General features: G+C 43.8%; 7 protein-coding genes across 9 annotated transcripts in view; 4 read left to right on the top strand and 3 right to left on the bottom strand.

The window, feature by feature from the left end:
• The window catches only part of edem3 (ER degradation enhancer, mannosidase alpha-like 3), a 13,070-nt gene extending 5,579 nt beyond the window's left edge, over nt 1–7,491 (top strand). The window contains exons 8-20 of the mRNA XM_041934671.1: nt 1–30; nt 264–361; nt 659–784; nt 874–957; nt 1,212–1,295; nt 1,716–1,840; nt 2,165–2,336; nt 2,440–2,585; nt 2,696–2,840; nt 3,194–3,385; nt 3,655–3,820; nt 4,463–4,648; nt 6,323–7,491. The exon at nt 1–30 is cut by the window's left edge and continues 76 nt beyond it. Of these exons, the coding sequence (XP_041790605.1) occupies nt 1–30; nt 264–361; nt 659–784; nt 874–957; nt 1,212–1,295; nt 1,716–1,840; nt 2,165–2,336; nt 2,440–2,585; nt 2,696–2,840; nt 3,194–3,385; nt 3,655–3,820; nt 4,463–4,648; nt 6,323–6,699 (1,931 nt within the window). The 3' untranslated portion in view covers nt 6,700–7,491. The remainder of the gene's footprint in view (nt 31–263; nt 362–658; nt 785–873; nt 958–1,211; nt 1,296–1,715; nt 1,841–2,164; nt 2,337–2,439; nt 2,586–2,695; nt 2,841–3,193; nt 3,386–3,654; nt 3,821–4,462; nt 4,649–6,322) is intronic.
• Nucleotides 7,492–8,518: 1,027 nt separating this feature from the next.
• On the top strand, nt 8,519–37,141 carry zgc:92140 (uncharacterized protein LOC447854 homolog). The gene is made up of 6 exons (XM_041934673.1): nt 8,519–8,760; nt 22,098–22,227; nt 30,578–30,663; nt 32,113–32,180; nt 34,003–34,063; nt 35,542–37,141. The coding sequence occupies exons 2-6, from the start codon at nt 22,137–22,139 to the stop codon at nt 35,584–35,586; spliced, it is 351 nt and encodes a 116-aa protein (XP_041790607.1). The 5' UTR covers nt 8,519–8,760; nt 22,098–22,136; the 3' UTR covers nt 35,587–37,141.
• Nucleotides 37,142–44,644: 7,503 nt separating this feature from the next.
• colgalt2b (collagen beta(1-O)galactosyltransferase 2b) lies at nt 44,645–69,429 on the top strand. Its single transcript, XM_041935159.1, has 12 exons — nt 44,645–44,929; nt 59,881–59,991; nt 60,137–60,254; nt 60,953–61,087; nt 61,174–61,378; nt 62,390–62,509; nt 62,878–62,951; nt 63,250–63,356; nt 63,854–63,986; nt 64,960–65,087; nt 65,196–65,402; nt 68,657–69,429. The coding sequence occupies exons 1-12, from the start codon at nt 44,694–44,696 to the stop codon at nt 68,928–68,930; spliced, it is 1,848 nt and encodes a 615-aa protein (XP_041791093.1). The 5' UTR covers nt 44,645–44,693; the 3' UTR covers nt 68,931–69,429.
• Nucleotides 69,430–76,502: 7,073 nt separating this feature from the next.
• Nucleotides 76,503–99,651, top strand: rgl1 (ral guanine nucleotide dissociation stimulator-like 1). 2 transcript variants are annotated; one of them, XM_041934926.1, is made up of 18 exons: nt 76,503–76,814; nt 90,170–90,280; nt 92,786–92,994; nt 93,091–93,165; nt 93,258–93,448; nt 93,553–93,677; nt 93,817–94,032; nt 94,127–94,230; nt 94,361–94,445; nt 94,648–94,737; nt 95,113–95,199; nt 95,458–95,490; nt 95,586–95,707; nt 96,018–96,107; nt 96,278–96,461; nt 96,913–97,164; nt 97,253–97,367; nt 97,761–99,651. In XM_041934926.1, the coding sequence occupies exons 1-18, from the start codon at nt 76,656–76,658 to the stop codon at nt 97,946–97,948; spliced, it is 2,436 nt and encodes an 811-aa protein (XP_041790860.1). In that variant the 5' UTR covers nt 76,503–76,655; the 3' UTR covers nt 97,949–99,651. The 2 variants fall into 2 exon arrangements, with proteins under 2 accessions (XP_041790860.1, XP_041790861.1); XM_041934927.1 differs by lacking the exon at nt 76,503–76,814 and adding an exon at nt 87,536–87,757.
• Nucleotides 99,652–103,162: 3,511 nt separating this feature from the next.
• abhd17ab (abhydrolase domain containing 17A, depalmitoylase b) lies at nt 103,163–114,926 on the bottom strand. Its single transcript, XM_041936120.1, has 5 exons — nt 114,176–114,926; nt 113,108–113,469; nt 111,385–111,579; nt 110,489–110,668; nt 103,163–106,851 (listed from the first exon to the last, which is right to left on the bottom strand). Exons 2-5 carry the CDS (start codon nt 113,461–113,463, stop codon nt 106,626–106,628), a joined length of 957 nt encoding a protein of 318 aa, XP_041792054.1. The 5' UTR covers nt 113,464–113,469; nt 114,176–114,926; the 3' UTR covers nt 103,163–106,625.
• A 2,690-nt stretch (nt 114,927–117,616) lies between these two features.
• Nucleotides 117,617–127,847, bottom strand: zgc:77486 (uncharacterized protein LOC405808 homolog). The gene is made up of 6 exons (XM_041935517.1): nt 127,714–127,847; nt 126,331–126,530; nt 125,847–125,958; nt 123,515–123,642; nt 122,878–122,985; nt 117,617–121,280 (listed from the first exon to the last, which is right to left on the bottom strand). Exons 2-6 carry the CDS (start codon nt 126,488–126,490, stop codon nt 121,132–121,134), a joined length of 657 nt encoding a protein of 218 aa, XP_041791451.1. The 5' UTR covers nt 126,491–126,530; nt 127,714–127,847; the 3' UTR covers nt 117,617–121,131.
• Nucleotides 127,848–127,983: 136 nt separating this feature from the next.
• On the bottom strand, nt 127,984–137,635 carry plin3 (perilipin 3). 2 transcript variants are annotated; one of them, XM_041935087.1, is made up of 9 exons: nt 137,526–137,588; nt 134,302–134,382; nt 133,394–133,483; nt 132,997–133,192; nt 132,527–132,609; nt 131,756–131,987; nt 129,801–130,141; nt 129,171–129,389; nt 127,984–128,804 (listed from the first exon to the last, which is right to left on the bottom strand). In XM_041935087.1, the coding sequence occupies exons 3-9, from the start codon at nt 133,460–133,462 to the stop codon at nt 128,664–128,666; spliced, it is 1,281 nt and encodes a 426-aa protein (XP_041791021.1). In that variant the 5' UTR covers nt 133,463–133,483; nt 134,302–134,382; nt 137,526–137,588; the 3' UTR covers nt 127,984–128,663. The 2 variants fall into 2 exon arrangements, with proteins under 2 accessions (XP_041791021.1, XP_041791020.1); XM_041935086.1 differs by lacking the exon at nt 134,302–134,382 and having other exon boundaries at nt 137,526–137,635.
• Nucleotides 137,636–142,294: the final 4,659 nt, after the last annotated feature.

The raw sequence follows: 142,294 nt of genomic DNA, 5'->3' as shown, positions 1-142,294 counted from the left end.
ACATCCACTCCGGAGAGTGGGTCCGCAGGGGTGAGAGAGGGGGGACCTAAGGGGGTGGGTGCAGGATGACATGAGAGGAGGAAGAGGTGAGGAGGCTATGGCAGATGTGGACATGGGAAAAGAGAAGATTAAGTATAGGGGAGCAATCAAACTGGATGAGAGAGGATTTGGTTGAACAGAGGGTTGATGGGTAAAAACAGAACATTCGTTTATCATCACATTTCTCCCGTATTGCAAAGTGATGCGTGATTGTGTGTCTCCAGACAGTGGAGTCGGAGCAGGAATTGACTCATACTATGAATACCTGCTAAAGGCCTACATCCTCTTGGGAGATGACTTGTTTCTGCAGCGGTTCAATATTGTGAGGACACACACACACACACACACACACACACACTTACTTATGTAGAGTAATCTGATACCTCTCCTGTCTGCATAAATGCATTTTGTCACATTGGCATCTTTATACTCCTACATTCTATTTCAGGATTTTGTTTAGTTCTTCAGCACAGAGGTTAGCATTAAAGTAATGCTTTTAAAAACACTTTTACTTCAAAAGATTCTGTTTTAAGTCCTCACATTCGGCTGTTTGTGTATATCACCAAGCGCCAGACTGTTATTCTATCCTCAGTCCTTCCACTTTGTATGTCCCATTTAGCACTATGCATCTATAATGAAGTACATTAGCCAGCCTCCGCTGCTGTTGGATGTCCACATCCACAAACCTCTGCTTCCCGCTCGCACCTGGATGGACTCTCTGCTGGCCTTCTTCCCTGGACTGCAGGTCAGATTGGATCACGTGAATTGAAGCTTTTACTCTTTCCATTTTGGCTTTCGGTAATGTTGTACGTACTGTTCATGTACATGTCTCAGGTGTTGAAGGGAGACATCCGTCCCGCCATCGAGACTCACGAAATGTTGTATCAAGTTACAAAGAAACACAACTTCCTCCCAGAGGTAATCTGTCTCTCTGTGTATCCAACTTCAAATACCACATCTGAGGCTTTAACTGCTCCACAAAAGTGACATGGTTTCATTTGAGCATAGAGTCAAGTAACCCCATACGGCTTGTGTCACTGACCACAACCGTTTGGAAGTGAACAAGCTTGCATTTCACGCAACACGGCTGCATTTTAGCTTGGTCTGTCTGTTCTGATTACAACGGCTGGGATGGTGTGCTGACCCCTTCGTCCTTCTGCATCTATCCGCAGGCCTTCACTACTGATTTCAGGGTACATTGGGCCCAACATCCCCTGAGGCCTGAGTTTGCAGAGAGCACCTATTTCCTTTACAAGGTAATTTATCACCGGAGCTTGACATAGTGCAGACGTTCTCTTTCACTGCGACAGTACAGAGGTAAATGTCTATTATTGTGCGCGTGGCTGTTAAGTGTTGCTTGCAGTTTAAGCTCAAGTTTCTGACATCTAACCAAAATTTCCAGGTAGACCAGGACTCATTTACAGTGTTTCAGTAACACCATCACCAGTTCTGCAGTTTTTAAGCAGCAGCTTCCAGCATACGTACCACTAATTAGTGTTCATAATTAGCATTCTTTGCCTTTGGCATTCTAGTGTCTTGTAAAAATTTATGAGCGCACGTAATGCTATAAAATATTGAGATCATTTATCCTATGAATGGAAGTTACATCTTTGTATCTGACTGGATTTCTCTGAAGCCTTTTTCATATTCGATCTGCTGTCCTCTAATCCCCCCAGGCCACAGGAGACCCTTATTACCTGGAGGCAGGTCGCACCATCCTGGACAACCTCAACCGTTTTGCTCGTGTCCCCTGCGGCTTCGCTGCAATGAAGGACGTACGCACTGGGAGCCACGAGGACAGGTGAGAATATAAAGACTTGTACTATGATTTACAGAATGATGGAATCCTAAAGTGATCCTAAACCATCTGATTTACATACCACAGTATGAGTTACAGCAAGTGATAGGGAGGGAATGTTAAGTGGTGGGATGGATTATATATCATAAAATGAAATGATGATTTATAAATACTTGTGCAGTTTGATATACAGATATCTCTTTATAGAGATTCGGGTCAATTTTGCAATGACCTTTTTGATGCTTTTAAAATAACCCAGTAGTTTAAAGCATCCACTTTGTTGTGTGCCCCTGTGCGCCGTGTCTTACACCTCTTTTTTCCTGCCAGAATGGACTCGTTCTTCCTCGCTGAGATGTTCAAATACCTGTTCCTGTTGTTTGCTGATGCCGAGGACTTAACGTTTGACGTGGAAGACTACGTCTTCACCACCGAGGCACACCTGCTGCCCCTGTCCCTCTCCACAGCCCCTCACTCTTCATCTATTCCCTCAAACAGAACGGTAATTGACTTGATACCATGATGATTACAGTCTGCCAAATAGATGAAAGAATTTACACATTGCAGATCCTAACAGAATCTGTAATATACTCATGACACTTCAGTCAGAGGAGGAGCTGGACGACTCTAACTTTGATTGGACCTGCCCTAACACGCGCCTCCTGTTTCCTGACCCCGCCTTCCCTCATAACCTGAGAGACCCAATCCGTAGTGCTGTGGACAAGAGCTGCCCCCGCCCTGCTCCTTACAGGTTTGTATACATACAGGTGCGACCAGCTTATATGCCTGCACTTATTAGCTATTTTTCTACTGTATCTCTTTCATGCTTTTTTTATTTTATCTTCTTCGTCCTTGTCTCAGGGAGCCCGGTATGGGCCATCCTCCTCTCAGGGCTCAGGACTTCATGGCAAACAACCCTGAACATCTGGAGCTGTTGAGGAGGATGGGAGTCAGTCTCATCCACCTGAAAGATGGCAGGGTGCAGCTGGTGCAACATGCTACACAGGTACAGTTTAGAAACAAGGATAAAAATAAAAATCATTTAGTGTCTTAACAGTACAACACACTGCTACTTTTCCAGCACATGCAATCCTGCAATATTCAGTGCATTTATTGGTTTACTGCATTATGAAGTTTGCATTAAAGTGCATGATATCTTTATCTATTCTATCTTAGCTATTATTCAAATGTAAAACAGCAAAAGAACATGCTGTGATGCTTGTGCCACAAGAGACTTTTTTTTTGTCCCAGCTCTACAAATCAAGGTGTTCTTTCCATGCTGACTTTTTAAAACCCCCTCTCTCTCTCCCCCTCTACCTCTTTTCCTCTCCTCTCCCACTCCGGCACACCCACACCCAGGCGGTCAGTGCGGTGGCAGCAGAGGACGGCGTGCGTTTCATGCAGGAGATGATGGAGCTGTCGAGCCAGCAGCAGAAAGAGCAGCTGCCTCCCAGAGCCATTCAGATCGTCTCACATCCATTCTTTGGCAGGGTGGTGCTGACCGCCGGACCAGCACAGTTTGGCACGGACCTGTCCAAAAGTTCCACAGGGGTGAGTGGGGTTTGTAGCTCTGCCAAGTTACCAGGTTTTAAATGGGCACTTAGCTGTCCCCCTGTTTATTTTTCCTAAGAGCCACTCACTTTTTCCTGGTATTTTTAAGAGAGCAGTTCCTCTCCTAGAATATTTTCCTAATTCAAACAGATGAAAAGACGAGTTCCTGTTTTCAGCACCACAAGAGAAAATGTGGGATTAGACTGCAGCAGTGCACACCTCCAACAGCAGAGAATTCACCCGTCCTGCCCCTTTCTTCCTGTGTGCAGGTACGAGGCTTTGTGACTGTGGCCGAACCCTACAGCGGCTGCGCTGAGATCACCAATGCTGAGTATGTCCAGGGCCACATCGCTCTGCTTCAGAGGGGACAGTGCATGTTTGCAGAGAAGGCCAGACACATCCAGAAGGCTGGCGCCATTGGGGGCATCGTCATCGGTGAGTGCACGCAGCTATTGACGCAAGACAGGAGATGGCTACTCAGTGACTAGATAAATGGATTATCTTGAAGACAATGGGTCCTGCACATTATAATGATCAAGTAGTCTTAATGATGATAATCTTAATTTAGGGGATGGGTGTATATACGGTATAGTATTTTAAATGTAAATTCAATTGATAAATGGTTTAAATTAACAATACTGTACCATTCTTCATCGGATTTGATTATTTTCTTCTTCCATACAAACAAAAACAACTGCCTCGCATGAGACAGAATCAGGCCCGGACATTGTCCAGAGTTGCCCTTTTGTTTTAACTTTTTAGCACCTTTCTCAACTGTAAATCCCTTTAAAATACATAAAAAGTATGCTACGATCTATTGGCTTTACTATTTTTAAATTAATAGACTAATCCTTACAAAATGTCAAACCATTTTAATTTCCCAGAGCTCGAGGTGATGTCTTCAAAACACCCTAGGGTATTAAATTTAGTAAATTCTTTTATTTATGAAGCTGGAACCTGCGTTTAAAGGGCTTCAATGATAAATCTCTTATCACAGTCATCATCTGCTAATTTTCTGTCTGTCGATGAATCGAGTAATTGTTTCACCACTACTTTCTCTTACTTATCTCCTTCCAGATGACAACGAGGGCAGCAGCAGCGACACGGCTCCGCTGTTTCAGATGGCAGGGGACGGCCGCAGCACTGAAGACATCACCTTACCTGTCCTCTTCCTCTTCCACAAGGAGGGCAACATCCTGCTGGAGGCGCTGAAGGAGTACAGGGAGGTGGAGGTGCTTCTGAGCGACAAAGCCAGAGACCGAGGTGCGACATTACTCGCTCATATGCCTCCGTAATTGTTAGAAGTCTTATCTTTGTTCCACTCACCTCTCCCGATAAGACTGATCACATCAGCGTACTCATCTCTCTCCACTGACTGAGCCTCGTTATGTGCTCGGCTTCATAAAATAAAGATGAGGTGGAGGGATTCAGGCGTTATTTGAAGTCTCAGAAATCGTGACTCACTCCGAAGCCACCCACCAGCTGTGGTTATAATGGTGGATGATGGAGGTCTACACCTTTATCAGTATTACATCCTCCTTCTTTTCCTCTTTTTCCTCATTTTCCAAATCCTTCTGTTCCCTGTGGTGGACTGTAACAGTGCCTTTCCTCTCCTCTCTTTCTTGGTTTCCCTTCTTTTTTTTCATAACCCTCTCCCTTTTGGATGAGCAGCAGCCATTTTCAAAGGTAAACCTCTTCCTGGCAGCCTGATTGAGGGCAGTAAGTATTCTTGTCCTTCTTTCTTTGTCTGTTATCCCCATGTTTCATCCTTTCCTTTGCCTTTATCTCTATTTTCGCAGAGTCGTGCTGTAACCTCCTCCTCCATCCTTTCCTCTCGCTCTGCCCTCTAACCACAGGATTCTGTTTGTGTTTGATAGAAAAGCTTAGTGCTGTCACAGTATTGTCATTTGCTATTATCCGCCATCAGAGCTTGAACATGACAGCTCTTCATGTCTTTTTTTGTCACTGGAGCAAACCAATAGTTACATATGGCGAGGCTAGACAGTGCGACAGGGTATGACCCGACTTGTGTATTTACACAAATTTGTTTTTTGAAAAAAAGTTAAACTCATAATTTGCACTGGATCAGCTTGTCTCGATTGTATCTGAATTTACTGTTATTTATTCAGCTGTGTTTGCTGTCAAACAGGCTGTACAATGGAAAGCTTTCATAGCTAATACTGTGAAACCTAAACAGAGACTTTTGTCATTGTAAGTAACCTGACTCAGGTACAGGATTGGCTGCATAACAGGACACAAAGACCTGTTGGGTATCTAAGCATCTAAGACACTGCATTCTTCTGCAGATGAGATGCTTCCTAAAACAGACACTTGACCATAAATCCTTTGATTTATTGATAGTTTCTGTTACCACAAAACCACCAGGACACAGTAGGGACCAGATAGCCTATCTGTACTTGACCTGTAACGCCTGGAAGTCACTTCTTTGCAGCAGTCCTAGAATGTGTTAAGCACATGCATGTAGTTAAAGTAGCGTCTACATTTTTAGAAATGATAACAGGTATAATTCAATTTTATTTGAACCAGATCTGTGCAAAATTCACAATATAACTTTTTGCCAAATTTCTTTTCTCAGTTGACTCTCAGTTTGGTTGTGCAGCTATGTGAGAAAGGCTTTATCCTGTGCGAAACATGACTCACCATCAGTATCATGCTGTTATAGTTGACAGCCTCTCCATGAAAACTGGTCTATTTTTGACTGAGAATGGCTTCCAGGGGGCATGTTGTATAGAATACTGACTGAGGAGGAGGAAAAAGAGGTGTGTGTGTGTGTGTGTGTGTGTGTGTGTGTGTGTGTGTGTGTGTGTGTGTGTGTGTGTGTGTGTGTGTGTGTGTGTGTGTGTGTGTGTGTGTGTGTGTGTGTGTGTGTGTGTGTATATAAAGCTGTTCGGTCACACACCCCTGCTTTCTTTTCAGGTGTGGACGTGCAAGAAGCGGAGGAAGACTGCATAACCAAGGCAACAACTCCCACCTCTTTTGAACCCACTGGCCAATCGCAAATGAGCACGGTGGAGCTAGACGAACTGGCTCCTGAGGAGGTTTCTCCAGTTACTCCATCACAAGAGGAAGTCAGTCCTGTAGAGGAAGACACTAGTCCTGCAGACGAAGTACGGTCACCGGAAGAGGAAGCTTCTCCTGCAGATCTAGCACAGCCCAAAGAGGAGAAAGACTCTGAGAAAAGAGAGGAGCCCGAGAGCGACACAGACTCGAGCAGCCAGTCAGCGGATGAACTGCTGGCTGATTGGCGGGAAGACTTGGAGGCGTTCCAGCAGATGGAGAAGGATGAGCTCTGACAGTCGTCGGGCGTGTCGTGCCCTGTGACTGCGGTTTGGTCCCACTATGGGGAGAAACATTAGAGGGAACACATCTTCACACGTCACCAGCCTCAGTCTGATGAAGTCAAAGGAAGCTGGGGAGATGTCTTTCATGACTGTTTCTTCTCGTGCTCTGTGTGTGGACGGTATCACGTGCCAAGGCGAGCCCACATACTGTATCTCTGGACCATAAGGGAGTCCTTTTTACCCTGGTAGATGGTGGATAAGAGACCAGGGTTCTTACCTCACTTTCTCATACAGTTTCTGTTAATCTGTCATAACAAACCCTAACGAATGACATGGACCAGACTGTATGTAACAGCGTCTCACGTTCCACTCCAAAGTACTTCTCACACTGTTGTTCTCTCTATGCATTTCTGACTCCTCCTTGCTCAAACGAATGCTGGTCCAACTACTTTCAGACTAATTAATCCATCGACCAATTCTTTTTATTTAAATGTGATGATTGTTTGTGATGATGCGTTTACTGTTGTCAGTAATGCTAAAGTGTACACTGAGAATTTTCCAATTAGAGATCTATGTCATGTTGCCTCAACTGATTTTACGTGGGTGTCCGCCCGCTATCTGTTGGAAAAGAAGTGATTTAAAAATAAAATATTTCATTCAAATAACCCCGCTTTCTTCTAAAAGTCAACATTTTTACTGCTTTTTACATTACAAAGTGGTAAAACATCTGAGGTTTGCAGTCAAAAAAGAAAGGTCCTCTTGGATTCCACCATGTATTGATCCAAACGAAGTAAAATCAGCCAAACTCATCAATCGTCTCCCATTTTACGTGTTTTTTTTTTCAATAAACTGTAGCATCTCAACAGAACATGCAGACTTCAAATAGCATAAACTCAAAGAATCGGGCAAATCCTCCCACTTCCCTCTCAATTTTTATTCAATTCCTTAATTTATTGTCTTATTTGTGCTCCTTGCAGTCAGTCAGCAGCCACATTACAGCAGACAGATCATATAGCGCCCTCCTGTGGCGTTTTACGGGCGTGTAATCCATCCCACCGCGCTGCCGAGGGTGTGTCTGCTCCACCCGATGTGGTCCAGAGGTGGTTGTTTGTGGGGCTGAGCCCGAACTTGAGCAAAGCAGCGCCACATTATTTCAGTCGGCATATCTCTATAAATACATATTTACACCGACGGATGCCTTCACGATTCCCTCCAGAGACATAAAGTTTGTCAACCCTACAGCCATGAAAAGGTCCTGCATCGTATTTAACATGAAGTAACACCTTAATTGGCAATAATGTGTGTGTATGACTGGGCCCAAAATGGTTAAAGCGGTGGTTAAAGAAGTGCTCATATCTTTATGTCAAGTAAAATTTGCAAGTAAAGTTCTGCGTGCTAATGTTACTTGAATTAAAGGCACAAAAGTAAAAGTATGTTAGGCAGAATGGCCCCTTTTAGAGAATATTATTATTCCAATAATCATAAGACTGGATTATTATGACTGTTGCACGACCGTGAACGCAGCATTTAAATGCCACAGCTGGTTGAAGTGGAGATAAGTTTTAAGTGGGAAATAAAGTTTAGTCGAACACATTAGTAATATGAAACAGCATAAAAGTGGAACGCTCAAGTAAAGCACAAGTAACTCAAAATTGCACTTATGTACTTAGTTACTTTTCACTATTACATTAAAGTGACACCAAACATGGGACATTTTTACAAAGGAAAAGTGTTTTGTTGCTGGATCTCTTGCAGCTATACATGGTAAACACCACAGACCGCCTCCAATAAACACTATCAGCTCAAGGTGGACCACTTCCAGCACTGGGACCAGCAGAAAGCGGCAGCTCGGGGTCCAGCAGCGGTTGTTGAGTTGGTGGGGCACTCCTCAGCAAGATGGCTGCATTGCTGCGCGCAACAGTGGCATCCTGGTGAAATGACGCAAGCCACAGTTTACGTTCAGTCCTCGAGGCTCTCAGTTCTCCAGTCTCCATAGCGCAGATCCCGCCCGACACACAGCCGGAAGAGCGACCGGCTACCCTCCAGTGGACCGAGCGGAACCGGTTCATCTGAGTAAGTACTGGCGTGAATTAGTTGTTCGAGGTGTCATTTATCCCTCGGTGGAAACCACGCTGCCGCTGGTGCTTTCTTTCTCTCCTTACTCATCGCTTTTGTTGTTGTTTCCTGAGTGCGCCGTGATTACCCGGCGCTCTCCTTCCTGCACACTGGGCTTCGCATCTGTCCGCGTTTTGTTGTTGTTGTCGGCGGTGCTCGCTGCAACGCCGCCGCAGCTTTGTGTCGTTTTATCGGCGATTTGAAAACACAAACACACGCACACGCATAAGAGGGCTTCAAGGGGAGACGTGCACGTTTCGTGGGGAGTGTGTGAGAGTGCTCGCTCGGGCTCTGGACGGCCGCATTTCAATTTTTTTTTCCACACATCCTGGTTGGCTGTGCCGCCTCGTCCCGCTGCCCCCTCTCCGCCCGCCGTACGGCCGTTTGCTGGGGAGAAGCGCCCGGCGGAGGGAGCGCGGACACGGGCTGGCCGAGGCTGCAGGCCGTTAACCTTTGTGGAAATGAAACTATGTGTACACACACACGGAGGCTCAACTCTGCTCCCGTGGGGAACAAAGCGCCCAGTGTCTGGTCGTAGCGCAGCTGGACACAGCTGTTGAGCCGAGCTGCAGCTCCGGGACAGGACAGAGCCCTGTGGCCGGGCCAGGGGGCTCCTACCTCGGCCGCAGCCTCACAGCCCTCATAGCATGAACGGAGAAAGGCACTGCCTTCTGCTGACCACCACACACAACCATTAGGAGGCTGGTTTCTCTGCTCATTACTGCTGTAGCACTGCCTCAGAGGGAAGACAGGAGCTGCTGGGTGATATTAGGAAAGTCACTGCAGCCAGAATTAGATTTGATATACAGGCTCATTTGCAGCTCATTAGCCAAAACTTAGCCCGAGTCTATTCCAGAATGCATTCGTCCCCGCTTCCTCAGACACTGAGGGACTGTTCTGTTCCCTATCTGCTGTGCTTGAATGTGCCATATGGCCATTAGCTGCTGATTTCCCCGTCTGATTGACACCAGACCATGACATTCATTTGGTGGTCGTGCAGCACCCTGGTGTGAAAGTAGGTTGGCGTTACAGAGCGCAGCGCCCTGTCACCAGCAGCTTACATCAGGGTTATATAGGTTACAATCAAGCGCCGGCAATCCTGTGAGTGGATGTTGCAAGTCCCCCTCCCTCCCTGCTTGATTTATCTGTCTGTCTTCATCTATCTGCCTCCATCTGCCTGTCTCTCCCACCCTCCCTCGCTTGGTAATCACACACTGTGGTGTGTGTATATATGTGTGTGTGTGTGAGTCGTTGCTCACATATGGCTTATGGTTCCGGTGGCTAGCGAAAGCTACTGAAACACAAGAGTCTCATTCCTCCTCCTCCTCCTCTTCCTTGCTCCTCTCTCTTCCTCTCTGTCGTTTCTCTGAGGCAGGAGGGTCTATTCTTAGTCCTCCTCCCTCTTCCTCGTCCTCTCCATCATCATCGCCATCACCAACCCGTCCAGGCCTTTCCACCTGTGGCCTCCTCACCTCCCAGCTGATTAAGCACCGGGTCAGGCGATTCTTCGACCCCCTGTTTGGGTTATGATGCAACACCTGTGATGTCACAGTGTGAGTAGGTGGAGGGTTTCCATGGTTACCAGGATGTCTTCTCCATCTGAATGTGTGTGTGTGGGTGTGGGAGGGAGTTCCCATGTCTGTCTCTTACATCCAGTTTGTGTTTGCTTTGTGTGCGTGGCGGCGCTCGGTGCCGCCAGGTGTGATGAGGTGGTCTGTATTGCAGTGCAGAAAGCACGAGGCCAGCACAACACGATCCCACCGGGTTCTGTGTGTGTGTGTGTGTGTGTGTGTGTGTCCGTTTGACTGAGGGGCTCGCCGGCCGATCGGTTTAGCCTACCAGACTGAATAATCAAAGGTCGAGCCAGCAAATGTTGCAGCACGAAACCGGAAACTGCATCTGTCATGTGCTTTATTTCTGGTTTTGTGTGTTTATGTGTCTGCATTGCAGTGGACCTGCAGATCAGTGGATGTGGGCTGTTTCTGCCGCCCGTGGTCTTCTGACTGCTCGCCTTTTGAGTCAGCAGGGCCTGGCTGTGCAGCCTGCATGCATGTCTCTGTCCCGTGATAAAGCAGCGTCTCTCTGTGTCCCTGACTGTGTTTACAGTGCAGTTTGTGTTCAGAGTCCAGTTGGGATGGGACATTTATACAGACTTTAGTCTGCCAGTTTTTTCTTCTTCTCTTATTTCTTCTCCTCACTCTTATGCTCTCTCTGAAGTGCTGTGTGAATCTCTGCACGGTGGTTTCCCATCAGACAGAATGCATCTGTTTCCCATCGCCGCCGCAGATAAAATGCCCTCCGAAAAGAGCCCTTGCAGGCCCGTTCCTGCAGAGATTATGACAAGTCCACTGATGGACTGATGTGAGGAAAGAAACGGGGGGTTCAGCCTTCCAATAAAAGCCCCGACATTCAACATGAAGACAGGTGATGAAGGTGAAAATAAAACACTCACTGCTGTCTTGTGTTAGCTGTCTGAAAGTTGTCTGGTCAGTGATGGAGATCTTAAAGGAGACTGAAGGGGTTCAAATTCCCAGTTTACTCAACGTTTTATCAAACAGTGCAGGAGCTCATTACTTTATGTGATATTTAATGTGTAACCTTTGGTCATTCTAGCTGCTTTTCTAGACTGGATGAGTCTTTTTAGTAGAAATCATGACATTGCAGGAATTAAATACACAGAGTTTTCATTTTGCTCTATGGTGGTGATCAATTTTACTACTACTGTCTATGGCAGAGCAATAATTCATTACTGTTTATTGACTTCAAGCTGAATCATATCGTGATAAAAATGATTATATCATTTCTAGGCCTGCTCCTGAGTAATGTCTCAATCAATAGAGGAAATGTTTTGTATATAAAATATCATAAAATGGTGAAAAAGACCCAGTTTCCAGGCCCCGAGGGGACATATTCAAATGTCTTGCTTTGTTTGATTAACAGCCCAAAACACAACAATACTCAGTGATATGAAACAGAGAAAATGAGTAAATCCTCACAATCGACAAGCTGGAAACAGTGAATGTTTGGCTTTTTTGCTGAATAATGATTTAAGCAATTATCACACAATACTTGCTGAGTAATTGTTGATCAGTGTTGTTCAGTTGTTTTTAAATTAAACATGAATCTTCTAAGAAGAAAAGCGGCGGTGCTTAGTGAAACTAAGGCAGTGAAACTAAATGTGGCACAAGATGAGACCTGTCAGGATCAGTTTCCTGTGGGAGGCCTGTGTTGTGATATTTGCATGCATCCTCCATATCGTGTTACATGTATGTAAATGGTCTCATGATGAAACTGCTGTCGGTGGATTGTGAATTATAACAAGCTCATGTTGGGTGTCATTAGTCCCTTGGAGGGTTGATTAAAAGCTGTTGAGGGATCCATCGGTGTGGCGTGTGTGTGCCACTGTGCGGGATAATGGACGAGGAAAAGCGCCGGTTCACATCTGAAAGAGCGACATTGTGAATATTGTGTCACGCCGGCCACGTCGAGCCATGAAACGCCGGCTCGTCTGCAGCTCGTCGGTGAGACATTTCAATGTGCCTCATTCACACACTCGCATCCGAAAAGGCTTTGCCAATTATCCGGCAGCGTGCTCGCCAATTACGCAGAGATTGATATTTATTTTCTTCAGCTGTGGTAAATTTCTAATGAATATTGATGCTGGTTTTCTTTTATTTTGCCGGTTGTGGGTTGGTTTGTTAGCAATTCAGATGGATTTGGAAGAGAAAACATAAACATGTTTGACCTTGTGCGGCTGCTGTGTTGGAGTAGGCCCGCTCTATCAGCCACGTGCAGCTGTCTGCTGCTAAATGTGATGAACAAGCACTTACTCACACATACTAAACCTGAATATATAAAAGCACGGACAGTAAAAACATAAACCACAATGCTGAATACCTTTTATAGAGCGACGGTCCTTTCTACTTTGGAGGACCTTCAGCCAGGGCAGAAAAATGTGCCTTTTCCTCCAGACTTTGTTGTGTGTTTCATGTCAACACAGGAGGAAGTCACAATATGGCCAAAGCATTTCTCCACTTGCTTTTCCAACCTTTTGATCCTGCTCTCACCCACCAATCACCTCAGGCTCTGACCTGCTTTTACCTCAGTCACAACTGGAAGCAGCACAACAGCGAGTCGGAGGGAGTGAAACGGGCATGACTACTTTCTTTTTGCCCTTTCAGGGAATCTGTCTCGCTCCTGAGAAGCCGGCGCTACAAACGCAGGCCAGTAATAGGCCTCAGAGGAGACATTTTATCCTCCAGCCTGGTCTCTATTAGGTGGAACAATCCGTTTTTGTATGGTTTGGTCCTACCTGCACCAAGATGTGGCCCAGTGCAGCTCAGATTTCAATTAGACTACTGTGCTGGTCTCTGACGTTAGGCTGCTCGCAGTAATCTGAAATGCTCACGTCCACCGCTGCTTTGTTTCATCCCTCTCTCATACCGTCTCTCTCTCTCTCTCAGAGGAAAAAGGTAAAAGCCACGCAGACCTCTCAGTTTCAGCTCAACTGGTTTTTATGGGCCTGGAGTAAAAACATGGACCTCTTGCCAAAGTATACAGTATGTATGTAAGGTCTTAAAGCTGCTCTTATGTCTTGACCAGCACATGCCTTAGCTGTGTGCAGCGTGTCTGTCATTGTCAGTCACACGGCCGGGCTGCAGCTACAGAACAGAGGAGCCCCTGTATCTTCCCCCTCCGTTTCTACACCTCATCCCTCCCTCTCTGACCACTTGTCACCCACATTACAACGGTACGAATGAGGAGAGAGCTCACACAATAGCGAACAGCGAGGCAGAGGGGGAATGGAGACGCAGGCTTCTAGCAACAGCAGACCACTCGGGAGAAACCTGCACTGTCCAGCAGAGTGCTGGCACGGCTTCCCGGGCTCGTCAGACTGATGGAGTGCTTAAACTGGGACAAGAGGAGAGGTGCAGCATTTGCTGCCTGGCTAGAGTAAATATTATGGCGCGTTGGCCCAGGAGTTGTACTCCTGACTGTGTCACGGAGAGGCAAAGACACACTGCAGCACACAGCAGCGATTCTCCAGCAGAGTGTCCTGAAGCCGCTTCAGGTACGCCGCTCGGCAGGAGATTTCTGCTGTTACTGAACATGTTTGATTTGTTAGGTGAAGCATTTGCTGTTGCACGAGGGGTTGGGTGATATATACAGCGATATGATATAATGCACGTGTGAGCTGTCATCGGGGCTGGACAATTAATGGGAATGTTATGGAAATAAGGTCGAGTGCAGCATCCAGATTGCAGAAACGCTAAAAAGTGTGTTGCCTTTATTGCAAGAAGAGTATTTCAGCTAATATGTAAAGTACAAGCATGAAGCCCAATCAGTGTGAACACTTTAATCAACACAGATTTTCAGGTGGCAGTATTGACATGTAGCAGCATGTAGAAAAGATTTTGTTGGCACAACATTTATAGATCATTGAATCCAGTGATACATGAAAAATCAGGGAGTAGCAGCTCATTGTAAAAATCCTATAATTTCAAAATTGCCAGAAAGCAGCTCCTGCTCATTGATTTTCACATTGAATTTTGCACTGGTTGCTTAATACACCCAGAGATCATGAAAGGATATCTACCTCTGTGTTCTGGTTATGGTTGAATATGATCATCAATGGTTTTCCTCTGTGTTTTATACCAGAGGTGGACCACCTCACCTGAACCTGAACAGCCTCCACTATCATAAAAACTTTATACATTTTTATAAAATTAAACATTAACCTCAAAGGAAGAAGGCCGGAGGCACTGTTTCACATTTCACTGTCTCATTTAATGAGTGTGACCTTTGTTTAGTCATCCACTAACTCAACTGATCATGGGATGACTCAAGTTATGGGTGGCTTTCGCACTTTGGCTAAGCATTTCACTGGAGGAGTCTCTGAACTCCAGATATTTCCAGTCTCGCTTGGGTTTGCGATTCTGTTGATCTGGCCGCTGTAACTGCGCCACTGTAACGAGAGCACCACTCGCGGATTGCGCCGCGCTGACCGGCTCAGTCCACGTCAGTTTAATGCAGAGCAGCAGAGCATGCCTCAGCACGATGAAGCCGAGGATGAATCTCTGCTCTGTCACAGGTGGGTACCCGGAGAGACCTGCCCTGCAGCTCTGAGTCTCCCTGTGGCTTTGACTGCGGCTGAAGTCATCACTTCCCTTCCCAGGCTTTCAAATCTCGTTTCTTACCAGGAAGCTGAATCACAGTCAGACACTCCTGCTCCAGTAGCCCTGTGATGGGAAGCCATAAACCCGGAGAGAAAGATCAAATCCAGGCAGAAAACAAACCTGTTACACTCCTCCCGAAACCTTCTAGCACTGTTCTCTCTGTTCACCTTTTGCTCAGCCAGTTTTTCAGGCTCTGTGGTCGCTCGCTCTGCCTCTGGCACAACCCTGCGCTTGAGAAACCCTGGCGCTGCACACTGCTCGGCCTGTGTGCGCTGTGTGTGTTTATGCAAGCGTTCGCACACTCGCATCTCCCTGCACAGTCCTTTTGAGTTCCTCCTTTGACAAACTGACTTGTAAAGAAGGCTTATTCACACGACTCAGCGTGGGTCACGTCTCACCTCCAGGTATGCAGGCATGGGCAAGCCTGCGTGTTTGCCAAATCGGATCCGTTTTAAGGGCCTGGTCCTTTGCCATGTGTTGAGGAATCCTTTTGGCCTTCACATGCGCGCAAGAGAGTTTGGGCCCTTTGGCTTCTATTATTGTTTTGACGTATTTAAGATTGCTCATGGGGTAAAACATTGAGAAGAGGCCTTCTGCCAAGTCTGGTGTAAGTTTAGCTAGAGATGACGCAAAACCTGCAAGCTGACATCATGGCGTTATTTATATCTCTAAATTAGGCTACCACTTTGCTTTGGCGAGCGTGCCCGTGTTGAATGTTAAGCATCAGGAGCGAGTGGCGGCGATCCTGAGGTGGTTGTGTGCCAGTTGGCATTAAGAAGTCTGATCCCCTTCAGACGATGTGATGTTTAGCAGATCGCGGCGGCTCATCTGTTTGTGTGACAGCAGGAGCGAGGGATGGTTGGTTGGTGTGAGGGTCTTCAGCTGACTCGCCAGACTAAGCTTGTCCCATTGACACACTTCAGCGTCCACAGGAGCAGGCAAGCTCAGAGCAGCCCACAGTCCAGCTGTCCTGTGGGTTAAATCAACACTGTGCAACGCCCCACTGTGGTCTTGCATGTGGCACCGAGCGGCTCATTGGGTTAGAGCTCAGTACTCGCTCAGGCTGTTTCCAGCCGGGGACGCCAGTGCTAAAAGTGTATGCACTGATCTCATTGTACAGTGAAAACATGCAAAAGAGTGAGAGGATGCAAAAGAGTGGAAAGCACAGGCACACTGGAATATTCCTGAGCTTTTAGTTTGCTTTGCTGCGGCGGTTTCCAGCCTTTTTAATACGAAGCATTCGGTGCATGGCTATGAGCTGTGAGCAGTTCAATCAAAAAGTAATTTTCCCGTCTCTGACTGTTTCATTTGAGGAATTTTATAGGCTTTAAGGGGTAAAATCAGATACTATTTGAGAAAGAAAGAAGCCAAAACTGAGAAAAAGCAGAAAAATACCCAATTTTTTTGTCATTTCCTACTGTGGTAATCCTTTCTCTACCCTCTAGGATTGCAATCCTGCTTTATTGCTGCATTTGATACTAGTCATATTTTTTGAAAATGTAATATCTTGAATTTGATTAAAGAAGAATGCCAAAATCAATACTGTGCATCTCTGATCAAACCAACAATCCAGTGTTTGACAGAGTGTTGACAGTGTTTTCAGCCAACTGATTTCTGTACCGTTGTGAAGCTGCCTTATTACAGGCTGCACAGTTATTTATTTATAGGTGTTTCTGGCTTTGTAATAGTCGGCCTACTAGCTGTAGCCTATATGTATAACCCAAGTAATAGCAGCTTGGCTTACAGATTCACACAGCCTAGCATTATCCCTGCACACAACAATAGCTCTGGGACTGCTAGGCCTATTTTTAGCCTGCTCCTACTCACAATTTGATGTTTCAATACACACAAATCAAAGCCCTTCAAACAGATGCTGCCCACACACTGGAGACCCTTTGAAACTTAAAATCTATCAAGGCTGCTCACATTTCTCAATGCATTTCCTTCAGTGGTTTCAGAGGGGATTCTCTGTGCTTTGCCAATCTTAATATTCACTTCAGTTCCACACTAACGGCCTGGAGTTAAGAGAAACTCGGCTGTTCCCTCGCTCCTCTCCTCTCTCCCGGTGGCTTTTTCTCTGTTTTTTCCAGTCTCTGTAGCCCTCTCTGGCTTTTGCGTCTCTGCTTCGCCGTGCTGTGATCACCTGACGGGTAACATGCGCCCCGGCGGCAGTGTTTCAGGGTACACCGCTCGCCCTCCTCGGTGCAGAAGCCTCATTCAAGTGAGTCTTGTCAAGAGACAGATTATGCCGGATGAGATTATTTTTGAAAGTTTGCCGCTAGAGTCTCTCTGTGACGATGTGCCGGAGACTGCGTTAAGACCATCCAGCTGTGCATGTCTGTGTGGGTTTATGAGTGTGTGTGTGAGAGCCATAATTGAGTTGTTCCAGAGCGGCAGTCGTAGTAAGAGGTGTCCCGGGCTGCCTGCGAAGGGCTGATAAGATGCTCTCTAGACCAGGACACACACAGCTAAGGCCACAGGTGACACAAGCACACACATCTAGAGCTTGTGTGCGTGTGCGTGTGCGTGTGCGTGCGTGCGTGTGCGTGCGTGCGTGTGTGCGTGTGTGTGTGTGTGTGTGTGTGTGTGTGTGTGTGTGTGTGTCTGTGTGTGTCTTTCCCTGGGTACAGCCTCCTCTCACCTGCAGGCCCTTTGAGAAATTCATGTGTAAGCTCTGCTCAGACTCCGGAGATTAATGCTGCCTTACCTGGAGAGCCAAGAAAAAGATTCATATGAAATTCTGTACTGAACACACACACACACACACACACACACACACACACACACACACACACACACACACACCTCACAGTCCACAGGATTATAGGATAATTGATTTAAACTAAATTCTCATATTCATCCTTTTGGCTATTGCTTATAATGTAGTCACCGTGGGGTTGACACTTTCTTAACAAATCCAGTTTGAACACATTCAAACACATAATTTGCAACCCACATAACAGAAAACTAAACTGTAGAACAGATGTTTGTTCCCTTGATTTAAGACAAGATAAGATCTAACTTTATTGATCCCACACTGGGGATATTTAGTTGTGAAATAATAGAAAATAAAGTTGAGTTTATTCGCCTCCAGCACCTCTCTTAAGTGACAAGCTGGCTTCAGATTTGTTGTTAATGATTTTGAAAAGGACGCAAACACCTGCGTCTTTATTCACATTTTTTTTCCCATCTGTTGTGTCGATTCCAAACTGGTTCCTCGCATTACTTCTCAGATAGTTTGGTGTCATTATTCCCCATTTGGTTTGTTAGTTTCCTCCAATTTGTGATAGCAAAGAGAACAATTGCCCAGTTTACTGATAGATATGGTCAACATGTCGGCTGATATCGGCTGTCTGTCAGAAATCATGGTTGAATTTGTTTTTCATATGTACATACAATTCTCTAGTGATAGTCCTCATCAAAAATGTTTTATGTGCTTATGTTTAAAAAATCATTATCTGCAGATACAGTGATATCAGATTTGAGAAAATCTAAAATATGTGACGGTTTCGGCCTCGAACATCAGTGTTGCTCGGGCTGCAGATCGAGGCCAGTTTAAATTCCTGTCCGTTTTAAAAATGTTCCCTACAGTTTGAATTTGGACAGATTATCAGAGATTGAATATTTAATTCTTTTTGAGTTTTGGATAAAAAGTGACTGACTCACAAAGTTAACCGCTGAGATCTGGGAGCATGGTGACGGTGCTTTGGTGAAGTCTGACAGGGGAAGAAATGATTGGTCAGCCAATCAGACAGGTTGTAAACAAGTCGAGACTCGTGACAGATCACAGCGTCTCAACCACTTCAGACGAAGGTGAAACTGAAAGTGAACCACGACAACAGCACATGGTTTTTGGTCACGACCGTCCATGCAACCATCCGACTCTATCCAACAGCACCCATCACACAGGCACCACTCCCCTCGCCGTGTCCACCTGGCGCTTTGTGTCGTGTCCGCAGAGATGGAGGCTGGTCGGCCGCAGCCTAAACACAGGAGTAAACACTGGCCTCCTGTCAGCTTCAAACGCTCCGAGGATCACTGAAGGAGGGAGGGGGGGCAGGCGGCGCTCTTTTGAAGCTCCGTACTCGTCTTTCTCTCTGGCCTCTTTCTATCCAACCTATTTTTCATCCTTTCCTTCTCCCCTGTCCCCCCACCTACTTCCTCCCTTTCTTTGTCTTTTCTGCCTCTCCAAAAAGCCTCTCCAGCCCCCCTCCTCTTTTCATCTAAGGCTGTTTTCACGCCTATAGTTCGCTTGCTCTGGTCTGATTCAGTTGAAGGGTCGGTGAACTTGGTGAACTTCTTTTCACACGGAGAAAAATCCAAGACAGCCCAAAACCAGCACTACAAGCCGTGTGAGAATGCTCACTTCCCTCATCAGTCAGATGTTACTGTGGTGGGAGCAAGAACGTGAACACAGGAAGAAGGAGGTCTTGAAGGAGGTCCCACTGGCCAAATGCTACATACCACAATCCACTAGTCCAGCCCCTCTCGTCATGTCTCAGTTTGTACATCCTTGATTACTTTCCTCGCCTCCTTTCCTCGCATTTCATTACCTTCAACCTTAGATGCGGGGAAGGAGGAGTCAAGGCAACAGGCATTTGACAAAATGAGACATCCTTGCTTCAGCTGTCATTTTAAAGTGACGTCAGTTGTGACATGTGGCACAGCTGTAACATCTGTCCATTGTTTTGTTATAGCCTCTATTTCATAATCTCTGTCAGATGAGCCTGACAGAGTTCATGTCTACTTGTATGTTTACTTTTAATTGAGTTCACAACATGCCATAATGTGACAAGAATCTGCGAAGGATGCACCTGTGCATCCTCACTCATAGCTCCTCCAGCGAGCCTCCTCTCTCCCTGAGATGCATTTTAGCATTTTAGGAATTGAGACGTCCTCCAAGATGACATGTTGAGATCCATTTCCAGGTCACGTGCAGAAGGATGGAGGAGAGAGGAAAGGAGATGAGGAGGCTCCAGGCCCAGCTAACTAAGTTTCTAGCAACTTTTTAAGGTAAAGACACACCGGATCCATTGATGGATGGACATTCATTTTCTATGGAGAGCAGAAGATCCAGCCACGTGATGCATGATGGACACTGCACGGCAAGTTGAGCCAAGAGTAAACACCGCCCAACTCGCACTACGTCACCCTCCAGCCGGAGCGCTCAGTGCTCCGCTGCGTTCAGATGCGTCCTCGCCTAAATCTGTGTCTGTACCTTTAAACCCACTCCAGGCTTTGGGAGCTGTTTTGCTCAAACTTGCAGAGTACATGTAGCAGTTGGGTTGGATCACGATCCAACCACACACTAACCGCTCTTGATTTCCCCTGAAAGGGTCTTGGTTTGTTGATTGACAGCTTTCACACCAGCCAAACGAACCGCACGAACTGGGCAAACGCACCAGGGCTCGTTTAAAGTGAACCAAACGGGTTAGGTGTGAAAGCACTTCACGACTCGTCCTCCTCTCACTTGGTACTGGTGTTGCAGATTTATTTTTGGTGATAGGTAATCATTGGCGGCCTCTGCGTGCGTGCGTGTGTGTGTGTGTGTGTGTGTGTAACTGGCAGCAGTCAGATGGGCTCTGTCAATGACAGCATATGGCATGTGTGAGTGGCATGCAGACTATCTATAGTGTGATGTGTGTGACAGTGCGTGTGATTGATTGACAGTGACGTTCACAGCTTGGCGTCAGCTGTCCCTCTGGATGGGAGGGCTTTTCTTTCCTCTTTTCCGAATAATAACGAAGTGTTACGTTTATTTTAGTCCCACTCTCGTGATGTTATGAGGGAGGTGTTTAAGGACACTTTAGCAGGGCAGATTTAGGCCAACATAAAGTTTGAAAACCACGTTGAAATGATTAGTCGGCTCCAGAATCAAACTTTATTTATCGTTTTAAAGCCGAAAATCTTTAAATTAATGCATCAAATGACTGATTGTAGAGTGAAAAGTGTTGCTTGTGGTGATGAACCCACATTGTCACCCGACTCTGCAGTTCCCCTTCGGCTACACAGAGCTTTTTAGCGTCTTTTAGCTCATTGTTTCGACAAATTCACTGTTTTGGTTCACTGTGAACATCGTCAGCTGTTTTAAGAAAATAAAGCTCTGATAAACCCTCCGTACGCTACCTGCCCAGCACCAAACAGCAGACAGACGATGTTAGCAGCTAGCTGCTGAGCTGGTTTAGCATTTAACTTTAGCATTTAGCAGCTAAAGAGCCAGTTATTTCCCTCATCAGCGGGTGGAGAACAAAACAGAGCTAAAAGAAGAGTTAATACTGGACTTGCTTTTTTTTAATGGGCAGAAACATGATTCAGAATGAATGCTAGTGTTGCTCTGTGTCTACTGATGTGTAAACAGTCAACAGTTTGCTAACGCGTTCGTCTTATAAGGCGACAACATGTCACTGTTGTGCTGACAGCTTAGGCTACACCCAAACAGCCAAAGCAAAAATCAGTTAATACTGTTTTAAGCAATTAATCAAATAAAACATTGAGGATTTGCAGCTTTATTTATTTTATATTGTACAAGTGAACCACTTTAAACTCTTTTTGAGACATAATGAAACACTTGTGCTTGCCTTGTTGCTGCAGCAGCTTTACGGTGAGCATTAAACATTATGTTTCGACTTCTAGAATTAAACGGAAAATAATCACTGCCTTCATATCGTGCAATATATGAATGTAGTCAAAGCAGTTATTTACTTGCAGCCCTGCTTCAAACTGGATCATCTTGTTTATTTGCCCACTACTGTGTGGTGGACGGAAATCATTTTGGGTTTCCTGCCTCAAAGTCATATACAGAACGTCCAAAATGCAGCTAAATGTGTTTTTCTGAACAAGGAGAGCCTTGAACACCCTTCTGTGAAGTGTGGGTACTGTTTGCAAGCGTACCTTTGGCTAGATTTGCAGATCAGGGCGTCCTCTGTGAAGGAGAGGCAGATCACAAAGGCTGTACGAAGCATTTTGACCCAGTTTGTTTGGAGTAAAGACGAAGAAGTGGTCACTGAGCATGAGTGACAGTCGGTCACCGAAGCTGAACAAACAGCAGCCCTTTTGAGAGGCGACACCTATTCAGCACACTGTTGTGTTTTTAACTTTACGATGTTTGTCTCTGTCCAGGTGAGAGTGCGATGAGGAGAGGACTCAGAGTGTGAGGCCATGGGCTGCACCTCGGCCAAACAGGTGTCGGCCGTGCCCAACGATGAGGAGGGACGCGGCAAGGCCTACAGCAACGGAGACCTCTTCACCGGTCAGTCCACACACACACATGTCAATAAAATCTTAACAACGCCATTTCACTCTGTTAATTGCTCAGTGCAGACCCATCGCCCCGTGTGCCCTCACAGTATATTGTCTTCATTATAGCTCTCAGTCCTCTGGCAGAGTGTTAACTTCTCCATTTCAGACAATAACTGTCAACACGGCAGTTTTATTGGAGTCATCCGTGTTGACAGTTCGTGTAAGAGAGAGGAAGTGAGCAGTTAGCGAGGCTGCAGTGTGTAACTCTGTGCTCGCTCAGGTGTTGTGTACAGTAACCTTGACGTTCTTAATGCCTTGGAAAGCAGAGGTGAGACTGGAGAGAGAAAGCAGAAAGGGAAGTGAGGGAAAAAGGATGGAGAGATGATGAGTTGAGACTGTACAGGTGGAGTTAAAAGGGCACTCCTGCAATGAGTCCTGCTCAGCCTGTCAAAACACATGTGTTTTCTGTGGCTCTGGAGGAAGTTTACCAAAATTACTTCATTAATTGAAGTTATCTCTGATTTTTTGCAGCGAGTCTGTGTCACAAACTTGAGGTGTGAGGCCTGAAAGAAATGAGCATTTAGAAAGCAGGGGGTTCTGATGAAATATACTAATGAGTTGCATTATGGGAAATGTAGGATCCATTGGTTTTGGGACTTGACCCATATCAGAGACTAAATATCTTTGCTTTTACAGCTGCAATTTTAACTTCTTTCTTTAATCCGTAAGTTTTGAGTGCCTCAACATAGTGTGTAGTTCCTGCAGCTAGGGGTCTCTCAATCAAAACAATAACAAAAGACGTAGTTTGATGACGTCATGAAGTAGTGTGTGATCATGGGAGTTGTTGTCGTGGCTCAGGCAGATATGTTAACGGACATTAAAGTTTTATTCATGTCACATTTAGTCACGTTTGCCGACTTCCTTCCTCGTTGAGGGCCCCCGGAAATCCGTTGAAATTTTTTCCAGATTCTGTTTAATTTTTCCCAAATTCTGTTACGCATTCAAATTTTTCTGAACTTTGTGTTTTACAATTGAAGCACATTTTGTCATCAGAAAGAGTGTCTGATCATGTGGTGGATGAATGAAATTCCACAATTCCATGAGAGAATATTCCTAATTTAATGAATGTCAGTGAATTTGATGGTGCACATCATTACCTCCATATGCAGCGCATGCCGGGTAAGTGGGTGTGACGGAGGCTGCTCTTGTGTTTGGGCAACGCACCTCCTTTCACAGTTGATTCTGTTTTTATTGTCAAATTCTGTGATTTTCTCCATCACAGAAGTCATAGGGCACTGCTCACTCTGCTACATACTATCTTGGTTTTTCATGTGTTTTCCTGGAAGTTAGAGCAACTAAAGGGGGCAATATGGTGTTGCTGACAGGCAACCAAATAAAACGCACCCTTACCTTGAATAAAATTATGGATTTTTCAGGGTTTGAACATTCTGGAAATATTTGGGATTATGTAAGAACACAACTCTACAAAATACAGATGGTAACATAGTTGTTTTTAGACATTTTAATGCAGAAATGTTACATATTATAGCTTAAATGTTGTCACAAACTACAAAACTAAACTTGGTGAACGCTGGATCATTCTCTGTATCAGATTAGAGACAATTAATCATCATTTCTAATCATTAATTTATTGTTCACTATAATTCTCAAGCAAAAGCTCCACACTCAGTTCCTCCCTCTGCGCTGCAGGTGTTTGCTGCTATTTTCTGTTATTATAAACTGAATATTTGTGCCTTTTTGTCACCTCGGGCTCTGGGAAACTGTGATGTGGCTGTAGCTGTATGCGTTAGCCGTAGATGATTGGCGGGTCGATGCTCCACGCTGAATCCCTCCTGTTGCTTCCTGCTTGGGTGAAGCCGCTTGGGACAAAAGCCAAACATGATGTAACTTTTTGAATCGATCAATTGAGAAAAATAATCGACAGATTAATCTGTAGTGTGTGTAATCGTCGGCTGCAGCTCGAGCTTTATTAATAGCTCGCAGGCTGTGCAGCGAGCAGCGAGACTGAAAGTGAAAGCCAGAGAAAGAGAGCTGATGGGTGGCGGACGGATTAACAGCGATTAAGAATTAGGAGCAACACTCGGGTGTAGCTGCACGCGGGCGGATGGACGTGGCAGATGACGATCCACAGGAGGCCTCTCTCCCCCTCTGACCTGTCTCCCTCCCTCCTCTCCGGCCTCTCCCCCTCTTTCTGCGACCTTCCCTTGACTCGCCGCTCTTCCTCGCCCCTGATATTCTCTCTCCTCATCCACGCCTCCCCCTCCCCGTGATCCCTCTGCCCTCGCGTCCTGTTTCCCTCCTCGTCTTTTAAGGAGCAGCGAGAGCCGGGGAGCAGATGAGAGGGAGGGACGGGAGGAGTGCAGCGTTTTTCCTTGAGAGAGGAAGGGAGAATGACGTGTGTTGACGCCGCCACCGCCGCTGCTCTTCTTTTTTTCCTCTCCCTCTCTCCCTTCAACTTCTCTGTCTCGGTTAGTTCCCCTCTTCCCTTCCCCGGCTCAAGGCCTCCTTCTTCCCTTCCTCTTTCTCTCTGTCTCTCTATTTTGGGTCTCTGGCAGCCCCCCTCCTCCTCTCTCCCTCTCTCCTTTCTTCTCCCCAGCTCTTTTCCTCTCTTCTCTGGCACAACATTAGGTCAGAACCTTTTGTCCTTTCACCTCCTCTCCTCTTTCCTCCCTCTTCCTCCCATCCTTTCCCTCCCATCTCGCTGTCAGTTGCTTAAAGGGGAATCCAGAGTGGCGGTGGTTGCCCCAGACGACTGAAGACCAAAGTGACCTGGATAACGTGGATTAGACTTATTTCAGGCTGCAACCCTTAATAACATCCTTTCTTCACCCCCCTTTTTCTTCACCTCGTCTTCATCCGCTGTTATCTTTGATTCTTCATCACGTCCAGCCTTCATGCTCCTCTTTCTTTCATTTCACATACTGTGAAGTCATTCTTTCCCACTTAACTTGTTGCCCGTCCTGACCCCGGCCGAACTGCCTCACTGCATCCGGTGTACTTCTCATGATGGAGGCGGAAAAGATTGGCCGGCGCTGGTGACTCGGCCCGCCTACACACACACACACACACACACACACCCACCCCCACCCCCACCCCCAGCAGACTGTGTGTCAGCGTGCGTCCATACATCTGTGTTCATATATGTTTCCATATCAGTGCATTTAGTGAGACGGCGAGTCCTGGCCTCCCTCGCGCTGACCCGCCTCTGACAGATTGCCTGCCAGTCAGTCGGTCTGCCCTTGTGTGTGTTTGTGTGTCCCAATTATTTGGCTGTCAGACTCCGGCCACTAACCCCACCCCCACCACCACCCCCCCCACCCTCCTCTCGGGCGCTCTCGCACAATAACCGGAAAAGTCTGAGCTCCATTACACAAACACTGAAGGATGACGAGGGAAAATAGCAACACTCTCCACAACATCGTGCTATTGATGTCTGCAATAATCACAGTCGGAGCAGATGGGAGGGGAGATAGCGTGTGCGCTGCTGTGTGTGTACACGATTGCGTACGTGGCACCCTAACATGTATACACAACATGGTGGTGATGATTTCACTGCTTTGAGGCGGCATAGCAGCTGGGTGCCGTGTGGGTCCATCCTCCTGATCCGATGCCTGTTAAAAAGGACGTTTTTCCTCGCTGCCATCACCAAGTGATTGCTCATGGGGGAATTGTTGGGTCTCTGTACATTAAAGATTTTGGTCTAGACCTGCTCTACATGAAAACTGATCTGAGACCTTTGTCACAATATACACAAGTTGAAACTGAATTGAATTGATGCTACTGTCCCTCTGAATTCTTTGTGTGCAGAGAAAATAGTGTGAAAGCAGGTGTGCATGATCCTGTAAAAAGAACAGTGGGATCGCTCAAAACTGACTCTTTCATAAGGGCCTCAAAGAAATGCTGGTGCTTCAATCATACTGTGAGCTTCCTTTATCGGGCTGCAAAGTGGGCGCTCAGTCCTTGGAAATATTATCACATACTCAGTTGAAAGAGAGCAGCTACGTCCTTGAATGAACTATTTTGTGCTGACACATTTCAGAGGGAAAACACAAATGACAAACCAAACTCCCGACAAACAGCCTCTGAAACAGAGAAGCACGCTGGCGACCAGAAGGTCACCGGTTCAAGCCCCGGGCAGGCACAGTGAATAAGGTGCACCTCCCTCATCATCGCTGCTGACATGCTCTTTAAAAAGGCTGCTCAACTGCTCCAGTGAGGTTAGCCGTGGCTGTACTGGGCAGCTTCCAGGTGTGACTGAGGAGCAGGGCGTTCCTGGAAAACAGCTTTCACATTTGGTGAATTAAGCCCTAGTAAAATAAAGGTTAGATATATACACTAGATACTGTTTGTCAGATTTAAAACCACCAGTTTTAGCCAAAGGAGAGGGCTAGAAATGATTTTAAATATTGCAAATTACTCACTCAGAATATCTAAAGTGCAGCATATCAAGTAGATGTGTTGTTTCCAAATAATCCACATGACGCCTGCGGCTCGTTCAGTGTGTCCACACATGCAGTCAAAACTTGCGTAGCCAGCGCGTGCTGACGTGACATCCTCCGTCCGGCCTTGTCATCATCACAGACGCCACGACATCTGCAGGATGCGTTTTTTCATACCTTTCAGAAACGGCTCCAGCAGGCCCCCGAGTGTTTGCACATTATCAAAAAACATTGCATTCGACTAATTCCAGACACGGTTCCCTCAGTTTGCTCTCAGCATTTAGCCCATCATCATGTGACACGGAGGGATTTCAGTGATAAATTTCATTAGAGGCCTGATATATCAGGAAACCAATCCGTCTAACCATAGTCTGCAAAATACGGTAATTCACTTATCTCAGCAACATTAGCCTAATGAGTAACTGCTGCTGCATGGCCAACGGAGGCTGAAGTCTGTTTATACTGTGTATGAACATCATGTATCATTTTTATTACTATGGGCCTAAAAAAAGAGTTGGATAATAAGAGAACTGAATGAATACTCCTCCAGTTGGAACCAGATGTCAGACTCTCCATGGATCTGATTTATTTAATGATGTATCACATGTTTTTACAGCAGTCGCTTGTTGTTCGAAGGCTTCTGTAGGTTACTGAGGGGCTCCCTGGGGTCACATAACGTATTGAATTGTTTAATTTTAGTTACACTTGGCACCACGGTAACAGCCAGAATATCTCCTGCTTTTCATCATTTTATCCCCTCAACCAAAAGCAGAGACTTTTATTTCTGTTCAGAATATTAAGCGCAGTATTTCAATATTTCTGAACTGATACCCCCTTGATGTGTGTGTGTGTGTGTGCGTGTGTGTTAGAGAGTTAGAGATGAGACTTTGTGTTCAGGTGTAAATGTCACGGCCAGGCCGGGGATGGCCTGGAGCCAGAGTGGCCGGGAGGGAGGACACGCAGCAGGAAGGACGGAGTGACATAGCCACAGGACAGGCGGACACACGCTGAAATACACACAGAGATACTCACACACACAGACACATACACACACACACTCAGGGATGGCTATTTAAATCACTCACACCCATACAAACGCCACACTTGCATAAAATGACAAACGTGCTGATTCAAAGACGAAGCGCTATCTGAAATAGAAACACACTTTGTGCACGCGCACGCACACACACACACTTGTGCACACGCCGCGACTCTTGGTACCTTAAGGTCAGCGCAGAGCTCCAGTCTCTAATCAAGAGATGAGAAAGATGTCCACATCACAAAATCGCGGCTTCTCAAAATAGTTCTTCCCTTTCATCTTCCTCTCTCCCTCTCCCTCTCCCTGACGGTTGCCCTCCCTCTCTCCCGAAGCGAGCCCGGCTTCGGCGTGACGAAAAACCCTTGTCATTTCTTGTGACAATGACAGCCGCACACACACACACAGACACACACACACACACACACACACACATGACTCACGCAGCATGACCAGTTTTTCTTTTTTTTTTTTCTAAAATGAAGCAAATTCTGTGATGTGATGAGTCTTGATTGGTGTAAGCTGGGTCACTTTGATCTATCTATACCCGTCACATTAAGCAATCCTGTAACAGCAGCCTGTTCAACCCGTCGGGCTGCAGCTCACCCAAATTACTAAATGGCATTTTTCTCAACTGCTGCTTCGTTCATGCAGATGTATTTGCATGGCCCCCAGCAGCAGCAGCAGCAGCAGCAGTAGCAGGAAAGTTTACCCCCTCCTATTCATCTGTATCCACCTTAAGGTACAGATTATATAGCTTGAAATTTATGTGGACGGCCCCTGTAATATGCAGAGGAAATGGCTCTTATTCTGTTTCCTGCTGCAACACCGTATGTGCTGCATGTTTACAGAGCAGGTCTTAGTTCAGTGAGCCTGTGTAGTGTTATGAAATGTGTGTGTGTGTGTGTGTATTGTGTGTGTGTGGGCATGTTCAGACAGGAGCTGCCTCGCTCCGACTCGTTTACATTCCTGAGACAAACAGAACAGCAGCAAAGTAGTCGGCGTTTGTTTCTTCTCTTTCTCTTAAATCTGCCAGCTTCCCTCCCTCCCTCCCTCCCTCCCTCTTTCTTCGAAATGATTTCAGTGACGCACGTGCAGGACGTAAAAACACAGGTGATCGCACGCACACACGCATGGAAGCAAACACACACCCGAGCACGCAGGTGATCCAGGTGCAAGGTGGATTGTGGGCAGGGGGAGGAGTGAGCCCTTCAGCTGGGTACAAAGTGGCACAGACAGACAGACACACAGATAAACAGACTGCTGCTGATAGAGCGAGGGCAAAATACAAAGAGTGCAACAGATAAAGCCGAGAGCAGGGAGTGTGTGAGTGTGTGTGTGTGTTTGTGTATCAGGGTCTTGGCTGCTTTATCAGTTAGTCCAGGTAGTCTGCAGAAATGCCGGCGTGCTTGTATTGTTGTGCTCAAGGTTAGGCGGGGCTTGCTCTTACGTAAAGGTGCTGCATGTTGAGTTTTCACACTTCACATCATCTCACATCACTGTCGGATTCATGGTGATATTATTGTCTATTGTGTGGCACACAGAAGCTCCACTGGGGTTTTTCTACTTCCTGTTTTTTTTTTTTTTTTTTTTTTTGAAACAATCAGACTGTCAGACTGCACTATCTTAACTTTTATTTTAATGTCCAGCTTCTGCATGTGAATTTTTTGCGATATATTATTCCATCAAACAGACAAAGAGAAGCTTCAGATTCTCACAGGTGAAAAGCTGGAACAAGTAACTGTCTGGCATTTTTGCTTGAGGGAGATTCATTGACTATGAATTCAGCTGCAGATTAATTTACTGTCTAATCCTCTAATTGACTATCAGTGATGACCATCGAGATGTTGCCTGTATTTGCAGCAAATATCCCTCAAATTAAAAACCTGGTGGCACACTGCAAAATGCAAAGAGGCTCCAAATCACACTGCAATATCTCCTATTAATTAATGAGGTAATGATTAATTAGTATTAAAATACTACAGTTCCCATGTATTTCTGCTTAGGCTGGACGGTATGATCATAATGTAACAAATAATCACTTCTAATGCAGTGGCTTGAGATTTCATTTATCAGGACTTGCTCACTTCAGATGTGTTTGTCCTGATTAATCCAGTATAACCAGTGAAACCTTCAGACTGGACTGCAGGCAGAGTTTGTGGTTCCACGTCACTGGTGGCATTTATTTTAATTATACTGGATTAAATCAGTGTATTGAATTCAGCAAGGGATGCACACCCGTGTTGATTCAACACATTCGGTTTGTTGCCCCGATCTTTACCTTTAGCCGTGATGCGCGGGGCGGGGCGTGGTGTCGGCGCCGTGCAGGTTCTCGCCACTGAGCTCGTCTTAACCGTCTCAACTGTCTCAGCTGTCTAAGCTGTCCATGTAGCCTAGAAGCTGTTCAACTGATCTTTAATCCCCCTCCAGCTTTCTCCTTCTTATCTGCTCCCTTTTTTTCCTCCCTCTTGTCTCTTCTGTCTCCTCTCTTACTTCTCAGAGGCTTGTATTCTCGCCGTCTCTCTGTTGTTTTTTGCTTTCTCTTTCCTCAGATGAGTTTCCTGTAGCTGAAATGGAAAGGAGACGGCGAGTGTCCTCCCACTTACACCTCAGCTGTCATGTCCTCTCTCTAGAACACTGTATCAGGTTGTAGTTATCAAATTAACTCGGGCGAATTATAACTAAAATCGATGGTACGGTCATTGGTAATGGTGACATAATGCAGTGAGAGTACGGCGGCGACCAGCTTGACCAGGACGAATGAGAGGAATCTGCTCAGTGTTTCCTCATGTTGTTATTTCCCTCCTGCCTCGCTCTCGCTCTCCCTCCTTTAATCATGCCTCTCTCTCTCTTTCCCCACTCAGATGAATACAAGATGAAGGGAGTGGAGGAGGTGAAGTACATGAGAGGGGATGAAAACCGGGTGAATGCACGCAACCAGGAGAACCTGGTGAGACACACATACATACACACACACACACACACACACACACACACACACACACACACACACACACACCAACCCATCCACTGACAGCCTGTCATCCACACACAGACTCAGACCTTTTCCTGACAGTTTATCAGCTCAAGCGAACAGGCTCGTGTTTGTGTCCAGAGGCAGCTCCGTCAGCCTCACACACACACATACACACACACACACACTCTTACTGTCTCTCGCACATGTGCAAAAACCACACAAAGAGGTGCCTCACACGCAGGTAGAAACAACATGCCGGCGTGTGTGGAATGTGGGGGCTGATCGCTCGGTTGGTTTGACTCCCTCCTGCAAAACCTGTGGTGTTAAACAGTGGAAACAAATGCTATATTTTCATTGAAGAACTCTTTTTTTTCCCTTAATAACTTGCCAGATAACCTCGCTACCCAACCCCTTGTGCACACCCAGTTTATAAAGCCTCTACATATTCACATCCTTCTCAACACAATAAATGACTGAGAAGGGTGGTTGTGTGAAGCGAGAACCCGTTTGCGTATTCAGCAAATAAAGTCAGCCTGCCTGGTGTGCTTGAAAGCAGCGAAACAATAACCAATGTAACTATAAATCCTGATTAAGCAACAGAAGCAGCCTCACACTACCTTGAATTTATATCACTGCAGCTCAAACGCCGGCCTTATCACAGTAATAGTCTACAACCACGAGGGGGGAAGCACCTCTTATCCTCTGAAACTCGAAGCCACAGCAGCACGAAAAGCAGCGATTCTGCAAGCAGAAATCAGATAAATGCTGCCTGATTTCTTCTTTGTTGAAAGGTGTCAGCAGACATGCGTTTTCCTGATATCTGTGGGCTACAACAAACACGCAGCTCGACTTGTTCCACTGCAAAGCTTTGCCGCAATTTTCTGTTGCAGAGAGACTCATTTTTTTTAACTGCACGAGTTGTTTAAAAGGCTGTTGTCTTGTTTCAAAAAGGGAGGTTTGTTATGTTACCGGAGGACCCAAACCACATTTTTACACAGCCAGGTTAACCAGCCACTACATGTGGTCAGGGCAGTGTTTGTTTCCTACCACTTGTCAGCAGCGTAGGTGTCTCCTGTCAAAGAGGAATTCACACACAGTGAGTGGTGAAAGAGGCAGCTTCCAGTGTTTTTGGTTGAACAGCTGCAGCATTTTACAGTAGCTGGAAACTGTGCACAAAGCTGGAAAAAACGTGGAAGCAGCGTGCATCAGAGTTGATACAGTTTTATTTAGATCTACACACATTATATCTGTGCCCGATGTGCAGTGCCAGCTGGGGGAGGACGTGACTTTATAATGCAGGTTTGATGCTGTGCGCTTTCAGCAGTGTGGCTGTTGTTGTGTTGACTTGAGTTGTGTGTTTTTTTGCATGTTTTATCAGCTGATAATGAAGACTAACTGTGTGTGTGTGTGTGTGTGTTTCAGGAGAAGAGTAATGTGCAGTACAGAGGCAAACCACAGAAAGAGGTTGCTGCAGCAAACATCAAGTCAAAGTAAGTGGCCTACAGAAGTCTGCTTATTGTAAATGGTGGATTATTATATAAGAACATTTGATTATTATATCTGGACAAATCTGACAACTTGAACTTGTCATCAAAATAATTGTTAAAGGGTCAGTTTGCCCAAATTACATGTAAAAATACAGACAGTTTGGTATTCAGTTGAACTATAAAGTGAGATTAGTGTGTCGGCAGGTGTGTTGACCCAAAAATCAGAGTTTTCAGTGTCATGAAGGTGGGCCAGGTCGCCATGGTAACATGGTGGCACACCTGACCTGCTCCAGAAGATGTTATATTGAGCGTTTCTGATTTAAATCGGCTATAAAAAAGCGCCTGACGATATTTTCTATGAGCGATACAGATTCTCAGATGAGGAAATATGTTATAAATGCGAACCTGCTGAGCCGCGGCCGTTAGTAATGTCACTGAATGAAGCCGTGTAATTAGAGCAGCACAAGCTGTTTTGTGCCGCGTGGTGTTTTTTTTTGCCACAGGAACCTGCATGCATTCGGTCGGTGATGCAGAAAATCATTTTTTCCGCACACTAAAAGAATGATGAAAGCATAGCGACTGTAGACCACTGTGGATCATGCTTTTATGCTTGGTCCTGATTTGCTCCCACGTCCGTTTTACACTGCTGGTACTGCAGCTAACAGAACACTGATTCGATTGATTGATTAGTCTGTTGGTATTTATCACGCATGTCACTTTGATTTGGCCTAAAACTGATTGATGATTGATTTGCCCATTAGGGGACAGATGCAAAGGCAATACCTGAGCTTTTAAAAGCTTTTTTAATATTCTGCATAGCTCTCCATTTTAACAACCTGTTCCTCTTGACTGAAAGAGGCGGCATGTGATCCATTTTGTGCAAAGTCAAACGATGCACCAAACACCCTTCACCTTTTTATGTAAACAGGCACAGAGCCCGAGGAGAAAGTTGACCAAAGTTGTGACACTTGTTGTCTCTGACTGGGGTTTTAGAATTTGTTGAGCCAAAGCCATCCTGGTGTGTACTCATCCCAGACAGCGGGGGTTAACCGTATTGTATCTGCATTGCTCAAAGTATTAAAGATTCTATTTAAAGTTTTCAACAGCAGCATGTCTTTATACAAATGGTGTTAAAGCTGCTAGTGATCCACAAACCTTACTGTGAGCAGCTTTCCAAGGTTGGGAATGAACTTTGAATGTCGACCATCAAGCTGGATGAGACGCCTTCCAAATGCTCGGAAAAACAGAAATTTTAACTGTATAACTGAAAGCACCAGGATCTACTGATGGACGTTGTGCTGCAATTGTTGCGCCAGCTCACTGTGAGAGTGTCACTTCCAGAGAAAGTAGTTCCAGCGAAAGCTGATCAGTTTGATGTGTTGCAGTTTGGTTGAACTGACTCTTTAGTAAACTGTTATGTCTTTTATTTCCACTGTCCATTAAATGTGAATTAGGATTCATATGTTAATATTATGATAAGTGAAGTGATATGTTGTGTTTGGTTTTTGTAATGCTGCCTCTCGGCAAACCTCAGCATCCATAGACCTTTTATGTATATAGATTGTTTTTGGCTGCAGAGTATTTTGCCTTTGGATGAGCGACTGGGTTAATACTTTAGAAAATAATTATTCAAATTCCTCCATAGCCTTGCAACCATGGATTTCTCACACTGCAGCAAGGATTGTGTGTGTGTGTGTGCTGGTGTGTTTGTGCTGTGTGGGGGGTGTAATGGAAAATTCTCATGATGTATTTGTTGCCTCCCCTCTCCTCCTCCTCTCCACCCTCCAACTTCCTCTCCCCCTCCCTCCCTCCCTCTCTCTCTCAGTATTCACACGTCAGAGAGCCAGCAGGAATTTTTCAGGATGCTGGATGAGAAGATTGAGAAGGTGAGGGGGGGGGGGCTGGATGTGTGTGTTTGAGGGGCACAGAGTGGATCTCGGAGCATTTAAAGAAACAGCTGGGTCTTAACATTTAAAGAGACAGGCTGTACAGCAACATCCATTAGTGCACATTGTCATTGTGCTTAGGAGCTCAACACTCCACATGTGTGAGGGGGAGGAACAGGTCAGCGCTGCAGTGATGAGCACTTACTCCTCTTAGTCTGCCACTTGAATTACGCCGGTTGTTTCTGACTATAGATGAGGTTGCAAAGTGAACTGACAGTGAGTAACGGCTGGATTCAGCTCGGGCATGGTGCACTTCATTTGTCAACCCTGGCAGTGTGTTTTCAGCAGTGGTGGGAGAAGTATTCAGGGTCTGTAACTTGAGTTAATGCAGCAGTATTACAGTGTAGAAATACTCACAGGTAGAAGTGCTGCAGTCAAAATTCTGCTTACCTGATTGTTGTCAGGTTTTATTGAAGTTGTAAACCTTAAGATTTAAGTCCTCATCGATTTGGGGACACATGTAGTTAAACTGGTAGTAACAGCAAACACAAACTATTGTCGTTGTAATAAGGAAGTCAGGCAATAATTGGCCTTTTTCCAAAATTCTGTGAGCATGAATCTGCAGACAGCAGGGCGCAGTGAAACTGAAGGGTTTGCTGAGAAGTTGGAGGTGTGCAGCCTCCAGTTCTTCATCTATCAGACTATGCGGCTGCTCCTTCTTGCTCCTTCTTTTTGCCAGTTAAATGCTTTTAATGTGAAGCTGCAGCAGCAGGAAATGTTCGGTTTGCATTAGCAGTAACTGAATACAGCGTTTTCTGCTGAATTTTGCCATTGACACCCAGTTTGTAATACTGCAAATATGGAAATATTGCAGTATTATTTTTTTGGTCTACAAAATATCAGAAAATAGTGAAAAGTGCTAATTTTAAAATGGTAAAATAGTTTATTTACATTTGAATTAAATACGTAAAGCAGCATAAAATAGAAATACAGCAATTAAGCACCTCAAAGTTGTGCTTAGGCACCATACTGTGGAAAATGCACTTTGTTACTTTCCAGCATCGATTTGCTGTGTGCGACTGAGGCAGCCTGTGTTTTAAAGCCTTTATTTAAAGAAACACAGAGTGTAGCATTAGACAAGCTGTTGGGCTCTGGAGAGGAAAGGAAGGCAGTTGAGTTAGCTCCCCATCATGATGCACGAAACGAAGCAACATAGCTGCCCACCTGTCAGCACTTTACAGCCTCATCCAGTATTTTCTATGCCAGTACCTGCACACAGTCGAGGGTTTGTTTAAACGTGACTCGAGTAACAGGTGCGTGGGTTTTTTTTTTTTGCTGAATGCAGACAGTTCAGAGTCATTTGAAGTTATTAGTCAGTAAAGGTTATTGCTGAGCATACTCGACTGGAACAAATTAGACTACATAGAAACATGAAAATTGTGCACGTCTCATATTTTCTCTGATGCCTTTCCCTGCAGGGGCGAGACTACTGTTCGGAGGGGGAGGAGGAGGATGGGACATAGCACAGAGGCCCCCAAGATTCACCCTCACAGAGAGCCTCACAGTGTGTGTGTGTGTGTGTGTGTGTGTGTGTGTGTGTGTGTGTGTGTGTGTGTGTGTGTGTGCGCGCGCGCGCGTGTGTGTGCGTGCGTGCGTGCGTGAGAGAGTTGAATCAGTGTTTTACCAACGGGGCGTCGATGTGACAGGACACTGTATGTGTTGGTGTGAGCATGTGTGTGATTTTGAACGTATGGCAAAGATAGTATTTTAATCAAAAGTGAAAGAGTGGGGGGGGGTACATGTGAGAAAGAGAGAGAGAGAATGGGATAAAGGACACTTTCCTCAGAGACTACAGCCCCCCTCTCTTAGCACCTCACCCCTTCAGGCCCCTGGGCAGACAGATGGAGGTGGCGGAGCGATGACGGGCCAGACAGATGAAGGGAGGGAGAGGCGGAGGAGGACGTGACGACTGATGGGCACATGTCGCCATGAACGGAGAGAAGGACTCGCCGCTGTCGGGGTCAAACAGAGAAATTTCCTCCAGCAGCTCCTCATCCCTCCGTCTGTCCATCTGTGTCTGTCTGTCTGTACCTCCTGAATATTTAACCCCTGCGACTGGACAAAAGGAACTACCGAATACGGAGGCCCGGCAAGGACAAACGTCTTGGTGGTTGCGTGTGGAGGACTGAGAGACACACAAGCGAAGAAGAAAGGAAGCCCGGGGAGGAAAAGATGGTGAAGGCAGAGGTGTTATGTAACACCAACAGGATGCACACTGAACTTTTTGGCCTGCCTACCTACAGCCAGGCCGGCCCGGGCCGCAAGGGACTGAGAGGATGGGTGAGGGCGGGTGAGGGAAGGTGGAGAAGAAAGAGAAATTTGTGATATTTTAATAAGAGAGAGTAGGGAGTGAGCTGGTGATTTAGAAACTCTAAACTCCTCCTGCCTTCTGAAGTCAAGGACCTTTTTTTTAATCTGTTCCGCAGCCACTCGTTCAGTTATTTTTTTTCCCTTTTCTGTTGTTTTTTTCAGTTTGTTTTTACTCTTGGCTTCATTCGTAGTGTATCATCATCAATCATCAGTTTCATCATCATCATCACCACCGCAGCAGGCAGACTGAAGCTGCATTAGCTCAGAGCATCTGTGTCTCAACCCGATCCATGCTCCTTCATACACCATCACACTGCAGACCCTCGCCGATACACACACACGCAAAGTCTTTTATTGTACATATGGTAACACACTCTCATCCCAGCACACCCTCCGCATGCACGCATAAACCACACAAACATACACATTATTGTATTCCTTTCATTTCACCAGCAGAACGTCATTTGCATCAATTTATTTCTGCTTTGGTTCAGTGTTCCCACACACACACACACACACACACACACACTCATTGACACACACTCAGACACTGAAGCAGCAAACCGGGCTGAGCTCAAGAGGAGGATGCGTGGTTGCCATGTAGACACAGACCTGATCACATCTTTTGTTGTCATCTTTACTGAATACTTCCTGTTGTATTATTTTGAATACTTTTTTTCTATTAAAAATAAAAACAAAGAAGCTCTTAATCTGTTTGGCATCTCAGTGTGTGTGTTGTGCATGTGTGCTGCTATAAGCTGAGTAACAGAGCGCCGTCATGGTGCCAGTGTACTGAGGAGTGTGAAGTCAGTCCATTTTCCTGTGGTCACGGTGCCCAAAGCTGGGCAGTCAGATCAGATTCAGTCAGAACACCAAGCCCGCGTTCTGCCACCTGCTGGCACAACAACAGTTCTGCAGTTCAGTTTGCAGGCTGTTCCTGTAAACAAAGCTGGATTTCACTCATAATTAAAGACATAATTTAACATGTGTTCAGTTATGTGTGCGTGGGGGGGATTTTTGAATTTATTAGATTTATTTCCTGGGTTCATCTTACAATTAGAAGTAATAAAAAAATAGAAAAAATAGGTCCTTTGAAACATTCAGTTCCGCACGAAAGGAAATAACTTTTATGAATATTTTTTATTTCTAATTTTCATCTGGGAGATGAATTTCTTCCAGATGACGTGACTTGAACAAACTCAAACTCATCCCAGTAACTGCTGAGGCAGCTGCTTTAACATCTTTCAAACAGGCAGTTCAAAGAGCCTCACACATTCAAAACACCAGTATTTAAAGTGAGATTATAAAAACTTCCAAAAAAGGAAATAATGTTCTTAGAAATCCAAAATTAAATACATAAGAAATAAAACATCCTTTCACAGATCAATACAATCAGGGGTTTTTGCTGCTCCATCCTCTTGGTCTGGTATGACCAGTAGTTAATGGTGGCTAATTTTTAGCTAATGCTAGCAAACTGACTTTATGTGTGTTCTCTACTTGGTTTAATTTTAACCATCATCCCACAACTGGCTGCTGTTTAGTCAAAATAACATCGGCCGAGTCTCATTTAAAAAATAAAATCAATTAAAGCTGCACTAATCGATATTTATATATCAACAATGTGAAAGAGTCAGTTGTAGTGATGAACCTGTGGAGAATTATCACCCGATATTGCACTTCCAACTTAAGCATCCTTTAGCCGATTGTTTTGGTTTTCCAAAACAATCGTCTGAAAGATTTCCAAATGGCAAACAGATAAGCTAGCTGAGTAAATAGTGAAGCATTTAGTGGCTAAAGAGCCAGAAATTTCCCTCAGGAGCAGGTGGAGACCAAAAACAGAGCAAAAAGAGGGTGACTTTTGTATTAACATTGTCAGGTGAACACAGCATGACTCAAAACGAATGCTAAAGTTGCTCTGTATATGCTGGATGTGTAAATAGGTAAGTGTTTGCTTACATATTTGCCATATTAATTTCAATCAATTTCAGTAGGTGATAATATGTCATTGTTTCCACTGCCTCCAAAAAACAAAAAACAAATCAAAACATGTAGCACAGAAATTATGTGGGTTATTATTAGTAATCATTTATTGTTTTATGGCCCTTTATGGCAGTGTACACGCAGGGAAATCAATAATATGACATCAACAAATCAAAATAGCTTTCATCATAATTGAGTTCAATATTTAATTGCAATAAATAATAGATGTAATCCATCATAATAAGTAGGGACACTGATCTTTTGTTTTTACAACAACCAATTGAGTGATATGGATAATACTGAACACAACTGAGCAACTTTTCTACACAAACCGCTGTGTGGTGTGTTAGCAGCCTATGCAAAACCCCAGAGTGCTGAATCGATATCTGCTCACAAAGCTCGGACTAATGTGCTCCCCGTGGGACTGGACGCGCAATGGTTAAGTTGATTACCACTTTATGAAAGGTACACTCAGTGGCCTGGCTGCTTCTTTAATAGCCAACTGTCTCTCTGACACATGATACACACCCAAACTCCTTCACCTCGCATGACTCACTGGCAGGGGCACATAAGGTTACAATCTGCAGCCACTGTGCACATGAGCGGCGTGAATGGGTCCCTGCGGGCCAGTGCTCGCAGCAAGGCTCCCCCACACAGAAATAAATGCGTGGTGAAGGCAGACAGAGCGAGGTGGGCGAGGTAAGAGTGAGAAATAAAGACGAGGGAGTTGCAAAAGTGAGAATGTGGGAGGGAGAGAGCGAGGAAGAGACGGATGTTGCCCGTTAACCTCAGACAGGAATATGGGCAAGAAAATGTTCTTTCCACCCTGACGTAAGTACCAATAAAGAGCCCACTCCTCCCTGCTTTCTGTGTGTGTGTTTGTGTGTGTGTGTGTGAGTGAAATAGAGCCCAAAGTGTGAGAGTCCTTATTCGGGTACAACATGTTCTTGGCTGTGAATGTGATTTAAGTCCAAATCCCTTATTAAATCTGCGCCAAATTCACACTCACAGCTGAACGTCTTCATGGTAAAAATCAGTATTTTATTTGTCAAATGCAAACACATAATAACTTGGATTTAGTCAATTTCTAGTGTTAATCCATGCATTATAACCTGCTAATCGCTTTAAGAATGATAGCAGGTTCCTGTATTTTGAGTTTTATTTATAGGATGACCTTTATGTTTATATTTGGATCACAGATTGGGCCTTTCAGCAGTGACCCTGCAGCTTGCATAAAGTGCCACACCTAAAAACGTTGAAGTGAAAAAAACAGAAAAGGTTGAAGGATCTGCAGTCAAACTGTGTAGCAGATGTTTAATTTGTAAAACATGCATTTTATTACTTGAAGCCAGATAAAATGAGATACTGTGCTTTATGTTTGAACAGTCTAAAGGGCATCTACTGTAAGCTAAGTTACAGTTACAGCTAAGTTACTTTTAGCAGGACTCTATGTGTTTTTATTTTCTAAATTATGTTTACTTCCTTATTTGTGTTGTATACTTATGATGGCTGAGCATTAACATAGATTTCCAGTTACAGGAAACACATAAGAAAAAGTCCAAACAGTAAATTAGCTTTAGCTGAGGGAAGCTATGGTCCAACTAGCCTTAACTAGCCGGAGCGGTCACTGCGGGTGGTTTTTCGGGAATTTGTGGGAACAACCTTTTTTTTGTTGTTCCCACAAATTCTACACATTTTTATTTTAAAAGCTAGAAATTTCTGTGGCATAATATGTTTTGTCAGGTAAAACAGACCAGACAACAAGCAAGAAAAGTGAAAAGAGGTTTGGAGACGAGCACAACATTGCATGGCCAAGTTTTGTGCAGAAATGAGTAAGAAATACATATTTGTGTGTGTGAATGTGCAGTAAGAGAGAAACTGCACAAATGTCGGAGCAGTAAAATATTACTGGCGGGTTGGTGGAGCCACTGAATGAACAAAACTGTGGCCATCTTAAGATTAAAACACTAAGTCTTGGTGAGATTTTCAATTTCATGAATCAAAAAGGTTTATATTCTTTTATACTGGCGGGTTTATCTGTCTCTTTCACAACAGCTTTAAATTAAGTGTGTGTGTAAACATTGCCCACATAGAGTATGAGTCAATGCTGAAAGGCAGAGGGATGGATCCCTGCCTGGATGCCCAGCAGGCCTTCGCTCAGTGTCTTAACTCTCTCCAGTGCCTCCTCGCCACCTAATACCCGGTTTGGAGCTCTCCATACTCCAAACACATTCGTTTAGAAAAGTGGCCGCACCCGCCATCTTACAGTATAATTTTTCCATCCATCTTCAGCACACCATCTATACTCCTCTGTCTCTTACATGAGCCCAGTGGCTTTCTGCCTCTGCCCTCCCCTTCAGGTTGTACGTAAAGCCTCTCCATGCAGATCCATACTGTGGATTACCTTGGCAAAGAAGCAAATCACATGAGGGGGAGGCCAAGGCTTTAGGAAGGTAGAATTGGATGCATTTGCATTCATGCTGCACATCCACAAGAAGTGACCTACTTAAATCCCAGGAAGCTAATTGTCGAGTGTAAAAACGCCGTACAGTTTTTCATCTAAATCGAGTGTGTGCCTGCTTAACGTCGAGAGCACAATTTGACGGCTCAGCTGTATCTGAAAGTGTTTGTGAATTCCCTGCATCACCTGAAGTGAGCAGCAGAGTAGGGAGGCTTGAAATGGATAGCCGGAGAGCACTGATTACTTTATGGTTCTGCCCTCGTATTGTATTTTACTGCAGTCTGCCAAATTCACATTAGCTGAGCAAGCAGTCAGCGCCTGAAGCAAGACTCGTGATTTGGGCCCGGTGGTGCTGAGGAGACTGTGGCTGTGTGGCACCGGCAGGACTTTCAAAGAGACCATTTCAACATCATCTGACCAGGATGAGTGGTTTTCTCTCACGCTGTTGGATTCCCATAGGACAAGACAGTGTGTGTGTGTGTGTGTGTGTGTATCTGAATGTATGTGTTGAGTCTGATAAAGGTTCTCAAGGATAGCGCAAGAGCACCACCTGCTGGATCGGGCTTTCCCATCAGGCCGACACACATGCGCACGTGCACAGGCTCCCTCGGAGAGCTCTCCGCATGATCAAGCAATATCTATTACAGCTGTACATCACCCTGACAGCCATTAAGGAGGCATGATGTCCTGAACCAGCCACCCACCCACTCACACACACATAAATCAGCTCACTGGAACTACAACACGAGTGCAGGCCGTTCCTCTCCTGAAATCACTTGTTTCCACTGAGCCGTGCAGAGGGAGCCTCACCAGACTGCTGTGTGGAAACAGCACTTTTATATACTACTATACTATAATATCTCATGTTCGAGGCTCATAGCTGCGCTTTTTGTTCAATAGGTTTCCATTATGAGTTGGTGGAAAACAACATAAGCTTGTCATCTGTTGTTTTTTTTAAATGAACCTGAAGTGCCACGATCTGAAAAAAAAGGAAAAAGCAACATGTGGTATATATTTATCCTGGAGTTTTCTGTATGACATTTCTTTCTATTTATTGAACCTACGTATGAAGGATATACCCCGCCACTTCTGCAACCGCAGCTTAACAAACCAAAAGCTTGGCACCACTCAAAACATACATTTATCCCAAACATAACTAAATAAATGATACAGTTCTGCTCTATCTGTCATCCGTGCTTCAGTTACAGAGAGACAAATGGCTGCATGTCAAGTACGCAACCAAAATTACAAAGCAGATGTTTTGCTGTGACAGAAGTGGGAACGCACGAGCCACGTGAATAATGAGAATGTATCGTGGGCTGGTGGACCCGGTGTTGAAGCCTGACGCTGGGCCAACAGAGTGAGGTATGTTTTTTTTTTTTTTTTTTTTTAAACTGAGTAGAAAGAGCAGCGTTGAGTTTTATTTCGATAAGTCAATTATTTCTATGTGTTTTCCTCTCATTTCAGTTTAAAAGCTAAACATTCACAGTCCAGTCTGAGCAAAGTTACTGTTTACGGGCCTCTGAGCAATCCTGACCTCTGACCTTTGTTGTAGACGGCAGGAGTAAAAGCCAGACTGCAGGTTTAAAGGTCAGCGTTCCCCGAGCTAAGCTTTTCATGAATTTTCAGTCTCGTCTGCGGGTGTAAGGTTGGGTGAGTGTGTGTGTGTGTGTGTGTGTGTGTGTGTGCAGGGGTTTTTTTTTTTTTTACACATCTTAACTGTCTTTGGGAAATCACTAGAGGGAGCTGAGGGATTACTCAGGCAGACTGAAATCACTGCCCTCTCTCTCTTTCGGTGTCTCATCCGCGGTGACTAAGAGCATCCAACAGCAGAGAACATGGCAGAGTACTCTCATTACCTCAACGAAGAGGGAAAACATTACCAGGTGGCAGAAATCCTGGCTTAAATAAACAGAGCTGAGTCGAGACGGGGACAGGAGCAAGCTGGCTTTGCCCGTCTGTCTGTGCTGTGACTGCACTATAATTAAAAAAGGGTTACCAGAGGGTTACTGTAATCATATAAGAACATGCACTATAATATTATAATAGCACGTGGAGCATAGATGCCAGCTCTTGGAACTGGAGGTATATATTTGTGGAGAGTTTTCTATAGACTCTACATAGCAATTCAACATATTTACAGCAAACTTCTAAATTTTGGGGGGAAATTCGGAAAGTTGCATCATGGTGTCATATTGGATTGGCGTATTTTCTTCTGTCATGCACTAGTTGGATGTTTGGTTATTGTTTTAGGCCGCTGACTGAAACTTTGTTCATAAATACTACTGATGTCACATTTTTAGACCTGACATTCCCTCTTTTTTGTTTCTTTTAGCAAGGAGGTTTGTGCAATTTCTTAGATGCATTCTCTCACATCTTTCCTTCAAATTGCATAACTGACCTTGGGTTGGTACAATTTGGAGCATTTTTGATGATACAGTCTCCTGCTTTGTTGTCAACTTAGACAACACCATCACTTAATTTCCTGTATCTATTAGACCAATACACCTGCACAAAGCTAGGATTCTTTGAGCCATAGATGGTGAAAATGTCTTTAGAGTTTAATGGAAATACCCCGAAAACATCTTGGAATTAAGGAATATCATATCATCTCTGTCCTGTGAAAACCACGCACCATTTGAAACTTTCCATGAGCTCAGAAAAACGCCCTTGTTTTCAGCTATGTGACTAAACTAAGCTAATGAGGTTTTAAAAGGTTTATTTAACTTAAGAATGAGAAATGTCTCAACCACCAAAAAAGGAACACTTCATTCTTCAGTTTTTCTGAAAAGTGCAAAAATCGCCAAATATGGAGATAAATCTGGACAGTGATGAAAGTTTTCTTTGTGTGTGTTGTTTTTGGAAAATTTGATCCGGCATGACTCTCCCTCGAGACACCTGCACAGTTCATTTAAATCTATCCCCTATTTTATAATCGGTGTAACCATTAAATAACTGATTTAAAACACATTTAGTTGTAAGCAGGTATAAGATCATTTTAGATGTCTATTGATGTTGATGTTAACAACTTTATCCGGATGCTGGAACAACAATATACGCAACATTAATAACAACATTAATGCCTGTGCAGCTGCCTCTAATGGCATAATGTGTTGTAAAGATTTATTTATTAAATGTACATAGACTCCTTACAGATGATAAATAACGGGATTACAGAAAAGTTTTACTAATTTTTGTAATTCTGATATACTTTTGCAGCTGTAATGTATTACAGCTTTGTCAGTACATACGCTTTTATAAATAGAATAACACCTGAAGAGAAGAAATAAGAAGTGCAGCAGTGTGGCTGAGGGTTGGTGTCAGAGATGGTGACTTCATGGTCTCTAGCTCTGCAGCATCCAAGAGGCTGTCAAGGGTGAAGGCGTGGAAAAGGAGAGAAACGTTCAGAAAACATGCAGGAAGCAGGAGAACTGAGGAGGATAAACAGACAGGAGTCAACTGAGCTGCAGACAGACAACATGGGCAGTGATTTAGGACATGGTGTCCTTCACCCAACACACAAAAACCACCCAGCACAAACACTGAATCATTAGTAGCTGATGTGTCCGTAAGACCCTTTTCTGTTTGTTTTCATCATGTTTGTACAAACTATTATTAGGGGGAGGAAGAAGCTCCACACCACATGCGGCAGCAGCCATCAGCAGGGGTGTAGGAGGGGTAACAGAGGAAGCTCTCCACCCACCCTGCGCCCCTCTTTTACCTTTCCTCTCTCCCCCTCCCACCGCGGCTCACTCCCTCCCTCACTCGCGCCGCTCTCTCGCTCGGTCTCGGGACTCACGGCGGACTCTGGAAGCGAAGATGCGGACGGTCAGGGCCGCGGGAGTCGGTGTGCTGTGCGCGCTGCTGGTCGCTCTGGTGCCCGGCGGCGCGTCGGAGCTGGTGACGATGGTGCAGGAGCCGGTGAGGCCCGAGTCTACCCTGCTGAAGCCGAAGGTTATGATCGCCATCGTGGCTCGGAACGCGGCGCACAGCCTGCCACATTACCTGGGCTGCATCGAGAGGCTGGAGTACCCGAAGGAGCGCATAGCGATCTGGTGAGAGACGCGCAAAACAGCGATGCAGCAGCGGCTTTCCTGGCTGACTCTTACAGAAAGTTATGAAGCGATGTTGCGCATTCTGCAGGCATGACTACTTTTTATCTATTCTGACCAGTTTGTAAAGTTAAAGCCATCTTTTTCCACAGTTTCAAATGCGCGTTTCAGAGCAGCCTCGCATTCAGTGCACGGTGTGGCCAGTGATCTGCAGTGGAGCGTGTTGTGATGAAAAGCAGCGTGCGTCCGCGTTAATTATAATAACACATTGTCAGTATCGGCTCGCAGACCTGTTGCTGCGTTTTACGATGTACTTACCTCGCGTGTCTGCCGGCATCCTAAATTGCACACTGCGGGAGAAGATGAAAGAGCTGTTGTGCATGTTGGGTTAGGCTTAACCCTTAATCACGGTTCCCTCCGTCTGATTCAGCACAAACCTGCGGAAACGGGGCTTTAAAACAGCAGGGCTGGCAGGTATGAAAGGGGCCCTCACCCCAGGTAGGGTCCTGTGCCGTGTTTGGTCTCATACGAGCAGACCGAGATAATGTAAAGTTATCAAAGGGAGAGCCTGCAGGTGAAGGGATGAAAGGAGACATTGAGTTGGTCTGACAGCAGGACTGAGGCGGGGGGGGTGTGTGAGTTCTGGGAAGTCATGCGTAAAATGCGCGCGCGTGTGTGCGTATGTGTGTGTGCCTTGTATTTGCATGAGGGTTATGCAGGCTGATCAAATCAGAGCAGAATCTGAGAGAAATCTGACCAGAGGCAGGTTGATTGTCACAGTGGAGATGTGAAGAATGTGAGATGGAGGATAAAACAGTCACATGCAGCTTTGGTGGTGGATGTTTGTAGTGTGCCCCCCCACCCCCAGTGTCTGTCTCCCGGAGACTCATTCTTCTGTTTTGTTTCCCACCCTTTTCCTTGCTGAATCTCTTGTTTTTGTTTGCAGAGCCACTGCCTGTTTCTAATTCAGAGACCCTCACCAAACCACACGCACACTGGAGAAACTCAATACAGAGAGGGGCCCTACTCTCTGCAGCAAAGTACCAAAGTGACTGAGGGCTTTAACTAACAGAGGAAGGGCCCCATCAGTTATGGGCGCCACCTCTCCGCCTCACGGTCAGTGCAGCCGGGGTGAAAAAAGAAATCACAGTGTGTATCTGAGGCAGATCAGTCCAGCGTGTGCACAAGTACAGCAACAGCAAAGTGTCACTGAGACACAGGAGTGTTTTATTCAGCCAGCTCATTTTTTTTCCAGCAGCCACAGTCTTTCCAGTACCACTCATCAGCTGTTATAAAGTATTCTGGTATTTATATAAAAGTTTATGATGCTCTAGGATTTCAATCCAGTACGATTATTAGTGATCACACGTGAGCCTATAAGCACATGAAGGAAATTCTGTGAGGGTCGTCCAAGAAGCCATTAAGTGAAGGAAATAAGAACAACTGAATAGTGAGGCTGTAGTATGTGCTGCTGATTTGTTTCTGCTGTGATTCATTTAAAGAAAAAAAATCCAAAGAACATCTTACATGCTGTTAAAGCGATGATTTTTCTACATGTAAAATCTGAATCGGTTAAGAAAATGACACGTTTTACTGGACGTAACATACTCACGCTGCTCTGTGCCTCTTTGTTTCTGTTTGTCGTCATTATTACGGCCCAACACGGAAGCCAAACCGCCCAATAAATTGTTGCTAAATTGTTATTCAGCACTCTCTTAAAGCCTTAAACCACATTATACCATTTTACAGTGTGTTAATAGGTTGTGATATGATGATCAGGACAACTACAGTTTGAACATTTCACATTCCTACTGCTGAAAAAGCAGTTTATAGCATTTTTGTGTTGGACAGCAAAGAGTAGTAAGAAGCTCTTTGAAGCAGAGAGAGGGGGGATGACGTAACATGACGGACCCAGGCTGGACTCAAGCCAAGGACTGTGTGGTAATGTGATACACATCTTCACCAGGTAGCTCCACTTTACTACGACACAGCTTGTCTGGATAGCTCACGTAAAGAACTACAGAAACTTTGGAGAAGAAACAGATAATAACACCAGTGTTTTTGTGAGGGGACAAAATGTTCCTCTCTGGAGCTCCAGGCTTTAACAGAGCAGAGGACTGTTTCTCCTCTTCATCTCCCCCCTACCCATCTCAAACATGCAATCCAGGGGAGACAGAGCAAGGAGGAGCAGAAGGCTGCAGATGATTAGATATAATAATAAGGGTGTGATTGAGTCTTTATTGTGTAGCAGCTGCAGGACCCCTGCTCCCCCTTATCCTCCAGATTAACCTCCAATGGGACGAGGGAAACATAGTTTTTTGGTGCTGTGTTAACGTGTGGTTGTACTGCATCTGTGTGATTGTGCATATTCGAGACAGGCAGATGAAGAGGCTGAGTGACAGGAAGAAAGCTGAACAGCTGGAGCATGTTCTGTAGTTACAAAAGCTCTGTCTGCAGTGCACAACACATGGCAGGACTGAGACGATCGTATGCCACTGGATTTGTTCTTTCTCCCCACTGATGCTGAATTTACTCACTAGAAGAGTGCACTCAGTGGAATGCACATCTCTTGCAGTGACGATAGCAAAAAGAAGGATTTATTCATCTTGCATTGTGCCTAACTTTGGTGGATAATAACTCATCAGGTATGAATTAATCTACAGATGGTCCAGTTGAAGATGAGGCCAAATCATGAGCCATGATAAAGGCCGAAATGTGGCCTGCAGCAGACGAGGTACACCTTGTGTTTAGCCCAGCCCAGCCTGCCTTTTATAGCGTTGTTGCTAGTGGAAACAAGAGTCCAAACTGAAGCAGCTGTTGATCACTTGCAACCCAAACCGGCCGGTTAAGAGGAGCCAACAGCCAGCAGTCAATGGTGGTATGAAACAATAAATCAGTAAACATCAATAAAATAGCTTTTTTTGAAAAAAACATGTGAGTCATCACAACCGCAAGAGGCCCTTAAGTATAAAGCTGTAAATGTGCATTGCAGTACCAGCATCACACTGACTTTTGCAGACTCACTTTCATGTAATTTGACATCTGACATGACCTGGGCAGTCTAGTGCTAACTTTTCATGCAGGATTTACAAGCAGAATCACAAAAAACGATTGAAAAATCAGGTGCTGTTGAAACGACATGATGACAGTCTCAAAGAGTCTTAAACTGCTTAACAACTGGGCCAGATGACAAAAATCATACATGTTTCCAAAAATCTAGACAGGCTTTGGCCGGCCTGAGGATGTCGGGAGGACCAAAATTTCCAGTCTGAGCCTGTTCGTGGGATAATCTGTGCTGATCATTCAGGTCAGGCCTCCTCCACCCTGTTACTTCAGCCCTGACTCACTCTGACAGTTGGGATGGTCAGTAAAATCTGCCTTCAGAGGTTTTGCTTCTGCAAGTGGGTGCAGGTCTTACAGAGAAGTGGCAGAGCAGTGAGAAAGACTCTCACACTGCTGTTACAGAATGAAAGAATGCAGGAATTTAGACAAAGAGGGGGATGGGCAGGTGGTCAACAATGCTGGGAAATTACCCAGAGGGCATTTAGCAGGTTGGTTAATCCACTTTCCCACAGGCGCTTGACCACATGTACTCCCCTCTTTCCCTTTGTGCCTCTTCTTCTGACCTAATAGGACAACTCTAAGGCGTTACAAGACAATTCATCTTGTGACAGAGCTTCGGAGTAGGACCCAGTAGTTTCTGAGTCAGGAAAATGTGTGATCGCAGAAGCAACAGCAGGCAAACATCAGAGTTAGAACAAGGTCTCAGCTCTCATCATGGGGACAGGTGTAAAAGCCTTTAAAACCAAGGTCAGCTCGAAGGCTTGTGGTTAAATGAAGATGGTTCGGGGTTTGAAACGGACCTGGCCTGGTGGGGGTCTTGATTTGTCGTTCCTGTGCCTGTATGAGTTTAGGCGTTCTGGTTTCTTTGCTCAGCTCAGATACATGTGTCATCTGTTTGCCGTCCAGTGTGACCCAGAGCCAGAAGCAGGTTAGCTTAGCTTAGCATAAAAGCTGGAAACAGGGGGAAACACCTAGCCTAGCTCCCTCCAAAGGTAAAATAATCAACAGCACATCTAAAGATCACTTATTAGCATGTTATATCTTCTGTATTTAATAATGCAAAGAATAAAAATATTGTGTAAGTGTAATATTGTCGTTGTGTGTGCCAGGACACCAGCGGACACTCCAGGCCTTGTGCTAAGCTAAGCTAACCATCTCATGGCTGTGGCTTCACACTTCACGGACAGATATGAGAACGATTTTTTCATCCAACTCTCTGCAAGAAAGCAGATTTATATTTCCCAGAATGTCAAATGATTAGAAGATTATCACTGCGTTTCTATGTGTCTTCAATCAGTTTCAGAGCTCATGAAACACATGAAATGCACATGGAGAAAGGGACCGGGCGGATGAACCAAGGTCACATAGTTTCACGGCCTTTGACTGAACTGGACTCTCCATGAGTGAGAGGTTCAGTGAAGAATTCAACAGCTTTAATCTTTTGCCAGTTAACAGTGGAGTTTTGCACCCGCCCCGCTCATTGTAAGCAGCTTCAAAGCACATCATAGAAGTTTTCACAAGCAGCGAGGTGTGTTTGTGTTTGTCTCAACACCTGAAGCCCAATGCAGACGATGCTGTCTAGTTGAGTCCAGCATGCTATTACTCTGCTCCTCACGCTGCTTGTTGCTGGCTGCCTGAGTCTCATTGCCCCCCGGCTGTGTTCATGTGGTGGAGTGATTTCCCAGGTGCTGAGCTGGGGGATGAGATGATGATTTGTGGACTTGTCAAGAGACAGACTGAACCATTAAGAGGATCTCAGAGCACTGACATCATCAGCGCTCCCCACAGGACTGGCTGCCTCGCTTTCATAGTTGTTTATTTGCTCATTTATCATATAACCACCATATTTATGAGTGTCATTGAACTTCATACTCATAAACAACACAGGGACGGAGAGGGAGTTGTGGTGTGAATTTTCCACTGGTTAACATTCAAAACCGACTATATCTATTATTATACCAGCACTGGTACAATTGTAAATCTTACTGCACCCCAAGGTATGATGCAACTTTATAAGTTAAGAATATTCCACAGCTGTTCAAATAGGTACGTGCTGAATGCCTCAGTGACAGAGGTGCCATGTGTACTGTAGCTGCTGTCACACACTGAGAGAAGATTTATGTAGTTGTACCCTGTTGATTCATGTGAGATACCAGAGCCAGCTCCGCTCAAGCATTTGATAGACGTCATTTGTCCTGTGTGATATGACGTAACGTGACATAAGCAGCATTAAAGTTATTTTGACAAGTGCACAGAGTTACGCAGCGATAAACGGACCATAAGAGATTAGACTTGAATGATGAGTTTACGCCTTTTTGGCTGTATGATTTGTGCTGACTGCAGTGTTGGGCTTTGCAGAGACCTGCCACGCTTGCACCGAGTGCCAAAATTTGACTTTTCAGAAAACATTTTAAACCAGGACGTCTGCGCCCGAACGGGACTCTTAAATGTTTCGTGTTTGCTCATGTGCACTTGGTGCCCTTCACTTAAGTGCTGCTCTGTTTTGACCTTGGGGCTAAATCCAGACCGACAGTGACTCCGAAAAGTTACTTGGAAAATGTGATCAATTACTCATAGGAAATTTGCAACCCAATATCTGATAAAAAATTATTTGAACAGTGTTGGTGGATGTATTATTTTGTTGGGGTTCAAGTATGAAAATATGGTAAATATGAAGGATAAATGGTTGCCACTTTCATATCCTGGCATGTCTGCGTTCCTTCATCTCATCCCGAAGTTTAGATGAGCTGCTTATTGAGCAGAGGCAATTGACAGCATAGAAAATAACATTTCTTTACTTCAGATAGGACAAAACCAACTAGAAAACAGGCTATATGGAAACAAGACACACATCATCCAGTAGTGAGAGTGAGACATCCGCAGGTGCTGTTGTGCAGAATTTACACTGGTTTTCACGCTGCCTGGCTGCTTTTATCCTGTAGATCCAGCGTGCTTTTGTTTTGTTGAAAAGAATCCTGGTGTCCTCTCATGCGCGCAGAGCTGCAGCTAGCTGTCTACCGCTACCGACCTGCAGAGGTAGGGAGATGAAAATAAGTGGTTTGTGCGGACATCCAAAAGAAGCAGTAGTGCAACATTAATAAAATGCTGAATGAAACACCACAAAGTCCGTTTTGAGCGTGTGAGCAGCAGCAGAGATGGTTGCAGGTTTAAATGTCCTCCATCATATGGATCGTGTCATCTATCCTGCAGTAATATTCTTTCCACGCACAATTCAGATTTTACGATAGAACATGTACTACATCTGCGAGTTTATTTGAAACACTGACACACACATGCATGAAAGCTTTCAAGCACAGCATCTCCACTCAAAATACATTTTTCCATGCATACATACTGTGCATGCTAGAGGTGCCCCCTTTTAGCCTCTGCCTTGCAGAGAGTCTGTGGACGCCACTGATGGTCTGATCAGGTGTTTTTGGCTTTGTTAGCTGTTATTTACTGAGCAGGTCAATTGTACTTTATTTTCATCCCCTCTGACTGACAGATATTAAAACAGAAGAAAATGGAACGAAACTTTATGATGTTGGATAGCTGCCCCAGGGGTTTCCCCATGCCAGGTGCGTTACCTCAGTCCCCAGTCCTCTGTGGAGCACACTCGCAAAGCCCACATTGTTTGGCCATTTTAGGAGAGCAGTTTATCCACATGCATGGAATAAATTACGAGGATGGGATCGGCTATTGTGCGCTGTGTGGTGCCGACAACACGGGCATTTGTGAATGATTAGCAGCATATGCATTTGGCGTGTGTCAGTTTCTGTTAGATCACAGCACTGGCACTCTGCACTAAAATGAGTGTGTTTGATTATCTTCAGCGTTCTGGTGCAAGTGAATGTGTGTCTCTTCTCACATAATGCTTGTGTGTGTTTCAGTGCCATTACACGGATAATGGGTGCGTGTTCCTGCTCTGCTCCTCTGGCTAAGACACTGTTTTCCATTCACTTTCCTAATTACCTCATAAAGCCCACAGTGAGCCAGAACCTCCATGTGGGGAGTAACGGGCCAAAATCATCCCTGACCTCGAAATCAGCAACACCTGAGGAGTCGTATTCTGCATTGACAACCGATTACAGGAAACTAAAAAGGTCTTTAAACGTTTCTTAGGGTATTTGCCAAAATCTCCAGAAACGCAGGCTGACGTTTCCCAGATAGACAGCTCGTAATGACGCAAACTCACAGGAGAGGAAGAAGACGCTTGTATCTTCTTTCTGGACTGGAGCACAATTTGGTTTGAAAACCGATGTCACACTTGTGGACTCGCTTAGATGCACATGGTCACCATTATGGAATATTTTACAGAACGCATGACATCAAAGCTTCTCGCTCATTCACAGACGTGAGTAGTTTGAGTCTCAGATGGCTTCAGATACAATAGTCACAACACATCTGTTGCCGTCGCTTATCCTGCAACTACATCTGAGGTATATCCTCTCCATACTGAACATAAATATTTGAGACACATTGCTTGTGTTGCTTTGTACAGTCAAATTCCACCAATGAAAATGTAGAGAAAAGAAAATATTTTTTCTAATGAAGAAAATAAAGGCCAAGAGGCCAAATTTACTTAAAGGCTGTGTAAGAATGCTGTTCTTCTATGTCATATAGGTCTATATGTCTTCATGTGGTAGTTTGTTTCTCAATACTTTTCTACATGGGTCGTACACAAACTGCTCAAAAATGTGTAGCGTCACTTTAAAAAAGGCGATTTCCTGAAAGAGCTGGGCACTGTAGTTTTTAGCAAATGATAGTCAAACAGGAGTAAATAGTGCATCTGTTGGGGACTATTTTCAGCCATGGATGAATACATATTTGCAGCAGGACAGCGAATGTGTGACTGACTCAGAATCGCGTGTCTGTGTTAATGCAGTTGATGTGTTTTTTACCGTTCTGGTGTGGAGGCCACTAAGCAAAAATCACGTATTTAACCGCACGGCTCAAATACCTGCAGGGTATCTGTGGCAATCAGGACATTTCTCACCTAATGATGAGGTGTTATTGCAGAAATTACTATGTGGCCCAATGTCCATTTTCCAAGCACAGTGACTTCAGAGCCCGATCTCTGCCAGCCCTTCACTGAGCCTCAACCAGCAAACACGCTGTAAAGCCTGTGATGGACCTGCCAACACTCCAGCCACAGCCTCTCTGCACTGCAGCAAGAAGATATTCATGGGAAAGTTCTCTCTGCGGACTTGACATATCAGTTCAATCAAGCGCAGTAAACAAAGAGAATTGATTTTCCGATCTCTGAGCCTTTTTCGAGCTCTCTCTCCGCCTCCCCTGGAGTAAAAAAGGCAGTTTCTGGACTTGGCTCTGGACTGTAAATTCCTGCTTAGATGCCCCATGTGTTCCAGCACACTTCCAGCAGTATCGTCAGAGCTTGGCAGCACAGCAATCGTAGAGCTGGCACACACTGAAACACGGCGGCATCTCGGTATGAGCGCTCTCATCTGGCAAGGCGGGGGCCTGGATGTAGAATGAGATTAGGGCAAGCGGAGGGAGAAGCAGAGAGAGCGAGAGGGAGGAAGACACATGGCCACTGTACATCGGCCAGGTAGTTCAGAGCAATATTTTCATGAACAGTGGAGTATTCATTAGAAAGACTGGTGCTGGTGTTGTCATAGAGGAAATATAATTTTAGCACCATCTACCTGCCTCTCCGTCTGTCTATGTCATCAGTTTCACTGCTTAATCACTGTGTTAAGCCCCATCCCTCTCCTCCCCTTCCTCCTTCTGCTCCTCCATCACTTCTTCCATCTGTTTTGTTGTGTATTTGCTCTCTCTCTCTCTCTCTCTCTCTCTTCCTTTTATTCTCTTCTTGTCCTCTTTCACAATCAGTGTGTTTCATATGTTTGCTATGACTGCATGACTGAACTTGCTTTGGATTTTTACATAGAATTAGTGTAATTAGTTGCTTGTGTCGCTGAGAGATCTAACAGAAAAAAAAAACAATTGAAACACATTCAATACCCATTATTAACATGAAGGTCAAAAGAGCATAGCGCCTCAAAGTGCTTCAGAACAAATATTGAGGATTTTGGTGCCAAAAAATGACCTAGTATGCCCCTCAAAAGTAAATCATTTGCATTTAGTAGCATACCTTCGTGAGGGTTTTTTTCCCTGATACCTGCAATTTCCCTATCTATCTATCTATCTATCTATCTATCTATCTATCTATCTATCTATCTATCTATCTATCTATCTATCTATCTATCTATCTATCTATCTATCTATCTATCTATCTATCTATCTATCTATCTATCTATCTATCTATCTGTCTATCTATCTATCTATCTAATGGCTTAAGCTCAGTGTGCCCCCAGTGGTCAACTATGGTAATGCAACTAAAATCTTCTGCCACCAAAATCTAAGTTTGTTAGAATCTAACAGAAACCTCTGGAGCTGAAAAATGAAGCCACCGCGGAATAACTCACTTGTTGAAATTATATTAAGGCTTAAAGTGCATAATTATGAACACGTCGCTTTGAGTGACAGCTGCTAAGTTTTAGCAATCAGGCTTTATTTGGCCGCCTCAGCTCCACTCACACTCCACCTCTTTACCCATTTATGGATTAGCCCGGAGTCGAGCTCTGCCAAGATGGAAATTAACAATGGCTCTTTAGAAACCTTGATTGATTGATGATTTTACTCTTTTTAAAATGGTCCCAGTACTCTGAAAAACTGTGTTTAAGTGCATGACATCATTTCAGTGTAATGTCTGTTGGAAGGGACAGTTTTTCAATTAATGGCTGCCATCTTGGAGTCATGTTCCTGTTTTTGATAATACAACCAAAGAGAAAAGAGTGACTCTGTGCCACGGAGTCTGATACCATGGTAACCTGCTTCAGGCCAGGCTCCCAAACAATTTCTGCATATTCACACTAGATAAGTCTGAAGTACCAAATTCTGTACCTCCAGTGCAAACGTTCAGCAAAGAGTGAGACTGTAGGGGACAGCGTGGTCTGATCCTGTCTCCTGCCAACAGCGAACACTAGCTTTCTTCAATATGTAACCATGATGAATATCTTTTCCCAGTCTTGAATCTGCATACTGAATATTACACTCCGGTGCAAGCCCGCCGGCTTTGGCTACTTTTGTTGACCCTGAGAGTCATGAGGAATTTCAGTCAGCAGGTCCGGCCTCACCGACCCCTCCTTCCGCCTTCCCTCCCGCTCTTCTTGCCCCTTTCCCCTTCCATCTCTCTACCCATCTAACCCCTCCTCTTTCTCCTGTGCCCTGCTAGACCATCAAGAGGCCTGCAGCCACGTCAGCCACCAAACGAGAGACTATACTGCAAAGTCAACACAGAGACTCACACACACACACACACACACACACAAGCACGGTTATTATGTTTTAAAGGCATCCCCACTCAGGCCTGAAAGAGGCATTCTTGCTTCTTAATTATATGCAGCACCCAGTCGTTATTTTCAGTGATATTAGATAGTTTATTTGATCAACAGTCAGCAGACACTGGCCTGCTGGAGCCTTTCAGACCTGTGTTTACCTAAAAGGGCCAGTTTCAGGGACAAGCCTCTGTGTTTAAGGCCAGATGTCAGCCTTCGACACACTCCCTGTTATCTGACACACTCGCGCAGTGTCCCTAATAAGTGGGAGGGAGAGAGCCAGAGAGAGTGCTGAATGGGTAAATAATCACGTTAGGGGATGCAGATATGAGCAACTTTACTGCAAACGTGCTGCAGTGCAATGTGACCAAACCAAAGCTTCACAGTAATGTTCACACTTTGAGCAAATATACAAATTCGTGGTAATATTCATCTTACATTTTTCCACAAACTATATGTTTTGTCTTCCATTTCCCAGGTCAAAAAAACGTTAAAGTTCGTAAAAAGTTGTGCCAGTTTAGTTTAGTATACTATTGATACTTCAAGTATTACTCAAGTGGTACTCAAGGACTACTTGAGTACACTTAAAGGATAACTTTCGTTTTTTACAACCTGGACCTTATTTGTAGCATTAAATATGACCATTTACTCACCCAGACAATTTTGGTGGCATTTGGAGTCGTTTTGAAGAAATTAGCCCCAGAGGAGCAGCGCGTATATCCGTATAATGCGATAATAATATTATATACTCGGGGCATCCATGCGCAGCCTCTATAAACGCATAATCTGCGCCGAAACTCGTTCATATTCCAATATTTTATTATGATATGCTGGTGTTATTCCCCTCTGAGCCCGTGGTGGCATGTTATCAACATCCGGCGTCTCTAGACAACTACCTCTGATGTGGATGATGTCATTACCGAATGCCACGCGCTGCGAGCAGCCAGCCACAACACGGCTAACTCTGCGGCGGCTCAGAGGGGAATAGCACCAGCGTATCATAACAAAATATTGGAATATGAACGAGTTTCGCCGCAGATTATGCGTTATATAGAGGCTATTTAATGCTAGAAATAAGGTCCAGGTTGTAAAAAACAAAAGTTATCCTTTAAGTGTACTTGAAGGTGACAAAAATAGCACAAAGTGTGCTTACTATATCCTTCAAAATGTATAATTTGAGCATAATGTTTTTTTCACCTGCGTTTTATATCTGCTCTATAATGATGATCACACCGTACACTAACTGCTGCAGCACTGATTGAGGACTGGTGTAATGTGTGCATGCCTTGAGACGTGCACAAGAGGAAGCAGAGGTGACAAGAGGGATTGATGCAAATAAATAGGTGACAGGACAGATGGTCTAGTGCACTGGCGTTAGCTAGCGAGGTTAGAAATAAACGGATGAAGTGATAGAGAAAAGGAGCGGTATGATGTGTAGGTGAGGCCTGGGGAAGCATGTGTTGTCCAGATGCTGATCATAAAGACAGAATAAGGGGAGAGGAAGCCCAACCCCAAAGCTGCAGGCAGCAGAATAATGAGGCTGCAGCTTACTGTAAACTTCAAAACAGGAATGAAGAGATGTAACACGAGGCAAGAAAGAGAAAGATGCTGAGGTGCAGAGGGGTGAGAGGGAGGACACCAGGCCGAGAGCCTGCACAGATTTGAGTACTGTCACAGACATCTATGAATTGTTGTTAGCAGTGGATGAGTTGTTATAGTCAGAGGGACAAAATGTTCATAAAGCTGCAGTTTGATGCGTTGAGACATCAGCTCGGCTGTGTTTGGAAGGATCAGCAAAGGCTCTTTGACTTGGCTCGGAGGTCTCAGTGCTGTACAGCTGCAGTGGCTTTTCTTGCCTGAAGTTAGAGGAAATTGAAGAGAAGGAGCACATAGTTGCCTCCTGAAGAAGGACGAACATGTCTCAAATAAAACGAGATGACCCCTTGAAAGTGCATCGAAGGCGAAGATGAACTTCCTCCAGGCTCCTTTCTCTTGCCTGCGCTTCGCCTGACCAAGCCCGTTGCAAACCTCTGAGCAAAAGCACTGCAGGTGTCGCTTTGATGGATGCATCGTGAAGTTTCAGACATTCAGAAATCATGAGGCACACTGAGATGTGACGCTGGTGATGAAAAAAATCACACAGTGCAGAGAGCTCAGAGGGGCTGGGCAGTGTGGGGTGTGCTGCTGACAAAACAAAACAACCGCACAATAAATGCATCATCCTCAATAGAGTTAGGATAATACTTCCTTTTTATTGCTTATGAATTGAAATAATTCTTCCCACATTTCTTTGTTTCCAACCATTCCTAACACATGGAGTTTTTCGCTCTTTTGTAGACAACCTTCAGCCTTCACCGAATGATGACCTGGACGCAAGGAAGCGTACGTCCTGCCAAGAAGAGCCTTTAAAAACACAGGAAGAGATTTTTTATTCCCTCGGATTTTGTGAGCCCACTAAAAAGCATCATTAGCATTTTAATGCGATACCTGCAAACCAAAGTTAGTTCGATCGTTTGGAAGTTGGAAGGGTTTTAATTAGGCCTGTGAGAAATTCACCAAAATGTTTATCGATGGGAACGTTTTAGAACAACTCTGCTCATTTTCAGTTTATGTTCTGCAGTAAAGTGATGAAAACACAAATCCCCTTTTCTTTCCCTCAGTATCCTTTGTCACACACACACACACACACACACACACACACACACACACATATGTGTGTGTGTGTGTGTGTGTATACTCTATGTACCCACCTACTATACCATGTGTTGTTCTTTACTTTACCTGCCAGAAGTTTCCACCTTTTAAATCCCTGCCTGGAGCTGAGTCTGTCATTGGGAGATCCCGTGCAGGAACGCATTCATTTCCCCGAGCGATGCGCAGTTTAGCGGTTGAAAAAGCGTGTAAATACATGTGCACATCAGCTCATTACCAGTCAGATGATTCAGTGTGATTGTAGCCTACAATAAAAAAAAAACTAGCTAGCCATCCCCTGCCACCTTCCTTCTGTATTACTTTGATGGGCAGTTATGCACAAATGCACACGTGTACGTGCTTGCGCTCGCACGTCTTTAACCTTTTACACGCACACTCAAACGGGCACATTTCAAATTGTAAACCACCACTTGTGCAACACATAAATCACCAGTCACACTGCTGTAAAAGCAACATTCCCAGGACACAAAAATGAACGTCCTTATGTTTTATCACACTTGTGTGCAAGTGTAGGCACGCACACACACACACACACACACACACACACACACACGCATACTATTAAAATTATTGACCACTGTGTCTCCTTCAGGGCTGTTTCCAGCTGCTGGTGCTGTCTGATGAGGTATTTATCTGTCTGACTGGAGATGATTGAAATTCCAAACATAAGAGCGCTCCACCTCTTTCTGACTAATCCATGTGTGTAATGCAAGACTGTGCATGAGTTTGTGTGTCGGTATAAGCATCTGTGTGCACGTCTGTGTGAAAACAGGTGTTTCTCTATTGCTATGTGTGCTAAATTAAATGAAGAGTGTCAACACTGTTATCTTATATGCTGAAAATACAAGGAGACGGCGCACTAGCGTGTGTGTGTGTGTGTGTGTGTGTATTTCTATCTCTGTCCAGCCAGTCTAAAACTGGGTGCAATTTTGGAGAGAGTACAGCAAGGAATATTACAGCAAGCAGTGGAAAACTCCATCTCACTATGTGTGTGTGTGTGTGTGTGTGTGTGTGTGTGTGCTTGTATGCACACATTCAAGTACAGGCCTCTGCCTCACAATCTGTTGACCTTTCCTCTGTAAAGCCCAATTTAAATGCAAAGACAGGTGATGTTTATTTTTCTGGAACTCAAATGCGTAGAGGTGATAGTGAACTGCACAGTGATACAGTGCTTTTTTTTTTCTTTTTTTTAACAGTAATTAATTTCTCTTGCACAAACGTCCACACACACACACAGTGGCCACAGTGTCTTCTCTGAGTGGAAATCTCTGTGAAGAAGCAGTGATGCAGAGTGCACTCACAGGAGTGACGAATAAGATGGAGCCGTACGATGAGTAAGCATCAGTATTCACATTCAGATTGAGTTAAACAGCTTCAGGTTAAGGCAATTTTGCTGACTGTCCAGCACCCACGGAAACCGTCTCTAGAAAACTGTTAGCATGTGCTTGGTATTAGCCGGCTCCAGCAGTGCCGTTAATTAGGCAGTAAAGACGCTTTACAGTGCTGAGGCGGCCAGTTGTAACGTCAGACAGTAATTAGACGAACATCTTCTTCCACAACATGCCGTCTGAATGTCATGGATCGGTCGGGGTGTTCCAGCTTCTTCCTCGAGCTGCTGGCAGCTTTCTGCATCACGTTTCAGCTTCACATCCTCTTCTGTCCTGACAGCAGAGAGGCTTGTTTTCGCCACAGCTGTTTACGTCTCAGGTGTTTAGCAGATGCACTTCAGCGGGGAGCGTGAAACCGTCTGCGGCTGCTCTGTCATGAGAGTTTGCTTCCTTTGAATGACATCCTGTGTTGTCTGTGTTGGTGTTTCAGGGCAGCGACAGACCACAACGTGGACAACACCACAGCCATGTTGAGAGAATGGCTGAAGAGGGCGCAGCGTGTCTACCACTATGTGGAGTGGAGACCGATGGAGGAGCCAAGGTGAGTCATGGTCTCCATGGGAATCGTTTACCAGCATCTCTCAGAGTAGTTCAGACTTCTATCCCTGGTTTGTTCGGGTTTCCTGGTGGCGTTAAATCTAATTGGATGTTTAAGAACAATTAACAAGCTTTTATCTGTGTACCAGGTCCTACACAGACGAGTGGGGTCCGAAACACTGGCCCCCTTCAAGGTTCAACCATGTGATGAAGCTGAGACAGGCGGCGCTGAAGGCTGCCCGGGAGCGATGGGCTGACTACATACTGGTAAGACTCACACACAAGCATGGTTATTCTGTTTCCATGCTGAGGTTTGAAAGAGGCATCCAATCAACGTGATTGGGTGTTCCTCGTCAGCTGATAGCCACACAGCTGCTGAAGGAGCCAGTGATTGTGGAGCACGAATGAAACAGCTGATGCCAATCAGTGATCTGAACTACTGCTGCCATCAAGTTAGATTTCCATTTTCTGCAACTTTATACTTCAACCTCACTACATTTTGGAGGCAAATATGGTTTTACTCCACTAGATTTGATAACTTTAGTTCCGAGTTACTTTAAGATTATAAATATAAAATAAAAATCAACTAATAAATTTATGTATTATTATTGATTAAGCTTCTCAGCAGTATTCAGATAATTAAAATGAGGTTTACATTTACCTGCTGCAACATGAATGAACACATAAATGCATCAATCATCATAATCTACGAAGATTTGCAGGACTTATATTTATTAGAGTATAAAAATGTGAGTACTACTTTTTCCACCACTTTAGCTCAGGTATAGCCTGACGTATGCTGCAAAAATATCTAATAGTGATATTTGTCATTTGAGCCCCTAATACATTTTTCATCAGATACAAGGGACATGTGTATTAAAGATAAACAAGTCTCTCCTGTTTACTGTCAGAACTGATGTCATATGATGAGTGACTCGTACACTCAGACCCTCTCCCCTCTTTAGTTTGTAGACAGTGACAACCTGTTGACCAACCCCCACGTGCTCAACCTGCTGATGGCTGAAAACTTGACCCTGGTGGCTCCCATGTTAGAGTCTCGCTCGCTCTACTCCAACTTCTGGTGTGGCATCTCCCCGCAGGTACAGTCTGGACTAAAACTCATACCTCCGCTCAGCTAGAGTCATGACCTGAACCTGGTGTTGTCCACCCCCCTCCTCTCTGTCAGGGTTACTATAAGCGGACCCCAGACTACCAGCCGATCAGGGAGTGGAAGCGTCTCGGCTGCTTCCCCGTTCCCATGGTGCACAGCACCTTCCTCTTAGACCTGCGTCGTGAGTCCAGCAGGGACCTGGCCTTCTACCCTCCTCACCCGGACTACAGCTGGGCGTTCGATGACATCATGGTGTTTGCTTTCTCGGCACGCCAAGCAGGTCAGTTTGAAAGCTCAGCTCGCGACAAACTACCACATTTGTAGCAGGACTGCCGATCTCACATAGATGCTTCACTTTGATGAACTGAGGACTGCCAGCGACTTCTTTCATTCATCAGCAGTCGATTACAAACTGGTTTTAATCTGTGTGTGTGTGTGTGTGTGTGTGTACTGCTGTAGAACACTTTTTATTGGTTTAATGCACATGCATCAGATTAAGGCAGATGAGTGGAAGCAGAGAAAAATAGATCCATGTGTTTGTCTCCTTGATTGTTTGCAGCAGTATCAGCGTTTGCAGGTTTGTGTGCTTGATGTGAGTAATCATCCGCAGGGAACAAACAGAACCATTAAGTTTTCCATTTCACAGGCAGCAAGAGCATGAGGCATTCGCTCGCTAACTAAAAAGTAAACACATAAATGCAATTCACACAAACACGGACAGATATGCTAACAAAAAACCCATGCAGGGTTTCCTCCACCTTGCGAATCAGCTTCAACACAACCAGGCACAAAAGTACACGTAAATATACAGAATCAAAGGGCGAATATTTGATAACACATTCTTGCTTGGTTTTAGTACGACCAATAGCATGTGGTGGCTAATATTAGCCAATGCTAACAAATTTTATATGATTTTGTTTACTATATAGGACACTGACTCACATTTCAGCATTCACTTGCTTTTACTTGACCCCATATTACACAAAAATATGAATCTTTGAATAATGATTCCAATAAATTTCATGCATCGTCAATAAAAACACATTAAAATTAAGCAACTGATAGATAAAACAGATTGTAATTTAAATTTTGCATAGAAATGGTGGATATTTCTTACAATTGAATAAATCCAGTACATTCACTGATTGACATCTCTTTCATAATGGTGGTTACAATGTACTCATGTCCACAAAGGGCAACATAATGTATTTGACCCCCCAATAATCTAATTTGCATGTAAATTTATTCACTGACCATTGTGTGCATGTGTGTGTGCGTGCATGTGTTCCAGGTGTGCAGATGTATGTGTGTAACAGAGAGCACTACGGTTTCCTGCCCGTCCCTCTGAAAGCGCAGCAGAATGTGGAAGATGAAAGCGAGAGTTTCATACACACCATCACAGAGGCTTTGAGTGAGTGCGCACACACGCACACACGCACACACACACACACACACGCACACACGCACACACACACAGCTGTTGTGACTTTACTGTCACTCCTTGATTAGTGTCTCTCTTGTGTTTGTTTCTTCTCCTTCTTGACCTCCGCGACCCTTCATGATTGCATCCTGTCAGCCCCCTGTGCTTTAATCCCCCTCCTCCATCTCCTCCTCCCTCGCTGTTTTCTCAACCCTCCACTCGCTCCTCACTTCACAGCTCTTCTCTCTGGTCTGATTCCAAATAAACCAAATTAAATAAACCACCACAATCCAGAGGAAATTCAGTTATTTTCCTAGCCTGTTTTTGCTGTCTTAACCTTCCATCCTCTCTGTCGACAGTTGACCACGACATTGAGCCCTCTGAGCACCTGTACTCTCCGCCATCGCCACAGGACACGATCGGCTTTGATGAAGTGAGTTGTGGGTGTGTTGAGCTCTTCAGCGCCCGTATGTCTGTATATTTACTGTTTATCAGCAACTCCCACTTCCTGTTTTTGTAGTTCTTCTCCTTTCCTTGTGTTTCCATGTTCTGTTTCTTCCTTTGCCCTTGCCTTGACCTGAATTTCCCTCTTATCTGTCCTCTGTTTCTCAGCGTTATGCATCTCCTGTTCTACAAGGAGAAACAGTGACACCAAGAGAAAGGTGCACTACAAAAACATTGAGGAATATACTTTCCTTCATGTCTCCGTTTTTCCTGTTTGAAATGTTTAGATTTTCCTGATCAATCTGAAGCGTCGGCTGGACAGAAGAACCAGGATGTTGAAAACAATGGCCTCGCTGGGTTTACACGCCACGCTGACAGACGCGGTGGACGGCAAGTAGGTCACAAACACACAGCCCTGCACGCACCCGATGAACTGACCTGAACGCTGATTTGATCCTGAGAGAAAAAAAAGTCTTTTGAAGCTCAGTTTATTCTGCAGCACAACAAAATTAAGATTTTTCTACCTGAAACATCTGATGCGCTTTTGACTGCGCTCCCTGAACGTCTGTATCCCATCTGTCGCTGCTTTTTCTACATCCAAACATTCGGTCTAAACAGTGATTTGGTGTTGCAGTAGCAACACGCTTGACTTGCTTTCCCTCCTCGGCGCTTACTTTAATCCACTTTTGAGAATGTCCTAATCCCTCTTCCAGCCTTTGTTTGTCTGGCATAATGTTTTACTTGTTGCAACGTGCTGGGTTTTGACTTTGCTTTGTGTTTTGCAGTGAAGCTGTTTTCACTGACAGACTCAGTTGCACAATGACAAGTGCAGTTAAAAGAAATATCCTTCTTGTCCCACTACCACACATTCCCGTCCTCCTTCTCTGTCAGGGCTCTTAATACGTCCCAGCTGCAGGCGCTTGGGATAGAGATGATGCCTCGCTACAAGGACCCTTACTCTGGTCGGGTCCTGACGAGAGGGGAGATTGGTTGCTTCCTCAGCCATCACTCTATATGGATACAGGTGAGGCCAGGGAAGAGTAATGAACTAAGATCTTGTGACAGCACAGATTCAACCCTATTGAAGTGTCCTTCAGTTGGAAATATTGCCTCCAGGTGATTATTTAAAGTTCTATATTAATAAAATCTATAATACATAGTCGGGTGAGCAGTTGTATTGAATTCATATTCACAAAGCTGCAAAAAACAGCTGGTTTAGTGATCGTTTGTGGAACAACCCGCATCATCATACTAATAAGCTGAGGCATAAAGCTAATGCATTGCTACGGTAAGGTAGTTGAGGGCCGTAGGTAACTTTGTGCCGAAGAACTTTTTAATCTGACATTGACTGTGGATGAGGTGTTGGATGAGTTTCTGGTGTTCAAAAATCTATAGACCATGTGAGCTGATCAGAACTATTGACTTCAGTTTATTAAAGCTGGTGAAAGCAACCAGAAGACAAAGTCAAACGAAGAAGCTGGAGGGCTTCATGAAGCCAACTGCTAGTCTTATTTAGGACCTTTAACCATCAAAGCCCCTTTAATTCTATTTTTCTAACATTAAAAAGTTATGATTCAATATTAATATTCACAAATTCAGTCACCATCAACCCGTCGTTTTTTTTTTTTTTATGTCCTTTGAACTTAAAACCTGCAAGAAGAACAAAGACAAAACCCACAAATACACAAATCTCTCAACCAAAGCTGAAAAAGGTTTGCTCTTGCAGGACTCGTCACTCATAGTGAGAAGCTGAAGCCCAGAAAGTGGTTTTTAAAAACCAACCTCGGGTTCAAGAGGTTCAACAGAAAGTCTGTCTGTCTGTCTACCAGTAGTTTGTATGTCTTGTTATAATTTTGCAAAGCATATTAGATACATAATAAGTATGGCAGAATCATCACCAGGAATAATGCTAGAGAGAGCGTCTTCTGGACTGTGGACCAAACCCCAGCTGTTATTCTGCCACTTTCAGATGAGTGTTTGTGTTTTCTGACCACCAGGTGCTGGAGCGTGGCCTCGAGAGGGTTCTTGTTTTAGAGGACGACGTGAGGTTTGAGCCCAGGTTTAAACGACGGCTGCAGGCCATAATGGAAGACACAGACAAAGCCCAGCTGGACTGGGACCTCATGTAAGAACACCCACCCATCCACACACACACACACACAGTTTTAAAGCTAAATGCTTGCACCCCTTTGTGCGAAACCTCATCAGCTCACTCCTTCCGTCTCTGCTGCAGCTACGTGGGGCGTAAGCGCATGCAGGTGCAGCAGCCGGAGCAGTCCGTAGATGGCGTAAACAACCTGGTCGAGGCCGACTACTCCTACTGGACGCTCGGCTACGCGCTGTCGCAGCAAGGAGCCAGGAAGTTACTGGCTGCGGATCCCTTCACGAGGATGCTGCCCGTCGACGAGTTCCTGCCCGTCATGTTCAACAAACACCCCAAGTCAGTCTTCACATCCGTTAACTTTGATTTAAAATTACAGAGCAGCATAAATGTAATTCACTTAACATGATAACATGCACAAACAACAAAGGCATGTTTTTATTTGAGGCATGTGAACCACAAAGCTACAGAAATAACTCTCTCTGTATAATGTTCACAAATACGGACAAAATGACCCTTTTAGACGCTCCGGTTAACTAACAGACTGACAAATATTGACTGAGGACCACAAATAGATGACTGCAGGTGCACTCTTATATTAGAGCACATCAGGTAATCCACACTCGCAATAAATATGAAGATGCAAGCGTAAAGGCTAAATTTGAAGCACACAGCTAGTGAAATTTAGGCATGCATGGATCCTGTGCATGCACAAAAACAGACTCGAGCAACTATACAGTAATTATCTATACATAGACACAAACGCAAGGCTTTGTAGACTGCAGCACAGTGTGTAGTTCTAGATCGTTCTCCGGTGGTAGACCACAACCTCCGTCCAGTTCAACTCCAGTGTTCACTACATGTCTCTAGGCTTATCCTTTCCCCCTCTCTTCTCATGTCCCCCTTCTTTGCCTTTTCTTTGCAGCACCACCCCTTTCTTCCTCCTCTCCATCTTTTTCTTCGTCTGTGCTCCCTCACACACACAGGGCATGGATTGTTCTCGGGGTTCAGCGGGTACGGTGCCTTGCACAGGACACACAATGCCTGCTTTTCTCTGTCTTTTCTCCTTGGGGGTTTCCTGCCGTGCCTTGCTCTCCTCCACCTCCACCTCCTCTCTCCTTCCCATTTTATACCTTTTTATCCTTTAACTCAGCCCTCCACCATTCATTTATCTTTTTTTTTTTTTACCTCTTTTACATTCCCTCATTCTCCTAAACAGACCTTTAATTTTTTTTTTTTTTTTTTTGCTCACCTACTCCCTCCATGTGTCACCCACCTCTCCTCCCCTTTCCTCCTCTCTCTTTGAGGAATGTGGGCCAGCACAGCTCTTCCTGCTGGTTGGAGAAGGGGACAGGATTCCCATTGATAGAGGCCTGAGCATGGGGGTGGGGTGGAGATGGACACCGTGTGAGTGTGTGTTACTATATAAATACATGGAGATGTGTGTCCAGTGTGCAGTGTATAGAATACTAGTGAATAACACTGTGTGTGTGTGTGTGTGCGTGTGTGTGTGTGTGTGTGTGTGTATTCAATAGTGAGGGGAGGTGTGTTTGTTTAAAAGTGAAAGAAAAATGGGAAACATGGACAGAAACGTGGAAAGGTTGCAGGGAAAATATGTATATATAGATCAACAGGATGTGATCGTGTGCTTAAATTGTGGATTTTATGTCAGACATGTTGTTTTTTGGCTGTATGGTGAGACCCTGCTGTCCTGCTAAACAAAGTCTCAGCTCCAAAACACACATGAACAGAAGCAAGAGAAACACATGGCAGTAAACTCAGTGGAAAAGGCCTCATTGATAGGAAAGCGTGTGTGTGAGTGTGTGTTTGTTTGCAGCGGCAGGTCAGCTGTCTGAGCTGTAATAAAGGTGTAGGGTTTCGCCGTCCTCGTGGAGCGCTGACAGGCTTCAAACAACTATTGGACGGCAGGGAGTTGACCTCTGCGGTAACCTCTGTCTGCACGAGTGTGACTCCGCCCGGCTGACGTGTCACACTCGAACAGCCCTCAGTCCTCCCTGCGGCCCTGCTGCAGGACGACCTCGATAGGCTGATAGTAGAGTTTTCTGCTGTTTACAATGTGCCACAATTTGATGGCATGTTACATAACGACATGAAGATGCTGCTGAGATTAAATAAGTAATCTGGTGTTAGCAGTATACTGTGATTTAAAGTAACCTGAATACATTTACTACTACTAGTGGACTCAAATGTAAAATTTAGTACTCAATACTTCTGTTTAGGGCTGCAACTAGCTGTTGTTTTTATTATAATTTTCTTTTTTGGTCTCTAAATCGTTAGAAAAGAGTGGAAATGCCCTTAATTATTTCCAGAACACCAGTTGATGTCTTCAAGTTGCTTGTTTTGTCTGACCCACAGTCTAAAACGCAAAGATCTTCAGTTTATTCTCCTATATGACTGTTTTATCTTGAAAAATGACAGAAAAAATTATCAGAGCAGCTTCTGATTAACTTTCGGTTGATTGATTAACGACTATTGATTTCAGCTCTACCACATTTTAGTGGGAAATAATGTGCTTTTTATTAGACCTATAAACATTTGATTGCATGTTACAGATAAAACTACTCAAAACCGTATAATTTAGCTTAATTAGCTCCACCTGAACCATTTTCAAATCAATTTAAGACTTCTTCTACCACTGTTATTGTGAAGCACGTGATTTTGCAAAGCACGAGATTTTGCAAACTGCAATAAAAACATCACTGTTATGACTAAATTGTGCTGCAGTGGAGAAAAGCATCCTGTTCCTCTATTTGATATCCTGTCAATTTGCTGTCTGTGCTGAAATGAAATTCCGGTACAGTGAGTCTGCACAGCAGAACTTCCAGTTGACAGGACTTCATCAGACACGCAGCAAAATGGCAAATAGTTCTGTAAACAGCAATGACTGAGCACTCTGCCCTTGTTGGGCCTTCCTTCCTCTTGCTGACCTTTGGTATAGAACAGTCACAGTCGGGGTGAGTTGGTCATCATCACCATTTCTGGGTCTAAGTTGGTTGACAGAAAAGTAACTGACAAGCATTTTGATAGTTGACTGGAGCATAGCATTGGTTTGCAGCCAGGCGACATTAGTCGCTCACAAACCATGGCAGACAACTGAAGCTGTGTGGGTGAGCTGGCATCAGCTGTCTCATACATGCATCACAATCACTGGCTCATTCACAACTGTGGCAATCAGCTGACGAGTGACGTCCAATCATATTCATGCAGGTGTTCAGTATCCTTACAACCTTCTCCTTATTTTCTATATTCATGGTGTTGCTGATTAAACTAATATTCATGTATGTCAACCAGCAGAGCCTTTTTCTCTCAAACATCTTTTTCTCTGTTTTCTGTTTTTGTAAGATGAATATCTTGGGTTTTAAACCAGACAGCACAAGACATCACCTTGAGTGCCGGGAAAATGTTAGAGCCATTTTTACGGCTGAAATGAATTATCATAAAATAAAGGGGTTAACTGTTAATTAAAGTAATCGTGACTCACTGTCGTAATCACCATTAAATTGCTTCCAGTGTCTATAACATCTCTCTTCCTCTGTGTCTGCCTCCCCCCGTGTGTCCCCTGTCCTCCTCAGCACCGAGTACATGTCTCACTTTGAGCCGCGGGACCTGAAGGCCTTCTCCGTGGAGCCGCTGCTCATCTACCCCACCCATTACACCGGAGAGCCGGGCTACATCAGCGACACGGAGACCTCCACCATCTGGGACGACGAGGCCGTGGCCACAGACTGGGACCGGCAGCACGCCCGCAAGACGGCCCAGCAGGGCAGAATCCGCCCTGTGGCGCAGAACAGCGTCACCGGAGACTCGCCGCCTCCTGCGGCCCGAGCCTCGAGGGACGAACTCTGATACAGAGACCTGCGACTCTGAGAGAGAGAGAGACTCACCACGCCGTGTACGCACAGTGGACGTCAGGTGTACACACGCTTGAAAAGACACTTGAACTACGAGCTGACATACTGTCCGTTCATTCACACACACATATGCATACACTGGTGTCCAAACGGATAAAAGCAGGGTTAAGATGTCAATCTGCTCGGCTGCCTGATGAAGGGACACTGAGGAGAGGAAGAAGAGGAGAACCCGGGACGAGGGCCAGCAGGCCTTTGACGAAAGCTTTATTTATTCCCCTTGTGCCTCCTCTGTGCGGGCGGAGACAGTGACGGCCTGAGAAAACTTAAGCAACAAATGGAAGACAGCTAACATTATTTGCAGGACGTGAAAGAAAAAAAAAAAACATCCTCACAAATCAATTTTTATGTTGTTTGAGAGCATGATTGTTATTTAAAAAGAACAGATGCGTGTTTTTTTTAACAGACAGCTAAAGAATAAAGGAATCTTAAAGCTGTCTAAAAACAACTCTTAAGTGTGTGTGTGTGTGTGTGTGTGTGTGTGGACATGGGCATGCGTGTTTACAGAATTGAACATGTGTAGGAGGAGGGAGGCTGACATGCTAGACCCAGGAGTGTCACTGCTTTAGATGATGTCACACACACACACACACACACACACACACACACACACACACACACACACACACACACAGACTGAGGGCAGGGCAGTTATGTTATGAGGCTCAGTGTTTCTGTCATTGCAGATATCTCACTTGCGCAGCAGGCTGGTCCTGCACGTTAGCGTTTCAGAGCATCAGTCATGCATCACATGTAGCCTGTAGGATGCACGATTTGTCCACCTCAGACCCCTGCTTTCAGATTCTATATGTGTGGCGCTGGGCTGAACCAATAAAACACCTTCTCTATTCCTGTGTTTTCACTCACTTTGCAGCATACACTGAAGCAGATGTTACCTATCTTCTTACAGTAGTTTGTAGATGGAAGCAAATGAAAAGGAGAGATCCCACGCCAGATTCAAACCCGTGACAGCAAAACAACTCACTGAACTCTTCGTCTGTGTGCGACTTGAATTCAGCTTTCATTAAGGAATGTATATTATTATTTAATCGGCCGATTAGCAAGCATAAACTTGCTGCGGCTGTTCACATGACCTTCTCCTAGAATGGAAGACAGGCCTTTCCCTCTTTAAACCCTCTGGAAATGGGCCCGGTAACATTTCTCAAAACTGCGGTAAAACATGAAAGGAGCTGCAACCTCCCAATAAATTCAAGGTTTGAGCCTTTATCATGTAGAGGACAGTCAGTGGGCGCGTTGGCTCCCACTGTTCACTGGCTCAGTGAAACTCTGCTCACTGTTTTATAGTTCCTGTCTGCTGCAGGATCTGACAGAGAGAGGAGGATGGAGAGGAGTGGCAGCTGGGGGACACGGGGAGGTGGTGGAGGTTGTAGGTGGGAGAAGTGGGTGGAAGGTGAAGAGGATTACTGGAAACAAAGAAAATCTATTTAAATATTAATATCCTGCAGCTGGGTTGAAATGTGAGATAAAACCTTGCTCTCAGGTATCCTCATTTGACCGAAGAAAAACATGGTACTACTGCTAATCCTGCTTCATGCAACACTGACCAGAACTTACTCAAAATTAATGTTGTGCTTACAAGTTAGTTCCCTTATAAGAAGCTTAATTTACAGGTTTGTTTTCTCAGGTAATGTCCCCTCTAAATGCTGTAATGCCAAGAGAAGGGGTATGCTGCCATCTGCTGGTCATGAGTGGAATGGCGACTGGATTGTACAGCTTTAGCTTTATGAGGCCTTTCAAATAACACAGCTCATTTATTATGATACATGGCAGTGCATATAATGATTGACTGTTGGTTAAAATTAATTCTAATGTTATAGATAATAAAATGTTTTACACTGTATTTGCATGAAATGGAAATTTGTCTCAGGTGACTGGCTGGCGAGTGCAGGTACTCTGTCACACACACACACACACACACACTGACACTGACACATTGTAAGAGGGATGGAGAGAAGAGAATCAGCTGATCAGCAGCGAGCTATGAAAACACAAAATCGGGATTTCAATGTATTAAATACAGTTTCTGCATACGCACACTCACTCTTTCTCAGCTCATACCCTGCACCCACGCACGCACACACACAGGTACAAACAGATGGTTGCAGATGGACCTTTCTGACCTTCCAGGTATCTCATTTCCACACTGTATGAAAATCAACTTACAGAGAATAAAATCCTGCTAGAGTTATGGAAGCCTTCACACTGCTCCTCATATCTGCATCTATTGTGTTTGTCATCATGTGACTGTAGTGCTGACTACAGATCAAACTGCAAGTGCTTTATCAAGAAGCAATGACATAACTTTGACAAAAACATCCTTCTGTGTTATATAATATATCTGGCGATGTCCAGTGAACATCCCCAGCCGACCGACTGTAACACCCACTGCAGTCCTCCTCAACTGACCAAGCAGTCTACGGGTGGGTGAAAGACCAGAAAAGGATTTAGAAGCCAAGGGCCTCCACTTAAACAAGGCTGAAGGGCCACAGGAAGCCTAACTCTGGCACCAGGAGACAGAAGGTGACAATGCAGGTCTACCATTGACACTTTGACTGGTGGCTCTCCAGACAACCGCACCTTCAAAATGCAGGACCCCGTCTAAATGACAAGGGGTCAAGTCTAGTCTTATTTAAAGTTTTATTTAAATAGCACAAACCACATTTGCCTCAGACAATTTTGAACTATATCACACCGTCTTATCACAGAGATAAGGTTAAACCCACAAAACCCTTTAAATGGGGTCACAATTTACACCAGCGCGCATACAGCACGCACTTTGCAGTGTTTACAAAGCTGAAATCCCTGATCACATCAAACACTCTGATGGATCACAGAATCCAGCAGCAGTTTGAGTCACAGTTTGGTCTCTCTGCAGCAGAACCCTGAGCTTCTGGATCCAGACGGACCCATTGAGGGACCCACAATGTCAGAACCAACATCAAGACGGAGTGGCATCGCTCTGCTGCCCCGCTGTTCAGAATCATGGATCTCAATGTTTTTGACCTGTGACCACTCATAAGGAAGCAACGTTTACTTGAGACTCATCATCACCTGCTGCATACGCTTGAGGCCTGAAACACGAGAGAAGTCAAGAATAAAGGACTGTTTACGTGGGACAAAACTGTTTCTACCAACCTATCACGTTAATCGGGATCCACCGTGGCGGAGCATGAAAGCACCTAAAAGTTGCTCCGATGTAAATGAAGTCAGATGGATTAGATCTTATTTGGAACGCGCGTGCACTCATGTGAGATGGCTCTTCACATTTTGGAAATGTGACGTTCCAGCTCATTCTGCATATCTTAACCGATAATCCCGTTACGCAGAGATATAACATGTAAATGTCAAATGCCAGGATTTTTAGTCATCAAAGGGAGCAGCGGGTGATTTGTTCGTGTTACTGGCAAGGATAGCAATTCTTGATGATTCCTTATGTAAGGAAAGAGATATCGTTGCGTAAGTGGGTGAAATGAGTCAGTGATGCTGTGCTGAGCGGGGACGAGGCTGGTGACTAACGCTGCTGTGGTGAGGCCGTGTCCTTTTGACAGGGAACCATTTCACACACAGGCACATTTACGCACGTACACAATCCACACATGCACACATGCGTGCGCTTGAAAAGGCGAAGGAAGAGAAAAAAAAAAAAGAGAAGGAAATGGAAAATGAAAATATTGTTTTAGGAACACACTCAACGCCTCCTCCCCCTCCTGCTTTTGTTTTTCCTTGTCTCTCTATTGGCGATCCAGAGAAAGCGTCCGTCGCCTCCTCCTCTTCCTCACGCTGATAATGAGTAACTGCTCAGTGTCAACAAGAGCTCGGTCAGACCTCTACTCAGCGTGTGAATCAGTGTGTGTGTGTGTGCGTGAGGCCACGGAGCTGACTGCTCGATGGCAGCGATGCTCAGATCCAACGTAACGACGGCAAACTAACCTCAGTATAAACAGTCTATTAATCTGATATGATTTACTTCATGTTAAGCCTCTAAAATAATCCCTGACAGGGATTAAGCGTGAAGAGACAATGAAGAAATTAGTTTTGGAGCTCGTCGTGTGTGTTGTGTTCCTCTGTTGACCAGCAGAGAGCAGTGTGGAGATGTGGAAGCTCGACAGACGACAGTAAAGCACTTAGAATAAGCTCCATCACAAACGGTTACCACATTAAAAAGCCACACATGCTATGATGCATCAGCACTGGTGGAAGAAGAAAAAACATTCTTTACTAAAGTAAAAGTAGAAATACTGTAGTGAAGAATACTCTGTAACAAGTGAAAGTAAAAAGTAAAAGTACTCATTCTGCAGAATTACTCCTTTCACCTGTGTTATATTATTATAGAATATCACATTTTTCAGTTTTGGTCACTAATTAATACATGTAAGAGCATTTTAATGTTCATCTACATGGAGCCATATTTAGATACTTCATAAGCTGCTGGGTGGATATTATACAATTACTGCATCATATCATATAATTGCATATCATGTTTTCTGGAGTACTGCCTCAAATAAATGCATTCCCTCTGAAATGCAATGGAGCAGAAGTATCAATACTGATGTAAAGCACAAGTGTGTTGATATCGTACTTAGGAATAGCACATGAGTAAAAGTACTTTACTTTCCACCACTGTGCATCAGTAAAAATCAAATATTGTTTTTATTGCTACTTTTATTCAGACTGCATCTGAATACTTCTTCCACCACTGTGTTTTTTTTAGCTATACAATATTTACGATTGTGTTCAACAGAGGTTTTTCCTTTTGTGCGCCACTGTTTGGGACTGTGTGAGGGAGAAAATGAGGGCAAGCGATTGAGGCTTTGTTTGTATTGACCCAGGCTGAAGGGACCTTGAGTGTGTGATGTGTATAAAAGTGTATGTGTGTGTGGTGTGTATAAAAGTGTGTGTGTGTGTGTGTGTGTGTGTGTTGTCAGTTTAGAGAGCTTTAGCTTCCCAGCTGTGTAAACTGGTGCTGGCCACACTGCGACTGTGTCAGCACACACTCAGACGGAGGCTGAGAAGAAAAGCAAGGGACGAGAAGGAAACACTGAGGGTTTTGCTGAACAATGAACACAAGTTATCGAGGAAAAGGGTGAAATATCTGCGTGGGTGTCGCTGCAGCTCATAGCAAATAGAAAAACAAGGGAAAAGAAAACAGTGATGTTGTTCAATTCCTCATATCTATCACTGCTGTGGCAACATGTGAGGCATCAGAAGACCACCAAACTGAGCTGAAGTGACCGGGGGTCTTTTAGAAAAAGGAGCGCAGCACTCAACAACAGTGAGAGGAAATGGAGGGAGGAGGGGGAGAGGAAGGCAGAGAGCGGAGGCCGGTTCACTGGAAGTCCATCCAGACAGCAAGAAGACAAGGCAGCGTGTTTACTCACTCTTCCTGCCTATCAGGCTCCCATTCATTCCCAGCAGTCACATCCAGCCACTGACAGTCACGCTCAAACCACTTCTTCTCCACACACTTCAGCTGAGCTCGACTTATCTGGTCTGATCGGCATTTTAATGTTTGATGGGCTCCGGCCGTGAGTCAGTGCTAAATTTAAACGTGCTTTAGGTGGAGTCTCGTTGCATTTTTTTTTTTGTGTGTGTCAATGCGCCGAAGGAATTCTGTCGTGCTGAGTCAGAGCGGAGGTCTGAATCATGGCCACAGCAGAGGCGACTCGATGCCACAGCAATGCTTTCTCTTTGGTAGTGAGCTGCCAGAGACAGAAAGGGGACTCCGCAGGTGTGTTTGCCAGTGGTGGAAGTAATTTAAGAGTACCAATACTATCATCTAATTACATGTTAAAATATTAAAAGTAAATTTTGCAGAAAGTGGACCCAGTGACTGTGATTATATATGACATTAGCAGAACACATCAGTGTGTAAAGCAGCATTTTACTGATGTTGATAAGATAAATCTGATCTTTTGGTTATTTGTGAGACGAATAACAGGGTAGCAAAGAGGAAGAACAAAGTTTGCATTTTCTTTTCTCTCTTATTTTTTTTTCTTTCGTGAAATATTGGATTAGATCTAGGTTGAGAATTGTATTTATCATCTTCTCATATATTTTTTTGTGTAAAATCTTAATCCAACAAGTGAAATCGTGTATTTGAAATACAAAATACAAATATTTTCCTAGCTAGCCACTCTATTGTTTACTGTTCTTTGTGTTGCTCACTTGCGATGGAGCACGATTGTTCATTTTCATCAGCAACGGCGGTCGTTCTATTGCGAAGACGACAAACTCCCATGATCCCACGCTACTTCATGATGTCATCAAGCTATGTCTTTTGCTATTGATTGTGAAAGTACAAATTGAGCATTTCAGTACAGGACATTACTTTCCGGTGTACCATTTGTGTGTGTGTGTGTGTGTGTGTGTGTCGAGCCACCTCACCGGATGCTTCTCTGACATCTGTGTTTTTTCAATGGCTTTTTATTTACCTGAGAAAACAGGATGGCAGTCTGACTTCATGCTGCTGCTTCTGACTGTAAGAAGCAACTTTCTTCACACATTAACTGCTGAATCTACATCTACAGTGAGTGTGTGTGTGTGTGTGTGTGTGTCAGAGCACCGCCTGGTCCCAGATAATCCTCTTCTCTGCAACGGCAGTGTTTTACACATGACTGGTCCTTATTCCTGGCCCGAACTCGATCACACACACACACACACACACACGCCCACACGCTCGCCATAACTGTTACACATTTATTACGGTTTGACCTTTGCCCTGCGGTCACACATGTCAACAGGCTGAACTTCTTTAACAGACGGCTGAATCAGTAACTTCACGTCAAGTCATCTGCACATCTGAACACCTGGACTTGTTCAGCTTCATGCAAAAAAATGGGGATCACATTTTAGGAGACTGTCTGAACTACCGCTCATATCCAATTTGAAAAGAACAAAGGGATGTGAAATGGTTTTAGGGACAAATTCTGGCGAACTCCAGCAACGGAAATCGCTCAGAACAATAAGACTTGAAATCTGTGCATAAATGAGCCCAGAATTCCATCCATTATGGAAAATAGCCGCTATTGTTAGTAGTTCTTCGAACCTCTTCCATAACATCCTCCTCTCTATCTCAGCTTTCCTGTCTCTTTCCTTTTCTTCACATTCTTCCACAGTCGGACACTCTTTAGTCAGTGGGTAGTTTTTTTAAAACGGGGGGGGGGGGGGGGGGGGGGGCCGCCGACTGATGACTCCTCCCCTTCTGGCCGGGATGAATGCAGAGGTTGAGAGAGGGAGAGAAGGAGTGAGAAAGAAAAAGAGGGAGAGACAATAGACTTTAATCACTCATGTGGTTGAGAGCTGCTGGCGAGCTAAGTTCCACACACGCAGAGAGGAAAGAAAAAAAAACAGAAGAGGGGAAGATAGAAACTGCATGTGGTGGAGGGAGAGAGGGGAGAAACAGGAAGGGAGAAGACTGAAGTGGACAACTTGAGAGGATCATTAGTTACACCTCTGAGCTGAAGTCCAGTCTACAACCAGACTGAGGAGAGAGGAGGAGGTGAACAAAACAGACCAAAAGGAGCCCAGTCGATCTTCTTCATCTCGATTGCTTCCACCGAGGAGGTCTCCATCCGCTCGGCCGTCCGGGCTGGAGTATGTCCTTCCATCCCCGTCACCCCTGCCGCTGATCCAAGCGGTCAGCATGATCTCCCACTACCCTCTGGCCACCCTGCTGCCCTGGCCTGCAGCTCCCCATCACCACTGTCCAGACCTGGACTGCACCTTACTGCTGGAGGGGGAAGGAGGTGTCGCCCTGCAGAGGTACCAGCCTCGCTCCCCAGAGAGCAGCCCCCGCCACTGGGTGAGTACAAGGCAGAGCAACTACGTGCCCCCCCCCATCCTCCCTCCTGCTGTTTGCTGGACTCTGTTTTTATTTTAAGGTACTTCCAGTCTTGTAAAACAATCTGGCAGATGTTGGCCTCCCCATGCATGACCTTCCTGTGCTTTCTGTTGTTTGGAATGTGTGTGAAGAGCTGTTTGGTGTCTCTGGTTTGGGCAGTTTTGATAGATTCAAGGATGGGAAGCGAAGTGGAAAATGTCTGCCTTGGAATTATAAGCAGTTAAAGATGTGCAGTGAGGAGCAGACTGGCAGTGTTTGTGACTCCTCCAAGGTCTGTTTGTTGGATGTGAGGAGTGACTGTGAGAAACTGGGGGGGAGAGTGAGAGAGAGAGAGAGGTTTTTGACTACAGCTGAAGAGCAAATCACAGCAAATCCGCGGCTGTTCTGGACTCAGCAGTTCTGGCCCGGCCGGTGGTCACATGAACACCTGACAGTGACACATCCCGCACTCAGCGGTTTACTCTTCCGACATTAACCGCCAGTGTGATGTACAATAAGTGAGAGTCCTTTTGAAACCCAAATGAAAACAGCTCAGAGATCAATCAGTGATTGGTTTCTCATTCCTCAATATACTGCATTTCAGTTCCTCTGTTCGGCCTTGACTCAGGGAAACGACTGAAAGTGCAATAACGCAAACAGCACAGTAACCTTTGGTGGCACAGACGGGAGGGCGGCTGACCTCTTGTGAAAAGCAGCGTATTCACTGTAACTACCGCTTATTGCTCACTGTGTGTGTGTGTGTGTGTGTGAGCACAGCCTTGCTGACTGGTCAGAGTTCACAGAAGAGGCATTACTCATTTTACTTCAGAACCCAAACGCCATAATGACTTAAATATGTGTCAACCAACAGCAGAACTCGACATTAACGTTGCTTAGGTTACACTTCATGTGAGCGTCCCGGCATTTCCGTCTATTTACCTCGATTTAATTCAACTGTGAGGTCACAGATTCCTCAGAACAGTGTGATTACCAGAAAACAACCTGCAGCGACAGCTTATTCCAGCTTAGTTGTGGCTGATTGCTTGCATGTGCGCACTTTCGGTATTGAGGCTAAAGCAAAAAATATTTTGGTGTTTACACGTGGCACATTGAGATTTAGTGAGAGGCTGAGGTCAGAAAAGCAGCCTGCTGAACTGTTCTTGTACAAAACACTGAAGTCCACCTGCCCCAGGACTGATATTCTCAGACAGCAATAAGAAAACTTAGTTTATTGTAAAAACAAATGAAAAATTCTGCTTTGGGAATGTTGCTTAAGTAAAAGTTTGCAAGCATAATCAGGAAAACGTACTTAAAATATTGAAATTAAACACACTCAGTGCAGAACAATGTCCCTTGTGACTATTACTCATGCATTAATGTAACATCAGGATTTTACTGTTGGTTGAGGTGGAGCTAATTTGGAAGTATTTTGTATGTATGTAATAGTGAGAATGCCCAGAGTGACACCTTCATAATGCTTGTTTTGTCCAACCAACAGTCCAAACCTCAAAATCATAAAAAAAAACAACTTAAAATTCTTACAATAACGACAAAACAGCAAATCTTCACATGTGAGACTCTGGAACAATCAAATGATTTTGTATGAAAAATGACTTCAACGATTAGCATGAATTTTCCGTCAGTCGACTAAATGATTAATCGACTAATCATTTCAGCTCTACTTGTATATACTGTTGGGTAGTTTGATTCATAACAGAGCATATTATTTTGTATGTTCTTCGTATGTTTTATATGACAAAAATTATCTTAATTTGTAGAGTAACCAGTAACTAAAGCTGGCTGATAAATGTAGTGAAGCAAAAAGTGTCATGTTTGCCCCTGAACTGTAGTGGAGTTAGTAGAACGTGGCATGAAAAGAAAAAACTCAAGTACAACTACCTTAAATTTGTATTTAAGCATAGCACCACTGCTTTCAGACCCCAAACCTCCATTACAATTCCCATGAAAAGAAACAGTAATAGTTCATATGTACATTTCTGTCACATGACTATCACAGTGCGGTGCTTGTATGTATGTTTTGAGCCAAAGACCATCCTCCTCCTCGCTGCCTATCTGACATCCTGGCTGACGTGTCCTCCCGTCTTACAGCACTGTTTCCACCAATTGTTTCAAGGGGTATGAAGATGGAGGGTAGTTTGCAGACACTAATGCTGTCGCCAAATCTTGCAATCATGCATGTCCAAAACTTAAAACTTGTGACTCTTTCTTTCTTTTTTTTTTTTTTACAGCGCAGAGTTGGGATTGCCATCACAGCTGGGTTAGAGGGCAATAAGGGTGATTATATAGAGGGGTAAATGCTTACAATAAAGTTATTTAAGAGTAAAAGCATCATCATGGAACATTGTTTCAACTATTTGGATTGTGCCTTTTGCAGCAGCTTCCCAAACTAAGATTTTGTTACAAAAAAAACACAAAAGTCCTGAAACAGGTCGATCCATTCTTATGATAAAAAGCAATACTGGACGATTTCTCTGAGTTATTTTGTGGCTGGCTCACGCTGGCTTTGAGGACAAAGACTTTACTGCTCTCAGGTGTTCTTCATTCTCCTGTCAGTGAACGTTTTCCCTACCTGCGCGAGGTTATGAAACCTAGTCATAAAGGCAGTGATTGGACTGATTGCTTCTCTGTAATCACCCTGCTGTGCGGTTATAGACGGCTGTAGGGTTCACAGTTCAGGTGGGAGATGAGGGAGGAGTGCTGAGGTGTTGTTGTCAGCAGTCCACTCTGGACAGGGAGACTACCACGTAAACACATGCTGACTGACAGAAAGATGCGCTGACTCAGACAATAAATCACAAGGAATAAACTTATGTAACGAAAATGCATCTTTTAAATTGAATTATCAGGATTTTGCAAGACGTGTCACAAGAGGGAATAACAAAGGACTCGACCGGGTTTGAACCCAGCTGCACAGAAGTGAGAGTGTTGACAAATACACACATCTCAGTGGGTTATCGCAGTGCATTTTGCTGCTTTCGTAGAAGTCTGCAGAGTTCTTTTATGCTCTACTCTCTCTGTCAGTGACAAGTCAATGCAATTAAGCTGCAGGCCGGTCAATAAAACCTCCAGTGCAGGGAATATTAGCCACCTCACACCCGCTGGGTTACAATAACCAGCAGGGTAGTTCAATAACCTCAGCGGGTCATCTGCTGGAAATGCAGAAGTGACTTTCAACAGGGAAAACAGGGACAAAAGAGGGGGGGGGGGGGGGGGGGGGGCAATTTCGATGATGCCGTGTTTTCCATTGAAAAAAATAAGAAAGCTGAGTTAGCACTCCTCCTTCCTCTTTCTTGTCTATTTGAACAGAGAAGTGCACGTTTGAGGCTGATGCTCAGTGACGTGTCCGTGTTTCCGTTTCTTAAGTTCTGATTCTTGGTTGTCATGTGTTTTGATGACTGCTGTGATTCATTCATCCGGATAAGACTAGTTCTTTAGGTTTTGCCTGTAAATGCATAGACAGCTGTGTAGGTTTCAGTAGTGCAATTCTATAATGTTCATGAAATATCAACACATCTTGCAAGCTACAGCTGGGGGAGCACTGCTCAGGGGATTTGGAAAGGAATGGGTTTAATGATTAACCCCATTCGAACTGACAATACAGGGACAAGTGGAGGGACAGTAATGTACTTCAGTCCTGTCATTTCTGTCCTTTCTTTTGTCTAAAATTGCACAATTCACAAACAACCAGACTTCTCTTTTCTAAAAAATCCAGGCCTCCGTCATCCTTTCATTCCGTCCACCACTTAAGACGGTGTTTACACACTTGGGTGACCCCCAGCGTGTCAAGTTGTCTGGTTGCCTGCAGCTCTGCAGAGGTTCAGATTGTGATCTTGGGCCTAATTAGGTCACATAATAGGACTGGTGTGAAAAATCAATACTGCAGGCATTGTCCCTGTCACCCGAGGTCCATCCCAACGCAACAACGCCACAGGAGCAGCTCGCTCAACTGGAGCAGAAACTCATTGCACCATATGGAGATGGGTGTGTTTTGTGGCAATGTGTGTGTGTGTATGTGTGTGTGTGTTTAGGGGTGACCTGGCATTGGGTTGATCTGATTTGGTTTTTATGGTGTGGCAGCTCTGTGACTGTGTGTGTGTACATGGCAAGGTGCCCCACTCCTCTCTTTTTCCCGCTCAGGCAGTATTAGCCAGGACGCATGACTAGGATCAAGCTGAGATTGTGATGTGTGTTTTTGAATATGTGTGTGTGTGAGTGAGTGAGTGAGTGAGTGAGTGAGTGAGTGAGTGAGTGAGTGAGTGAGTGAGAGAGAGAGAGAGAGAGAGAGAGAGAGAGAGAGAGAGAGCGTGTGTGGCATTAGTGTGTGAAGCTGGAGGCCGCTGGTGTCCAAACAGTGCTTAATATAAGCGGCCAGCACTCACACACTCTGCACTGTATGTCAGCAGATCACTAACTATAATAACTCTACTGAGGTCAAACACAAAGAAATATGAAATATGCTTACTTTAGTTCAGGTAATGCATCCTGTATTCGTTTAAGTTCAACATCAGGATTTATTTTTCTATAAGTTGAACTCTACACACACGTGGCAGAGTAAATATTGTATATTTTGGTCTGTGTTCTGGCGACAGTCGTGCTTGTTTTTGTGTTACAATACAGCTACTGCCTGTTTTTTTTGCAGCAGCAGCTCTGATGTGTGTTGTTGCATTGTGCATCACTTGCAAGCAGTTTCATTTCCTACAACGCACACACTTCATACTTTAATTTAAACACTAACAGCACCGCAGACGGCAGAGCATTATCCCTCCGTGTTGGAATAAGTGACAGGAATTAAACGCAAGGTTAAGCACAGAAAGCAAAAAGTGAAACAGCTTGATGGTTAACGTATGTGTGATTTTGCACATTCTGATGAGAGGAACTTGCAGTCTGCGGTGCAGCAGCAGTTGTCACCAGTGTGCTGCCGGCTTCATTGATGCTGTGTGTTGTTTTTGTTGCATACGTGACAAGTTTAGGGTAGCATGTATCTGTTGGGCAACAGATGGTCCTTCTCTCATTAGTAGGGGGTCAGACAGACAACCGAGCCAGTCCAGACCGATTCATTCAAGGCTTAGCAGGGCTTAGATCTTGTGGCGGGTGGGTGCAGGGATGGGGTCCCACGAAGGGGGTTGTGTGTGTGCGTGTGTGCGTGTGCGTGTGTGTTCTGGGACTAATTTATCGTAACTCTTCTAAATGGAGAGGCACCTGAAAGTACCTTAACTGCCAGCATACCATCTGAGTCATCATAGCTCCAGAGAGGATTATCCTTGCTTTAATGCAACAATCCAACTGACCCCATAAGGAGGCTGTTAAAAGAAAAAATAAGCCTGTTTCACAATTTCTGATAGCCCAAACTTCTCTGTACATAAATATGATTGTGTAGAAATGGAGTCAGTGCAATTCTGAGCACCTTTTCCTGCAAGAATGTCTTGGTTTGCAGGGTCAGCTGTGTTTAATGTGGAGTGTGGAGGAGGAGGGGTCTCGGTCTGCAGCTCTAGACTTTACTGGAAACTAATGATGTCACCCGTCCAGAGAGAGAAAGAGGGGGAGCTCAACAACGGCCAGGACAATAGATCTGAGGGGAGTAGAGACATGACATAAGAGAGGAGGGAGAGAAGAGGAGAGGGGCAGACAGAGCTTTAATGTGGCTGTTTGAACAAAGGGTTCAGTTGACCGAAGAAGACACAGAAACACAGAGAAAGAAAATGCAGCTGTGTGTGTTATGAGAGAAGACCTGGCACGTCCTTATCTATCTGTGCTCTCATTGTTGCTACTACAGGATCCACATACACTCATCTGTAGATCTGTTACCTCGTTAAACAAGTATCAGACGAACCTTTGCACTCACAGAGTGCTTTGCCACTGCTTCACTGCTCTTACATGACCTCCTTAAACTACTTTGATTGTCCCATTCTTAGGTTTTATTGAGTAACAGCAGATCATCCTGACCCTGCACCATAAATCCCACCTCTTGGGTTTTGTTGCTCTGGCCTGGTCTGGCTAAAACCTCTGCTGACTCTGGATAAACACAGCGGTTTATGAACTCTGCCCTCTACTGGGCAGTATGCTTTGAAAACACAAACCCACTAGCCACACACAAATACACAGTGAAACGCACTGTGTGCATACCCATGCATAATACAAGAGTATATAAGCAGTGACACATTCAGCCCAGACACAGGAGCAGGAAAGATCCTCTCCATGTATTATTTTTTTCATGCGATGACTTTCCACTGGAGAGTCTGGCTCCAGTCACAGCTGATACTCCTCTCACTGGCTGAAATGATGAGTCTCCTCTCCTGTGTACTTGTCTCCAGCAGAAAAGCAAGCAGAGCGTCTCTTTCCGGTCTGAAGTATGAAATCACTCTTTCTCTGGATGCCAGTGCAAGATGGTCCTCTTGCATCACGCTTGTCTTGCAGCCAGTATGGATCTTCTCAGTTTCTGGCTGTACTGTGAACTCTCCCCCTCCGTCTCTGTCTCTCCCTCACACACTTGCAGAGGAGATAATGTCCTTTCAAGTTAATCTCAGCAGTGTCTTACACCTTCTCTGATACATGACCTTCTTATCATGGATGGAAACACTGAGACCCCCACTCCCATTGCCGTCGCCTTGTGTTTCTGTGATTGGGTTTTGTTTTTTTAGCACTGTGATCCCCAGTGTTTGTCAGTCTGTTCTGCTCAATCGTCTTGCATTAAGAATCCTCTCCTCCTTCTACTTATTGGTCTGATTTTATGACCATGCTCCAGGCCAGAGAGGCTCCTCAGCCAGTCAGGTATGAGGACAGCAGGCTCGCTGGAGTCAGGAGGCTGGAGGCAGGAAGTGGGAGATTTCCTGGAATGTGCGTTTTTCCCCACAGTGGTGCAATAACAGTGTGAGCAGTGCTCCTCCTGTTTTTGTCCCCTTTCTGTCTGTACCGTGGCTCCCTGTTCTGACTTCATGGAACAAGGAGAAGACGAGCAAACTTGGGTTCAACAATTGCAGGAACCCATTATAAAAAACTCATGGGCTTTCCTAAGTGTAATTACGTCATTAATCTTCCAAGAGAAAGGGAAAACTTGGTATGAGGATTGGCCTACATTGCAGGAATTCCATGTGCAATAACTGATGGTCTTCCAAACATAGCAGCATCAAAATGCCATTCACCTCTGTCACACTGCCTTTCATTTTTACATTCAGGCTACAGGAAATCTGATTAGTAGAGAGATGTCAGGTTCAGTTACATTCACCAGAGCAACAGACTTAGTAAGTCACAAATATAAGGATGTGAGACACTTGTACTTCACTTGAGTATTTCCATTTTATACTAATTAACACTGCAGCTACTGTACTATAGTTACTAGTTCCTTTACAGACTACACAGATAGAAATGCAAAAACTTGGTCTCATTTGTGTTAGAAACAGTATTAACATCCAACATTCATATGCTTGATGAGACTAGCAGCTTAACTTGCAATCAGCAACCAGGAAGTCACTGCTTCTGGTCAGTCTTTGACATAACGATATAGCATAACTTGACATTTTTATACTTTGGTTTTTGTGCAGATTAAACAAATCAGACAAAACACATAAGAGGTGCTGGTAGCAGAGCCAGGCTAGCAGTTTGCCTCTTGTTTCTAGTTTTTACAATAAGCTAAGCTATCCTTTACCTTCATGTTTAGAGTACAGACCTGACAGTGGGAACAATCTTCTCATCGCACTCTTGGCAAGAAAGCAAATGAGTGTACTGCGCTCCTAAAGGGTTTGGATTTAGACCAAAATACCTAAAAAGTGCTCTGACATTTACTGAAATTTAGCCCCCTATTCCCTCAACAATAGAACAGGTCAAAATTGGTCAAAGACTCTTTTCTGATGTGTCCCATTAGAATATACCAGTATACTTTAATGGACCTGGACCCCAGAGAAAGAGAAGAAATTTCACATTTTCATCTCAAGTTGAAAGATGTGCGTACTCATCTGCTCATCCATCAGACGGAGCAGCAGCTGTCACATTTGTCAAATGTCTTGTTTGCTCTGAAATGTGACATCACTCCCACTGTGAGACCAACACTCCAATCCCCCCGGGGCTGAGCTGGAGGTCGTGTGGGGTCGCAACCTTCCCACTGCCCCTCTGGGCTTCCCAGAGCTCCAGAGACCCAAGTGGACAGCGGGGCAGCTCGGTCTGGGAACTGGAGGCCGGCCAGATACGCAGCCTGATGAACAGGCAGCAAGAAGACACACTGATAAAACATCTGACTACCACACACAGAGAAACACTGGCGGAGATTAACATTGGGCTTCCCTGGCCTCCTGGTGCCCTCCAAACAGAGCTGGGAGGGGGCAATGATGCCAAAAGTGGGGACCTTGTGTGTGTGGGTGCATCTGAGTGCGTACACCTTGCTTGAAAGCGTGGTGTGTGTGACAGCCAGTGACGTTGAGTGTGACGTTGGGGTTACGTGTTGGGTGTTGTGGGAGCCAGATGAGTGGGAGGGCATATCACGTACACACACAATATTGAAAAGGGGGCCACAGCAGGTCTAGCCATCTCTCCCACTGAGCCAGATGACAATAAGATCTTAAGGTTTCCACTGTCTCCTGACTCTGAATCAGTAGTTTAGTTATTTTATCAGCTGACAAAATGGACAAGCAAATGTGTGAACCACCACTTGCTCATATTTGATATGTTTATGATACAACTTTGTACAAAAGACCCCTCACAAATTTGACGCTTGATTCATATCTTCCCGTTTATTCACACAAGTGGGCTGTTTGAGTACGTGTGCAGGCACATTCACAGTAGAACAGTGTTGGCCATTCTCACACTCAGCCTATTCTCCTCTCCTGTCACTGACAATGCACAGTACTGGTGACGACATCTACAGCCTTCCTTGTATTGTCCCACGCAGGGGCCATGAAGCTGCAGCTGCTTCACACACAAGACAGCTAGGACTTAAAGTACATTACTTCATCCACTCATATGAAATCTGTATGTTAATGTTTATTCTAACTCCCTGAGTGGAAATGCTGAAAGTTCAAAAAGATCTCAAAATACTGCAAAACAGATTTTATGATTGGCTGAGGTAGAAAAAATGGTGCTATGGAAACACAGTGATAGTAATTACATCACGCAGGGTTTGAACCATGTGCCTCCTTTACTGCTCCTGTGCAATGTCTGAATACCTGCTGCTGTAACACAAGACCTTGCTAATTAGGGATCAATAAAGTACATATATTTTCTTTGGCAGATTTTTTCGAAACTTGGCTAAAATTTGCATGAGATTTGGATGGAAACCAAGATAATTAATACAGCATGTTTATTTCATGTCAATAAACACTGCCCACTACAGCTCCTCTCCCACTGGAGGACTGTACAAAAGCACTATAAATAAAGTATCCAACATACAAACACGTTTGGAAAAACATAGCTGACAATGACAAAAAAAATAAAGCAGAACCATCCATGCAATTAATATTGCAGAACAGCTGTACAGAGAAATGAGGAGAATTTCTAGTGGACACCACAGAAGAAGAAATGGAGGTTGAGGGACGTTGAACTTAAACCTGACAGAACGCAGTGAACATGTCGTACGTTTGGCGGCCTTCCTTATCAGGTATTTGCTACAATTTCAAAGATTTTGCGCAAAAGGTTTCGGTACATATAACAGGCTACACTTACCAGACCTCTGTTGCAGGCTCTTCGTCTCTGCTTGGGGCTAGCCGCTTGAGTCTACGTTGGCTGGTACTAGCATAACACGCTCGAATGTCCGACATCTCCAACTATCGGGAGTCGAATTGCATTGTGGGTAATGTGGGCGCCAGGTTTTAACAAGGTGCACGCCAAAAACAAAAACAAAAACAAAAAAAGGTACAAAACGGTATCTCTGCTACGTCAATCAGTTATGATCCTTTCTTTTAACTGTCCATCATGAGTCTGACAATGTTATAGGAGTGCAATGCTCAGTCAGTGAGTACTCTTTTAAAGACAGGAATCACAGCAATCTGAGTTTGTCAAATAAATCTTTTATCTTTTTGGCCTTTTTATAGTGTAGTTTCCTTCATATGTAAAACACTGTCTGGGGAAACAAAAAAGCAAGATTGCACTAAAAAGACCGATTTAATTAGTCTAACTCTGACTGCTGAAGCCTCATATCAACAGCTTGTACAATTTAGGATTTTCACACCACTGGACAACCCCCACACAATACAGAAAAAAACTGTATCTCCAGTATCTCCTGTAAAACCAAGACGTGTTATTCTCTCAGGAAACACGCTTATAATAGTCTTCCTCATCATAATAAGGGCGACAAGAAAAAAAAAAACTATTTTTTCTCTGATTTTGTTTACTGTATGTTGTGCATTTCAAAAAGGATTCATGTCGATTTATTTTTATTTTGTTTTTAAGATTAAAAAAATATAAACACCTTAAACAGCAGCAAAAGCAATGAACAAAACAATACGTACAAGCAAAACACTAATAAACCCCAATAATCAGGTGATAAAAAACAGTTATGAGTGTTATCAATTTCAGGAAGGAAATTTATGATTCTTGCGCACTGGTGTGTTGCGCAAACAGCCTGCGTCCGAGCGCGCACATTGTTGTCAGTCTGATGAAAGTCGGACCAAGAGAGAGGAGGCGGAGTTTAAACGGAACTGTTGTGAGTGCAAGTAGGAGGAGTTCGCTCATTCACTAGAAGAAGAGGGAGCCCACTGACAGACACGGGAGGAGGATTTGGAGTTGGAGTGGAGCGGACTAAAGTGTGCGCGGTGAGGGAGAAGAAATTTTCTCAGCGAGAGGATCTGGGAGTTCTTTCTTCTTTTTTAAATAAGGAACACATCTTCTTCTTTCCTTGGCGGATTATTCCCGAGCTCTGATGCTGCCCCCGGATCATGAAAGAAACGCTCACCATGAAATTCGCCTGGAAAACTAAAATGGTAAAAACACAACAAACCCTCGCATGGTTTTCCATCCTGTGCTCTGTTGTTGAGTTTGTGGTTTTGAAGAAAGGGGGAGAGGGAGGGAGGCTGAAGAGGGAAAGGGGGGTGGGTGGGGGTGTAGGCTTGGGAAAGTAGCGGATAAAGGGGGAAAGCAGAGGAGGAGGAGGGGGGCAGTTGAACATTGAGTTTTAATTGTTTTTATTAGGTTTAAATCCAGTTTAACCCACATTGCTGGTGCGTAAAGATGTCGCGCAAAGTTTGGAAACGTCGGTAAGGAGGGGGAGATAGAATTAAAAAAAAAAAAATCCCCTGCCGACTCCGCCAGAATATGAACCCGATCCGCTAGTTTTCCCCTCCCTGATGGTGGATATGAAAACTTTTGTCTGGGGGCCCGCAGTGAAACAGAGAGGGAACAATTGGCGAGGCCCCTGCCTCTCCACGGGTCCCAGCTGCGTCCAGGCGAGGAAAACACAAAAGCCAGCAGATCAGCGCCAAAGATTTCACACAACTGTTGTTGTTGTTATCTTGGGAGTATTGTTTCACGCACAGCTGATAGGCTGATATGCAGATTAGCACTATTTGAGAAGAGATAGTGTACTATGTGCCTCTCTGCTCTCCTTAGTGCCCTCCCTGTGCACTTTTTAAGCATCATCAGTGGAAGGATTCAAGTGCAGAGAGTAAACAACTCATCTCCTGTTTACACCGCGTCCAACCTCACTTGATATACTGTGTTCTCTGGAAACTCACCCCTATCTACTGTGTGATGTTTCCTACCCTCCTCTCTCTGGTGAGCAGAAATAGCACTGGGACAGTTTTCTTTTCCATTTTCATGCAAGCTCGTGCAACTTTGTCCCACGATAAGCCCCAAACTTGGTGCACAAAGCGAGCCTGCTCTGAAAAACATCTCCACTTCTGTGGCTGACAAAAAGCAGGCTGTGTGTGCAGACTGTGAACTCAGCAGCCCGGGCCGGCCAGCACAGAGACCTCCCGCTATTGTTTTGGGAGTGTGTGGACTGCATGACTCATGCACTGATGTATTTATCTGTCTCTGCGCCAGCCATCCAGCCGGCAGCCAGCAGCGGCTAAAGAGAGAGACAGGCAGAGAGACATGCACTCACTAGGTTGCCCACCATAAGACGAGATGCTGAACAGGGTAGGGGAAGGGGCATGTGGACGAGTTCCTGACAAATGCGTCTTGGGACATGCAGACATGTTTGCTGGTTTCATCTGCCAGAGCCTGTTAAAATCCCTATTTTTATTCCTCCCCTTTCTCTTTCTTTGTGTTTTTTTTTTTGGTTTGGGCTTTCTTTTCATCTCGGCATCACATGTTTCTGTTCAAACCCAAACACGGCTCAGTCATGGCTGAGCGCCATCGGCCTTCAGGACCGTCCATTGAGCCTGTTAACGGCGGCTTTGACCCTTGACCTCTTCTCTGGCAGCCTATCTGTTTGGGGAATAGTGTGGACTTTGCCATTGAGCTGTGTAAATGAAAGTGGGGACAAGTGAGAGTGATCTTGGCCGCCTCAGCCTCTGTGTGTGTGTGTGTGTGTGTAAGAGAAGGACTTGGCCATAATACTGCATGCGTGGTGTTTACTGTATATTTGGCCAGTCCCTCTCCTTCGCTGTCTCTGCCTCTGTTTTTGTCTCTGTCTCCATATGTTGATGTCTCAGCATATCCCAGACTGTGTTTGTGCACACTCTCTCCCAGCAGGAGTTTCGTAGTTTGATTTCACTGCGCTCCCTCTGTGTGTTTATGCACTCTGCTGTTATTCAGTGATTTACAACCAGAGACAGACACAGTACATATGGGGCAAGATGAACACAAATCCATTGAGTCTTACGAGCTGGTTTAAGTGCGGTTGTGCTCTCAAGGCACAGATTTGTAATCAAGCTTTGTTGGCTTGTATAATCAGGCTGACAAAGACATGTCAACAGAGAGAACAAGTGATGCAAATGTCTTGTTTTATTTTGTGGGGGCTTGTTTGGGAGACTTCATCCATTCTGGCTCTTATCTCTGGCTTTCTGAGCTCCAGGAAAGCAGTCCAGCTCTGGCTTCAGTTCCAGAGAGACTAGGACATGGTGAAAGAGATGGATAGGGAATAAAAGAGAGGGAGTAAAGGCAGGGAGGGAGGCCTGGCAGGCTGCAGTGGTGGGGGTTGGGGAGTTGGTCATTCTTGATGTTTTACTGCACTTTCGTCCTTCTTTTACTAGTTTGTTTGAGTGCTGTGGTTTGTTTTCTGTGTTCTTTCCTGATTCTTTCTTCTGCTTTTCTCAGTTTCCAGAAAAAGCCAATTCCTATTTTGTTAAACCACTGAAATGACACTTGTTGTGGACTCTTTTTTATTCTTAATGCAGCTCTCCTCTTTTCTGGAGCTTTCTAACATTCATCCTCTTGCCCTCGCCTTTCAGAGCTCGGTGCAGGACTGGGGGGAGGAAGTCGAGGAAGGAGCCATCTACAACGTGACACTGAAGAGGGTTCAGATTCAGCAGGCGGCCAACAAGGGAGCAAGATGGCTAGGGGTGAGTCGGCCCGTCTGATGTCCCCCAGTATGACAGAAACACAGCTGACGAGGATTTTTCTAAAGCGAGACAAGCTGCAAACCCTCAGCGAAAGAGATCACACATACGAAAACCAGATGCTTTTTCCACTCTCTGAACCTGTTACGCTGCAAAATGAGTGCTGTTTTTTTTTTTTAACGCAAAGTGGAACAGTCTCTGCCTGTGGAATCTATCATGTGTAAATGGTTTATAAAAACAATCCAGTTAGTTGTGCACAGACTGCGGAGCTCCGAAACAGAAAATGTAAACTCTATTGTTTAAAACAGAGCCTGTCTTTCAGTTGTGGGGCGTCTCTCAGCATTGTTGTTTTAACATTTGGAGCTATAAATCTCCCAGTTTAGACAACACCTTTTAGTTGCCTGCTGAAAACCAACAGTTTCACCAGACCTGGACTGTTTAGCTAAAGCATGTGATTTCCTGACTTTCCCGGCTGCCAGCAAAACTGCTCACTCCCCTGTACAGCACTGTTTTATAAAACGCTGCTATGACAAAAAAAAGTTGGGGGTATTAAAGGCTTTTCCTTGAGTTCTGCATTTTTTCTGTGCGTATGAGGCATTGCTGTTTCCTGCATGGTGCTGTTTATACCAGCGTAATAAGATGTTATACAGTATATTATTATACTGCACAGAAGGGCCAATTAGGGGCATTATCCGTAGTTTCTCTCGTGCTCAGTAACAACTAAAGGAATGCACGAACGCAGAGTCAGATATATGGGGCTTTCTGCTGTCTACAAGAAAAAAAATCAGGATCTTGTGTTGTGAGTTTGTTTGTATCACTGGTGTCTCTTTGTGCTTGACATGGGGGATGGGGACTGGCACATGAAAGAAGGAACAGATAACAGCTCTGAGGCCTTAAAACTGTATTGATATATCGACAGCGGCATGAGCTGCCAACTGTATTTGAGCTAATTAAAACAACATGGGTGCTTTATGCAGTGCTGTCTATTGAGTTGAACAGAATAGAGAGTGATCCCTATTGAGACATGAGTATATTTACCATGAACAGTCAATTGTCAGTGAATAAGAGCAATTACAATCAGTGGGATTGTACGCCTACACTGATGTATTGTTTACAGTGTGTGCCGTCGCCGGTTGCAGATTCTTTGTATCTAACTCATTGTGAATTGTAAAATCTAAGCCTGTGTGTGTGTGACCGTACAGTGGGTCATCCCACAGAGATAAATAACGGCATTTCTTAATGCACCGAGTTTTTATCAGAGGGGAGAGGAGGGAGAACTTGGCTCCGCTGCTACTGTCCTCCTCTCCGTCTGGAGGGACGGCGGAGGAGGAGCCTGCTGTGATTAAAAGCAGATTGGAGCGTTTCCTGTTGTAGCGTGCAAACTTCACCGAGGTCTCTTTCTCTGCACGTCTGTGCCACCTCGTCTCCTGCTCTCTCCCCGCCTGTTTTGTAACCACCCTCTCTACCCCTGTAGACACAATCGTCGGACACATCTGGAGAAATTCGAATTAAATATAGGTCACGATTGTCCTCACTGTTTCCTCTGTCCCTCCATCTTTTTTTGTCCTCTAATGAATTGTTGCACTCCTGTACAGTGGTGGAAGAAGTATTCTCTTTAAATGAAGTAGAAGTATTCATTGTAATCTACAGCAATGCATCATATTCTATAAGATCATCATACATTTGTAGTGTTGCCGTCCTTTTAGATCCACAAATTTTTGTCTGTTTTCAGCTCTGTGACAATGCATTTTCCAGCTAATGCAAGAAGCTTTCTAAATAGTTTATGTGCTTAAGAAGTAGCAGAAAAATAAATGGATTTGTAATGGAAATGTAATATGAAAAGTAACAAGTAGCTAAAGCCGTCAGACAAATGTAGTGGACTAAAAAGTCCAACATATGCCTCTGAGATGAAGTGGAGTAGAAATATAAAGTTGCATAAAATGGAAATACTCAAGTAAAGTACAAGCACTTTGAATTTAAAGCATAACTGGGTAAATGTACTTAGTTACATTTCACTACTGCTGCTGCAAATAAAAATCTTAAAGCTAACTGACAAACTTCATTGATTAATGAAATGATTTTATGTTCCATCGTTTTTCTGTAATAAACAACATAATGCAACACAAGACATCATATTACGGTAAATCAATGTAGAACAGGCAACAGATCAAACAGGACAAATCTGGCCACATATAGTAGTGAAGTAGAATGAGCCATGGCAATAAATTAAAGGAAAACATGATGACAGGCAAAAAGAGGGCCGCAAATTATATGTAAGATACCACATAAATACAACATAGATGAAGTTATGTTCCGTTATTGACTGTGCGAGATGACAACCAGGACAGCCCGACACATTAAAAGTATTAATCTGTGATGACTCGCATCCAAAGCCAAACAACGGCAAGATAATCTTTGGAAGCACGAGCCAAGTCACTGCAATGGGTAATATCAGTTCTCAGTTCACTTCCCGCTGGTTTAACAGAGTACAAATGTGTGTGTGTTCAGGCGGAGGGCGATCGTCTACCTCCCGGCCACACGGTGAGCCAGCTCGAGACCTGCAAAATCCGAAGCATCCGTGCTGGAACACTGGAGCGTCTGGTGGAGACGTTATTGACAGCGTTTGGAGACAATGACCTCACCTACACCTCCATCTTCCTGTCCACCTACAGAGCCTTCGCCAGCACGCAGACTGTGCTGCAGCTACTGCTGGACAGGTAGGGCTGCGGTCCGCCGTCGCATAAAGCCGAGACGATGCACCGATTTCCATTTTAGCGGTTCTGAACATGCTTTCTCCTGACTTTCTGCTGCAGGTATGGAAGCGTGGAGGAAAATGAGCAGGACACAGGCAGATGCCGAAGCTCTGAAACCAATGGAGCCATCAGGAAGTGAGATACATTTTTATACGTTCATAACTAACGGCTCCACATGGACATCTTTCTAAAGATAAAATTTTTTTCTTTTGTTGCTGTCTCCACAGCGCCCTGGCTTCTATCCTGCGTGCCTGGCTGGACCAGTGTCCTGAAGACTTCCAGGGGCCTCCTGATTACTCCTGTCTCCACAGGCTGATGGACTACCTGCGCAGGGCCCTGCCCGGCTCTGAGGCTCTTAGACGGGCAGAGGGTCTGCTGGAGCAGCTGCAGAGTCAGGCCAGCATGGATGACACTGATGGTACCTATTTTTTATCATGCAGTTCTTTGTTGTGTGAAGTATTGTTTATATCCTTTGCGTCAAATTTCCCCTGTGTCAAATTATCTGTGTTTACCTGCTTTCAGCTAGTTTCCACGGTAACAGTTCTTTCTGCCTTGGGGAGGAGGAGGAAGTGGAGATCGAGGTCCAGGAGAACTTCCTGTCGTTTGAGGCCGACCTGGTGGCAGAGCAGCTGACCTACATGGACGCGGTAAGTGGAGGGAAATGAGAGGGGAAACGGGTGGATTGATAGTGTGAGATGTGTGGGAGGGAAAAGGTCACGCAGGTTACATCGCTGCGATGTTTCGTCAATGTCGTCATACTAACATCCGGCTGCTTTTCTCCTCTAGCTGCTGTTTAAAAAGGTCGTACCCCACCACTGCCTGGGCTCGATCTGGTCCCAGAGGGATAAGAAGCACAACAAGCACAGCGCCCCCACCATTCGGGCCACTATTACCCAGTTCAATGCCGTGGCGGCCTGCGTGGTCAGCACGGTGTTGAAGCACAGACAGATCAGACCACATGTCAGAGCGCGCGTCATCCAGCGCTGGATAGACATCGCTCAGGTCGGTAGAAACACACACGCACAGATTCATCTATAAACCTAACGCACAAATCGGCCGAGATCTAACCGTCCTTGTGTGAACTGTCTCCTAACAGGAGTGTCGTATACGCAAAAACTTCTCGTCCCTGCGAGCCATCGTGTCGGCGCTGCAGTCCAACCCTCTTTACAGGCTGAAAAGGGTATGGGCCTGTGTGCACAAGTAAGCCACCAACCTCTCCACTATGCAGATAATCTCAGCACATCTCCATACAAGAATCAACAGCCTCTCTGAGATGTGTATTTTAGCTGATATGTCCGTTACCATTAACATGAATCCGTGCTCTACACAGAGACAGCATGCAGACGTTTGAGGAACTGTCGGACATTTTCTCCGATCACAACAACTACCTGACCAGCAGAGAGCTCCTCATGAGGGTGAGTTCTGACATTTATTTCACATCTGAGGGATCTGTGGAATGATGAATGAGAAAACTGAATATCCTCTGTAAGAATCCCAGTTGTAAAGCGTGTAGACGTTACTCTCACTTCACCTGAATAACCTGAAAACATGCCTTCATTCACTTCTTCATTCGAAACTCAACAACCGAAACTTTATTTTTCTTTGCTTGCTCTACAGGAAGGCACTTCAAAGTTTGCCAGTCTTGAGAGCTGTGCCAAGGAGCACCAGAAACGCACCCACAAGAGGCTACAGTTGCAGAAGGAAATGGTGAGACAAAGGCTGGCAAACGAAGAGCTTCTGCAATTAAAAAAAAAAAAACAGCCAGGCAAATGGACCTTTTATCAAAGAGTGCTGAAACCGAGCTCTCTAATTTGAAACAACACATTCCTCTAAAGCAATGTACTGTAAAGCCAGATCTAGCCTCTCCAGTGATGAAGCCACATGCTTAGCTTTGTTTACTCAGTGCACTATGTGCTGTACTCGTATTAAGCCTGTGTTGTATTTTACAAAACCCACACTGGCATCTGTAAACCATGAGGACCACAGTCTAAATTAGTCTCCGGCTTTGTTGTGGCGTCCTTCAAGTATTTATTTAAACTAAATGTGGTTTCAGAGATATCAAAAAGCTGTCTTTCTGCACAGGGGGCGATGCAAGGGACGATACCGTACTTGGGGACTTTTCTGACCGACCTGACCATGTTGGATACGGCCCTGCCGGACTTAGTAGAGGTAAGAAAAAGGCCTTGACACCTGCTGAATGTGTGTGTGTCGCTATCTGAGAGCATGTGTCTGCGAGTTTGCACACCTCGGCAGATCTGAGAGTCTGCCTGTGTAACTGCTGTCAGAAACCGGGGCGTAAGTTTCCATGAGTGCGTGAGGAATTTTGTCGGCCCATTTTTGGAGTGGCCCACCTAATGCTGTTTGTCTAAGCAGCCACTGGTATGTGATGCCCAGGGTCTGACAGCGTGCTCTTTGTGTCCTCCGCAGGGTGGCCTGATCAACTTTGAGAAGAGACGCAGGGTGAGTGCAGCTGCAGGCCGCCTCCTCCGACACAATTATCACACGATTCGCTCGGCTGACCGTACAGACCGCTAACCTTCTCTCTGTCCCCGCAGGAGTTTGAGGTGATAGCCCAGATCAAGCTGCTGCAGTCGGCCTGTAACAGCTACTGTCTGACTCCGGAGCCGGCTTTCCTCCGCTGGTTTAAGAGCCAGGCCCAGCTCAGCGAGGAGGAGAGGTACTGCTGCTTTCCTCTGAATACCTTCTCTCTTCATTGCACCGTTTTCCATTAGATAAAAAGCAAATTAGTGCATGAGGTCATGGTCTGTTGGATCTATTGTTACAAACAAACACACAATAGAAGCTCCTTTCTGCCTTTTCTCCTCTCTTCTCCCTGCTGTTCTTTTGTGTTGTGCTTCTCTTCTCTTGTCTTCCCTGACTTTCTCTTTCCTTCTCTCTTATTCAGAATTCATGGTTCTCTAAACCAGCAGGCACATGATTTGTTTTTTTTATGATGCTTAGGATCTCATTAATGTTCTCTCTTGCAGCTATGCCTTGTCCTGCGAGATTGAAGGTCTTGGCGACAGCAGTCCGACGTCACCCAAGCCTCGAAAGAGCATGGTGAAGAGACTGAGCCTGTGAGTACATCCAGAAAATAGATGTTAATAGGATCTAATGGAGGAGGGTCGAGTTTTAAATGAAATGTGCCTCGTGTCACAGTCAACATGTCGCACTGTCATATTCAAGCACTGGATTGCTGTGACCTGCTTATTCGATTATCTAATAAGCGACTTCCTCTTATTTCCAGGCTGTTTCTCGGAACAGACAGTAATTCAGCCAGTTCTCCAGTCAGAGAGACGCCGCGCTCGCCTCCTACTGGCAGCTCGGGGGAGAGCATGGACTCGGTCAGCGTGTCCTCCAGTGACTCCAGCAGCCCGTCGGACAGTGAGGGCCTCACCCCAACTCACACCTCCGACTCCCAGCAGAACAAGGTGGGCTACAATAACACTAAAGAAGTGTGTTCTTTTTGATCCTAATTAGGGACTGTATGAAAACTATTGCGAGCGAATCTGTATACTTCATTCTTTCATTGATGCCCATCAGCTTCCACAAAGTGGCCGCATGTCTTCCTCCTTATAGCAACAAAAAATACAAATGGAAAAAATAGCAGTATAAGACAAGCATAAAAACCAGAAAAGATGGCTTTTGTGTGTTTTGTTGTATAAAAATCATTTTTTACGACAAATCTTATTAAATAAGAATAAAATAAAGTCTTTCTCAGGGAAAAATAACATACGTAACACTCCCCCTTTCCTGTCCCCCTCCACCCTAATCATTTTCATACAGTCCCTTAGTCAACATGCTGTTGTTTAAGGTTTTTATGAAAAACCCAGTTCTGGTTTTGCGTATCTGTGTGTAACTTCTGGTCTCACGCTTCCTCAGCTATCAGAATCCTCCTCCTGTACTTCGCTCCATTCCATGGACACCAGCTCGTCGACAGCCAGCGTCTCCATGACTCCCGCGTCTCCCTCACTCCCCGGGCCCCTCTGCACCCACAGACGCTCCGTCTCCCTCACGCCCTTGACCCCCAGCTCCCTGAGCCAAACCCCGACTTATAACACCCAGGCCCAGGACGCGTGCATCATAAGAGTCAGCCTGGAGCACGGCAACGGGAATCTCTACAAGAGCATATTGGTACATAAATATGTGTGTTTGTGTTCCTGTGCGAGTGAGATGCTCTGTGTTTACATTTTTACAGAACATATGTCTATTCCTTGAACAGTTGACCAATCAAGACAAGACCCCGGCCGTAGTTTCTAGAGCCATGGCGAAGCACAACCTGGAGGTGGAGCCAGAGGAGGGATACGAGTTGGTACAAGTCATCTCTGAGGAGAGAGGTAAGAAGGAAACCAGCGTGGCTTTGCTATTAAGCTGAGCCTCATTAATTTTTCATGGAATCCCTGAGGCAAAACTGAGATACAACCTGTGCTAATTTGCCTCAAATAATGTCTTTAATAGGCAGTATTATTCCAAGACATGTAGTCAGATTTTTACAATGAATACAATGAGCAGAAGCTGTAGCAGCAGTTAAAAACTATGGTGAAACGCCTTTTATATTTGCAATTCAGCATTGTAATTATTGCGTTTTTTCCCGCCGATCAGCTGTTTTGCGAACTTAATGAACCACAATAACTCATGCGTTGCTGACTGAAAGTATAATAGCACTAACAGCAAGAGCTTAAACTATACTCATAACTCCTGCCTCCTCACTCCCTGTTATCTCCTTTCAGAACTGGTTATCCCAGACAACGCCAACGTCTTCTACGCCATGAACACCTCAGCCAACTTCGACTTCCTGCTGCGGGTGCGAGGCTCGGCGGGCCGGGCGGTCCAGCTGCGAAGCCGGTGTAGCTCCACACTCCCTCGCACCCAGCACCGCTCGAGCCTGTCGCTTCGACTCAGCAAGGTCACGCTGTGACCCCGGACTGCGGCGACCCAGCTGTTAACCCTTACGCCACTAATCCAGGACAATACCGGGCAAGGACTTGATGTGAACTGATGGGTTTTCAATGGAGGCTGGATGGATAGATGGATGAGGAGCTCTGGAGGACTGCTTAAGGATCCCAATGAGACTCTGTAAAAGCTCCACTTTGACTCTTCTCACCCTGAACTGTGCCACCCCTTCTTGCCCTTTTCAGCCCTTTGCCCAGCCTTAATATGGAACATGGGTGTGTAGCGTGACTGCTGTGCCAGTGGGCCTTGACTTTTAACTCGTGATGCCTGTGACAGAGTGTAACAGCGACCCCAAGTGGCCACCACTCTTTACAACACCAGGTTTTTGCACATGTTACGGGAGCAGCAAACTCCTGACCTCCAACAGTATTCTGATATTGAACGAACTTCTTTTTATTCTGTGATGTCTGTGTAGCTGAATCTTTACTTTTCTGGTAATAGAAGTGTGATGAATGCAGAAAGAGAAGATTGACGGTGGAATAGGTGGAGAAGTGGACTGTCCTGTTGCCTTTATCGATGACTGAATGGACCTCTGACAGTATTCTGAATGATATTGATTCATTGATTGACAGGAGCTGTAATGTCATTGTTTTCCCTTGTTGGGCACGTTTAGCCGCCATGCCCAGCTCGTGCACACTGTGCACTGCGCGTTCAGCCCCTCTCGCGTTATGAGCTGTGTGACGAATGCAGTGTTCCATGCATTCTGATTGGTTCCATTACTTGGTTTTAACAAGTCCTTGGCAAATACTGAAGTAGCCTTACCTGCCCTATCTTTAGGGTGTCACAATGAAATCTGTGCTGCTTTCTAATCCAGAAACATGTTCCCTCGCATCCTCATGTTTTCGGTTTGAATAAGAAGAGAAGAAGAAGAGGAGGGAACTGACTTCCTGGACTGGAAAACACCATGCAGACTGTCTCAGACTGATGCATACTTGTACCTCTTTGCCCTTCATTATATGAACTATAGAGTTGCACTTGTCAGTTGGTAGGAGATGCCAGTGGGATGTGAAAACAGAAGAATGAGTAAGCCGCTCTGTAAGTGGTTTTCTCCCTCTTCACTAAATGAATTACTATTTTTGTTTGTACTTGTTGCTTTTTATATGTTTTTGTAACACAATTCAGGCCAGAAACGTACACCAGACTGGAGAGCGATGGAGGACTGTTAAAAGTAATGAATCCAGGTTGCCAGATTTTACTGCGAGACGCTTGGAAATCTTTACCGAGGGACGCGTCACTTCATTACACGCATGAAAAGCCGAAACACCTCTCCGCACAGTAAACGCCCATCTGTTTGTCTCGTGGGCACACTCCTCACTTCCAGCGCCGTCAGAGTATCACAGCAACACTCATCACCTGTCACATAACAGCCACACGTTTGCAGATAAACACTCGCAGTTGTGTTTTTTTCCTTTCAGTCATGACGCACTCCTGCAGATCTTACAATGTCGCGCTATTTTCAGATGAAATCAAATGTTCGACCAGGTAACGCTCTTGGTTAATATGACAGCCCCCACCTGGGAGAGCTGGTTCGCTGTCGGACTCGTGTTCACGGCCCGAACATTTGTCTCCATGCAGCACTTCACTTTGAAATGTTCTCATTAAATCACCCTCAGCTCCTGTGTTCTTCACTGCCAAAGACTGTTCCTCTACCTGAATAAATAAATTATTATCATCATTATGATGGCTGTCCTGCGTGTTTTTGATTGAAACCACAATGAGCGACATGTAATTTCTGACGTCTGATCATGAGATGTTTTCTGTGCCTGTTGTAAGTCTTTGCTATCTATCAGATCTGCACAAACAGCTGCGATTAATCATTCCTCTGACTGCTCTGGAAGGATGCAGGCGGCTGTGCTTCTGTCTTTTTTTACCCTTGTGCTGTGATAGACAACATGCTCGGTCCTGTTAGGTTTGACATTATCAATAAAAGGACCAGAAGCTGTTCTGGACGGAGCCCAAGCTATTTTGCTGAGTGGAAGACATTTCTGCTGACTTGAGTGCAGCAGTCACGACCTTCCTTTCCTGAAACTGCTTTGCTGCTTCGCTGGTCAAACCCTTTTCCAGGAATTCAAAGACAAAGATGCATTTTTGACATTCACAGGAATTCATTTAAAAAATGAAAGCAGACATACATTTGGGAGACATGACTCTCGTTTACAAGCCATTGAGGTTCACCCTCGTTCAACACAGCAGAACACGTGAAATAGTTCTTATGCAGAAAACCAAGAGAAGGTTGAAATAAGAACATACACTTGAGCAGCCACGAGTGTACCAAATGAAAGAAAATGAGTGCATTTTTCAGCCCCGGTGTTAAAGTTTGGATTTTAAATTATTTATGCACGTCTTTGTTTGCTTCATTGTTACAAACATTCAAGCAACATTCAGAACAACAACTAAATACGAGTGGAAACATCAAAGAGCTTTGTTGTCTCATTTAACACCCGCTCATGAAATAATAATGACAAAATCAAAGAGCAAAACGTTGTTCAAGGCAATTACCGAAGGAGAGGCACCGCGAAATGGAACAAAAGAGCAAACAAGATATCAAGATTTTCCTGTTTCTTTGTAAAATCCTGGAAAATCATTTAATAATTCATTGGCTGAACTGACAACTCAAGTCCACATTAAAACCTGTGATAAGTGGTCATTAAGTAGACATTTATCCATTTTAAGGGGCCACAAGTCAAAAAGGTTTAGAGCCATTAATTGATAAAAACAAGCGTGTGTGTGTGTGTGTGTATGTGTGTGTGTGTGTGTGTATGTGTGTGCAGCTCAGGTCTCCTAAAAGCCTCTGAAGCTCTATTGAGACAGACAGAATACTCTTTTGTGAAGTCAGTGTAATTATTCCTCAAATGTGATCCTCTCCAGCACACAGAGCCCTGTACTGCAGTGCTGCAGGGTGCATGCTTGTATAAGTGTTGCTGTGATGAAAACAGTGGAGCCTCTCTGCTCTCCATCACAGGTTCATCCTGTGGAGGGCTTTCAGTGCTTCCAGTGGCCGCTGTCGGTGATATTTTTCACACTCCGTTTTCTGGATCAGGCCTTCACAGCAGCTTAATAGCTGTTGGATTGAATTGCATTTCCTGCTAACAGCTGGAGTGTGCGCAAATATAAAAACAAAATAAAACCTGCAGCCTGCACCCAAAGAGCTCCATCGACCTGAAGGCCGGGGGACATGATAACAGCAAGCGCGCTTCAACAGGTGGTCGCTCAAAGACTTTTTTCCCTGAGCGACCAGCTAGTTCATCAGAGTGAGCGCGCCTCCTCTCACAGCCATGCAGGCCAGGTACAAATAAATGTCCTCTCACCTCAGAGACAAGCATAAACACACACACACACACAATATTAGTTACATATACCATGCACTGCTAGAGGGAATATATAATTACATTTGACAGAATAAGCTCAGTGCTTGAGGATGAATCCTAGCACAAAAAATAAAATAACGCTAAAGACGGGAGCACATTAGAACCCACCGCAGACTACAAAGAAGACAGCAGATAAACATCACTGAGATATACATAATGCACGGGGCAAAATCTGCTCTGCGAGAATGGTAATGAGAAACAAAAGCAGGATATACACTCAGAGGGCGTGCTGGGTAGCCCCAAATAAATATGCACACATCAAAATACTGAAGGAAATATTCTTTCTCCCTCTGAGGTGTGTGAGGAGGCTGCAGCTCCTTTTGAATGATGAGACAACGTCTCATTCGAGGCCGGAGTCCATCCTGCATGCTGGTGACTCCTGAGTGATTAAGCAGCGAGACATTATAGAGGTGCTGCATATGTGTACGCAGCGCAGGTGGTGTGTTTCCTTCCAGCCTCGTCGCTTTTCTGAAACAACGCGCTTTGTGGTGTCAGCCTGCAGCCTCCTCCGAGTGTCTCTGGGCTGCACAAACCCGTCTCTGCCTGAGCCGATCACGTACCATACTCAGATGCTTACAGGTCTGAATTAGGCGAGCTGGAGAGCGGTATAAGAGCCAACTTTTGTACTTTTGTATACATTAAGTGACGGCTAAACAAGGCTTTTAAAAACTGAAACCTGCAAAATGATGACTTTGTTTTACCCAGCAACCTTTAGTTCCATGCTTACACACTCTTCCCTAGTGTGCATCTCTTTATCTAAGCAAGCATTGTGGTCTCTCCCGGTTATCTGCAGCCTTGTGTCGCAGTCAGTTCCTGCCAACCTTTGTTCTTTCCTTATCCAAACCCTTAGAACTCTTATGGGGCTTTAAACAAGAACATATCAGCATCTGATGGAACTACGCAGGCCTGTACGTGTGTCTCTATCTCTCACACTGATATACAGTCGAGTCCAAATGTTCGCTGCAATGCAATTCTCTCGTTGAGAGCAGTCAAAGGCAGCTCTTTGATTCGCAAGCCTTGTTTTAAGTCTTCTGTTGTGGAGACCCAGCAGATCCACAATCCTTTGATACAAGTCAACATTAAAGGGTTTTTGAGCACAGGGCTGTGTGAGAGTCGTGCGTTAGGTGTGCAGGGCTGGTGGCGGCGTTTGATGCAGTAGGTCAGGCTGCACTAACTTTGCTTTACGCAGGGGGATGTGCCGCCGCAGCTGCTTTTAATCTGTAAGAGCATTTGAGTGGGACACCAGATTGTTTATGTAGTCCATTGAAAAGGAGCTGGCACAAGAGTGTGCGTTCAGGAGGAGGTGGAGGCGGAGGAGGAGGAGGGGGAGCGCAGCTTACGATCCATCTGTCCCTGTTTTCCCCACAACTCAACACGGCGGCAGACAGTGAGGGGAGGCTGGGACAGACCTGAGCCCTTGTACCGGTTTAATTAAAACACATCATTTGAACCTTTTTTTGGCACAGATGATAACAAACCCATCCCAACACACAACCTCACAGAGGAGGAGAGAAACACGCACCAGGCAATTAAAGACTCATTAACTCATCCGCCACTTATTCACCCGAGCCGGTCTTGGATCTGTCTCGTGCAGCCCTGTGAGGCCTTTCACCACAGGCAGGCCATTATTCAGCGAGTGCCAGGACTGCCATGAGTGGAAAATCAGGGACTGAATGGGACACATGTAACACTGATTTCTGGAAGAAATGTGGAGAAAAGGCTCTTCTACTGCAGTTTAGGGCACATTTTTACTGTGACAGCTGGATGGAAGACATACTTTTAAAAAAAGACAAAAAAGGATGTGCTAATAATCAGTTTCTAATCATGTTTTATTAACTTCTTATTCTCTTTAATCATGGAAAAAAGACAAAATCTTTAAAAACTAAAAACGAGTCATCATAATAAACAGCGGATAACAACGTGTGATGACCAAAATGATACCCACAGATGTGTAACACCAGAAATCCACACAACTGAATTAAAGACAAAAACAGAAGGTCTTCTGTCTTCTTTCATCCCACACGTTTCTTTTTGCCGAACACAAACTCAGGGCTTTGCTGTATTGCTTGGTTGTACTCCTCCACAAATCATACATTTTAACAGCTTGAAAAACAACACCCACAAGTTTGTAATTTTTGCTGTTATGCTGCAGATTTGAAATCAAACATGATATGATAAAACATAATTATTTAGCAATCTGCCTAATTTGCATTTCATTTGCATCCAAATTTAAAGTGGGAGTGGGGAAAAGATCAGACCAATCACACAGATAAATAAAAAGTGAACAAAGGGAAATGAAATTTCCATTTTTGCCTTTGGTTAAGAAGATAACATAAACAGCAGGTACGCTGGGTGAAGAGCTACAAAAGGAGTTACACTTTGGTTCATAAATACACAAGAAAACCTGAAAATCCTGACTTCTCTTCACACACAAAAACAGTCACAATATCAGCTTTCAACTCGGACGTTTAAAGGCGCAGCGCTCACATAAATCAACTCCGTAAGATGAAACACTTGTGTGGCTCGGTGAGTGTTGCACCTTTAAGATGTTTCACCTCGTGTCTGGTTGTAAAACAGACCATTAAGAGAGAGAAGGAAGGGATCCTGTCACGATGGAGTGCACTGAATCTAAAACAGGCAGTAAAAACGGAAGGATTACAATTTATCTTCTGAGTCAACCCAAAACGACTTGAGCAGGACGGCCGGCTGATTGAATCTGCCAGCAGCTCTTTGTGTAGGCTTATTACAATATTGTCACAAGAATAAGACGACAACTGCAGCACAATGGGGCAATTTACTGTATAATGGTTAGTGATATTTCCCTTAAACTGCACAAAAACAACTGTAACTCAATAAAGCATGTTCGAGAGTGTTCTATATTGTCACACCAGCAGCTAGAAAAGGTAATGTACCACCGTTACACTCAATTCTGTGTATCAAATCAACAGAGTTACCAAGAAGTCGAGCCTAAAATATGTAAAAATACTTAACTATTATGTGGGACGTGTGTGCATAGACGTAGAAATGTTATAGGCAGTTCTCATAAAGACTGTAAACCAGAGAGGAAAGAGGCTTCACCCACACACAGTTTATCAGCTGTCTATTTTTACCTGTAGCACAGAACAGTAGTGGAATAGCATTGTCAACGTGGTCGACAATAAAAGTGCCGAAACGTTGTTTTTTTGTTTTTAAGATGACTTTTTTTTTTTTTAATTCACACCTGTCGGATATTAAATGGTCAAGTGTGAGTCCCTCAGAGGAGCTCCTTACTGTTAAAGCAGGGAAATAAGGGCGCATAGTGCTGCATTATACTGTGATAAAACATGTTCTTGTGCTTACACGTATAAAAAAAGGTGGGAATGATTTTCAGTCACCAGAATGTGAAGCTCATCGATCATTAAAATGCCAAAATCGACTAGCAATTCTATTTGCCAACCATCGTAAAATACTCGATTCCAAAGGGAAGTTTCAATTCACTTCTCAAATTGACAAAATGGTCAAGATGGAGTGCGAGTGAGCAGGATGGCTGTCAGGCGGCATTAAAGACACGGCGAGATAAAAACAGGCCGGAGGTAGAAAACCGAGGCCTGTTTAATTTTAGTGTTGCTTCTCTGTTCCAGACACTGAGGGAAACAGGAACTGTGCTGACAGCTGTGACCTACTGGTGTGAGACATAAACAAGACGAACAAAACTAAAACAAAGCGGACAGGGCTAACAGGCTCTCAGACGTTCCATTAAACGAGGGAGCTGGAGGTATTTGCTTTGCGAGGCTCTCGCACTTCTCTCCTTCTTTAACACGGCTAATCCCACTCCACGACCGGGCCGCAGATGTGGCGCAGAGAAGACTGAAGAAATGAAGGAAACTCAAGTGGAACGAGACAGAGAACGTCGCGGGCGCAATGCTCACGGTTTGGTCTGTACCTCAGTTTCAGGATCATAGTCTGGTTCGTTACGTGGTTGAAATTACGGATAAAAAAAAAAGATCTCACTCTGGCTGTTGTCAGAAATCTTTGCTCAAAGGATCTGAGGAGGTTTAGCTCACAAGACACAAACAAAGGTGGAACACACTGACCCTAATGTCTAAAAGAGGGTTACCTGAGTAAAATGTTAAGTACAGCGAAAAACAAAATGAAACACGCAAAACTCAAATTCATCTCCTTGTATGCACAATTCCGAAAAAGTCTGGACGCTGAGTAAAACGTGAATAAAAACAGAATGCAGTCATTCACACATGAACTGTGTTCACCGATTCACCGTTTCCAGGATGCTCCTTTCATACCCAATCATGATAGCACAACCTGTCACCGATGAACCTGCTCACCTGTGGAATGCTCCAAACAGGTGTGTTTGGATCATTCCACAGCTGTCCCAGTCTCTTCTTGCTCCTATCCCAACATGTTTGAAACACGTTGCTAAGTATATGTCAAAAAGGATTAGCGTGATATCACATTCTGTTACAATCATGGTTTACACGCGTCCTGCCTTTTTTTGTGTGTGTCATGTGCATACATGGGGGGGAAGGATATTAAAAACACCTTTCAAAATAATGCAGTCCAATGCAACAAAACCAATCGCTAAGAAACGGGAATACAGCTACATCAACCCCTCTGAACGGGATTTACTGTTGGGCTGGATTGCATTCGATTGCATTCAATGTAGAGAATTTACTTACAAACCTGTTTAATAGGTTATTAGAGAACCAAACTATTCCCCAGCACACGTCAGAAGCACTGCAGAGTCCTCTGACGTGCTTCCCATGCTGCATCATTATCCTTTTCACTTGGGTTAACGGCGGACATTAAAGTTACACACAAACTCGTCGGCTGGACATTTTCCACGTGGACCACAACGTCACAGATTACATGATTACTTCTCAGTTTGTTGTTCTGTTAGATCTTCTCAGTTACAGTCCGTTTTCCTCTGGACACCGCCTGTATTATTGCACAGTAAAGGAGTTTATTAGCTGCTAACACACGGCAGCTGTACTGTTAAAATAACTGCTAAAAAATGCTAAAAGCAGTTTGTGATGAAGTCTCTCACACTCACGCACTTCTGCTGCTTCTGAGCACGCTTCTTTTCTCCGTGTCGCATCAATCCACGGTCCGTTAAAGTCACGCCGCGCCCCCGAAAACAAAGCACCGCAGTGTGCGAAGCGTCACGGCGAGCTGAGGGACGGTTTAGATGACTCTTGGGGACAGAGAGATGAAGATTTAAGTGGGCCAGGAAAAACGGTAATGATGATGTTTGATGACGATGGCCCTGCTGGTGACGGGTCAGGCGTGCTGCACTGCCAGCTCCTGTCCTATGAAGCGGCGCAGGCGCTCCAGATACTGGCTGTACAATTCAATGTCGTTGTGTCCCGCCCCCTCCACCCAGAGAGGCTCCACAGCCTTGGGGCAGCGCTCGAACAGAGCCAGGCCGTGGGAGAAGTCGATCACCTCGTCCTCTGTGCCGTGGATGATGAGCACCGGGGACGTGATTTTGGACACTTTCTCGATGCTATAAAGGGGAAAAGGGAGGAATGAGAGAAGGAGTAAATAATTATTTACTTCCCCGATAAAAGGTCTGAAAGCAGGTTGCACAGATCAGGTCAACAGCGATGTACAGTTTGGCTCATACAGCACTGGCTTTCTGGATCAGGTCATAAAATGTGACGTCACAGTAGGTTAGTGTGCTGCTCTTAAGAACATCTTAATGGATCAGCAAAGCTTTATTTTTCGCTGCTGCTACAGTAAATTGCTATAGTCTATAAAACATATTTATTGCTTTTAAACTGTCCTTCTTTCAGTTCATTTGTTTCCACCTCGCTGGCAAACTGGGCTCTGCCAAAACCAGCGTGGAAATCTGATTTTATGAGCCGCGTATTTGATTTGGCAGGGGCTTTTTACGCCGGATGCTCTTCTTCACGCAACCCTCCCCATTTATCTGGCCTTGGGATCGGAAATTAGTAATGCACTGGCAAGACACTTAGACATGTGGACAGGAGGAGGTGGGGATCGAACCGCCAACCCTGTGATGTGGACAGCCCTGCAGATGACCCGCTAAGCCTCGTGAGGCACAGCCGCCCCAGTGCAGTAATATTCTCCTGTCGTTATTTCTGTTTAGCCAAAACTGACCCATGTGTAGTATCACCAACTGAAAAATAATGGTTATACAGCCTGGGTGCAGATAAATGATTATATGTGCAAATTTAGGTTACATCAGTGCTGACCCATCCACCTCTGCAGTCCAGTTTTTACCCTTGGACAGAACACAAACATGAGTCTTGGGATTAGTTTATAAATTCTATCTACTCTATCTATTTATTGCCAAATATGGTAGAAAAACCAGACACCTTCATCAAAAATGTAAAGCCAAATCTTTAAGTATAACCAAGCCATCCGATGGAATAAAGACAGACTTTACATTGGAGAGAGGAGCGAAACATACAGATACACATAGAGAAAGGAGGGATGCCAGCTGCCCACTCTGAATGTGAACAACAGGCGAACACTGGAGGCTTTCTCAGCTCACTACACACACAGCAAGGCATTCCCTGGTTTCCTACCACCTCTGCTCCTCACCCACTTGTACCATCTGGGACCAGACTCTGCGTTAAGGCTGGCGTTGGCTGCTATTGACCTTCGTCAGACTCAGCCACTAAAGCTAAACTGACAACGAGAACAGAAGGGATAGAGTCTCACTAATGATAGCATTACTCTGCGTCGCTACTGTCCGGGCCAAGGGAATTGCTTCGTGGCCAAGGTTTAAAAATAAAAACACAGTAACCGCACTTTACAGTGGACACCCACATTACAATCGCACACAAATGTGGGGCACCAAATCTCAGAGTGGGAGGTTTGAACTGAATATGAAGAATATCTGACAAGTACAGGGCAAGAAAGTGCTTTTGCACAATCAGCCACCTGCTTTCCGCAATATTACTGCTTCATGTTAAAAGGAACATATCAGTGTGATTTGAACTGCTTACTAATACTGTGTTTTTAAACATCACTGTGCGAATAAGCGCTCACATTGTATGCTGCAGATCTCAGTTAACATTCTCAGTTGAACACATGTGGGACAAGATTTTTGTTTTTAGGTTCATAGTTTAATATTAAAGGTATACTACACTAGATTTTCCTACTACCTAAACTATTTATAGACTCATACAAAAGTTAATCGCACTCAGTCACCGCTTACAACCCAGCAGAAGTGTGTGGCGGGGTCTGCAGAGACCCCTCTGCCTGTATTTCCTTCTATTTTCCTTATTTTGCTGTGGACGGGGTGTTTATGGGCTGCAACATTTAGCCAATAACAATGCGCAGGTGAGGTCAGGTCTTTATAAAAAGGTAGCGACCAGGCTAACATTGCAACCTGTGGCATCTGTGTCTGACGCTCGGCAAGCTTTGCTAAACTCTTCTGTTTGAACCTAAAAGCAGTTAGCTAATGTAGCTGTTGGCTTGCTGCCTGCTTTCTCTAACTGCAAGGAGTTGTGGGAAATTACTATCGTGACACATAGCTATTGCCTGCGGCTATGCCCGTTAGGAAGCTAGACTGAAGACGGCTAAACTCGCTGGCTTATTAAAGCCAGTAATCCAACTATTAGTGCAGCTGTTGGTCGACAAACACAAACAATTCCATTTAAATAAACACATCATTCGCTAGAATATTTGCAAGACACCTCACTGCTCATTTTCCCGCAGGTAGCTGGGTTCACTTCTCTTGAGTTGCAGCCTTATGTAAGTATGTGATGCTGCAGGTGGTGCACTGGGCTGTGCATGTTCTGGCAGCTCAAAGTCCTGCATGGCATACCTTTTACTACATTTACACTCATGCACAATCATCTTTAGAACAAAGTGAAAGAGATCTGATATCAATGTACAAATGCAAATATGTTAAAGTAGACTAATAACTCAGTAGGTACATTTTGGCGAAGGTAAAGTTCCACAGATGTTTTGCTTATACAAATGTAGTTATTCACTTTGTTATACCAGGGTGAAATCTACTAAATCGTACATTGTATAGACCTTTCTAAACTGACAACACTGTTCTTATTTCCCGTGGCAGTGTTTGTTTATCACTAAGAAACATGAAATAACACTGGACCCAATCTTTGCCCTGACAACGTAATTCCACAGAAAAGGTCACCCATACATATTGATGTGATGTAGGTCATTACGCCTGACATTATCATGTTTGAATGATTCACATAAAGTGACACAAACGTGAGCTGCAGCTCTACAGCAGAGCATCATGTTTGAAAAGGTGTAGGATGAGAATGCTCCTCAAGATAACACAGACCTCTGGCATGCCAGGTCTTCTCTGAAATATTACAGGATTTGTATAGCCTACTCACATCTACGAAAATAAAATAAAAACGATATCCACACTAACCAAGATAAGAATTGTAAGTAAAATCATGCCACCAAAATACGCACTAAAAGGACAGAAGGTGTTCTTTCAGCGCAGATGTTTGCCTTGGACAAGAAATGCTCTCCAAGTGCGAGTGGCAATTACACTCTTCTGCTGGCAGATCTGTAATTACGTGGAAATGCCAACTGGCAGTAAAATTGTCTGTATGTGTGTATTATGTTTGCATGAACACCTTATTTAAGGATTTTATGAGACCGAGATAGAGACAGAGGAGAAGATAAAGACTTCCCTGTCGTAGAAACATTTCTTTGACATAAGACAGCCAATTATATATTTAGTGCCATAAATCACATGTGTAAACCTAATCACACCATGCACTACAAAGCACACATTTAAAGGTGCTGTGAGTCATTCTGGAGAAAGATTGTTGATCAATATAAGCGGTCTGCTAGCTGTGCATTCTGTGTGCACGCTGAAAAAAAAAAAAATCTGTTTTTTGCACACAACTCGGGCTCTGCACATGGGAAACAGCACTATTCTAGCCAATCATCAACAGGTGGCGTTCGTACTCGTACATAGGACAAGGGAAGGGGAGGCGAGATGAGGGGAGCGAGAGGGATGATAGATCTGGCATTGTGAAGGAGAGATGGCAATGGAGAATGACTCACCCCATCATTAATTCCTTGTATTTAAACATTGAAATACATGAACGTGTCAAACGCATTACACTTGAGGCTGCGAAACAGAGCCTGGTTGAAAAAGAGACAGAGAGAAGACTTACTTGGGGAAGGCGTCGAAGCAGTACGTCTTCTTTGTGTCAGGAAAGGCGACTCTCATGCCGGATGTTAGAGGTGAGTGAAGAACCACGGCAGCGCACTCATACCGTGACGCCAAGTCTACAGTGGGTACTGTACCAATGCTCTGTCCATACAGGATAATATTCTCTGGGCTAATGCCATACCTGGTGAAGAAACATACATGAAACCCTTGTAGTGAAGACTGGTGGAAGCTGTGCCTTGTGACACACCACAAGTAGAGCAGTGACAGACACATACAGTAACACCAGCCCAGTATATAAATATGTATTGTTCTTACACTTTTTAATACTTAAGAGGTAGATTTTAAATAAATATGTTGAAATTACATAGTGAAGAGTGACAGCTACACCCAAATGTAAATTCACCTCAACCAACCCTTAGTCAATGCTCTGTGGTGTCATGTCTTCCCAGGGCAACAGCCACATTAAGGCAGCTCCGCTTTCACTAATGAGATACTTTATCACACCACAGCGCCCTTGAGAGACACCTCCCCCCCAGCCTTCCTCATCTTCATCCATCCATCTCACTCTTTTTTTATTCCCACGGGACCTGTCCCCACTCTGCTCTGCTCTCTTCATCCCAGCTCTGTCCCGATCGCAACCTCTGCCACTCACAATGATGCAGCCCTTCTTCCCATTCCTTTACTCGACGCTCTTCTACCTAAATTAATATTTCATCCCGTCTTGCTTCTTTTTGGTGCCATGCGCAGAAGCTGAGGATATTTGAATCCATCCACATTTTTAACATGGTTTGATCGGCTCCTAATCTAAACTATGCGTCCTGTCTCAGCAGATCAAGATGCTGTGTAATATATCATCCATTGAAGGACACCTATGGGCCAATTAAATCAAAAACACACCGTGTGCGCAGGGCGTGCCAGGCGGCATCTATGTCTGAGTAGAGGTTCTTCTCAGTGGGCTTGCCAGTGCTGACGCCGTAGCCTGAGTAGTCGTAGGAAAAGATGTTGCAGTTGATGCGGGTGCCAAGGCCGATGTAGAAACTGCTCATCTGGCCCAGGTCGACCGCGTTACCGTGGGAGAAGAGTACTGTAAATCTGAAAGGACACACATACCAACAACAGGTTAGTAGATGGGACAACAGTTAAAGGTTCAATCACTGACAAGATTTAGTTATATCTGGGAATAAAATAGTCTATAGATTCTTATTGTTACGTCCTTGTTTATTGCAAATGCCCAGATTTTATATTATAGCTAAATATACAAGCTGTATCCTCTCCATTTCTAAAAATAGTGGTCTTTTTCACAGAATCTAGGATGACTAGAAAACCCCACAAGTAAATGAAACAAAGGAAATAAACATCATTTCTTCAGGCTTTGTATGAACTTTGGAAATTCTACTGCACTTCAATAGAAACAGACAGAGTCACATGAGGATTAACATGAAAACAGACACAAACAAACAGGTGAAAACACAGTCTGGTTCATCACATTTCTCCATCCAACCATAAGGAAGTTGTTGTTAAGATAAACACGACCACGTCACTTGGACTGCGTGCCGACATGTCTCTGTCTAAAAATGCTGCATGTTGGAGGATCAGTTTACCACGAGGGACTCTTGTCAAATGCCTCTCACTTCTAAACATTTTGTACAACCTGAGAAGCAGTGTATCCTCCATAAAAGCTGGGTATTCTAGCCCTTGCCTTTTATTCATGAGTGCATGTTGCGCTCCCTGGAGAAATCGGATACTTCTCCTACACACTGACTCTTTCGAGATCCTCCCTCAGTGGTTTTGTTTATGAGCCCATGTAGCCCTTGGCTTTGCTCTTGGTCTCTCCACTCAGAATGTGGCATAACAATGGCTCTGCCATATCAGGTCTAGTTTGGATTCATTCTTGTGTAATACTAGATAGACATTAATACAAGATACACAGACTGTAACACAAGCCCGTCCATGTCTTTTTAATTGATTTGCTAAATTAATCAGCAGCGGTGCAGTGCAGCAGGATGAGCATAAAACTGAACTTTTACATCTCAGCACATAAAATATAACTTCTACTTAGGTTAAATGACATGATCACTACTCATAAAACTGTCCATTAATCACCTCCAATAAATTCAGTGGCAAAGACATCAAGGAGAGGAAGCCAGATACCTGAAAATGTTTTTTCTCTGACTCACTGAGAGCTGGTATCTTGTCACTGAGCGTGACGTTTTTTTATTATGATCATTATCGTGCATCAGAATTATTGAGGGCAGGCGAAACTCTACATTCAAGCTCCTTCAGACCGAAAGGAGATAAAAGAACGGAAAAATAGAGTGATGTCCGAACAATATCTGTTAAAATTAATGGCAGTGATCTAGGGAAAAGCAGGAAGAGAAAATCTGTGAGTCAGCTGAGTAAACAGGGAGACAAGTAAAGGAAGCAGACCTGAATCTAAGTGGAAGAAGATTGACAAGAAAGGAGGGAGTGGAAATGCTTCTGAGGAAGTGTGACACACTCATAAAATGACTAAGAACGGTCATTGTGGTCTATAACATACATGTATAAAAGTCAGTCAAATAGAGCTTAGTTACCACACTGACTCAGAGGGTTGGTAAAAACTTTCTTTCAAACTACCCACCTGGCATTAGGAACACAGCGAATGTACATGCAGCCGACCCTGTTCCCTCGGCTGGAGCGAGTGAGGAACACCTCCGTCGTGTCCAGCTCTCTCTGCGAGTACTGAAACTCTGCTCGCTCCATCAGGTGGAGCTTCCATCTACCCTCCATGGCCCCGGCTCCAGCAACTGAGGCGCCGCTCCGCGCCCGCATGCTGGATGTGCCCGTTACCCCCTGTGCAGCAGGGCCCGCCTCTGGGTCCGGAAGAAAGGCGTACGTGGGCTCGGGGGGCAGGAAGGCGAGCTTGGCTGCGATGCGGCTGGGGCACGGCGGGCAGCAGAACAGGCAGCAGAGCTCGCTGAGGGAGAGGCCATTCATTCTTCACTGTGCAGGAGGATGACAAGAGGATCACTGTGCTATTGAATCGAACATCATCCCAGTGTTAACACAATGGGACACTTATTACAATGTAATGTACGAGGCATTCAATCTAAGTGTGGCAACAGTGACAATTAAAATGTTTCTACAAAAGCATGTCATGGACATTCTTTCATTTATGATAAATCTGCAGTTCATTTTCTGATGAATCATTTGATTAGAAATACATATATGGTCGGAAATAGTGAGAAATATCTGTTACAATTACTTTAAGTAATCAACAAATTGCTTTTTTGGTCGACATGCAGTCCAAGACCCTAAAACTTTCTGTTTAGTGTCACATAAGACAAAGAAAAGCAGCAAACCTTCATAATTAAAAGGCTGGAACCATGAGTGTTTAGCATATGAGCTAAAAAGGACTTAAATGAGAAATCAATTATCAAAATAGTTGCTGATTCATTTATTTGTCGATCGACTTATAAATGACATTGTGTCAGGTCTAACACTGAAGACTCTTTGCATGTTGGCTAAACTTAACATACAATTCACTTGAGCCTCCAATAAACCAAAACGATTATTACCCATTTCTTAAAACATAGTTCAAAGCTAATAAGTGACAGATAAGTCAAATATGAAAATAATTATTGGATGGAGCCACGTGACTTCACTCCAAACATACATGTACAGTATATGACAACAACAGTAGACCTACCTGTTGAGCTGAAGAACTTAGTCTAAGATAAAGTCAAAACCAGGTTGTGCTGAATCAAAAATAAAACCAGAAACTTCCTCCGCTTGAGCCCAATCCAAACACAGGATACTGTTTGCAAAGTGTCTTGTCAGCAGAGGGGAAAAAGTTGTGGAGCCTACCGGCTGACAGGGCAGTGTTATTTACGATGTATCTGCGCTGTTTTCTGTGTGCTGACTGAAGTCCACATCACATCCATTTTCTGCCCTTGGGTTGTCTGAGAGTGACTTCTTCGGATACAATGTGCTGTTTCCCATACGAGCCCTGGATGCTTCAGGACAGCGGTAACTTCTTCTGTTATTTTCTTAAACTTGTGTTGACAGTGAAGAACAACAGCCTTGACGTCAAAGTGACCAAAATAAACTCTGAAGGCTTTTCAACAGCAATTAAACACGCACAGTTCGGCTCCCTCCTGTCCGACATACGAAGAATAGCGACGACGACAAGTTATGTTTTCCAGGAGAGAGAAGGTATTTGTCTGCGCGTAACAGCTAAAGCTAGGCTTAAGCTAGCGAGAAGACATAAACACGGCTACTCAGTAAAAACAACGCTCACTTGCGGCCATCCGACGTAAAAAACCGTTAAAACACAGTTTCCGACGCGTGTGTTTGTCTCCGTGGAACCATAACGGACGGTGCTGGCGTGTCCTCTGACTTTATGGATGGCGTCTGGTCATTTAAATCCATGTAGCTTAAGTGCGGTGTTTTCCTTCTTCTCTGCCGTTTCACCGCATCCGGAAGCGACAGCTGACAGGATGTGACGTAATGAGTTTCCATTGGACAATTAAGGGAAACCTGTTATCAGCGTGGATGACAGTGTAGCAAAAGATGACATATTTGAACTTAATTGTTCATTTTCACCTTAAATGGCACAATATCCTCTGTGACTGAAGTGCTTATGAATCATCACAAGTCCTTAGTATAAGTGACTACAATGATTTATTAAAGTTGGTGTGAGTCCATTACAACTAATCTATTTAGTAAGAACAAGATGTTATCATAATGTTTGTGTGCACTGACATCTGCACTAATACCTGTATTATTATTAATACATGACTGGTCCTGCTCCCGTCCAAAACACACACACACACACACACAGTTTTTCCTGCAGTTCCTGAGGAAGAAGCTTTACTGGCACAGTTCTGCAAATGTCAGCCTTTCAGCTTGTTATGTAGCCCACCCATGTTCAAAAGAGAAAGACCACCATGTCACAGACCCTGCACGTCCACACACCAGTGTTCTCCGTTAATCTGGCTCATCAGACCTCTTTTCAGGTTAAAGGTTCAGGTCATCCAAATTACAAAAAAATATGTTTTGTCACCCACCTTTCAGAGTATATAGCCATGTAGATAGTTTTAGTTTTAGACTGAAGGATCTAAGTGCATGAGGCAACTCAGAGCTCATACCAGTGCCTCAAAAGACAGACACTTTATGTCAAAGTGTTGTCTTAAAAAGCTCTTACTATAGCCATGTGCTCCAGGTCTCATCTTTCCAGATCCTGTAATAGTTTTGTCTTTGTTTTCCCAAATTGGGAGACGTGAGATTTCTGCCTCCACGCCATTGCTGTGTCCTTCTAAAAGACACAAGCCTCTGGACACCTGTGGGCTACTAAAAGGACACATGCCCCTGGGCAGTGAGTGGTTCATGGTGTTACACTATTGCAGCAAAAGATATGGTTGGGGATTCAGAATAGTGTGTTAAATTCAGTACAGTTAAGTGGCCCTTGTGGCGATTCCTCTTACAGCATGTAGTGGAGCTGAACACTGGGGCTATTGTGTAGCAACATTGGTGCCTATAGTGTTTGGCTTTGTGTTCGAAAACAATACACAAGTACAAAGCAGTGGGGCCACAGCATGTACAGATGCAGTACATCCGGAAAGTATTCACAGTGCTTCACTTTTTCCACATTTTGTTATGTTACAGCCTTTTTCCAAATGGAATAATTTAATTTTGTCCCTCAAAATTCTACACATTTTTGAGAACTTGAAAAAAGTGTTTTTTTTTGCAAGAAATCACATGTGCATAAGTATTCACAGCCTTTGCCATGAAGCTCAGAATTGAGCTCAGATGTATCCTGTTTACACTGATCATCCTTGAGATGTTCCTACAGCTTAACTGGAATCCACCTGTGGTAAATTCAGTTTCAAGGCACAAATCTGGGGAAGGGTACAGAGAAATGTGTGCCGCTTTGAAGGTCCCAATGAGCATAGTGGCCTTCATCATCGTAAATGGAAGAAGTTCGGAACCACCAGGTCTCTTCCTAGAGCTGGCAGGCTGTCTAAACTGAGCTATCGGGGGAGAAGGGCCCTAGCCAGGGAGGTGACCAAGAACCCGATGGTCACTCTGTCTGAACTACAGGAGAAGAACCTTCCAGAAGGACAACCATCTCTGCAGCAATCCACCAATCAGTCCTGTATGGTAGAGTGGCCAGACAGAAGCCACTCTCTAGTAAAAAAACACATGGCGGACTGCCTGGAGTTTGCCAAAATGCACCTGAAGGACTCTCAGACCACAAGAAACAATTCTCTGCTCTGACGAGACAAAGATTGAACTCTTTGGCGTGAATGCCAGGCGTCATGTTTGGAGGAAACTGGCACCGCTCATCACCAGTCCAACACCATCCCTGCATTGAAGCATGGTGGTGGCAGCATCATGCTTGGAGGGAGAGATACAAGCAGCAACATACAGAAATATTCTGGATGAAAACCTGCTCCAGAGCGCTTGACCTCAGACTGGGCCGACGGTGCATCTTTCAGCAGGACGACGACCCGAAGCACACAGCCACAATATCAAAGAAGTGGCTTCAGGACAACTCTGTGAATGTCCTGGAGTGGCCCAGCCAGAGCCCAGACTTGAATCCAATTGAACATCTCTAAGGAGATCTGAAAATGGCTGTGCACCGATGCTTCCCATCTAACTTGATGGAGCTTGAGAGCTGCTGCAAAGAGGAATGGGCAAAACTGCCCAAAGATGGGTGTGCCAAGCTTGTGGCATCATATTCAAAAAGACTTGAGGCTGTAATTGCTGCCAAAGGTGCATCAACAGAGTATTGAGCAAAGGCTGTGAATACATATTTACATGTTTTTATTAATATTTTTAATGAATTTGCTAAGAATTCAAAAACACTTTTTTTCACATTGTCATAATGGGGTGTTGTGTGTAGAATTTTGAGGGGAAAATCAGGTTATTCCATTTTGGAATAAGGCTGTAACATAAAATGCTGAAAAAGTGAAGCGCTCTGAATACTTTCCAGGTGCACTGTGCTGGAGCAGCAAAGAAATCACAAATGCTCAAAACTATTCAGCACAAAACACATAATTTTATACAACCTTTTAAATTAGAAATCATTGTTTAATCTCTCGCTGGGAACATTAAAACACATATGCATAAACACACAAGACAAGTATAGCTTAAAATAAACTTTGTGAATTTATTGTTTTATACTTACTCTTACACATCATACAATCCTAAATCTTGAAAGAAAAACAAAATAAAAAGATATCTGGTGGTGTTTCTGGGGGACTGGAGTGCCAAGGGACAAGAACTACAGCTCTGCGAACATTGTAGATTTCATTTGATGTCCCTCAAGCTCATCTTGAAAGACAGAATGAATCAAGTCATTGTCATTTGTCTTCACATCTGCAGCGACACTGAATTTCAACCAGATTCATCACAACTGACAGGTTCATTATCAATCAAAACCTTTGCATGATGAAGACACTGATTATGAAAGGTTGTGCTAAAGACAGGATTGAAGACATCAAAACTCTATCAAAGCAACAGAACAGAAGGAAGAAAAAAATGTACTGAGAATATCTAAATTATTCAGGTATGGTTGCCCTAATTGCTGGTGCCAAGTCCTTCATCACAAACTGTCAAAACAATTTTAGTGATCCAACTGTCCCAAATCACATGTACGAAAACTGGGCCTCCATCTTCTGCCCAAAGATATATAGTCAATATCCGAGCTAGGCAGTTTGATAAATGACATTACAGCTGATGTGAATTATGGTGGTTTACATTCAAACTGCTCATATTTATTAAGAAAACAAGGAGTTGGGGTTTGATACGAGCAGTCAATAGAAAACAGCAAGTGTAAACCATGAACTCCTCACGATTTCACTAACTGAACAATCATCTCACGTGACTTTTTCTCTGAAAGGACTTTCAATCTGTTGAGGAAAATGTAGCATTTTGTGGCCGACTATTTTGTAATGGCCGTCAACCCAGCAGGCAAGTTTGAATATTCTGAATATATGAAGATACACTTTGGGAAACACCAGACTGCAGAGCTGCTCCAAACACAAGTTCCCCTAAATATGCTTGTACGTAATCGTCACTCAAAAATCCTCAAACGTCTGAATTTCCACTGGTGGCGATAAAATCACAGTCGGGACTTAGATGACCAACTTAACCTCGGAAAAAAAGTTTGGGGGTTGGCATGCCAAGTCAAAGCTATTTAGACATGTTCATCACCAACACTACGCCTTCAACAGGAGCTCTGAAGGCCAATAATTCAATGAAAGGAGCCTGAACGAGAGCCAACCAGGTCCATGATATTCTGTGTATACAAGGAAAAGTGTCCTACACCTCCAACACATCCTGCGTTGGCTTATTCTGAGAATGCATGCTCTGCAAATTCCTCGCAACTTGTCTGCAGCTCTTTCATAAATATTTAATGATCAAGATCAAGCAACATTTACAAGGAAGGCTTTTAATAATGAAAAGATGATACCTCAAATGTCCCTCTGTGTCTCACAAAGGGCCTTTTAAACTTTCAGTAATATTACTATGCTAGGAATAGACTTCAGTAACAGGATAAAAGCATGGGCTGGGATACTGTGTAATTCAGCGAGGTTAATAAAGCTTATAGGGGCTTGTTAACAATGGGACTAGTATTGTAGAAAAGAGACCACATGGCCTCTAGGTAGAGTCAGTAACTGAACATACTTTGGACATTACATGGGCAGATGATGGTGGTAAATAACTTGTAAATGAAAGGGGAACAAGATGGAGAAAAAAAAAATCAGTGCCGGTTGTGGCACTTTCTCTTTTTTTGGATAATTATGAAAGCACTTTTATACACATAGTACTATTCTTCACCTTAGTCCCCCACCTTAATTACCTGGCAAAAATCTACATTAAGATTATACTATATGAATAGGAGCCATATGGTATTTACATTTGGAAAAGAAACTTTAGAGTCCTGTTAACTTGAACCTCGGGGTTCCAGCCATGCATTGTGCTACTGCTTTGTGGCTTTTTAAACATTCCAGCTTCATTTCAAACTGTGCAGTCAGTTACAACACAGTAACTCATATGTTTGACCGAGCACATGCACGCAAATTTGATCTTCCTAGAAGAAGCTAGCTAGAAGCGCTCTTCGTAGTAAAGGACTCGTCTGAATCGGAGCACATCGTAAAAGCGCAGCACGCAACTCTGGAGCATTGCGACGATCTTTACTTTAGCTGAGCAGAAGGTGTGTCAATGTGTAGAGTCAATGCGACCCAGGTCAGTTTTCATTCAGCACGTGTCAGTGGTCTGCTGGTGGTTAGAGAAACATGGAGCTTCACGCTCCATCGAACAGAAAAGGGCATTCAAGGAGTACGCACCGCCTTACTACAACAGAACGTCTCGTCAATCGAACAAGAAGGCAATTTCTTTAGCGAGCCTGCTGTACTGATCAAATATAAACTGCAAATGACCCAGATGCTGAACAAAACCGAGTAGGTGTAGCACATTAGTTTGTGCTCTGCAGTTGACACACTTTGTTGTGCTTTGTTTCCAAATCCAAAACTATGGACATTTTACTGCACAATTTGTAGTTGTAACGGCTTAACTGGACTCTACTCCATCATGTCAGAGCTTGTGTATTTTTTATTCAATGGTTATATAATCAAGATGGAATTACTTAAATATAATTGAAAAGGTTAAGTGCAAATCTTAGTGATTTGCTGACACATGCTGCCAATCCTCCAGCACAGACCAACCAAACGATAAAAAATAAATAGAATGCAATCACACAATTCAAGCTAACTACAATATATTAATATAGATCTTCTGATGTCATACGCTCATTAAAACAGAAAAAAAAATGAAATAAAATAAAAACACAGAATTCAATCACTCAGTTAAGTCAAGGTTCTCAGTTTCCCCTATCCCTGCCCTCCCCGACCTTCCCTCTCCATAAACTGTTCATGCACCCAATATCAGTATGATAAGTCAATATATCAAAGAGAAACATTTCTGGAAAATGCTGAGACTTGGGGGTTCAACATGTGGTGATCCACAGAGTAAAGAGGTGGGAAGAAAAAAAATGCCAATTTGACAAGTAGTTGACATCATTTTCAGTCTGGGGAAAAAAAAAAAAAAAATTCCAAAGCCCTTAAAAGGTCTTGCTGATACACAAAATCTCCCAGGTAGGTTTTTTCTTTTAAACGTTCTAGACCTTAATTGAGCTCTGTGTCATTATCCAGGCTGTGACACATTCTTTAACAGCTTACCCCCGTCTCATTTCAACTACCTTACAGGGATTGTATAAAAATAAACTCACACGATCCCCCAAGTTGAGAAACAAAAAGGGGTAAAATCAAATGCCTTCCCTCCCCACAGCAACACTAATGTCCACCAAGCCCTGACAGCTCTCTCCCCGACTCTCAAGCAAATGTGCACACACACACACTTTCATACAAACACACGCGCACACACACAGAAAACACTCAGGTTCAGCCGCAGTCACTGGTGGAGAGAGAGGGAGATGCTAGTAAGGGAAGCGTCTGGACAGTGGCCGTGACCTCACCACCCCACCCCGCCCGTCTTAGACTACCATGAACAAATGAAGCCATGATATCAGGTGTTTTCATCCAAGTCGCCATTGTTCAAATTCACAAAGTCAGAGAATTTTTTTTTTGCACTCAGTCCTCATAACTTCTGAATTTTCTCAGCCACCACGATAGGGTTCTCCTTGCGTATGCGGGCAGCAGCTGCACTCCGGTAATCATAGGGACAGTCGTGTTTGTCAGAGTAACGGTGAATGGCACAGAACAGGTTGCCGCAGCGACAGTCAAAACCTTCAGGAATAAGAAGCAAACGTGGTAAGTCAACATCATTACATTTGAAGAGTTTGCACACAAATTATAGAGGACAACTATTGCTGCACTGACCTCTATTCATACCTGTTGCTCTTCTGAGAACACCCAACACCACAGTCTGGGTAAACTTGCTCTTTAACTGGTTTTAAAGTGGGCATATTTTATATTACCAGGGTTTTCACTGTCTATCCAACTCAAAGGTGGGCTGCCTTTGTTGAAAATTCTGTCAAAAACACAATGGCTTTTTTTGTTTTTAACACCCTGTATTGGCAAATGCTTCGATTATCTTGTACCAAGTGTGTGCACATTCACATTTTCTGCAAGATTAAGGTAAGGGATGGGTTGACATCTGTCAGGCAAACCAATGTGTGTTTGCAGTGAAAGCTGCGTTAGCTTAAGTAACAGAAGTAAACAAGACTGGATGTCAAACCTCAGTAGCCTACTTTTTGAGCGCCGGTAAATGACAGATCATTTTAGACAGCAGGAATTTACTGTGGTCAAGTTAGTTTTTACGTTGGATAGTTGACAGGCACTCCAGACCTGGCGGCATCTTCTTCCTTAGTTTGACTGTTTTGGTAGTATGAGGATGGTTAGCTCACCTCTAAGATTCAAGATCAAGATTCAGCTATTTTTTTTAATAGTTTCTGTGTCATGTGATCCACTTGGTATCTATTCACATCATGGTCAAACTGTACATTTTTCACTGCCACGCACATTCTCAAGTTTTTGCAACCTTTGTCGCAAAAGAATCCAGGGAAATTCCTGATTACTTAAAATACTGTTGAACACAATGTCCCTGAAACAGAGTAAAAAAAGGACATGAATAAAAGCATGTAACTCAGCCCGAGTTCAACTCGCCCTGAGGGTACTGCCATTATCAGGCTGTGTTTTCACATGTATACTGAGGATTTTGTTCATGGCCAGGCCTAAAATGCAGATATTACTTTTCAACATTAAATGGAGACTGGGGCTTTGAGGTAATCCAGTTTGGCAAAAAGCTGGAGGCCAGCAGTACACTGTGAAATACCTTGGACTGTGAAAATGCACCACTAAAATCATGGACTGGGAATTGGATTTTGGATATGTGGGTTACAGGTATTTGGTATTTAATGAGCACTCTAAAGTGGCAGTACATTTTAACTTAGTTCCAAATGTAGCAATAAGCCACCTTGTGCTAATGTGACACACATTGTGAAATACCCAACCAACATTGTCCCATAAACCCAGTGAGACAAATGTTATGAGGTGACAACAAGGTCTCAGTGACAATGAAAATAGTACAATGAGTTTAACTGTTCTGAAATTTGAACTCTACCCTGTTGTGGTTGTCATGTAAGTCGAGAATACCAGTAAAGCAGGTTCACCTCTCATAAACCTTTGAGCCATGTCAGTAGTTAAGAAGAGCTGTCTCTTCTACTATTCCTTAAGCCACATTATGTGACACTGCTAACTTGCTACTCTGAGAGCAATTAACTAACATAATTACGATACTGTGATATATACTGAAGATTTTGGCCATATCATCAACCCTACTATAAAGCATGCAAAAGTGTGTGAAAATTCTTATCTTCTTTACCAGTAAGGCCCACTTTCTTCCGGCAAGAAAAGCAGCGGTTCTTTTTCTTGTTTTTATCAGGAGTTTGGTCATTATCAGACAAGGCCTGTGCTGCTTCCCCCACTGGCTCTGGAGGAAAAAAAGATACAAACAAGTATAATGATCACAAACCAATTGAGCCACTGCTTGTTCAATATGTGTTTAACAGTAATTGGTAAAACACAAAAAACAATAACTCAAAGTCAAACAACAAACCAATATAAAATATAAAGGGTTAAGTTTGTTGGCTTCTGCAATAAGTCAGTCTAAAGAGAAAGTGTATTAAACAACTATGACAGAGAAGGTGGACAAAAGCTGAGTATGTATTCTTTATCTCTCAGAGCTCACTCCGACCACTTAACCATCGCCTTATTCAATCGCTCCATTCAAATTTTTGAAGGGTGAATTTGCAATATTGAGGGTCATCCCAAACACACATACATTATTTTTGGGGATGTTTATGGTCGAGGTTGGTAAGTGCATCCCACAGTTAACTTGTATATTCACACCCTGCTCCTCAATAAGTGGTGCCCTCCACAGCGGTGAGTGTGACTGACTTTATGTGCACAGTGGGTAGGGTTTGATTTGAGAAAGGACCACTGTTTGCTGTGATGTTCACCTGAGCTGTTGGAAGTACCCTCCTCTTCTCCCTCCTCAGCCTCCGCTCGATCAGAGTCTACAGCTCCTGAATCCTGGGAGATGCTCATAGCTGTCATCTGTTGAGTTACTGGACTGGGGGAGCTGGGACTGACACCACCAACAACAACAACATTTTAGACCATAAAGGGTAATTTTCTGATTCAAAAATTAAATTAAGACTGAAGACAACAATTGACTTTGTAGTAAATGTATGGCAGAGAGATCTGTTTATTTTCTTAGACCAACAAACCATTGGCATCCAGAATTACTTACAAGACAGCTGTGAAAATAGATTCAATCCAAACAATAAAGTAGGAGTTTCTGACACAAAAACACCACAAATTACACAAGAACTTTGGAGTCTTTTTCCTTGTTTTAATTGCCTGCATTCATCGTATTGTTTGGGGACTGACTACTAATTTCTTGGATCTGTTTCAGGACGCTCCCTGTAACCTGCTTTGAGAAATGCTTTTGAGCCATCACAATCAACTTGACAAGCCACAAGCAACTACAAAACCGGCAGGGCTTACAGAAAATGGGACAGCACATATACACAGTACAGAGCACAATTATCCATGATTACAGTATGCAGACAGATCGGGCACAAATCCCTTCTGATAATTCCAAAATTTCATCACACTGCGATCAAATGACTATCTGGACTTCTCTGTAGGCATTCTGGGAAGCATAAACCCATTGCTGGAACAACTTCTATGATAACTGTGCTCATTATAATGTGGATAATCTATGATTTCCAAGAGTCAGAAATGTAGGTATATCACACTACAGAACAATTATTGCTCAAATATTAAATCCTCTAATCTTCTACAGGGTCGCAACAGTTTGAGATTATTACAGTATAACTGTCCCAGAAAATAGTATCATGATTTCAAGGTATTACACAATTATGATTATTATTATCATCAGTTACAATGACCCTTAAATGAATGAAAATGGAAGGGTTTTTTTGGTTGAACAAATGCTTCATTATAACTTCATAAAATACTATGTCCTGACAGACGTGAAACCTGACATGAATTTGAAAAGTTTTTAATGACACTAATTCAGTAGAATTCACCTCTGTAGATAAGCAAATGTACATGTTATGATAAACGGCAATTTACACACCATGCTATGCTGTGAAACCAGCGAACTCCAATACATACACTCACTTTTCTCACCTATCATACAATATATTCTAAAATTCAAAAAGAATTATTTATTGGCATATCTAAAGCAAACCACACAAGAACCCTTACAAAATGCTTAATCACAAAAAATGAAGTAGGACTGCAAGAATTATTCAACATTATGCAGCTGTTTTAAGAACAGGCCCTCAAGCATGTTTTAAAACTACAGAACATTACTCCTCAGCTCAGTCATCTCTTTCAGTGTCAAACACAAGGGCTAACCCTTATGAAACAGTCCAAACTTAAACCATCCAGAAATATCAGAAGACTTGGAGAGAATAGCAAAACAGACTCAATCAATCAATAAATAAATAAATACCCACCGGTCAGTGCCATCCAATAGCAACACATCCACAATTAACAAAAAAGTAAAAGCCACTTCACTTAGGTAAGGTATAGCAAGACCTACTTATGGACAAGAACGGCATGTGTAACTTAAGATCCAGAAAATCCAGATTTGTTTAAAAACAAACAAACAAACAAAACACACATTCCATTTATCTAGAAGTAAATGTATGCAGATGAAATGAAAATGCAAAGTCGAGATATTCAGGCACCAAGAAATTAAGTTCAAGCACTCCCACTGCTTCCCACGCAAAATGAGGCAGGAGTTGTGTGTAACACACTGTTGCATATGAACTCCTTAAAACTGGCTTAAAATTTTGCATTGACTGGCAACGAGTTCTTACCAGAAAGCTCAGAGTCATCAGGTGAAGTAAAAACTGTCCCAGGCTGTATGATGTGAATATACATAAAGTATCTTCACTCTGCTTCCGCAGAGGAGGGCTGTTGTACTTAATTAAAAGGGGACTGAGCACATATAAGAACACAATGTGCTGGATCTCGTAATGAACTGATCTACTCATTCATGTTGTCAATTAAACAGGCACTTTAACAAATATAATCAAATGTCCAATATAATGGCAAACACCATGTACAAGACCACCGTTTAGTTAGTCTAATTAGCTTCTTAAAAAACACCTCACAGGGAACACAGAATATTGTGTTCATCATTTTACTAAATAAATGATGTCAAAAGGATCACTGTTTCACAATGGTTTGTTGTTTCAGCACTCTGGAACAATATGGGGCTGATAAAATTGTATCTGTAAGGCAACATACCTGGTTGTTTGTTCCTCAGGTGGGGTCCCCGCCACCTCTGTACTGGGTTCTGAGGTTGTACTCTCCACAGTCACACCAGCTGACCCTGGTGATCCTGCCGGTGATGTAGCAGCTGTGTGGGAACAGAACAGTCTGATAGCACGAGCAACACAGGACCTCCTGTTTTGGTACCTGAACATGGATGTCTTTTTATTATCTCATTATAAGCCACCTTCTTGCTTGTGCTCATCTATCATGATCAGATGCGTTTGGAGTTAATGTGAAACAACAGATGGAGATGTCACTCTCTTGCTTTCTGATGCCACAGTGTAGGCAGCTACTGCTACCTCTGTTCTCCAACCCCTTTTAGCAAATTTATATGTCCCCTAAGCCTGTACAGTTTTTTAGTGACCCTGTTCCAAGTTCCTGTCTTTCCCACCTAACAGACCCATATCCAGCACCCCCATCCTGCCTTTTATAGGTCATGTCTCTCCCATCTTCCTACCTTTCTCTCCCGGGGGGCTGGAACGCCCCCCTCCCTGTTGTCTCTGCAGGTGTTCCTTGTAGCAGACCGAGCACATGCCGTTGGTGCGGGGGTTACCGTAGAAACCACATCCCATAGTGCAAAGCATTGGCACCTGTGTCTGATTGGTCTCCTGAGCCATGCTCTGACAGAGGGGGTAAGGGGGATGGGAGAGGATATTCCTGAAAATGGGGTTGCAGAAGTTAGTCAAAAATGATTAGCACTCCCTTTTTGATTACATGTTATTCATTTTTTGACTAAAAGAGCTTGGAGACCGGCATTGGAGCATGAGAGTAGAATTGGAGAAAATATGAGTTACTCTGTGAGCTAAGGGGTTATGGCCTACTAACTGTAGCTATAATGAAGGTTTGTCCTCATAGTGTTCCTTCATCAACAAAAATTAAATCCAACACCACCAAAAGTGTGACAAAATCGAGTCCTGCCACAAAATTAGAACTGGACTTTGTCACAATTAACTGAGAATGTTGTCTACATTAGGTTTCTAAGTGAATGCAAAAGACAAAATTAATGTCTGACATTAATGGCAAAATACGACAGCAAATTAATACAAAATAAAAATGATCACTTTATAATGTAATGCTCCTCCTGTAACATCAGGGCAATGTGCCAGGAGTGTTGAAAGTAATAAGCTGTGTCACAAATTGTTACAAAAACTAGGTGGAGACCTTTACACAGCAATGAAAACAAAAAGGTACAAAGAGCCGAGCGGATCCACGATAAAAGGCAAGTTACAGTATGCGAAAACAGAAGCTAGCTCAGCTAGTTTATGTTTTCTTCCGTCGCACAGCAAGATGTTTTGATCGGGACAAAGTTAACATAAAAGGAACAAAAGCTAAAGACACATCGAAACAAAACCACCCCGAAAACATAAACGAAACCCTCAAATTAACCGATGACCTGGCAAACGCTACGTTGCCTACAATCTATCTTAACAACTTACAGCTGACTGTCCCCAGTTTGAGTTTGTCCGCAGCAGAAAACAATTGGCGTCCTATGCTAGCATAGCTCAAAGCAAACACTAACATTAGCCAACAGGCTCAGTGGATGTTTTGTCTGTCTGACACTGGATAGCAATACAAAAAGAAGGGCAAAACTCGCTTGATAGCCTTCCACAATTATTAAATTCAAGAAAATAAAAAAGTACCGCGTCCGTAGCGACGAACTGTAAACAAATCCTGTGTTTTAAATCGAATAAACGCTAGCGTTAGCAGGCTAACGTTAGCTGAACCGCTAGCATAATCAGCCAGCCCAAAAACAGTGCGCTTCCCGACAGTGTCCTAGTTGGCTTAAAACCGGTTACAGGCAGCGACAGTCTCTCATAGTGGTCTACGATGAAGACAGTACCTGAAATTGAAGGTACCGGGGGCTGTCGACGACCTTGGGCTTCAGATTTGTACAAATTGTGTCCCCAGCAGAGCGCGCGGCCTCCTACCCAGCGCTAGCTCCCGACATTCGAAACAACGACCATGACGTCATCCCCAGCATCGACTCAGCCTTCAGTCAGACGAGCCAACACAGCAAAGTCCACCACCCCACTACCAAAACACCATGACGACAAAAAGTCAGAAATAACACATCCATGAATGTAGTGTGACAAATAAACGGAGCTGTGTGAACAATTTTATTAGCATGTCAGCTCATTGACAGTTCACTAGCTGCTTCCATGAACTCATCAAGGTTCATTCACAAAACACTGAAATTAAAAGGGCAAACCTAAAGACAAATGAATGCATCACAACAACAACTCTACATCTCATTAAAGATGCATATTTATGTCTGTCCTATTCTCACAGAGGGATTTTCGACTCCTAGAACTGTCTTGGTGTTGACAGGCAACATACATTTGGCTTAGTTCTGCAAATTCATTTAGGCACCGACAAGCCTTTGAAACACCAGTGCAGGCACATATGGACAAAGAATCCTGACCAGATGTAAAAATACTTAAATCTTTTCCAGGATAAATACTAAAGTGCACTAATCTGTAAATTCTCTAAGGCCACAGGACACAGCTCTCAGTTCTTATTAAATTCCATTAACTGCAACATCGTAAATGTAGTGTCATCAACTAATAAGATAAAATGTGGTGCATTATAAAGAAACCATGATCACATGCATTTAAGGCCTAAGCAAGCACAAACACAAACACACACACACACACACATATTTGTGTGTGTGTATATATATATATATATACAGTGCACACATATGTATTTAAAATGGTCCATCTACAGTTAATGATAGTTCTCTGTAACTCAATGATTAACTCGTGGAACAACGCAACAAAGTCTTCAGGTCTACTTGTGTGGTCCACTCTGCTCCATCACCACATCTTCCTCTGCCTTCTCAGTGATCTGAGGGGCAAAAGGTCCCACCAGCCAGTTGAGTGGTGTGTTGTTTAGGAGATACTCCATGACACTATCCAGGGACTGTTGAACCTGGGAGGAAGCACACACTAGAATTACTTTAAAAAAAAATCACTAAACCATAACTATAACAAACACGTGACCTCAAATAGCTTTATTGTGATTAGGAGTTTATATCTGTGCATTACTAAATACAACATGAGCTTCGCTGTCCTAGTTTCATAAATGCATATGGATGAGCAGACACCCCTGAGAATAGATGTTTGTTTATGTAAAGTATGCAGGAGGTTCCTGCTTAATTCCTGTTCAATAAGACTCTGCAGGTATTACATAAGCACCAATAAAAGTGTAATGGAAGGACTAACTGTGTTAAGTGAAAATAAAATGATGCAGCAAAACAAAAACACTGCAGTAAAGACAGCGTGGTGCAATTAGTACTTGGGTCAGGTGGTGACGGCTCCGCTCCAGAAGGACGGGTGTGATGGTGCTGGTGCTCCCAAGAGAGGAGTGCAGTTCTTCAGCTGATCGCCGTGCGCTGGTTAGCTGGTCCTGGACTGCACTTGGCAGACCCTGAGCACTTGACACTACATTGTGGCACGCAGACCTCACCTGGTTGCTCAGACCCCGCACCATGGAGAGGACCCTCCATTCCAGTTGCTGTGAAGAGAAAGCAACAGAAAACAACAATAGGTATAAATGATAAACATTAAAATATCAAATGATGGATGATAATATAGCTGTAACATATAAGTTAATCCCCATTCCTTTCCCTTCCTAGGTCTAGGTAGTTTGCCCATCCCATCCCAATCCCGATGACACAATGTCACTCCTGTCCCACATAAATCTGAATGAATGAATGGCAATACAATGCAATGTCTGCCTCTCAATTCTGATTTACAGCTGAATTTCAGGATTCTTGTTTAGGTCTTTCTTTCATTTTTCCAAGATATTCTCCCTTTAGTGTACACATGCTGCATATGCACAGTATATACACTGTAAAAGCTGTGAAATGCAAAAATAATCTGTTTAGAAACCATTAACTCAATTCCCAAATGCTCCAGCCCTGACCTCAGCCTCATCTTTGGTCCCATCTGGCTCTGACTCAGTCTGTCCGCTTCCAGCCTGCTTCTGCTTCCACTCAGTCCAGCGCTGTATCAGCTGCTCTGAGGCTCCTCCTATCTGGTTACTGGCAGTACCCAAACTGGTACGGGCACTTTCTAGCAGGTCCAGAGTACTGGTAATCTGAGCTACTGCCGTGTAGGTGCTATCCCTGGCATGCCGTGCACGGACCAGGGACTGCTGGAGGGCTCGTTCCTGTACTTTGGCAGAGAGTTTCCCCAAGCGGACGAAGTAGCCGGGGCTGGCCGACGGGGTAGTCACCTCACTGGTGGCGGGTTCAGCAACAGCAGCTGAAAGAGGATAGTGTTGGTCTCATATATTTTCAAAGGAGATGTTTTATGTAGCGTGACTGCCTAAAAATTTAAAAATAGCTTAAAATATTAAGGTGTGATGACAAAGATGTGGTTATAGTACTGTTTGTTATGCATAGTTCAGCCAATTATTGGAGAAGGATAATCCAAAAACTAAACAAGACACCAGCCATTCTTGATCTCTCTGTTTGTTTTTCAGTTTTAAGTGTTATGTGAAGAAATATACTCAAGAGATTCAGTACATGTGCACTCTCTACGGCATGGGCCAATGAGCTTGTTTTGTGTGATAGATGGAGGCTCCTTCTCACGATACCAACTGGTGCATCTGTTCTAAGTCGGGTTACTTGACTCTGATGTGAAAGCACATCTGCTCAGGAGAGACTTCAGAGCCACTTCACTCCTTCCAGACATCAGCCTGTGGAAGCTAAGGGATATGCAGTAGTAACACTGTCTGTGTTGTAAGCTTCTTGGTGAGTCTGGTGGGCCTCTGCTACAGTCACCATCAAACAAATCCAAAATCCCCTGAGTACTGCATTTATGGGCACTCTGACGTTTGAATAAAGTTGCATCTTTTTCACATCCATCCTCAGAGAAGAGGATGGCCTCCTGACTATTACTGCTATACTGGCAGGTTGTCATGATAACATGACATCACAGTAGCAGGTGTCAAAGCTGCGAGTGCTGGAAAGTGTAGGTGCTTTACGGGCCAAGTTCACAGAGGGGAGGTTCATTGTAATGCCCTGCCTAGCTCTCTATGAATAGCATCAACCATTCATGTATCCACAGCCCGTCACTGTGGTAGAATTAAACACTTTTATCATGACCGCCCATGTCTTGCAACATCACCTTGTCTTGCCTTCATAATGAGAATTTATTAGGACAATTGCAGCAAAATTTCTGTTTGATCTATAGATCAGTGAAGCAAGGACACAGTGTTTGCTGCTGACTCTCATCGTAAATGCCAAATCATTCACACGTATTAATTATTGAATAAATTAAGTTTCAGTAAATGGCAGTAACGCCAGCTAGAATTTTTAATGTATGAAATTAAGCTTTGAGCAATTTAAGGGGCATCAGACTAATTATTGTGCTTAAACTGTAAAATGTTCCTCTTTAAAGCAAAACTGCAGCATTATTAATGCTTAACTGAGAGTAGATGGCCAAAGTGGAGCTAAGCACTATTTACTTCTCTATGTACCCTTTACTTGCAAGCACAAATGTAAAACAGTAATGAACGGGCAAAAAGAAAAAGGGTCAAAAATCTGATTAAGGTGGCGCAGCAGATCTTAAATGGCAATTTAAGGAAATTAGAAGTAAGTAAGTAGTAATATATTAAAGGAGGATTCTGTGATCCAAATGTAAAACTGTGGAAAAAGCTACTCTACTTGTTTTTGATCATCTGTGATAAAAAGTTGACAAACTGAGTCTCGTTGTCCACAATTAATTAATTCCAATTGCAGCCTTGTTTCAGCTTCATTTGATCCAACTGTCAAAACGCACCTGTCTACACCTCAGCAGCAGACATATGGGTTTATCACCTCCCCTGGTTTTTGTGGACTGATTATGCTTTCCACATTTAGGACAGCTACTGACCCAGCTCCCTCTCAGAGAGCGGCAGGTTCTGGTCAACCCAGTCTTCGGATCGGCTCAGGGCCAGGCCCATCCCACTGCTGACCATCTGGCCCATCCTGGTGCCCATGGCGGTGATGATACCTCCGCTGACTGCTGCCCGGGTCAGCTCGACACCGCCCATCACAGCCCCTACCACAGCGTCTTTGGCCCCTGCCACCGACTGGTACACCATACCCACGGTGTCCGACACCACCTGAGGAAGAAATGGCCGATTATGTGCTGTGCTCGGAGAGTGATGGTGGCGCTATTATGTGTTTTCTATGTAGCACTTTTCCTTTTGACATATACGACATTTGAGGCAATTTGGCCAACAAGGAGAAGTTAACCGAGCAAGAGAAAATGCAGGGTGCAGCAGTATGAGAATAAAAAAGGCTGAGGGTGGAGAGTGGCGTTTTCTCCATAAAATACATTGTTTTCTGTTTTAGGACACCCCTGAGTGTTTTATCCCACTTACGGCTGGGTTATTTTTAGCAAGGGATAAGTGTAAACATTGTTGCTATGGTTACCTGGAGTGTAATATGACTTGTGCACGCATCTAGAAGGCTAGTTCATGACGGGTTATGTTTGAAGTGTCTTGAGACACAAAGTGTACGTTATCACACGTGTTATATCAACAAGCGTTGATGAAATGTCAGTAAGACGGTGAAAAAGAAGATCATCAAAGGTAAACGAGCTAAAAGAGGATCTGAAATGTAGTTTTTTTTTTTACATTAGGGGGGCTTTCTGTCTGACCTTGTCTGCTGGTTGGTGAAGAATAGGCAGCTTCTCCTCCATCTTATCCAGTCCTTTCAAGGCGTACTCATTTACTGTCGCAACTGAGTACAAGTACACAACAGAAATTCACAAAAAACTTAAGAAGAACAAGGTTAAATGTTTTCATCGCTGCTAACTCTGTAAGCAGGAAGTAATACCAAGCACCCAAAACATGAATTGCTTCATGTTTACACAACAGTGACAGGTGAAAGGGTTTTATAGATTAAAATGACACCTTTCTTAGAAGAAGAAACCTATTTCATTCTTGTCATATTCTATTACCAAGTCGCATTCATGTGTCATATTCTGGTACCAAGTGGACCTGGCATCAGTTTCACACCTTTCATATGCAACAAGCTCGCAACATTCCTTTATAGTACATTTGAATGCTGTAAATTTCTGTCATTGCATGTATATTACATCATTTTTTTGCAGAGAGAGGAACCTACGCTGCGGTTCTATAATGTCCAGGAGAGGCCTGGACCCCGTGGTGGCAGCTGCTCCCAGGGTTCGGACCCCACTCTCTGCTGCATCCATCACTCCCTTCAGCAAGGGCACGCTGTCTTTGGTGCTACTGTAGGCGCTGGACACCACCTCGCAAGCTGAACTGACCAGAGGTAAACTGCTCACTCGGGATACAACATTCTAGGAAAAAAAAGACAAATGACCTAAAAAATGTGAAATACAATCCTGACTGTATAATGAAAAGCTCTTTTCAGTAGTCCGTTGGTGATTATGACTGATTCCCCACATTAACTTATCAACATTCAATTCTAAGCTTCAAATAAGTTCATAATATGCCCCAGTTTTGTAACAGGTGTTATTTGGGGTCACAGTGCTCCTCACCTGCTGCTCTCCATTAGCTGGTTCTGCTGTTGCAGCTCCAGTCTCATTAGTTTTCCCGCTGTCTGCCATTGTGCCTACTGGATTCAATCTCTGACATGGAGCACAGAGTGTCAGAAACACAGATTCACCTCACATCACTCTGTATGCATGATGAAATCAATCTCCCTCTCTGATGCTCTTTGTTTAAGTGGCTGATATACTTTATCTCGCAAAGAAGTAGTGTGTCTTATGAATTTAGAAACAGAATCGCTGTCCTGTCAGACGGTTTAATAATATAGGCAGCTGGGCGACTCAACCATGTTAAATTCATTTGTCAACACTATGATGCAATGAGGATGAAACTGCAGTTAAAAAACAAAATGGTGCAGCGAAGCAAACAGTTCAAGCCTCTGCACTATGGAAAAAATGGAGAATATATTTGAAATATTTTTCTCTCTTGTGAACTTACCACAGTTATATTTTGTGCATTTTCCAAAACTATATAGCATCCTGTAATAATTAAGTCTTAACATCGGAGGCTGAGCAACATGTTGGATTTACTCATGAAAAGAGGAATTAATGAGGACAATTTTTGGTGTGTAGGACAAGCGTGTGTGAGTTATACATTTGAACACATAACTATTATTTTGACTTCTAGATTTAGTGACATCACCACTGAGGTGGAAAACAAGATTATAGTTTCATGATTATCTGTGCGTCAAAGGAAATCATATTATAGAATGTCAGAATAATAGCCTGACATTTTAGAGCATCATAGTGGCTGAGGTGCAATTTAAAGTCAGTCTCGAAGGTAATGAGTCAAAAGATGTTTTTCTTCCTCTAGGCTTATTAAAAGAAACAGAGATCTGTTCAATCAAGATGTCAGATGATGAAACACAAACAGGCCCTGGCTCATTCCTTTGATTTACCTCAAGACTTGCTAGTGTGTGTACACTGTCCTGTAACAATACTGGTCTCTAAAGGTGATGACTGCTTCAAAGTGATGATATCTACAACATAAAAGGAATACAGGCATAATAAATTATGAGAAAGACCCACAATTCAGCTTCTTGGGGACCCAGAAGTCAGTCTAATTTGAAATCATAGATTAGAGCCGAGAGAAAAGCCATGAATAATGCTAAGAACTGTGGACCAGCAGGGCACTAATGTTGAAGATTGATAGTTCACAAGCTCACATGAAGGTATGCAGGCAAAATGGACTGCAAAATCACTTATATCAAATGAAAATTCTTCAGTAAAATATTGAGCAAAACTTCACTTCTGCTAATGTAAAACATTGCTTTGAATGAAAGCCTGGCCAAAAGAATTACTCAAGGGAAATACTGCTTTAGTGAAAACTATTGTTCTGCATTAATATGATGAAGAATGGCCTAATATAAAAGCTAAATCTAATACTTTATTGGGTCACGGAAAAGGGTGAAATCCATAATTAATTCAATCAATAGTTGAATTATATATCCAGTTTTCTACTACTATTCTTCCTTAAGTAAAGAAGAGAAATTGTACATCAGCAGCATCAGCTTTGCACAAGATGGGTGACATGAGGGAATGTGTCGTCTAAGAGTGGGTGATGTGGATAAATCCTCCATCATGATATACTCTATGTAATGTAAGACTAAGGATCATTTATATTATCGATTACTTTATGTCAGAAAAAGGTGCAAAATAGCCATTCCAGCTTCTAGGAGTCGTAGGGGATGGATTGTTTTGTTAGTCCAACAAAATGATGAATCAATTATCAAAGATAGATAGATAGATTTGCTGTCAATCTACTACACTGTATGCAAAAATCATAATTAACCCAATATTACCATAAAGTTGTCCTTCTCATTGAGTTACATCACTGCTTGCAACAGTCTAATAAAACCAAACACAATAAGGAATAGCTACTACAGAATAAGCAGTATGGCCAAATTCTGATGATAGGAAATTTTATAATATCTCATGCAGGGCTGCAAGCAGTTAATTTTGTATCTGCTATTTTGATAGACAATTAATTGTTTAAGTCATTAAAAATCATTCTCTGGTTCCAGTTACACAGTTATGAGTATTTGCTACCCTTCTTTGTCTTTTGTGATAGTAAACTGAATATCATTGGGTTTTGGATTGTTGGTCAGTCAAATTTAGATGTTTCATTTTTTTCTGAAGACCAAATGATTAATCATTAATTGCTGGCAGGTGAATCGATTATCAAAACAATCAAAAACACAATGGAGAGATGCAAATGAGGCAAACAAAGAGGCACGACAGCTGACTGGAGAGAAGCCTCTGCAGGAAAGCATCTTTCCCTTTTCTTTCTGGTGCTCCCAACATGTGGACAACATCTGTTTGTGCTCTGCCAGATTGAAATGGCACAGGGAGACATAAGTGGAGCCCACCTGTATTCACTGGAACACTGTTTCACTGGAACACTGTTAGCAAGCGCTTGCCATGGTCGACCTGATGTACAGGGCAGACCAGTCAAAAAAAGACACGGCCTCTGTGATCGTACTGCTGGGCAAACATACAGCTGTAGTAGCAGTACAGCCTGCCAGCTGTAACCTGTTGCCATTATGTAGTAAATGTTCAGGTAGATTAGACTATACATCCACCTGACAGAGGGAACCACTGACAGAGAGACGAGCCTCATATCCAGCAGCCTACACTGAAGCCGAGCACCCGTGTATGACCTTTATACAGAACAACTGTTTATTCATTTCACAAATTCTTTTAGGTGTCAGAGTGCATATAATACCCTCCATGACCTGTGGTGTTCCAGACACGTCTCTAGAGGCTCTGTGTGATTGCAAATTGCATTTTGTTGCGACAGCTTGGTTGAGCAACATGTTCTTTTTTTTTCTGAGAAGCAGTTGATGAGATCTTCACTGGCTTTATTACACAGCAAAGTCTGACACTATTCTCCCTGCTATCAAGTGCGAGATGAACCCGAGATAATTTTCAGAGACATAGCACATATTATGAAGAAGGCTGTTTGGCAACACAAACGAAGCCGTTTTAGACTTTCTGAAATACTCATGTCACTGATTCCAGCAAAGCTCTCATAAAAAGGCTGGCCTCCTCCTATTGCACCATAAGACTCTCTGTCACATCCTCACAATGTTGAGCCACGCCATCCCCCTTCCAGAAAATACTGCCTTTGGAGCTGAAACACTGTGTGACCTTTGATAATAATAGATAAGCTGGTATATCTCCAGAAAACTATTGAGACGCTTGCCATAGGGGACAAAAGAGAGATCACTGCTACTCAGTGGGTTAAAGAGGCCCACAGCTGTCCTTGATCCAAGAGACTACAGCTGATCTCACAGAGAGACAACAGTTAAGAGCCAGGTTTCTAGACATGGAACTGTCTTACATATTTTCAGCTTTATCTAAAAGAGCACAGACCCAGATTCTCACTGAGAGTCAGAGCCCAGCCTGGGGGTCAGGACCCTCCAAGGGAGTTCCAATGTTTACGTGAGGGGTCACAAGATTATTAAAGGGATGAGAAGGAAAATTAAATCTGTCACACAAAATTATGTCTCTGATTTTATTTTCTTGTGCAATATTGGATAATTTGATTTCTTCAGACCTCTGAAAATCCCTTAAACTTGAGAGGGAGGAAAAACCAGCTCATTTCCACACACCAAGGGGTCACAAGCAGAAGTTGCTTCATTCTAAGGGGTCACTGTCTTATCACATTATTATATTAAGCAATGACACCCAATGCCCTGTGTTGGCATTAATGGAATAATAAGCATAACAATGTAAACTGCGTCAATCCAGTTGAGAGAATGATTTAAATCAGTGTCCTTTTAGCCGCTTGTTAACAACACATAGGACTCGCTGTATACAATCCAGCAACTGTCATTTCTTCCAGTTGATGGTTGAACTTTACCCCAGATGAAGAGCTGTTACTTCAGCAAACGACAACCATCTTTTAATCGAGTCTTCTTGATTTATCATAACCTCTGGTGACCTCCTCGACGTTAACAAGCAAAGTAGGTACAGTTTTTCAGCCCTTAAGGGGAACTAAGTTACGTTAAGCGTTAGCTAGGTTAAGTTAGCTAGTTGACATACAAGTAACGCTAGCTGTCTTAGCAACTCAAGAGGAGAAGTTGAGGATTGATTTAAAAACAAAACAAACATCACTGACCTCACTGTCAGCCTGCTGCTCCTCTGTCCTGCTGTGACCTGTGGTGTAATGCTGGTCGGTGAACCGGTCCAGCCCACAGCGACACCCTGTTCCGCTGTTTCTGCCGGACTGTAGAGCTGCAACACTCGGCACGGCCAGAAAGGCGGGGTCGACTTAGAACTTTTAACCAATTAAATCACAGCACGGAAGTGGCACCCAGTGCAGGCCACAGCTGTCACATCTGCTACGAGTAAATGTAAATAAACGCACGTAAAAAAGCTGAATTAAGGTTTTTTTATGTTTCTTTATGGTTCCTATTTTACGAGATATTCTCTCATTTTGCACTGTCTGACTCATAATGTCATAATGGGATAAATTCATAGATTGTATAAAGACAAAGATGGATGAGTTTAATTTGTGGTCTGGGCAGCAGTGGAAACTTGCTGAAGTATGATTTTGAAGCAGTTAAACTTTACTTGAGTATTTTTATTCATTATTTGATTTCACTTAAACTACTTAAACTATAGTTCTTCAACCTCAGCATCAGCAACAACATCATCAGTCTATAAGATATGACACATACTGATTAAACTACCTATTAAGCAGTTACAATTGCTTCATGTTAATGAGTCAATAGTAATAATCCAATAATATGATAACACTGATAGGAGCAATTGTGCAAAATGAGTACTTTCAAGCATACTTTGCTTATTATAACCCTATCATTTCCCTGAAGTGAATTAGTATTGTTACTTATCACTAAATTATAACTAAAGAGAAATAAAGATCTAATTCTTCTTCCACCTGAGGTACTTGGCAAGTTTATAATGTAGCACACTCAAGTGACCATGTGGATGTCAGTCCACACCTAATATACGGGAAATTGATTAAGTAAGATTTCAAAAAGCTGAAAACTAAAAGCTCAGCTAAACTAAGAACTACTTTTCTTTTTTCACGAAGATCCATTTATTGGAAATTTACAGGAGCTTTCAGGTCCACTGACTGGATCTTAGTGCATTTCAGAAAGTGAAACTTGTGCAATGATTTTTATTGGTTCTAAAGGTCAGTTGCTGTTGTAGTAACAGTAAACAGTATGCAATTATGTTTGTACATGATGAATTATATGTATTATAGTTATATTAATTGATTATGTTTACAATTATTTATTTGTGTATTGATAAATTGCTCTTCTTCACTCTCCATGATTATGTGCGATCTGCTGATGAAGGCCACAAGATGCAGCGAGATGATACAAGAAAGCTCCAGAAGACATTTAGTAAGTGGACCTTTAGGTAACAATGTTGTGTTGAACCTGAAGTAATTTTTAATCCTGCCTGTGGATGATTTATACATAGGTACACATGGTAGTTACATGTTTTATAACACAATGTAAGGATTTGTTCATGTATGTAATTATATAGCATTATGTTTACAGCTATATATTATAGTGTGTTTATAGATAATTTGGTAACTGTTTAAACACCACATCTGGATGCTTCATATGAGAAGTTATAGGCAATACATTAAGGAGCAGTTAAATGTCCTTAGCTATTCATTAAATGTGCATAGAAAACAATCATTCTATACTTATTCCTGGTGAATCACATGTGACGTTGAATGCCAGTCTGGACCATTCCCTACACCACACAGCCAGATGGCTGAGCTGTGCTGAGAGACAAGCAACCATGTTAACTGCAATTGACGTAGTAAACCCTGAGAGGGCAGTCTTTACCCATTAAGTCAACTTGGCCTTTTTTTTCTGTAGCCTCACCCACACTGAGCTGGACTCATTCGCAGTTACATCCTGAAGATCTTTTCACTGCAGATACACTTCTAATCCAGAGCACGGAGCCTTTTCTTGTATTAAATATTAAAGAATAAATTGTTTAGAAATCTCCAGGAAAAAATGAGGCAGTAAACGAGGGCAGACTGTTGCACAGTTGCATTCCTTCAATGCACTTATTACATTAAATGATTTTTACACAAGCTTTCTTCCTCCTGTGGCATTCACACACTTCATCATTGCAAAGCCAGTGCAGCAACTTCCCCTGCTGGATGCTGTGTATCATCACCACTAGAACTCTATTAACACGCTCTTTTCATTTAAGGAGGATTTTCATTATTCAAGCCATTACAGTTTTCATTATGGGCACCTTTGTATTTTCCCAAATGCCTACACCGGGCTCCAGAGAAAGGAAACAGATTACCTCTAATGTTGCTATCAGAAATTCATTAAATAGGACCTGTTGTAGGTTTGCTTTGGCCAGGTTTAAAATCCAGGCTGCACTGGTAAATATTAAAACACCAGACTGAGGTCGTGAGAGTAAACGGGTCAGAGTGAGAGAAAATAGCACGAGCTGGGAACCATGGGTGTGTTGTCTTGACCGCAGTTGTGTGGCTCCCTTCCCTCTTTTTGTTTGATATGTTTATGAGTGACCAAGTGATTTCAACCTCTGCATTTTGTGCCTTTAACTGAAACCCACAAATCCATGCACACCAGTGCCACCACACACTTCTGCAAGAGTTAGCAACATGTGCCCGAAGGCTCTCATCTGTTCCTGCTTAACTCTTAACTCTGCTTCACTGGATCACTTGATTGAGGCCAGAATTGTTCTGGATATTGGGTAATTGAAGATTAGTAGATAACAGGAAAATCACTCATCCCTTGGAGGAAAATGATCACTCCACCCCCCAACCCCAACCCCCCTCTTTTTTCTGCCTGAAGATGTACCTTTCAAGATAAGAGCAATAAATTGGCAATTTGAACTGATTTTCATGGATGTGAGAGCAGAACCCACAAATCGTATTTATATGGATTTATCTTTGAGATATTTTCTGGCTTTTACTTTCAGATTATTTGGTCGTAATAGAAAAGAAAGACACAAGCTTCCTTATGCAAAGCAACAAATAGCACCAATAAATCATGCAAAAAGAGTAAATGCAAAGCTAGATAGGACAACATGTGCAAGAAGCACACACGTGTGCATGCATTTAATACCGTAGCCGTTAAAATTGTTAACACAAACCAAATTAAAACAAATAAACTGATTTATAATCAGAACCACAACTGAGCAAAAATTTGAAAGGGATCACCGTGAAGCGATGTTCCCAGATCCCAAATCCCAGGTGCACTTTGAGACTTTGAAGCGCTTCGCGTGGAAGATTAATTGTCTCAATAAGATATCCATCATCATCAAAGAGCACTTTTGCAAGGACATGGCCTTTACTATCAGCAATGAAAGGAGCAATACAATTATGCTGTAATGAAATCCATTTGCTCCGTTTCATGTTTACTATTAAGCCACAAGTCTCAGGTGTACTGGAACAGATCACATCACAAACATTTCTTTGGCTCAGGATTCGCTTTCCCTTCTGTTTCACCTTCTGCCCTTCATTGTCAGCTGCCTCGAAAACCGTAGAAATTAGCCTCCGTCCACTAATGGCTGACCAGATCTGCTTGGTTTCATCTGCACTACACCATTGGGAATCTTATTTCCAGCATCCTGCAACAAATTTCCGGTGGCTTGCAACGCGAGGTATCAGTAACATACAACACAGCGACAAATCATCCGCAGGTTGAAACTTGATATGGACCTTTGCTCTTACTATATTCTGCCCAATAACATATTAATAAGGCATAACTAAAGCTAGGGCAAGGCACCATCTGTGTGAGAGAACTACTCCATCATGCTGAAATAATAAAGAGACAGGAGGTTGACCTGGAGTCATATGCTTATAAGCATGGTATTCATTATTAACATTCTTTCTTATCGGATGTATTGGTTATCGTGACTTGAAATTGCATTGAGGCAAGTTTAAAGCAATGCTTCGACATCTTGGAAACTAGGCCTTTTTACTGTCTCGCTGAGGGTTTGATAATAAGATGGATAACATTCTTATGTCTGTACAGTTGATATGTAGCTGGAGCCAGCAGCCAGTTAGCTTAGCATGAGTGAATAACTTGAAACAGGGGGAAAGAGTCTGCCCAGCTCGGCATACAGTAACAAAACCCACCTAGTGGAACCTCTAAAGCTCACGAATCATCATTGTATATCTTGTGTGTTTATACTGTGCAAAAACTGATGTATAAAACAACAGTTTGCCATTTTATACGTCTATATCTTGGCCTTGCCAATTAACTACCTGAGACTCCAGGAAGCTGCTGATCCCAACTGAGAAATAGATAATCGCCTGAAAACTAAGAATCGTTTTACACTTTATATATAGATTAAACAAACAAAGTACAACATGTTAATTAGTGAGCTTTAGAGGAGCTGGTAGGTGGGTTTTGTTACCTTTGGCTAGCTAGGCTAGCTGTTTCCCCCAGTTTAAAGTCATTATGTTATGCTAAGCTAACCGGCTGCTGGCTGCAGCTACTGTACAGACATTTAAGTGACATCCATCTTCTCATCTAACTTTCTGCAAGAAAAAACAAGTAAGCTTATTTCCCAAAATGTTGCTCTCAGACCAAAACTAATATGTTATATGCAATTGTTTTCTAATCAATTGCTTGGGTGAATCGCATAAGAACATGTAGTAGGCCTACATCAAGGTAATTTCCAATCAATAGATATATTATTGGTTTCCTTGAGTCTCATACTATTGGACATTACCTTGCATTTCAGGTCTTGGGGTTATCTGTCCATATTCAAAGGCGAAATACACAAACTTCACTTATTATGTGCATTGGAGTGTATGAGAATTGACCACTGCAAGAAAGTATGTTTATAGTTTACGAGGTGGAAGCTGAAAATGAAAGCTCATAAACGTCATTACCTTCATGCATTAAA

The sequence above is a fragment of the Chelmon rostratus genome, chromosome 4 (assembly GCF_017976325.1).
Source record: "Chelmon rostratus isolate fCheRos1 chromosome 4, fCheRos1.pri, whole genome shotgun sequence".
Taxonomy (NCBI): domain Eukaryota; kingdom Metazoa; phylum Chordata; class Actinopteri; order Chaetodontiformes; family Chaetodontidae; genus Chelmon; species Chelmon rostratus.
Note: the sequence above shows the minus strand (reverse complement) of the source record. Positions and strands in the feature narration are given on the sequence as shown.

What these genes read in the sequence shown, in the direction of transcription:
- abhd17ab (XM_041936120.1), bottom strand. Translation starts at nt 113,463, where the DNA reads ATGAATGGCCTCTCCCTCAGCGAGCTCTGCTGCCTGTTCTGCTGCCCG. An exon ending in CGCTGTGTTCCTAATGCCAG is followed by an intron (nt 111,580 to 113,107) that starts GTGGGTAGTTTG and finishes GTGTCCTTTCAG; the next exon opens with ATTTACAGTACTCTTCTCCC. An exon ending in TGCTTCGACGCCTTCCCCAA is followed by an intron (nt 106,852 to 110,488) that starts GTAAGTCTTCTC and finishes TCCCCTTTATAG; the next exon opens with CATCGAGAAAGTGTCCAAAA.
- zgc:92140 (XM_041934673.1), top strand. Translation starts at nt 22,137, where the DNA reads ATGGGCTGCACCTCGGCCAAACAGGTGTCGGCCGTGCCCAACGATGAG. An exon ending in CACGCAACCAGGAGAACCTG is followed by an intron (nt 30,664 to 32,112) that starts GTGAGACACACA and finishes TGTGTGTTTCAG; the next exon opens with GAGAAGAGTAATGTGCAGTA. An exon ending in GCAGCAAACATCAAGTCAAA is followed by an intron (nt 32,181 to 34,002) that starts GTAAGTGGCCTA and finishes TCTCTCTCTCAG; the next exon opens with TATTCACACGTCAGAGAGCC.
- plin3 (XM_041935086.1), bottom strand. Translation starts at nt 133,462, where the DNA reads ATGGCAGACAGCGGGAAAACTAATGAGACTGGAGCTGCAACAGCAGAA. An exon ending in TTCACCAACCAGCAGACAAG is followed by an intron (nt 131,988 to 132,526) that starts GTCAGACAGAAA and finishes TTTCTTCCTCAG; the next exon opens with GTGGTGTCGGACACCGTGGG. An exon ending in GGACCAAAGATGAGGCTGAG is followed by an intron (nt 129,390 to 129,800) that starts GTCAGGGCTGGA and finishes TTCTCTTCACAG; the next exon opens with CAACTGGAATGGAGGGTCCT.
- rgl1 (XM_041934926.1), top strand. Translation starts at nt 76,656, where the DNA reads ATGATCTCCCACTACCCTCTGGCCACCCTGCTGCCCTGGCCTGCAGCT. An exon ending in AGAGCAGCCCCCGCCACTGG is followed by an intron (nt 76,815 to 90,169) that starts GTGAGTACAAGG and finishes CTCGCCTTTCAG; the next exon opens with AGCTCGGTGCAGGACTGGGG. An exon ending in AGCTGACCTACATGGACGCG is followed by an intron (nt 93,678 to 93,816) that starts GTAAGTGGAGGG and finishes TTTCTCCTCTAG; the next exon opens with CTGCTGTTTAAAAAGGTCGT.
- colgalt2b (XM_041935159.1), top strand. Translation starts at nt 44,694, where the DNA reads ATGCGGACGGTCAGGGCCGCGGGAGTCGGTGTGCTGTGCGCGCTGCTG. An exon ending in GATGGGCTGACTACATACTG is followed by an intron (nt 60,255 to 60,952) that starts GTAAGACTCACA and finishes TCCCCTCTTTAG; the next exon opens with TTTGTAGACAGTGACAACCT. An exon ending in ATGTTCAACAAACACCCCAA is followed by an intron (nt 65,403 to 68,656) that starts GTCAGTCTTCAC and finishes TGTCCTCCTCAG; the next exon opens with CACCGAGTACATGTCTCACT.
- zgc:77486 (XM_041935517.1), bottom strand. Translation starts at nt 126,490, where the DNA reads ATGGCTCAGGAGACCAATCAGACACAGGTGCCAATGCTTTGCACTATG. An exon ending in CAGCCCCCCGGGAGAGAAAG is followed by an intron (nt 125,959 to 126,330) that starts GTAGGAAGATGG and finishes GTTCCCACACAG; the next exon opens with CTGCTACATCACCGGCAGGA. An exon ending in CCTGAGGAACAAACAACCAG is followed by an intron (nt 123,643 to 125,846) that starts GTATGTTGCCTT and finishes TGGTGGTGTCAG; the next exon opens with TCCCAGCTCCCCCAGTCCAG.